General features: G+C 42.8%; 1 pseudogene across 1 annotated transcript; it reads right to left on the reverse strand.

Moving 5' to 3' along the window:
• Positions 1-122040: 122040 nt before the first annotated feature.
• On the reverse strand, positions 122041-123002 carry LOC308606090 (large ribosomal subunit protein uL18-like; annotated as a pseudogene). Its single transcript has one exon. The product of its transcript is annotated as a large ribosomal subunit protein uL18-like (transcript).
• Positions 123003-144179: the final 21177 nt, after the last annotated feature.

The following is a 144179-nucleotide window of genomic DNA, read 5'->3' on the forward strand; positions in this document are numbered from 1 at the left end:
AAAGGAAATATTTCTTTTGAACATCCAGGTTCTAGAAATCTGGGGTCATGACAGAGCAAAATCAATGTCCTCCAGAAGTAATCTCTCTCATTAGTTTTTTTAAAAAAATAAGCACTTCTACATTTCTTTATTATAAAAATCATGCTCACTTAGAATATATGGAAAACAAAGAAAAGATAGGTAAAACTAAAAAGCCCGCAGCAAATACAACACTGAGATAAACAATGCGAACACATTTTTTTGCAATAATTTCAAGTAAAATAAGTGTTTATTTCTACATAACTGCTGCTATCATGAATATACAGTTACGTATCCTGCGTTGTATCCATGGTGGAAAATGTCCCCACATTACTGAAATATTATCTTAAAGTTTAAGGACAGTGTGGCTCCCACGCATCAGAAAGGCAGGGTTCCCTACACAGCCAGAGCTGGAAGGAAGTGTACTCCACGGTTGGGCAAACAGCCACCATCTGCTACTGCAGAGCATCCTTGCTCGGCATCACAGTCTTGATAAAGGGTTGAGTGGTATTGAAGAGAGAGGTCTCATGGCTTCTAATTGGTGCTGATGGCTAATCTTATTTCTGTCATAGTTGAATGACATTGTTTCCTGTCTCTGCCTTTCTTTCCCATTTGATGATTGCCGAGATACTTTCGGCTCTAGGATGCCCTGTGTCTAGACTCAGTATACCTTAGTACCATGGAACATTGGTTCTCCCCCTCCTTCCCCTTCCCTTCCCCTCCCCTCCCCCTCCTCCCCCCTCCTTCTTCCATTTTCATTGTTTCAATGCCTTTCTATTGTGCCGTTGCTCTATTCCAGACACTGACATGCTTTCTCATGTTGTGTTCACAGTCAGCCTGCGAAATAGGTGTTCCTGTTATCCTCATGTGACAGGCAAGGCAAGTGAAGCTCAGAGGGGCGGCGGAGTGAGTGGGGGATGCTGAGCTCCCACGCTGCCATCCAGTCACTCCTGGAGACAGGCTGCTTCCAAGGAGCTGAGCGGTCATCACCCCGAGCTGGACACTCACTCGGTCAGTCCACCAGACTAGTCTGTTTACTCACTTGTTGGCTCACTGGTCATGGTAGACAGAATAATGACTCCTAAGATGTCCCTGTCTTAAGCCTCAGAAGTCGTAAACATGTTACGTGGCAGAAGGAAATTAAGGTTGCAGGTGGAAACGTTTCCTAATCAACGATCCTTAATAGTAGCTAGTACGCAGGTAACCTGTGAGTATCAGGTGGGCCCAATGTAATCACAAAAGTCTTTAAAAGTAGAAGCAGGAGGCGAAGAAGAGTCAGTCAGAGGTACGGGGTGTGAGCGTCAACAGCTACTGCTGGCCTTGCAGGTACAACGGGTCAAGAGCCAAGGGTTGCAGGTGGCCTCCAGAAGCTGGAAAAAGCAAGGAGACAGATTCTCCTCTGGAACTTCCAGGAAGAAGTACAGCCTTGCTCACCTCCTGATTTTAGCCCAATGAGTCTGTCCTCAGATTTCTGACCTCCAGAACGGTAAGATAATACATTTGTATTATTCTGTGCCGTTCGGTATAGGGTGATTTCTTACAGCAGTCATTTTCGAAAGTAATACACATGCTGGGTTCTGAGAGAATTATCAGATGCCTGGAGCGTTACGGTATTGATGCCCCGGGGCCCTGTGTGGTCGGTGAGAGCAGCACGGGCTTCTAGCAGGTGTTGGTGTTTGGAGCAGCTGGGTGGTAGCTTCAAGGTTCTGTGGAGTTGCTTGATTTAGAACGGGACTTGGCCAGTTGTCAGGGGCCTGGTTGGGACCAGCCCCTAGCAAGTAATCGGGCAGCGTCTCCAAGTACGAGTCGGTCAGGTTTGAAGGGATGTGGAGTTCTGTGGTCTGGAACAGTAGGATCAAGAGCAGTGCTGTCCAGTGGGAGCACAAATAGCCTATGCGAGTCGGTTTTCAGTCTTCAGAGAATATATTTTATACTTTTTCTCTATCTGCCGAAGTTCAGACTTTTAGAAAAAGGAAGCACATGTTCACAAAACAGTTATTGATTCTTCTTTTTTTTTTTTTTTTTTTGTGGTACGCGGGCCTCTCACTGCTGTGGCCTCTCCTGTCGCGGAGCACAGGCTCCGGATGCGCAGGCTCAGCGGCCATGGCTCACGGGCCCAGCCACTCCGCGGCATGTGGGATCCTCCTGGACCGGGGCACGAACCCGTGTCCCCTGCATCGGCAGGCGGGCTCTCGACCACTGCGCCACCAGGGAAGCCCTATTGATTATTCTTGTAGTTGTTCATCCCATTTTTTAATTGAGCATTTATTTAACCATATCTTTTTCAAGGACATGTGTGAGTGTCATAGATAAAACCCAAAATGTAACGCACACAAGGGAATTGTGAAACTGGTCAGTAGTCCCGATGTTTTGTTGGTTGTTTTTTAGAGGAGCTTTTTCAAATGGGAATTATATCAGACTGTTGGCTCAGAAAATATAAAAAGACAATGGAAACACACGTTGTTTGTTTCAACATGATGGAAACAGAAAATAATTCTCAGCAAGAAAACATCACCCAAAGGCAAGAAGCTGAAAGAGCAATAGTGGTTAATATACTAATATAATAAATCTCAGCCTAAATGCTTTCTCTTATGTTTAAACAAAAGAGCAATAATAATTCTATTCTGTAAGACTATCCCTGGGAGTTATACATGAAAATATTTTTTTTTTCTGGGCAGTATTTGGATTTTCCTCTTCTCTCATCTACTTCTGAAACAATTTAATATCTGGTAACATCTGTTCGGTCAAGCTGTATTTCATACTCAGAACAGAGCATGTGGCAGCGTATAAGAACACATTGCCACTGTTGTGAAGGATTCTTTGATTTATTGACTGTACTTAAAACTTTCTATTCTCCCCAAAGGAACAAAATCCAGTAAAATAAAAATAAGAAATTGGGGCAAGGAAAGGAAATTGAGGAAGGAATCCATATGATAACTCTGTGGATTAATATATTTACCATGGCTGACCTTCCAGTTTGGCTCTGAGTTTCCTGGCAGTGACTGCAAATCAAACAAACTAACCGAAACCAAAAAGGAAAAGGAATTTAAAATATACAAGGTTCCCAGTGGCAGAAAGTTAGAATAAAAATAATTTTATAAGGGATTTCCACCATCACTCCATATTTTTTCTCTTTTTTTTTTTTTTTTTTTTTTTTTTGCTGTACACGGGCCTCTCACTGTTGTGGCCTCTCCCGTTGCGGAGCACAGGCTCCGGACGCGCAGGCTCACCGGCCATGGCTCACGGGCCCAACTGCTCCGCGGCATGTGGGATCTTCCCAGACCGGGGCACGAACCCGTGTCCCCTGCATCGGCAGGCGGACTCTCAACCACTGCGCCACCAGGGAAGCCCTCTCTTATTTTATTTATCTATTTTTAAAATCCTCTTGTGTTTTTTTTTTCCTTTTAATTAATTAATTAATTTACTTTTGGCTGCCTTGGGTCTTCACTGCTGCGTGCAGGCTTTCTCTAGTTGTGGCGAGCAGAGACTACTCTTTGTTGTGGTGCGCAGGCTTCTCATTGCAGTGGCTTCTCTTGTTGTGGAGCACGGGCTCTAGGTGCACGGGCTTCAGTAGTTGTGGCTCACCGGCTCTAGAGTGCAGGCTCAGTAGTTGTGGCGCACGGGCTTAGTTGCTCCGTGACATGTGGGATCTCCTTGGACCAGGGCTCAAACCTGTGTCCCTTGCATTGGCAGGTGGATCCTCAACCACTGCGCCACCAGGGAAGCCCTTTTCTCTTATTTTATTTTTTTTTATTTTATTTATTTTGTGTGTGTGTGTGGTACGCGGGCCTCTCACTGTTGTGGCCTCTCCCATTGCGGAGCACAGGCTCCGGAGGCGCAGGCTCAGCGGCCATGGCTCACGGGCCCAGCCGCTCTGCGGCATGTGGGATCTTCCCGGACCGGGGCACGAACCCGTGTCCCTTGTATCGGCAGGCAGACTCTCAACCACTGCGCCACCAGGGAAGCCCCTCTTATTTTAAACCATAGAAAACACTTTCTCACTGCAACCAAATCCAACAGCAGAGAACCCATCACTAAGTTCTAAGGTAGTAGTTCTCAAACTCTGACATGCATTGGAAATTCCTAGAGGGTCTATAAAAACAGATTTCTGGGTCCCATCCCCAGAGTTTCTGAGTCCGTGTGTCCTGGAAATTTGCATTACTAACAAGTATCCAGGTGATTCTGATGCTGCTGGTCGAAGGACCACATTTTGAGAATCACTGCTCTAAAGCAGATTTATAAAGTGATATCTCAGATGAGACACTGAGTAACCTGTGGGAAAATATCTTTAAAAGAAGTTCCACAGTGCATGCAAGGGCCTTTTTGACATGTATGGTCCTTGGAAAGATCGTCAACCAAAACTAAAGCTACAAGTCTGTGAAGGGGAATTTTACAGTATGCTCAGTTGACATGGTCTGACAATGTCCAACATTTCTGATGTGCTACTTCATTTTATAGATAGAGTTTAGAGTTCCTAAAGGAATAAATACATATTTCTAAATGTAGCTTACTTTCTTTAAATCTCTATTCTTTTTAAGCTGGGGTTTTGATTAACTCAACTTTTTTTTTTTTTTTTTTTTTTTTGCGGTACGCGGGCCTCTCACTGTTGTGGCTCCTCCCGTTGCGGAGCACAGGCTCCGGACGCGCAGGCTCAGAGGCCATGGCTCACGGGCCCAGGCGCTCTGCAGCATGCGGGATCTTCCCAGACCGGGGCACGAACCCGTGTCCCCTGCATCGGCAGGCGGACTCTCAACCACTGCGCCACCAGGGAAGCCCCAAATCTCTATTCTTTTTAAGCTGGGGTTTTGATTAACTCAACTTTTTGAGCCCTCCTCGTAGTTCTCTTAATTCAAAATAAATGCATGCATGCTTTCCAGTTCAGCATTGCTGTCTGCACGTACATGAACACAAAGAGTTTGCTTCCTCTACCTCCAGAAATCCCACTGGAAAGATGACAGAAGGAATAAAACCCCTATTTGCCTAAGAATGGGAGAGGGAGTGTTCACTGTGTCAGAGAAGGTCATGAATATATGGAGGTGAGGGTCAAGATGGAGTCACAGTTACCTCGTTTAAAAATATTTTTATTTTGAAATAACAATTGATTCATGGGGAGTTGAAAAAAATAATGTACAGGGAGATTCCTTATAGGTTTCGTGAAGGGAGTTACCCTTAACCCAGGGTTCTCCACTTGTAGTGTCTTAGATAACTAGCACAGTATCCAAGCCAGAAAATCAGCATTGATACAAGCTACAGAGATTATTCAGATTTCATCAGTTTTACATGCTCTGAGTGTGTGTTTGTGTTTACAGTTTTATCACATGTGTATATTCATGTAACTAAAAGCACACTCAAGACACAGAAGTATTCCATTATTGCAAAGATCTCCCTTTATAATCACACCTGTGCTGTGCCGCTCCCCCTCCATCCCTAACTCCCAGCCACTACTAATGTGTTCTCCACCACTATGAATTGTGTCATGGAATCATCCACTATATAACCTTGTGAGATTGGCTTTTTCACTCAACATAGTTCCCTTGAGATCCAATCAAATCGTTGCAGGCATCAGTAGCTTATTCTTTTTTATTGATGGTATGGATGTAACACAGTTTTATTCCACGGTATGGTTGTAACACAATTTACTTAATCATTTACTTATTGAAGGACACTTGGAGGAAGGGGCCCAGAGCACACCTAGGGCCAGGTGGTCATGGTTTGGTTCAATTTGGGAATTATTCTTTCCTGGAGCCTCAAGACATTCCTGGCTTGGGTTCAGTAGGTTACAGAGGATGAGGGTTGGAGAAGAGGCAGGAATGAGGATGATTATTGGAAGACCTCTCTAGAGCATTGGTGTGGGTGTTAGTGCCCCAGAGTAAACACACTGTGACAATCTGACATTTGGTGAAGGGATCAGTTGCTCTGTCTGCCTGCTCTGAACTGGTCCATCCTATAGTGAAGCCTGCTTACTCATACACTTCACCCCGAGTTCACTCTGATTCAGGGAAGAGGTCTGTTGGGGGCAAAAACCTACTAAAAAAACTGGAGACTCAATCCAGTGACTTACATTGATGAAGCCCTCCACTGATAAATATACACAGAAGGTCAAAACCACCAGACGTTTGCAGGAAATCTCAACAATAGAGAAGAACCAAGATGAACAAACAGAACATTTGACTCTGGAATACAGAAATAATTCAAGAAACAGAAGAGAAATTTAACAAGCCCTAATTGTATTAGTGACTGTGGCCAAATGAAAAAGAGAAGTAAGGGAAATTAGAGTTCTTCTAAATCAGTTGTCTCAACCTGGGGTGATTAGCAGTGTCTGGAGATATTCTGATTGTGATGATGGGGGTTCTGGTGCTATTGGCATCTAGCAGATAGAGGCCAGGGATGCTGCTAAACATCCTTCAATGCACAGGACAGTTCCTGAAGACAAAGAATTACCTATCCTAAAATGCCAATAGTACCAATGTTGAGAAACCTTGCTCTAAATGGAAACTATTATTGCTGTAATAGTCTTAAGAAAGAAATGTGCTTTAACACCTGGAAGAAACATTTTAAAAAATCTCTCAGAATGTAAACATGGGAGAACAGTTGACATAGATGATCAATATACAAGGGTCAAATCCCCAATGACTAGGAGTTCCCTAAAGAGAGAATCGAGACAGTGGAAATGAGGAAATAATCAAAGACATAATAGAAGTTAGTTTGCCAGTGCTGAGCAAAGACACCAAGCACAGAGCAGGATGAGAGAATAAAGACCCCAAACTAGATAGAACCCACTTATATTTTAGAGCATTAAGGAGAATGAGACAATTAAAATATTAGGAAAAGCTGGGTGAGGTATATGGAAACTGAACAATTCATGCAATTTTTCTCTTTAAGTCTAAAACTAGTTCCAACTAAATTCTAAAATGTCTCTAATTTGGTTTCCAATTTTCTCTTTGTTATAATTAACTCTGTAGGGAACATCCTGTGGCTTGTGAATAGATCTTCACAGCAGACAGTTTGGTTATAGGTCTTGCCTTACTGAGGACTTGGTGCCCAAACCCAGTTCCCTTGTTCCTAGACCTGTCCCCTGTTGTCATGGAAAGGAACCTCAGTGATTATCCAGGCAGAGATGTTTATCTTCCAGAGGAAGAAACTGTGTTCCACCAGATACAGGTTAATAATCCGAGTCAGGAAGTCAGGAGCTCTGATTCTCAGGTGGTGGGCATTTCAAACAGTACCCAAGCCACAGTGAGCCCACTGTAGGCTGGAGTCTTGTCTGAATCACGTCTCTGTCACCTTCAGTGGGTAATGCCCAAATGAATAGTCTTTCGTGATTGTTTTTCTGTGCTCTCTTAATAGCCCTCCGTTTATTCATCTAAATGCCCTTGTAGTTCTCCTGAGCATTATAGTTACTAATGTACATTGCACAGCTCTGGAGGATCACTTCTCATTTTGCAGAACAGAACCTCACAAAGCAAATACTACAGTGTCTTATACTTAATTAAAATAATATTAATTAATAAATTCAACAGATATTTAATGATTACCTACTGTGTTCCAGGTACTATTGAAGGGGCTAGACAGTGGACAAGATAGATAAGGTCTTTGCCTTCATGGAGTTGACATTTTGTAGAGTCAAACAATAAACTAATAGACATAATATCAGGCAGTTAGAGAGGCACAGAGAGAATTAAATCCGGATGAAGGGTAATAACGTGCTATTTTAGATAGGGCAGGCAGGAGAGGCATTGTATCCAGATATGTGATTTTCAGAAAGAAAATCTATGGTCATCTTATCACCTTGGACTTACTTAGCCACAAAGGTTCAGAAATATATAATCATTTTTCATTAGTTTATCCCTTTTAGTACTCCCTTTGGGAAAGGTAATTGGACTCAGAATTCCAAGACTTTTTTCCAGGGCTGTAAGCCTGTGACATGAGACGCACTGCAGGAGCAGCAGAGGTTCTTATCAGAAATGTGATGAACCCCAGAGAGCACTCATATTTTCAGATAGAAAATTACGAGTCTCATGAAAGTGTCTCAGTAAATGGTTCCTTCAGCTCCCATTGTTGACTGGTGTGTGTGTGCATTTAGATGTGAAGTGTGTGTTTAAGGTCATGCCTGGATGTTGGCTCAACGATTCCCATCGTTTCTGGCTCATTTCCACCCCGTAACTGTGGCTGAAGAGGTTATGAAAAGAGAAGAGGTGGAAAGGAAGGAGGCAAGGGCACTTGTGCTGATATCTGATGGCCTCCTGGACTCTTATCTTGCTTCATCATTTAAAGTAATGAGATGGGGCTTCCCTGGTGGCGCAGTGGTTGGGAGTCCTCCTGCTGATGCAGGGGACACGGGTTCGTGCCCCGGTCCGGGAAGATCCCACATGCCCCAGAGTGGCTGGGCCCGTGAGCCATGGCCGCTGAGCCTGTGTGTCCGGAGCCTGTGCTCCACAACGGGAGAGGCCACAACAGTGAGAGGCCTGCGTACCGCAAAAAAAAAAAAAAAAAGTAATTAGATGAAGGTATTCATATTTGCCTCTTCCTCTCCTCCCCTTATCCTGTGGGTTCTTCGTCTCCATGGACACTGTTACAAGATGCTCTAACGCTTCAGCCAACATCCCAGTTAAACGTCTAGATAACACCAACCCCAACTGCCATCAGCAATGGCATGAAACACCCCAAGGAAGATCAGCAGAACTGTGCAGCTAGCCAAGCCAACCCACAGAACCACAAGAAAGAACAACATGGCTGTTTGAAGCCACTAAGTGTTACAGTGACTTGTTATGAGGCGACGTGTAACCAGAATAGGCTTTTTACACTTCATTATCCCACTACACGAGCTGCTAAGATGGAATTGTGGGGGTTTTTTTTTGCAGCATTGTTTTGAAAACAACAAGAAGAATCATGCCAGTGCTTTGTGCTGGATGCCAACAGGCACCAGAAGCAGCCTGATGCGGGGAGGATTCAAAGACTGCCCTTTGCTATGAGCAAAGCACTTGGATGGCTGTTGAAATTAAAGCCAGTTCCAGGATGGCGTATCTAGAAAGCTGAGAATCCCTGTCCTGTTTGAGGGGCACCTAGAAAGAGCCACCTGGCAGTGCAGAATTTCTGCTTCTGGTGGGATAAGGGTGGGAGGGCAGGATACAATCCTAGACACCATAATTAGAGGATATTTTTCCGGAAATCAGTATACCCAAACAGAGGCTAAAAATAGTTGAGCATTGTTTGCTGAGCCCATCTGCTACCAGGGCTTTTGGCTCATGGCCTGAGACACCCCCCAACCCCATTTTCATGCTTTTCCTCTCTTCAACATTAGATTCCTTCAGTGCAAGAACTATGCATTCCTTTTGTTTCCTTTAAATCCAAGTAGAACCATTCCTTCTTGGATGGAGTCCTGAGGTTCCAAGGGTATTATGGGTCTACTTAACTGGGAGATGCTAGAAATGTGTTCCTTTGGACAGAGAAAAGAACCATCAAATAATGTATCACCATAGCTCTCAAAAGCTGTCACATGTAGAATAAAAAATTTGAGGTCGGTGCCATCGCTCACCTTGAGGTGAGGAGGAAGGCAGGTGTAGAGAGGTTTTGACTTTGCCAAAGGTCACATAAGTATTAAATGGAGAGTTGGGATTTGAACCCTCTAATTATGGATTCCTAAAATGGGTACCACACAACAGGGTACTGTTCTTGGGTCCTCATTAATGGTGTCTTACATTATGAGTAAGTGCAGTAGGAGGGCTGTTCAGAGGAGGAGGTAGACCTGGGGACTTTCCAAAGGGACCTGATAGCCACTTGGAGTCACAGTAAACTTGGTTGTTGGGGAGGGCAGTCAGAGGCAGAGAGAATAGCAAAAGGGAGTCAGGGAGGCTTGTGATGGGTTTGAGAATGCATGAGGCATGAGTTCCTAGTATTTTCTCAAGTATTATCTTTTGTTTTCATAATAACCTTGCAAGCCAATAGAGAAAATAGAAGTCAGTCTCCCTCTCACTCTTTCTCCTCACTACTAACCTCTCCCCATGTGTGTTTGTGTGTGTGTGCGTGCACATACCTCCATTACCTTCATTCATGTATGTGCAATATACTCTTATTCGTATGTACACAACATAGATGTTAGTGCCTTGTCCAGATCTCCTCTATGGGGCAGTGTGTCCCTTCCCCAGCTGCTGTAAATGTTGCTCCAGGGAGCTCATGGCTGGACTCCATCTCCAAAGAATTATCTTCACCTGAGAGTAACCTCTTCACCCAAGAGAAATTATTATCTCCATCCTGGGGGCATTCCAGTGCCTGATAATGGGGTAAAAAAAAAGGCTGACCCTCTTGTCTCACAATGGAGACTATTCTGAGTTATAAATTTATGTGTTATGCTCCTGGTCTGTTTAATCTTCTCTTGTGAGTCAGGCTAAGCCTAAGCCTAACCCTAACCATATCCTTGTTCAACACTTTCCCCTTTCTCTCTTGCTTCACCTCCCTTACAGGTTGGTGTCCCTCAATTAATCACATGCCTCTGAATCCCTGTCTCCGCCTCTGCTTCTAGAGAACCTCATCTTTACATACACAGACGCATACACACACACGCACACACACATACATGGATACATACACATAAAATGTGCAACTCCTTATTTTGCAGATAATAGATATGAAGCCACTTAAGGTAAAAAAAAAAAAGACTTGACCCAGTTCACATGATGAGTTAATGTCAAAAATATGAGTAGGAGCCTTTTATTCTGAATTCAAATCTTGCCATTGTTTCAAACTAGATTGGCTATAGTATATAATAGTCTTGGTTCATTAATTCATGGTTTTTTTGGAGTTGATTATATATGGAGGAACCTGTAGTTTTACTTGTTTCAATCCTGCAAGGTCTGCTGAAAGTAAAGAAGTCTCATTCTGGTTGATTTCAACAAGAAAGGTGAATATAGGTAACTTAACTGGAAGATGGGTATCGTTTTATACAAGCTTTGCTCTGCAGAGTAAGTGAGAAATGTGCTGGCAGAGAAATGCTATCTGTCTCCAAGGTCAAAATTCTTTCAACCTGCAATGCATGGAAATTGTGGAATGGGGCTGTCGGAAATTTTACACATTCATAAATATTGATAGGCTGACAAAGAATTTTAATTTTGAGATGTCTGACTCTGATTATTTCTGAAACATAAACATCTTTTAATTCTCCCCTAAGGCCAAAGATCAAGCTTTGGCTGTCGTCTTTTAGATAAGGCATCTGACTGTTCGATGTAATCCAGATTTGTACACATTTCTGCCCAGGGAAGCTAACCATTCAGCTGTCAAAGGAATGAGAAAGCTTGCTCTTGCCTGGGACCTCCTTGTTTATTTTGCTGTGTTATCCTCAGCCAAACCCCGAGGGAGCACATATACACTCTGCCCAGGAATCTCCCACCTTGGGTGGGGGTACGTAGGGTTCTCCAGAATAACCCTTTCCTTTCTTTTTCCTTTTTCAGATGAATTCTGATCTTCATTTTATTTTTAAAGTTTTTAGTTCTATTGTAGTAAGAACACTTAACACAGGAGATTTACGCTCTTGACAGATTTTTTTGTGTCTTCCTCCATTTCTTTCTTTTTTTTTTTTTTAAGTTTTTGTTGGAGAATTGTTGATTTACAGTGTTGTGTTAGGTTCAGGTGTACAGCAAAGTGAATCAGTTATACATGTACATATATCCACTCTTTTTAAGATTCTTTTCCCATATAGGTCATTACAGAGTATTATGTAGAGTTCCCTGTGCTATACAGTAGGTCTTATTAGTTATATATTTTATACATAGTCGTGTGTATATGTCAGTCCCAACCTCCCAATTTATCCCTCCCCCCTTTCCCCCGTTACCCATAAGATTGTTTTCTACATCTGTGGCTCTATTTCTGTTTTATAGATAAGTTCACTTGTACCATTTTTTAAAAGATTCTACATATGTGATATTATACGATATTTGTCTTGACAGATGTTTAAGTGTACAATATAGTATTGTTAACTCTAGACACAATGCTGTATAGATCTCTAGGACTTACTTATCTTGCATTACTGAAGCTTTAAGCCCATAATCACTGATCTCTAAAACATACTCATCTTGCATTACTAAAACTTTAAACACCTTTCTGCTCTTTGGTTCTATGAGTTTGACTATGTTATATACCTCATATAAGTGGACTCATGCTGTTATCAACAACAACAGACAAGTGTTGGTGAGGATGTGGAGAAATTGGAACCCTTTACGCTATTGATGGGCATGCAGCATGGTGAAGCTGCTATGGAAAACGGTATGGAGGTTCCTCAAAATGTTAAAAATAGAATCCTTTGCTTTTCAAATGCAGTACTTCAGCAGCTTCTCACTGTGTTTGGAATGAAATCCAAACTAGTAACTACAGCCTGGGAGATCTCACAGTCTTTCTCTCCCTTACCTCTTTTATCTCACATTCTCCTTGTTCAGTGCTTCAGCCACCATCATCTTTCAGTTCCTTTAACACCCAATCTGTTTCCTGCTTGGAGGTCTTTGCTCATGCTGTTCCATCTTCTTGAGATACTCTTCCCCCAGATCTGCTCTTAGGCTTAATTGAAAGCTCATCTCCACACAGAGGCTTTTCCTGATCATGATGGTTAGTCCATGTCAGAATGCTCTGCTTTACATTTTCCTTCAGGAGTTTCATCATGAAATGCAAATATTTATCTGCTCCTTTAATTGTTGTCTTGAAAGTAAGGACCATGTCTGTTTTGTTTTCATCCTCTGTTTCCTCCTTCCTGCTTCTTCTTTGGGTTATTTAAACATTAAAAAAATTATCTGCCTTTTTTTATTCTTTTAAATCTTTTATCTATTTTATCTTTGTAAAGTTTTTAAGTAGTTGTTTTAGGGTTTATGATATGTATATATAAGTATGTGTGCGTGTATGTAAATGTGTGTGTATGTATATATATTAGCTTTCTACTCTTTACTGAAAATCGACATTTAACCATTTCCAGTGGAATGTAAACACCTTACCACGACATGCATCATAAGCATCTCTTTACATTACACCATATGCATCTTTTTACATTCCATCGTATGCATGTCTTTATGCCCCCCTTTATAATTGTCTCATATAGTAAATCTACATGTATTGAAAGCCCCAATAGACAAAGTTTTAATTTTTCTTTCAACCTTTAAATGTATTTTAAGGGCCTTGAAAGAAGAGTAGTCTATTATATTTATTCTTTCCTCTGCTCTTTCTTCATGACTGATACTCCACATTTTTATCTGGCATAATTTCTCTTCTTCCTGAAGACCTTCTTTTAGCAATTTGGATAGATCAGGTCTGTTTTAGCTGATTTTTTCATAGTTTTTCTTCATTGGAGAATGCCCTCATTTCACCTTTATTTCTGAAGGATATTTTTGCTGGATATAGAATTTTCACTGGCAGTTGTTTTATTTCAAAACTTTAAAAATATTGTGCCATTTTCTTATGGCCCCATGGTTTCTAATGAGAAATCTACAGTAATTTCAATTGTTGTTCCATTATAGATAACGAGTTTATTCTTTGTCTTTCATTCTTAACTGTTTGATTATGCTGTGTCTTAGTGTGGATTTATTTTGGTTTATTCTTTTTGGAGTTTACTCAGCTTCTTGGATCTGTAGGTTTGTATCTTTCATCAAATTTGGGACGTTTTCAACCATTATTCCTTAAATAGTTTTCAGTACTATACTGTCTCATTTCTGGGATTTTGGTCATGTGAATGTTAAAATTCTAGTCATTATCACATAGATCCCTGAGGCTATGTTCCTTTTTTTTTTTCCAATCTTTTTGTCTGTGTTCAGATTGGATAATTTCTATTCATCTATCTACAATTTTGGTGACTCTTTATTCTGCTATTAAGTTCATCCAGTAATTTTTTCTTTCAGTTTTGTTTTTCAGTTCTAAAACTATTTGAGTCTTCTTTATATCTTCTATTTCTTTACTGAGACTTCTTATATTTCTTTTTGTTTCAAAGTGTTTGTAGTTGCTTGCTCAAGCATTTTTATCCTAGTTTTAAAAAAGTCTTTGTCAGGTAATTTCAACATTTGTGTTATCTCAGTGTTGTTGTCTGTCAATCATCTTTTCCCATATGAATTCAGATTTTCCTGGGTTTTTTTTCCCCTGATTTTTTATATGCTGAGTAATTTTGGATTGTATCCTGAACTTTTTTAGTGTTAGGTTAAGAGACTCTGGGTCTTTCTAAAATCCTTGGAGAATGTTGATGTTTTTCTTTCAGCAGTCAGTTGACCTATTTTTATGGTCAGGCCCCAAGTTCTATCCCACATTCTGTGGGCTATGATTCTAATGTCCTCTGGTTTTTAAAGCATTTTCAGTGCCATTCAGATCTGTCCTGCATGCTCTCCACCTAGTGGCCAGTCTGGGTCCTGGGAGGTAGTTTGACTTTGATCAGCATGCTTGGTGTGCTGAATGGGATCAGATCAATGCCTGCACTGTAGGGGAGTGAACCCCAGAGTTCATGAACACATTTATTGTTCTGTTTTCCTGAGTTCTCTTCTTGTGATCTCTTCAGTATTTTCTCGTTCCCTAGGGCTCTTCCTTTATTGTCCTCTGAAAACTAAGGATTAGTCACTTCAGGTGTCTGTGTCAAGGGCCAATGGTGGCAGAACAGAGGGAGGAAAATAAAGGTTCTCCCCACCCTCTTGGGATTGCAACTCCACCAAATTGACAGAAGCATTCTTCTCCATCAGAGTTTTGGCTCCCATGGGCTCCTGCTTCTAGTCACTCCTACCACCCTTACAAAATTGATTGGGGGTGTGAGAAATAGAGAAAAGAAAAAGAAAACAAAACAGGAAATTTCCATACTGTCTTTTGGAGTTAGAAGTTCCTTCTTCAGGGCCTCAGGCCAGAATGAAGTAGCTTCTCTGGAAGCTTCCTCTGCTCTGTCCTGGTGTCTACTGCTAAGTCTAGAGTGTTGAGTTCAAGCCAAAGTATACTGGAGGGAAAAGAAGTGGAAAACCCACCACCAGTTCAGTGTTACTTTAAATTCTGATTTTATTGCCACAATTTACTTTTCAGAGTCCTCAAATAACAGCTTCGTGCATTAGGTCCATGTTTTTATAGCTATATTCAGTGGGAGAGGCAGGGTGGAGTGTGTTTCCTCCATGTTTCCTGGAATCAGAAATCCTTAATGATTAATTTAGCAGGATACGTAGCCTTCCGGTTTTACTGTTTATTCACCAGTCCAGACAGCTGCCCTATTTTGTTCTTGGGGAGCAGGAGGAAATGGAGAAAACAGATACTAAAAAGACCTCTGGACTTGGAAGCTGTGAGATCTGAGTTCTAATTCTAGTGTTGGTGTGGGGTAGTCATGTAATCCTAGACAAGTTAATATCTCTAGATTGTTGTGTAAAATGTGAATACGGTAATATTATCTGCCCAACTTACACCCTCCACCCACATCCAGGATCGTTGTGATGATCAAATAAGGTAGTGGATGGGGTAATACTTTGCACAAAGTGGTATAAAGAGAGAATGAATTCTTCTTCTGTGACCTGTGGAAAGTGGTGAGAGAAGTATTCTTGGGCTGGGGCAGGAGGTGGCACCTCTGTAGGGTTGGAGGATCATGCAGTTTGTCTGTGCCATCGGGCTGCCCCATCCCCCACCCCCGCCCAGAACTCTCTCATCCACTTGTGCACTCTCTGTAGCATCATTCCCAGATTGCCTTTCTTCCTTCTTAAACTTCTGTTCTTGCTCAGATTTCTGGGCGGTGTAAGAAGCATTGCTGGTGATTAAAAGCTAACAGACTAGAAATGAGAGATGGAGAAGGCTATAATACAATAAGGATACAATAATTCTATCTAAGTGGCGTACTTATGAATGGATTAGGATGATGTTGACTCTTTCTCACAGGTTGGTTAGGCTTAGGTGATGTACCAAACTCTAAGAGATTAGGATTATTAAGAGAACAGCTAGCTTTCCCAATTTCAGTGCATATTTTTGTGAGGTATCTGAAAAGTATCCTTTGAATTGTCAATACTGAATGGAAAGCAATTACAAGAAGAAAAAGTAAGGGGATAGCTATGTAAAGTATGGTATATACACACCATAGACTATGTTATTAGGTCTTAATTAAAATTGCTCAATCACATTGAGTGTTTAATAACATGGATGTACCAGTAAGCTTTTTGCTAGGTTATACAACTTTTCCATCATCAAAGAAAGTTGTATTTGATGATGTCGATGTAGAAAATTATTTAAAAGAAACCTGGAAGAAAACAATTCTTTTTTCACAAAAAGTAGGAAAAATAACAAATTTGCATCATGCCTATGTTCAGCATTTTGAAGTTTGGACTATATAGTGATGATGGCTATTTTTTGTTATTGCTCTGCTATTTCTTTAATAGTTATTACCGATGAAAGTGTTATTTGCTTCAGAAGTTACTTCCTAATGTTAACAAATATTCTCTTTTCTCGAGCATACAAGTTATGGAAATAACTATAATTGAATAAAATTAATAATAAAATAATAATAACAACCGATGCTCTTTATTGAATGCTCACAATATAGTAAACACTGTGTTAAATTCCTTAGGCAGGTGTGGCTGGTCTCAAGTGCAAGCACAGTGTCACAAAAATAACAGTTCCAATTTTTGCACAGGATGGAAGATGGCACTTCTTCCCCCAACACACCCCATCACACCCAGACCTCCTCTAGAGGTGCACAACCCAGCAGAACTTGAGTCATACAGCAGAAGGCAGTGTTTCCTTTTTCATGGCCAGCTGAAGTTTCCAATGAAAATGAAAGATTAATGATGCAAGGATCTAAAAGTCAATAAGAAGAAAAGGCCAGGACCCTCCACCATTTGTAAACACTGTAAAGCTTTGTACTGAGCAAATGGCTGCAGACAGGGAAAGCTAATACCAATGCAATAAAAGCCCAGGGCTGACCTTTCATTGTGTCTGGTGCTGACTCTTCAGCATTTGATGAATGACTACCTTTTACCACTAGGGCACCAAGGAGTGTGTGGGTCTTTCATGTGGTTGGGACAGCTGTGGGCAATCTGTGTGTGTGGATTACCCTGCTGAGAGAAACCTCTCGGCGTGGTAGCAGAACACTGTACTTAGGAGCCAGGAAAGAGATGACTATCAAGAAGCAATTTACATCCTGGATGAAATCTCTGTGGGATTCTCATCTGGACAGGATCAGCTCCTTGGCTTTTGATGTCTCCTTGAAATGAGATCATTTTGTGTCCAGTTTGATATTTACAGGAGGGTCGTCAGGTTTCACTGTACATTATTCCTGTCATCCTCATCAGTCCTGTGAGATGGGCACTGTTTTTGCTGCCTCATCCCTTTAGGGAGAGGCTCAGAGAAGCTCAGTAACTTGTCCAAGGTGGCAGAGCTGATGAGTGGCTTGCCTGGGACTTGAACCCGGGTCTGCTTCCAAACCTTGTGTTGTCATGCAGTGGAAAGTAAACCGTAGCTATTTTTTTGGGGGGGGATCTTTATCAACATCTTTTCTTTTCTTTTTGTAAATAGATGTTTATTGGAGTATAATTGCTTCACAATACCGTGTTAGTTTCTGTTGCACAACAAAGCGAATCAGCCATACGCATACACATGTCCCTATATCCCCTCCCTCCCACCCTCCCTATCCCACCCCTCTTGGTCATCGCAAAGCACTGAGCCGATCTCCCTGTGCTATGCAGCTGCTTCCCACCAGCCAACTATTTTATGTTCGGTAGTGTATATATGTCGATGCTACTCTCACTTGGCCCCAGCTTCGCCCTCCCACCCCATGTCATCAAGTCCATTCTCTATATCTACCTCTTTATTCCTGCCCTGCAACTAGGTTCATCAGTGCCATTTTTTTCTTTTAGATTCCACATATATGCGTTAGCATACAATATTTTTCTCTTTCTGACTTACTTCACTCTGTATGACAGACTCTAGGTCCATCCACCTCACTACAAATAACTCAATTTATAAACCATAGCTTTTGATGAAAGTAAAATGTAGTGCTTTCTTAGATTAAGAGCTATTGCTTTTTTTTTTTTTTAGGGGAGGCTGTAGGGGAAGGGTAGGGTGTGTCTCTTGACTCTGACCTCCAAAGAGGGCCACATATTAACCTCTATTTCCCTTTCACTTTTGGCTTAATATCCCCAGTTGGATCAGAAATCCATGGAATGAGTTTCCCTTCATTGTTTTTAAGAAGGAAAATGCCTGCTAAACTTTGACAACACCCTTAACAATTGCCAGAGACCTTCAATTTATTAGTCTTCTCTCAAGGGTCCTGTATAAGTTTCCTTTGAAAACTGTCTCCTCATCAATATTCATAATCCCTTGGTGTTGTGCACACTTGGTGTTGGTCAAAATGCCTCACATATATGAGCTCATTTCATCCTTAAATTTTTATTGGAAGCTTTCTACATGTTAAGCACTGTGTTAAGTGTTGGGGATGTCAGAAGACTTACAACACAACCCCTTCCTCAGAGTTCAGTCTCTCCCCTACCCTCCTTTTCTAGAGTAGACCAGATACGGGCGCCATTTTGTACAAGGTTATTGGCCTCAGTGTGACCTTCCATCCTCACCATCTACAGCTCCCTTGTCCTCTTTTCACCTCTATCAACATTCTCATATTCACATTCCCTTAAACCATGTTTGCTCACTTTCATCTCCAAGCTTTTGCTCATGCTCTGTGCCTTTCTGATCTAATTTCTGCCATTTCTCTCTAAGTCCAAGTTAGACCCCTCCTTTCAAATCCAGGATAAAGTCTCCTCTCCTCCATGATACTTAGTTAAGAATTGGGTGACCCCTCCCTCCCTCCCTCTAAATTTTTTTTTTTTTTTTTTTTTTTTTTTTTTTTTTTTTTTGCAGTGCGCGGGCCTCTCACTGTTGTGGCCTCTCCCGTTGCGGAGCACAGACTCCGGACGCGCAGGCTCAGCGGCCATGGCTCACGGGCCTAGCCGCTCCGCGGCATGTGGGATCTTCCCAGACCGGGGCACGAACCCGTGTCCCCTGCATCGGCAGGCGGACTCTCAACCACTGCGCCACCAGGGAAGCCCCCTCCCTCTATATTTTGATGGCACTTGTCAACATCTTGTGCTTGGTACTTAGAGTATAATGCTATTTGATATAAACACAATTTTTTCCTTCTCTGTGGAGCTGGTTTTATGTCATAGCTCTAAATGTGGAAAGGAAAAGACCATTGATAGGTATTCTAAATCAGTGTATTAAAATGCTGTTCAATATGCATGATATTTGCTGGAAAGAACACTTAGAATAATGCAGAGACCTGTGACAGATTTAACACCAAAATTTGTATTGTTTAGCCAGCAAAATGTTGGTACACATCTTTTTAAAAATGTATTGCCAATATTGAAATTTGGGGAGATTGGACATAGCAATCCAGATTTCTGGCTTCCCTTAAAAAATCAGAAGTTCTGACCACGCTTGGCTTCCTTTTTGCAAGGTGACCATCAGCTGAGGTTGAGAAGCAGCTGCCCCTTAGACACGGGCCTCATGCACTCCATTTCCCCACGGCCCCCACCTTTCCCATCACTTCCTCAATATGGAGGTCGACAAGCATCAGTTTGCCAGTCATCATCATGGTCATTCTGATGATTCCTTACAGCAATGTTGAACAGAAAGTGAAGTATTTCTTGTTAACTCTAGCTCTGTCTAAAGGCCAAAAATAATTCGCCTGAAAGGGCTATATGTTTGGAGAAATATGAGAAAGGAGCATTATTATGATTGTTGTTGCTTTTATTGTTATTCTTGTGTTGTTTTACTATTGTTATTGTTATTTTGGCAGAAGTGAAAAATACAACTGTGGATTTAATAGTCAAAGTGCATCTATGTAGAAACAAAGATAAAAACAAACACAAGTTGCTGTTATCAATAAACCTGACCCACCGTAACCTTTGCCAGGTGGTCCTTGCAGACATTTGTGAGGAAGGAGGAAAGGTCTGAAGGTGGGCGGGGCCCAAGTCCTGGCTCGCCCGTTTACTACTGTGTGACCTTGAGTAGGTTGTAGCTAATCTCACATCGTCTCCTTAAAACTGGAGTAATATCCGCAGGGTGGTGTTTATGGACGTGCACTGAGATACATGAAGATGGAATTTTTGTCTGTTCAGTGTGACCCTAGTGCGTAGTATAGTGTGATTATTGTACATGCTTAATCAGTGCATATTGAATGGACGAGTGACATTTATGAAGCCTAGCACCAAACTTGGGTCATGGAAGGCCATTAGCAAATTTCACCATGTTTCTAAGGAGTTAATCATACTTGTCGTTAAGGGCAGAGACTGGTCCTTTTCTTCCCAGCACCTAGGCCTGCCACCCACAGGTGATTAATTCTCATTTGTGGAAGGAAGAGATAACGTCTGATAACCCATCATTCAACAATCTTTCTTTTTTTAAAATTCATTTTAGTGAAGTATACTTGATTTACAATTTTGTGTTCATTTCTGCTGTACAGCAAAGTCATTCAGTTATACATAAACATATCTATCTATCTATATCTCCTTTTTCATATTCTTTTCCATTACAGTTTATCACAGGGTATTGAATATAGTTCCCTGTGCTATATAGTAGGACCTTGTTGTTTATCCATCCTATATATACCAGTTTGCATCTACTAACCCCAAACTCCCAGTCCAACCCTCTCCCTCTCCCTCTCCCTTCCCCCTCCCTTTCCCCTTGGCAACCACAAGTCTGTTTTCTATGTCTGTGACTTTGTTTCTGTTGCACAGGTATGTTCATTTGTGTCATATTTTAGATTCTACGTATAAGTGATATCATGTGGTATTTGTCTTTCTCTGACTTACTTCACTTAGTATGATAATCTCTAGGTCCATCCATGTTGCTGCAAATGGCATTATTTCATTCTATCTATGGCTGAGTAGTATTCCATTGTAGATATAGATATATAGATAGATAGATAAATAGATATAGATATACCCCATCTTCTTTATCCATTCTTCTGTTGATGGACATGTAGGTGGTTTCCATGTCTTGGCTATTGTAAATGGTGTTGCTCTGAACACAGGGGTGCATGTATCTTTTCAAATTATAGTTTTGTCCAGATATATGTCCAAGAGTGGGATTGCTGGATCATATGGCAAGTCTATTTTTAGTTTTCTCAGGAACCTCCATACTGTTCTCCATAGTGGCTGCACCAATTTACATTCCCACCAACAGTGCAGGAGGGTTCCCTTTTCTCCACACCCTCTCCATCATTTATTTCAACAATCTTTCTTAAAGACTGCAGCGTCAGCTACATTAGGCTGCCATTTTGGTTTGGTGCTTTCTTATCCTCCCTGGGATGGAAGGATTGCCCCTTGCTCAATGCAGTATAGATCTATTTTCTTTCTTTTTTACAGTTCTGGGACATGGCTAGTGGAGGGTAGTATCTTCTTAAGAACGTTTATTTCACTTTTTCAAGGTTTTTTTTTTTTTTTCATTTTCCCAGCCGCCCTTCACGTCCCCCGACTGCATCGGAACCACTTACGAGCTGGCAGATGTGGTCTAGGTAACAGTGAGGGTGATCCAAGCATCTTTAATAATGAAAGCTCAGAGTGGGCAGGTTGACCCACAGAGTCGTGGGGTTTATTATTATATCCAAGCACCAGTCTTGTTTGACTGGAGAGCCAGACTTAAGTAGCACAGTCAGGCTAGCCGTTATTTCGCAATCTTGGCTATTCTCTGGGCGTCTTTTCTTACTTGACATTAATGAGTGGCCTTTAAAATAAAAGTTTCATTACCATGTTTGTGAAGGGGGAAACCATGAGTCCAAATCTGCCTCAACATCTCCTACTTAACACTCCGCATGTATTCACTCATGTCACTCTCAGATGCTTTGCAGTTGTCTTTCCAACATCTCAAGTTCATTTTGTGCCTTGACTTTGGTCTTCAGAGTCTGGAGCTTGATGGAGAGGGGTAGAATGAAGCCTATAGGTTGCCAAGCTTTGTGTCGCAAACTTTCATAAATGCTGACTTGTTTATTCACAGGACCTGCTGGCCTCACAACGTTTGTTGATAACTTCTCCAAAACAACGCTGGGTTCTTCTCTGCGCTACGGTTGCGATTCAGTTTTATTATCTCCCAGGAAAATGCATTCCAGACTCTTGGGGACTGTGGTGGTGGGCTCATTGGAACATTTAATCTCTTATGGGTGAGTTGTTGTTTCTACTGTTTTTATATATGATTCTCAAAGTAGGTGGTAATTGTGGTGGTGCAGTTTGTGTGGTCAGGGATATTCATGAAGTATTCATTGAAGATTTGCTCTGAATATTGTATCATGCATGGCTTTCTGGAAGTGAGGGGAAATTGGTGATGTGGACATGTAGTAGGTAGTCAATAAATATTTGCTAAATAAAATGTCAATTTCCATTCTTTGATTTGATTGATACATATTTTTAGAACAGTGTGGGTTTTTTTCCTAAGAGTAATGTATGTTTCTTGTGGATCATCTGGCATACATGAAAATAGAGCCATCTATTCAATCAACAAGGATTAATTGAACACATACTATGTTCCAGGCTGTGTGCTGGGCCCCGGGGATCCACCAGTTAACAACAGACAAACACAGCTCCTTGTGGAGTTTCCATTCTTATGGGGAGAAATGCAAGATAGTTCTAGTTAGGATTTTATCTGTCCTATTTTCTTCTCTTTGCCTAAGTGCCATGAAGGGAGAACAAACCAAAGACAAGTGGTTGAGGTAGAGACTAGGAGGTAACCCCAGGTCCCTCAAATAACTCCTGCTTGAGTTTTGGTGCCTTTGCATCGGGTGATGTGTCTCTGAATTTTATGCAAGTGCATATTTACCAACATCTGGATTCCATTTGGTTTGATTTTATTTCAATTAATGACCCATGTTGGGTTGTCGAACAAGGTGGGTGTATGAACGCCACTTCGTGTTTTTAGGCTTTTCTAGATGAGAGGTGGCCACGTTTCCCACCAGGAGCCTTTGCTCCTCCTGACTTGCCCTCATTCCTCAAGCCCGCTGTCCCAGAAGAAAGCCTGGCCTGGGCCCAGTGCACCTGGGACAGGCAACCTGGGGCCCGGGCGGTTGGCTGAGCCCAGCTGCACAGACCCGCTCACCCCCACCGTCCTGATCTCCAGACTGTGGGCCTGCCACGGCCGTTTTCAGCTGAAATAGCATGAAAAATGAGTTCTTGCGGTGTTTGCAATATAAATAGCGGCGATGCCACAGGAATTCAAGCACCCCAGGGATGTGCTCGCTTACAGGGCTTTCTACGTCCTGAGAAGACCCTGGGGTTCAGCTTCCCCATCAGAGGGGGAAACGGCTGGCAGTGGCCAAAGGCTGGGAGTGGCCCCCAGGTGGAGGGTTCCATCCGGTGATAACCAGCGCAGGACGTGCTGGGTCACCCAAGTCAAGAGAATGAATTTTGGAGAGCAGGGGGCAGACTTCTTCCAGAAAGGGCCACATAGTAACTACTGAAGGCTTTGCAGACTAGATGGTCTCTGTTCTACTCAGCTCTGCCATCATAGCCATAGACAATGTGCAAGTGGATGGGCATGTCTGTGTTTCAATAAAGCTTTATTTATAAAGACAGGTGATACCCCAGGTTTGGCCCATGCACTGTAGTTTGCAGTCACCTGCTCTGAGCCAAAAGGCCTGGATCCCACCTGGGCTTCACTACGTACCTGCTGGGATTGTAGGTGGGCTTTCCATCATTCCCATCTGTTAAATGGGTTAATAAAAGCACCTACTTTGTATTCTTGTGAGTCTTAGCGGGATAATATAAGAAGGGCTCCAAATACTCTCTCCCCTGTGATGGGCCCTTGGACCATCCTTGCTGCATGCATCCTTCTTTCCAGGTGGCTCTGGCCTCTGGATAAATGGCTCCTTCTAGTCAGGGGAGGCCTTTGTTCAGGACTTTGACTCATCCTCCTTTTCCAGGATGCAAGTCGTCTCATATCCACATGTCTGAATCTTGTTCACATGAAAAGCCAATTGGTCACGATGTTTTTCCTGATTTCTCTCCTGCAGGTCAGGTTTCACTTCTGTACCTGCCCTTTCCCAGAACTTTAGCTGTGCTTTTGAATGATACTTGTTCCCTTTTAATTTTAATTCGTTCATTCATCCACTTGGGACCTTGTCTGTCCATTCTCCCCCTAGCTCACTGCTGCTTTCAATCCATATCTTAATTAGTACTTTTATTAATACATTAGCACTTTGTACTAATTTATTAATACAATTAATAACAGGACCCGTGACCTCAAAGCACCTATGACCATAGGTCAGGGGTCCTGTTTTTCTATCCTGGTATCTCGGAGCCTCGCATTTGGCTTGGCATAAAATAGACGCCTGATAAACCATTTTATAATGAATGAAAGGGGTCCACATAATGTTTCTTACTCACCTTTCCAGTCCTCCCTCTTCTTAGTGTGGAGCCTTGTATACAGTAGGCATCAAGTCAGCACATGTTGATTGAGTTTTGCCTCCATACCTTTTACTCAGCCTGTAATAGTGTTTCTCTGCTTGAGGAACTTGGTTGCCAAATGGTATTTTCACCTCTCACCTTTTTCCTTCTGGTTGAGAAGGAGGTTCTCATCCCCGGAATGACAAGAATCTGCAAGGAGATGGGTTATGGGGAGCGAGGTGACTGTGGGGTGTGGATGGTGGAGAGGGGCTTCAGAGCTGTCTGGGTGGCCTGTGAAACCAGACAGGATGATTACCCTCCAGCCCCTGTACTCTAAATTATTTACATTTCCCAGGCAAGACACCAGACTCCTACAGTCAGACTTGACTGCTCCGTTTCCCCTGCAGCTGACCTGAGAGCTTTGCTGGAATCCAGAAAAGGGCACCACACTGGGAGTCATTGAGCTTTGGGTTTGAATCTCAGCTCTGTGATTTTGAAAGTTGCCTTTACCCAGAGGGATATCTCAGTCCCCTTCTCTAGTAGTGAAAGTACCCATCTTACATAGGTCTGTTGCAAATAAACAAGCAATCAAAAAACCAGAAACAGAGGACACGAGTTAACACATGTAAAGTGCATTGGCTGGCACACAGTAGATCAGTCAATGCCTGCCATTTTTCTTTTCTCTGCCTTGTTTACAAGGATTTGAGTTCTTTCTTATTCTTTGGGGAACTGCAGTGGGAGACCTTGGCTTTATTAGAGAAGAAATAAAAGTTTGATGAGGGGCTTCCCTGGTGGCGCAGTGGTTGAGAGTCCGCCTGCCGATGCAGGGGACATGGGTTCGTGCCCCGGTCCGGGAAGATCCCACGTGTCACGGAGCGGCTGGGCCCGTGAGCCATGGCTGCTGAGCCTGCACGTCCAGAGCCTGTGCTCCTACGGGAGAGGCCACAGCAGTGAGAGGCCCGCGTACTGAAAAAAAAAAAAAAAAAAAAAAAAAAAAAATTTGATGAACCTCTGATTCAGGGTTGTGGTTTTTCTAAATTAATTTTATTGGAGTATAGTTGATTTACAATGTTGTGTTAATTTCAGGTGTACAGCAAAGTGAATCAGTTATACAGATACACATATCCATTCTTTTTTAGATTCCTTTCCTATGTAGGTCATTACAGAGTACTGAGTAGAGTTCCCTGTGCTCTACCGTAGGTTCTTATTAGTTAGCTATTTTATGTATAGTCGTGTGTCTGTGTTCAATGCCAGTCTCCCAGTTTATCCCTCCCTACCCCTTTCCCCCTTGGTAATCATAAGTTTGTTTTCTACATCTGTGACTCTATTTCCATTTTGTACCATTTTTTTAGATTCCACATGTAAGCCAGTGTTTTTCAACACTGGCACTGTTGACATTTGGGTCTGGATGACTCTTTGTTGAGGGGACCATGCTATATATTGTAGGATGAATAGCAGCATCCCTGGCCTGACCCAGCGGATGGCAGTAGCATCTACTGCCCACTTGTGATGACCCCAAACGTCTGTGGACGTTGCCAGAGGTCCCCTGGGGGTCCAGCCACCCCTCTTGGGAACTAGTGGATTAACCAAAGCGTCCCTAGCCTGGCGTGGGAGACAGAGGCGCCTGTGATGGGGGTGGCCCCTGAAAGCGACCTCTCCCCTCCTTCTCAAGGGGCCTGGGCTCCATAGGACCAAGTGCTGAAGGGGGCAGAGGCTGTCCTGCCGGCAGCTGTCCTGGGAGAGGCAGAGAGAAACAAGATCCTCAGGCTCAAGGTGTGTCACAGCCCACAGGGGCTTTGTGTCACGTCCCCGTGTGGGCGGTCACTGCGTGTGTAACCGGGGGTCCAGGGGCAGCGGTGGGGCAGAGCCTGCACGGCTGCCCCCATTGTGGCCTCCTTCCCTGTGAGACACTTCCCTGGTCTCCTGCTTCTTCAGCCGGCTCCCAGAGAGGCTTTCCCTCCCATGAACCCACACACCTCCTTCCTGTCTCAGGGCCTCTGTGCTCGCTGTTCCTGCTGGCTTTTCACACACCTGAGCCCTTCCTACCTTCAGTTCCCAGCTTAAATGTCTGCTCTTCAGAAAGAGCATTCTGTCTCACACTCCCTGGCTCCCGATACTTCGGCCACAGCACCCTGATTTGTTTTTTTTTTTATCGTTTATAGCACTTATCATATGCTGGCATTATTTGATTTACTTAAGTGTATCTGTTTTTCCAACAAGGTAGACAAGTTCTGGGGCTTCATGAAGCTTCTAGTATTGTTGATTTCTGAATCCCTCACACTTATCCCAGTGCGGAGCCCAAAATAGATAAGCAACACGTGTTTGCTGGATGAATGAATGGATTTCACTTTCCCTAATCTTCCACAGTGTTATCGAAATAATCTCCCTAAAACCCAGAGACTCCTTGAGAGATTTAACAGTTTTTATGGCCAAAATTATAAACTCACAGAACATAGTTTAACTTAACAAGTTTATTAAAATATACATTTACTTGGCCCACGGAATTTTAGTAAATTTATTCTGTATCACCCTTTGGAGTGAGTAGAATCCAGTATGTACCTTTTACATATGTATGTGTGTGCATACATGTATGTGATTGTGTTTTTTGTCTTGATCTCTGAACCAGGAGCTATACGGAACTTTCACCTTAGTTGTAAAAGTGAAAACTAATAGTAACTTGAATACCACTGCTACTTGTGGTAATAATAATATCAATAATAATAATACCTAAATGTGAATGAGAGGAATTATGGGAATTTCTACATTAGGTCTGGGGCCTACTACACACCGACTGGATCAGAATCTGGGACGAGGCCCTGGAATGTTCACTTTTAACCAGTCTCCCAAGAAATTCTGATGCCCAGCAAAGAATTAGGATCCCTACTGTAGAGGGGAGGGTATAAGCTTTGGGTGTTGAGTTTCAGGCCCCATCCAACCCCAGCCCTTACTGGGTGTGTGATCTTTAAAAAAGTTGTACTGAGATGCCTCCATAAAAGAGGTTCAGGAACATTTAACTCCCTGGATACTCATGAGGGCAAAACACCATCTTCTGAGCGTCCACTAAGTGTCAAGCACTACGGTAAACAGTTTTCGTAGGTGATTTCAATGTACATTTTAATGAATTTCCAAAGGAAGGGAATGATTTCACTTTTCGTGACAGGGTTCTGCTGAGGAATCTTATGCCCATTTTATAGATTAAGAAACTGAGGCTTTTATCAAGTCACTTGTTCAAGGGTGACGCAGACCCATAGCTGCTAGTTCTGGGGCTCATATCAAGTTTTTCTGGCTGTGCACGGAGGATTTTCACCACTGATCATCTTTCCCCGTGGACTGCTGTGCGTAATTCCCACTCCCAGCCCTGAGTCCTTAGTCCTATCCAGGGCTCTGTTCAAGGGTAACACAGAGAAGAGCCTAATCAGATTTCAACAAGAGCATCTCAACTGTGAAACCGGTGCCCACTTTCCAACATGGCAGGTGGGAAATGAGTCTGCTGGAATCTCTCACCATCTCTAGAAACAAGGAAAGACACTAAGAATGATCAGTAGGTGAAGGGATGTTGGTGTGTGTTCTGTTCTGGGGATGGGGATACAGTTTCCGTTATAATAACTGTCTTGATATCCCTTGCCCCCAACCCCATTTACTTTTCCCTAATACCAACGTGAGGGCTTTTGCCGCCATCATACATATCCTTTCAGCTTCCCCTTTCAATGCAAGAAATAACTGCTGGGGAGGGTGAAGACAAAGGTCAGCCCGTGTCCCATGAACTCCACTCAAGTCCCTCTTTTCTTCCTTGGGCCAATTAGCTGAAAGGGTTTGCAGGCTTCCCCAAGTGGAGCTGATCACAGTCGCTAATTGGGATCTTTCAGGAAGCAGAGGCAGAAATGAATTGATGGAAGTGGGCAGCGCTTTCCTTACATGCTGGGCTTGGCTTGAAATCTCTGTTCAGGAAACTTGTGGGCATTATTTAATTACTAAGTGCTTCTTTGACCTCAGGCTTCCATGGGCTCATTGGAAAACACCCGATGGGTGACATGGGGTGATTATCTGAGTGATGCAGCCCCACGTGACATGTCGTCATAGAAGAAACCCAAACATTTGCACAAATGCGTGGTGTGGTTTACTTCTGACCCTCAGGGCTGCTGAAGACTCTCCCATCCATCATGGTCGTGCTGACTTGGGAACCGTAGCTAGAAGTAGCTGGGTAATGGGTACGGAGGAAACATCAATGACCCACTTTACAGATGGGGAAATTAAGCCTTGGAACAGCTGACTACTTGTCTGGGATTTGTACCCAGAGTCATACCCACCTGTAAAGCCATGCTCTTTGCATCACAGATTCACTGAATGGGAGCCTAGGAGTTTCACCCCCATTGAGAATTTCCTTTCTACTCCATTTTATCAATATATCCACCATTTGGAGAATCAGTCGTATGTTGCAAGTGTGTTTCCATGAAAGATGATTTTAACATCTTAGATCTCAGAATGCTCAGAGCAGCAGAGACCAGATACTCGTATAGGGTGTACTGAGGGCAGCTCAATATAGCCTTTGTCTTTTCCATGTCACCTGACTTAGCTTAGGGTTGCTTTTGTAGGTGGTTAGTGTGCTTTGAAGTTTGAGGATTTCAGGTGCTAATTTTTTACTCGTAATTCTTAGGGCCGGTAAATGGGACAAGATGGATTCTGTAAGCAAAAGATTAGAAGCAAGAAAATGCATTGATCTTTCTAGAACTCTAAGAAGTTTTTATTTTCCTTCTGAATTCCTCTTTCTGCTTCTTTGGAAATTCACTGTTGCTTGAGCAGGCTCCCAGGAGCTGTCAGTATTAGCAGATAAAATTGTCAGCCTTGAAATGGCCCTAGGAACACACTGGTTCCAGAGGTGTGCTGTTTTGAGCTCTGTCCACCAGGTGGCGACCTTTCCAAGGAAACTGAGACCAAAATCCAGTTCTTAAGTAGCTATCACTATTTAAATGTTTGTTGGGCAATGCCAGCAGGCTTGGCACTGTACTGAATACTTAAAAGACTTAGCCTTTGCCTTCAAGGAGCTTACCAAGTCCTGTTTTCAAAAGTCCTTTGATTTGGACCATTTCCCAGCCTCTTGATTCAGTCTGTCTCCATATTCCTTAGGTCTGATTCCTTGAAAGAAAAGAGTAAGAGTTAGAACAGACAGAAAATAAACTTTACCGAGTCCAGCTGTATGTCACGTACTGAGCTAGGCGCTTTACATCTAGAACCTCACTATGAACCCATGAGGGGAGTGGTTGTCCCATTTCATAGAAAGGGAACCTGACACACATTTTAATATTTGCAAGTCCAATACCACCGAACTAGTCAGCCATAGAGGCAGCAAACCCATATTTGCCCATAAATATTGGCGTCCAAACCCATATTTATCTGTTGCTCCAGTCTTTCCACCCCTCACCACGTCTCACTACAGGAAACTTACGGAACACATTACTCCCAAGAAGTGGTCCTGAAATAGAAATAGCCACAAAAGCCTTTAGATATTTTCATGGATGTCACATCCCTAGAAGGTGGTCTTGAAGGAAAACTGATTTTTGAGTCATGCCTCAGCCCTTTAAGGGTGATGCCAAGAGAGTCAGACTTTTCCCCACAAACTTTCCTTTGAGGGGAGGAAGCAAGCGTAAGCTATTCTTTTATGCTTCAGCAATAGGTTGGCTGCAAGTTTAGCATTTAGACATTTAATTTCCTGGTTAATTTATTTATCTATATACTAGGTTATTATAGTAGTAATGTATAATATATATATAGTATGCTATGTGTACTGTAGTAAATAACATGCATAATATAGTATATACGTATGCGTATATACATATGTGTGTATGCACATATAATATAGTATATAGATAGATGGACTATATGATATCAATATGGATCTAAATCTCATTCCCACTGGACTGTCAGCTAACTGAGGGAAAGGTCTTGACTGTGTTTAATATACTACACAGTCTTCTTTGGGCCTTTATACATCGATGGTAACTCTTTTAATTGTTTCTCATGCAAATATATCTCCCCTTCAATTTTATTGTGGCAAGAACACAACATGAGAGAGATCCTCTTAACACATTTTAAGTGTACATACATTGTTGTTGACTACAGGCGAAACTCCTACAAGAAAACACAGGAGAAAAGATTCATGACATCAGTCTTGGGAATGATTTCATGGCTATGACACCAAAAGCACAGGCAACAAAAATAAATATAGACAGGTGGGATGACATCAAACTGAAAAGCTTCTGTGCAGAAAAGGAAACAATCAACAGAGTGCAAAGGCAACCTACAGAATGGGAGAAAATATTTGCAAAGCATATATCTGATCAGAGGTTCATCTCCAAGATATGTCTACCTTTTCTTGTCTTCATATCTCAAAATGCTCCTGCTGGTTTATCAGAGTTCATGGAGCTGAGATGACCCCAGAACAGACCCAGAGAGGAGGGCTCAGGTACAAGGCAAGGCTCCCTGGGGGGGAGATCATGGGGGTTGGGGGAGCAGGACAGGGCAGAGAAGGTGCCCAGGAAGATGGCGAGTTCAGGCCAAGTCCCACAGTGGAGAGCTTCAGTCTGATCTCATCAGGGAAACTCTGAGAGGCAAGCTCTATGCCTTAGAATGTGGGGCGAGGGAGATGGGGATTTCCTACTGTGCCTGTCAGTCATTGGTTAAGAGCCACCCCCAGGAGGAGGGTGGAGGGTGGACATGAATTCCAAGGGACTGTGGCTTTCCAGGCCTGTGAGCAAAGCCAGCTCCATCAGCCAAGGTCAGCCCCCCTAAGAGCCCCGCGCCAGGCTGCTGTAAATACATAGAAGCCAGGGTGCACGCATGGAGCCCACAGACATCAGTGGGGTTTAGGTGGGGTATTAACATTGTCTGCTGTACTTAGTAGGCCCTTGGCATTTACCTTTTTTTTTTTTTTTTTTTTGCGGTACGCGGGCCTCTCAGTGTTGTGGCCTCTCCCATTGCGGAGCACAGGCTCCGGACACGCAGGCTCAGCGGCCATGGCTCACGGGCCCAGCCGCTCTGCGGCATGTGGGATCTTCCCAGACCAGGGATCGAACCTGTGTCCCCTGCATCGGCAGGTGGACTCTCAACCACTGCGCCACCAGGGAGGCCCGGCATTTACCTTTTTATGTCGATGGTTTCAAACTGTCATGAAGGCCTGTGATTTGTAGTATTTTGCATCTAGGTTCTAGCTGCTAGAGTGAGTAGCTTAGCAAGGTACTAGCTCACACCTAAAATGAATGGATTCCAACCCATTTCTTTTCTGACCTGCAGTCAGTCTGCTAAAGATTCAAAAATCTTGGGTGATGCTATTCAATTTGCTGAAGTTAGCACACTTGCCCCCTCTCTGGGTGTCTCTGAGAGGAGCTGTGGTGTCTGGAGTGATCTGTTTTGCCATGACACCACGCCTGCCATGCTGTGAGGTGCCCAGAAGGAAGGAGTTGGTTGAGGAGGAGCCAGTGATGGCAGACATCCCCTAGGGTTCATAGGTATGAAGCACATGAGAATCTTCGGTCCGCTCGGAGCCGAGGCGGGACCCTATTTTGGGGTGATGCGTGAGTCGGGCAGTTGGGTGTGAGATGCTGTAGATGAATGTTAACTTTCCAAGTCATTCTTGGCCTCTAGGATTTGAAGCTTCATGTCTCCACCTCGTAGGAATCCTTTAGGGTGCTTGCAGTTTGGGGTCATAGTTAAGACCAGACAGCACATGTCTGGGGAGCCAGACCAGAATCACAGTGTTGAAAACCCCACACCTTCAGAAAACCACAGGTAACACTGTGGGGATGGGGGTAGGGGGGCTGTAAATGATTTCCGAGGAATCTTCAGTGTGAAATATCTAAGGCCTTTGCTGCCGATCACGTTGGGATTCCAAAGCATCCAGGAAGAGCAGACCTTCGCATTTTTACACACCAAGCCGAAGCAGTTTTTTCAATTTTCCCATCAGCTCTACATTCTCAAGGTCACCCCTGTGGGAAACTCTCACAGATCCTAGGATACCACAGAGACTCTGAAGTCCTTGGAGAATCATTTCAGGGAGGGTAATTACAGCTGCCTGTTCTCGTTCTTGCGTTTCCATCAGCTGAAGGCTTACGTTCAGCTTAAATTGCTTTAAGCTGGAGTAGCCTCCGACCGCATGATGACAGCGTGGTCCAGGCATGGACAGTCTGGGAGGCATCGTGTGCTCGAGGATCCTGGGCTCTGTTTCTGTGCCTGTTTTGCTTGACCAGCCACGCAGCAGTTTCCCCCAGCTGTCTTGAAGCATGCCGATTGTCCCCAGGTCATGGTGGAGGAGACAGCGTAGACTTCGCAGGGTGACGAGAGGGTCCAGGGTGTATGTAAACCGCCGTCTCTGATGTCGTGTTTTCCTGGTTTGGGAAGGAGATGACAATCAAGATTCTACCACAGTTTGGCATTTTGAGGAGTCTTTAAAGGAGGAAGTACTAACAGGTTAAGGAAATGAGCCAGGGACTGGACACCCTCGGGGACCAGTCACAGTGGAAAGCCATTCGCCCCTAGATCTGCAGGACAGTTGAGAGATGGGGCCATGAGAGAAAGGCTTCTTGGAAGAAGTGATGCTGGAGCTGAACTGGGTGGAGTGATGGGAGTTAGCCAGTGTGGCGGGGGGCAGGTGCTTAGAGGGAGCGTGGGGGGTGTTGATGCTATAGCGTTAGGAATGGGCAGCCCCACTGGCCGTGGAAAGGACTTTTACTTTTCTCCTACGGCTGTGGGAAGCCATTGAAGAGGTTTAAAAAGGAAAGTAACTCCCCTTCCCTCATCTTGGGTGCTCTCGTCTTGCTCTGCTGGCAGAAGCCCCAGCTCTGACGCCTCCTTTGGAGTCTGCTTTGAGAGCTGGTGCCTTCTCAGTGGCAACAGCTAACCTGCTCTTCCAGCAGAGGTGATCTCTCCCTTGACCCTCATCTGCTCCAGTGTAGGCAGCTTTCCTTGTAGCCACCGTCTCCCTGAGCACCTCCATTGCCCATGATAGTCAGAACCTCACCACTGCCACCACATCCCAAGATGGTACCTCTGGTCCATCTGGAAGACCCTTTCCTCTCCTCTAGGACTGCCTGTGCCCCCAGACTCCAGAGTGTGTCCTGGGCTGCCTGCTTAGATCTTGAAGTCTTATCCCAGGCAGGGTGTCCTTCCAGCAGGAAGATGGAGCCATTGCCCAATGGAATATCTATGATGACTCTTCTTCCTCTTATCAGTGTAATAGTTCACACAGGGACTGTTAACACTTGCATAAGTTATTTGGTTGATTTCTCACAATGACCCTGTCTAAGTGTACTCTGATCCTCCTTTTCTAAGTGAGCTGTGAAAGAGGCTGGGAAAGTTTAAGTCAATCACTCCAGGGCAAGGGGCTACTACATGGCAGAGCAGAATTCAAACCCAGGTCCAGATCCTCAGCTCTGGACCACTCTGCTATATTGTCTCATCTAGAGATTGATGCCAAGGCCCAAGCTTTCTTACATCATGCACAAACATTTAGCATCCCCTGGGGCCATGACTGGCTCCAAGCTGGTCAAATCCTTTAGCCTCAATATTGTAGGTCTCTGAGTTCTGAGCACCATGGGGAGAGCACGTTCATAATCACCTCTAGCCATCTGCAGCCACAACCATTGTTCCTTTTCAAAGACAGAGAAGTTTAAGTCCTAGAAACAAATGGGACCCTCTGGCTTGGAGTCATTGACTCACTTTCAGGGTGATAATCTGTCAGGGTCATAGATCACTTTACAAGCAAGCAGCTCGATATTAGACATTGCCAATGTTTATTTGCACAGATGCAGTGGAGAAAAACCTATTTCCATGGGGTCATGTTAGCCCAGCTGATGGACTGATAAGGGGAACCACGCCATCTGCCAACAGCCAAGCTTCTGAGTCCTTTTGGAATCCCCATCGACCACATTTATGATAATATGAGAGGAAATGGATCATTTTGGTTTCTCCCTCATTCAAGCTCTCATTTATATTTCAAACGAAACGTGGGCCCCCTTTTCTGCCTGGAGCCTCCCTGTATGTCCCTGTACCTTGCAGTCTGTATTTACTTCCAGGAACACTTGCTGATTTGACTTGTTTATGTCTTCTGAATGCTGGGCTTACATCATGGTCTGTGATCTCCCATCTGATGAAGCAGGCTTGTGAGGTTCCTTCTGCAATTGAGCAAAGAGGAAATACTAGCAAATGTGTAACAGCGATGCTGAGAAGCAATGAGCCCAGATGTTAATCTCATCTGAAATAGATGTCAGAACCATCATTCCCTTGTTCTTTGAAAACGAGGAAGGGAATTCATGCAACCCTTCTTGTACTTAAGCTTTGGTGTCTGTATCTGTGTGAGGTGGGCAAGGCAGAGAGGGGTAGGTCCTGGTTGGTATCATTGGATGCCTCCCCCTGAGCTGGCAAAGGAGGAATTATACTGTAGTGGGACCTAGATTCTCATCCTGACTCCTCTTCTTCCTGGCTGTGTGACCTCGGCCAGTCTCCTATGCTCTCTGAGTCCCGGTTGGTGTATGTAAGATGGAGAGAAAAGTCGCTTGGGTCGACATTATACGACTGCTACAAATGTGCCAGATACTGACTGCCTTTGAACCTGGGCATGATGAAAAAACATGGTACTTGCACTCAAGGACCATATTGTCAAGTAGAGGGACTGTTGGGTATCACCAGCCCAGTGGTTACGAAGCTGCCTGCCAATGCAGGGGACATGGGTTCGAGCCCTGGTCTGGGAAGATCCCACATGCCATGGAGCAACAAAGCCTGTGTGCCACGACTACTGAGCCTGCACTCTAGGGCCTGCGAGCCACAACTACTGAGCCCACATGCCACAACTACTGAAGCCTGTGTGCCTAGAGCCCGTGCTCCACAACAAGAGAAGCCACCACAGTGAGAAGCCCCTGCACCGCAGTGAAGAGTAGCCCCCGCTCACTGCAACTAAAGAAAGCCCGCGTGCAGCAGTGAAGACCCAAACGCACCCAAAAATAAATTAATTAATAAATTTTAAAAAACTTAAAAAAAAAAGATTATTTCAGTGTATCGTGTTGGCCAAAAAGTTGGTTCAGGTTTTCCTGTAAGACGTTATGGAAAAACAGTGTGCATGGGAGGGAGGAGAAAGGGGGCTTATAAGTCTGAGGGATAATGTAGAAGAAAATGATAAAAAGTGCTTTATAAAAATTCTCAACATCTAAATAGAGTCGAAACTTGGACTCTTTCTGGTTTTAAAGACATATTAGTCAGGATGGGCTACTTTATGGTGCAGTAACAAAAACCACACAGTCCAGTGCCTTGACATAATAAAAATTTGACTTTTTTTTTTTTTCCGGCCCCTCCACATCCATCCAGTTGGTTGCTAAGGGTGGGGCTGGTCTCTGTCCATTGGAGCCACTCAGAGACCCAGCTCAATGAAGGCTCTGTATCAGCTTCGGAGTCTTTGATCTCCATGGCAGGAGATGAAGCTGTGCTCTTAACACTCCGGTCTGCAGGACCCGTCTTGCTTCCACTTCTACATCATTGGCCCAAGCAAGTCACATGACCATGTCTAACTTCAAAGGAGTCAAAGGAGGGCCACCCACCAGGTGCCTGGGAAGTGGAGAGAGGCAAGAAATTTGGGGAGACCTCCTGCGTCTTCTTCAGATCGTTTTTATAGAAATACTGCTAGCCTGCTTGAGAGTCAGAAAGTGAATATTTGTTGTTTTTTCTGCAATCAGGTGGTATCATAACTATGAATATTACTTAAGGTTCAGTAATACCTCCCCTAGGCGTGTGTGTGTATATATATATCTCCTAGAGAAGTGCTCTCATAGATCTGAGAGGATGAACATCGAGGCACTATTTGTTTTAGTAAGGAATTGGAGTCTTTCATTTCCCTGGAGATGGAAACCTGGGTTAATTAAAATGCGGTGGATATACACTACGGAATACCGTGGTAGGCAGGATAATGCTCCCTCCATCCTCTCCCCCACTCCCCCCAAAAAGTCCATGTCCCAATCCCTGGAAGCTGTGAATATGTTACCTTACACAGCAAAAGGGAATTTAGGTTGCAGATGGAACTAAGCTTGCTTATCAGCTGATCTTAAAACAGATTATTTTGGATTATCCAGGTGGGCCCATCACAAAGGTCCTTAAGAGTGGGAGGAGGAGAGAGAAGAACCAGTGTCGGGCTTCCCTGGTGGCGCAGTGGTTGGGAGTCCGCCTGCCGATGCAGGGGACAAGAGTTCGTGCCCCGGTCCGGGAGGATCCCACATGCTACGGAGCGGCTGGGCCTGTGCGCCATGGCCGCTGAGCCTGCGCGTCTGGAGCCTGTGCTCCGCAACGGGAAAAAGAACCAGTGTCAGAGGCATGTGAGATGAGGAAGACTTGACCTGCCATTCCTGGCTTTGAAGTTGGAGGAAGGGGCCATGGATTAAGGAATGCAATGGCCTCTAGAAGCTGGAAAAGGCAAGGAAACGGATTCTCCCTTAGAGCCATAGAACGTAGAGAACAGAGTCATTCCTAGAAAGGAATGCAGCTCTGCCCCTAGCCTGGTGAGACTCATTCCAGAGTTCTGACCTCCAGAACTGTAAGATAATAAATTTGTATTGTTTAAGTTTGTGGCACTTTGTTGCAACAGCAACAAATACAAATACTCTGTATCATTCAAAATGGACCCATTAGACATCTAAGTTATAGCAACCTGTACAGATCTTATAAAAATTCTAATTGAGAAAAGTAAGAAACAGCATGTGATTTTGGACACCAACCCTGCAATGTGAATGGAACACACACGCACATACACATACACATACACAAAACAGATAATTTACAAGGTCATGAGCCTATTAAGGGTACATATTAAATACAGTAAGGTTTGTGGGGGAGAGAATAGGAGTGGAAATCAGGCATAAAAGGAAGGAAAATTGAACAGGACAGAGGTTCTGTATGGGCCAAGGGGGAGAGCGGACTGAATTGGGAAGTGTGATTTAAACATAGACCTTTAAGTTTCCTATCTTGGGGGCAGAGAGTTGAGTGACAGGACTTATTAGACACTATAAATCCCAATGATTTGCATTTCTTGCAGGGGCAATTTGAATTAGTAACAAGTCTGGATTTTGGAATGTCAGAGACAGTCGCTTTCATTATAAATGTATACCCTTCTGCGAGGCTTGGATCCATGGATTTGAGAACAATGTCTGTTTCTTCCACCATTATAGCCCTAGTGCCTGGTGCAGTGCCTGGCACACAGTAGGTCTTCTGGAAATAATGCAGAGTGATTAAATGAGGAACAGGACGGTGGAGGGAGAGAACAAGTGAGCCAGTGAATGTTCAACTCAAGTCAGAGCTAAGAAGCAGAGTGTTAGTTGTCAGATCTCGTTCTTATTTTTTTTATTCAATTAATGTTTATTGGAGTATAGTTGCTTTACAGTGTTGCGCTAGTTTCTACCGTACAGCAAAATGAATCAGCCATACATATACATATATCCCCTCCTTTCTGGATTTCCTTCCCATTTAGATCTCTTTGACTAATTTAACAATTCATGCCAAGCCCTCCCCAAGCAAGGTGTCGGACACAGAGTTGTGTGTTGTTGGGAATTTTTTTTTAAAAAGTCAAGCACACAATCTATTTTTTGTCTTCAAGTGGTCATTTAAGATGGAAATAGGCGACATCTTCCACACAGGAAACGACGCAGGTAGAAGCCTCAGATGGAGAACAAAGTAGTCAGTGATGAAGCCCGGGTGATGAGGACCATTCTAGAAGGGAAGGGCCGTACTTCACTGTATCGGCTGTTTAAAGTGCTCCCCTGGAGTATTTGAATGGATGTTGAACTCAGGGAAGCCCTCTCGACTTTGCCCACCTGACTTTGAAGGCCACAATGTAGAAGTGGGGGAAACGACCAAGGGCACTTGAGCGAAGAAGGAGGTGAGGGGAGAGGAGGTCCCGGGAGGAGGGGGCTGGGGGCTTGGCCGCTGCCGGGGCGGAAAGCCAGCAGCCCTTCCCTGCCTCTGCGGGGGCCTGGCCTGGAGGGCATGCGCTGGGTTTGTGGGGAGGCAGCCAGGCCGCTCTGCGTCTCTGGCCTTTTCACCTGCTGGCCCCTGCCCTGATGAGCCCTGCCGCCTGGTTAGTTTTCCTCTTGGAAAGAATTGGGGGAAGTTGCCCGGCTGGTAGATAAGGAGACAGATCTGTTACCTTGGCCACCACTCTTGGCAGGTCCTCCCCAGGATTTCCCTGGGTCATCTGAGTGGCGTGGGGAGATAAGAGGTCAGGCGTGGGCTGGGTGGGAAACTCTGGAATCTCCGAGACGACCATGGTAACCGAAGGAAGAGAAAAGCCCTCTGGTGACAGCCAAGATCTGTACTTTTGATTAATAATCGGCGCTGAGATACTTTTTTCCATCTGGGGGAAAATACATGATGTAAAGACGTCACTGGTACCTTTCTTCAACTCGCATTGATGGGGCACCTAGGAAGGACAAGACTTTGTGCAGACTCACCCAAGACTTTGAAATAGGCAAACACAAAACACAAAACTGCCCTCTTTCTTTCTCCCACTTGTTAAAATCACTTTCCCTTTAAATCTCAAGTTCTCAATTTCTACCTCTTTCTCCCAAGAAATCTCCATTTTCACTACTTTTATAAACCGGTAGTTCTTTACTACTGGGGCGAGCTGGACCCTCCAGGGACATTTGGCCACGTCTGGATTCGGTTTTGGTTGTTACAACTGGGAGGTGCCGTTGGCATCTAGCAGGTCAAGGCCAGGGATGCTGCTAAACGTCCTACAGCGCACAGGACAGCGCACAGGACAGCCCGCGGCCACAAAGAATGATCCCACCCCAAATACCAGTAACGCTGAGGCTGAGAAGCTCTGCTCTAAATCGTGCTAATTTCCCATCGCCCTTCCTAATGCTCTCCATTTCTCTCTCCATCCCTCCTGGCTTCTCTTCCAGAACTCAGGTCACAGTTTGTTCCTGCTTGATTACAGCAGTTTCGCATGGTGGCTTCAAGCATAGAGTTTAAAGAGCTGGAGAGCCGTGCAAGGGGATATGTAGAAAATAATAGAAATAATAATCATGATAATGGTCTTGGTACGAGGTCTCTTTCATTGGAAGCATTCATTACTATATGATATATTGTTCTAGGGAACCCTCAAAACAAATCTCTGATAGAGGTACTATGATTGTACCCTCTTTACAGATGAGGAAAATAGAGCTCGGAGAAAATAAATTCTTGCTCCAGGTCACACAGCTGTGGAGTTGGGTTTTAGATCCAGGTTTAGTCAAACTCCCCAGCCTGACTCCTTGGTACTTTGTTCTCCCTCTGCCCCCTTCTTTTGGTTCTACCAAGAAGTTGACATTTCCTACCTCCTATTTTCTTCTCTGGAGAGACTTCTTCTCACCTATTTCTATTCCAGTCTTAACCACCCTTCAGAGTTGAAGCCATTTCTTCTCTAGGAGACTTCTCTGTCTCTTGGGACTTCACTGGGCCTTCTTTTCTCTGTTCCTCTCCCATAGGTGTATATTCAAGGTTTGAGAAAGAGCCGGAGGGGAGCTTTAAAGCCAAAGGCCAGAAGATTCTGTAGGAGCGCATGTCAGAATCTGGAGCTTTTAAGAATAATTTCCTGAGGGCCTCTCCCAGGCAGGTACTGGATCAGCCTATAACTATAGGCCCTGGGACAATGCGTGTTTTAAGAGCTGTAAAAGGTGATCCTGAGGTGCAGGCCATTGATTCAATAATCTTTAGCAGAAGGGGAAACTGAGGTCCACCGTGGGGAGGGAAGTGAGCTGGGACCAGCACCCAGGTTTCCTGATTGCCGCTCCGGTCTTAATAGCCAAGATGAGGCCATGTTATTCTCACATCTCTCCCCTAGCCCCGGGGTTGAAGAGAAGCTAAATAAACATTTCCTGACTGAGTGATACCAAAAACAGAGACTTCAACAAAAACATTTTTGTCATATTTGTCTTCTTTGGGCCCCGACCCCACCCTAAATCTTGCAAGTTTTAGCATTCTTTCAGGTAGCGTTCTTTAGTTCATACCTGATCATTTTAAACGTCATTCTTCCCATTTTCTCCTGCATTTAAAAGCGATGCATTTCTCTCGCCACTCCTGAAAAATGTTGACTTTCAGTCCTTTTGAAATCTTGCAGATTCCTGAGAATGAAAGAAAAATAAGTAACATTTATTGGTTGCCTTCTACATGTCAGGAATTATGCTTTGCTACTGTCCACGCAGAATTTCTGACTCGTGCCGTGACACTGCAGCACAGGTTTTTTTGTTCTGATGGAAATGAGATTCAGAGAGGCTGCAATAAATTGCCTGAAGTCACACAGTCAGTAAATGTGAGGGAAGGGCTTTAGTTCTAATGAAAGCTTTGTGATTATCCCACACTGGTTCTCAGTGTAACCCGAAATTCAGATGATTTAAACCATGCTGATGACCATCAAGTCTCCCCTTTATTCTGTCCTTTGATTCTAACTATGGTTTTAATGTTGGTTGTGCATGCTCTGAATAATGTCTGTTTGTTTCCGGATAGAAGATACCTGTGTTAGCTAGGGTTCAGGTGGGAAAATAGAAATCAGCCACGGTTTTTCAAACAGAGGTGATATAATAACAGGGAATTGGTTACATGGGTGACAGAAGAACTAAGAAACTAAACAGGAGGTGAGACAACCCAGGGATTAGCAACAGCTCCTCCACCCCTGTGGCTGGAGGGCTAACAGGAATAGGTGCTGTGGTCAGCGTGCAGGAGCCAGGGCGTGTCCATCAGCAGCTGGAGCTGCAGTGGAGAGTCTTCTAGAAACAGAGGTGGGAGTGGAGGTGTGCAAGGGCTGGGGAGACATACCCAGGCTTCTCTCTTCACTGCTTGTGCTTTTTTTTTAAGAGTAGTTGCTGTACAATATTATATAAGTTACAGGTGTACAGTATAGTGATTCACAAGTTTTTTATGTTTCTGATTTTTTAAAATTGAGGTATAGTTGATTTACAACATTGGGTTAGTTTCAGGTGTACAGCACAGTGATTCAGTTGCAGGTATATATATCCTTTTTCAGATCCTTTTCCCTTATAAGTTATTACAAAATATTGAGTATAGCTCCCTGTGCTATACGGTATGTCTTTGTCGGTTATCGGTTTTATATATAGTAGTGTGTATCTGCTATTCCCAAACTCCTAATTTATCCCTCCCCCACCTTTCCCCTTTGGTAACCATAAGTTTGTTTTCAATGTCTGTGGGTCTATTTCTGTTTTGTGTATAAGTTCATTTGCACCTCTTTTTCTTAGATTCCACATATAAGTGATATCATATGATATTTGTCTTTGTCTGACTTAGTTCACTTAATATGATAATCTGTAGGTCCATCCATATTGCTGCAAATGGCATCTTTTTTATGGCTGAGTAGTATTCCATTGTATATATGGACCACATCTTCTTTATCCATTCATCTGTCAGTGGACATTTAGGTTTCTTTTATGTCTTGGCTATTGTAAATAGGGCTGCAATGAACATTGGGATGCATGTAGTGATTCACAATTTTTAAAGGTTATACTCCACTTATAGTTATTGTAAAATATTGGCTCTATTCCCTATGTTTTACAATAGATCCTTGTAGCTTAGTTTAGCGCCTCCGATTGGTCAAACCCATCCAGGAGCCCAAAGGCAATGGAACATGGGAAATGTAGTTTCCTCAAGTATAGAGGCAAGCCGGGGACAGAAGGGAATGGATATAAAGAAAAGGGAAATAAACAAGTAGGCAGGAATGGCTAAGCTCTCCTGTCATCCCTCAGCTGAACAGAGGCAGACACTACAGCCACTGGAGCTGGGCAGACTTCAACCTGAGTCTTGATCTTGCCCTTTCTGGAGAGTCACCTGAGCTCTCTGAGCTTTGATGGCTTTCTTTTACTCATAAATATCATAGCATTGTTGTCAAGATGAGAAAGGTGTAAAAGAGCTCAGATCCTAACACAAAATGGGTCCTCAACAAATGGAAACTATTTTCATTGCATTTTTTTAAAAAGTGGATATAAAATCATTATTATTTGCACACACACACAAAACGATTTTGTAGGGAAACCCAGAACATAAGAAACGATTACAAATTTAAAAGGATTTGGTATGGTAGCTGTTTACAAAATTATGGAATTATCATACATAGAAAATTCATTGCCTTTTTAAGAAAAGAATCTGGAAAATTAGGATTTGTCAGCAGTGTTTTCAGGGGACTGGCAGTTGCAGTGTGTCACAAGCACTTAGCGGGTAATGATGAGGTCCATTCTCTTCCTCTATAGGCAAACTCAAAAGACCTTTTAAGTTAGAGATTCAAGACTTATTTAAGGAATTTTGCTCTCTCTTTTCTCATGTTTCCTGCCATCTCCCCCCACCCTCCAACACACACATACTCATGCATGCACGCTTTTTAATTTAAACCCTGATGGATGTTGACTCCTGTAACATTTTCTGGACCTGAGTTCTTTCACTGACACCTTACTTTGCCCACTTTTCCTGTGGGGACTTAGGGGAAGTCCAAATCCAAGCTCACAGAGGAGGGAGCTTCCTGAGGCTGTAATTCAAACTCTCCTTGTGTCTGCCCCGGAGAGACACAGACAGTCTGACCTCCGAGTGAGGTCACCCTAAGCGTGAGTTTCTCGAGGACCCGTGTTCTTGTCCAAGAACAATACTCTTACTTGTGACCCCAGTTGATGGTAAAGATGGACATAATTCATTAGTGCTGGGGACAGCCTGGAGGCAGCCGGGCATTGCACATTCCACTGGGTTCCCCCAGAAAGACTCAGCACGGCTGTTTTTGCAGGCTCCCTGATTGCAAATCATCTTTTTGTTTTAATTGAAGTATAGTTGATTTACAATGTTGTGCTAATTTCTGCTGTATAGCAATGTGACTCAATTATATACATATTTACATTCTTTTTTAATATTCTTTTCCATTATGGTTTATCCCAGGAAATTGGATATAGTTCCCTGTGCTATACAGTAGGACCTTGTAGTTTATCCATTCTAAACGTAATAGTTTGCATCTACTAACCCCAAAACTCCCAGTCCATCCCTTCCCCCCCCACCCCCCACCCCCGGCAACCACAAGTCTGTTCTCAAAATCATATTTTGAACAGAGATACTTTTCCTTTCTCAGGAAGAGATAAGCTGTTGCTTCAGAAAAGGGAAAAGTACAGAAAATAAAGAGAAAGGTAACCCTTTACCATTTGAGTTCCCTGAGGCCCCTGAAGGCATGCCAGATTCTAGGCAGAGAGCTCTTGGGTTCGGGGACTCAGGCTGCCAGTAAACAGCAGAATCTGTGTTTGCATGCAAATGTGAAGCAACCATTTGCTTATGTGTTAATTCAATAAATATTGAGAGTGCATATATTGTGTGCCAACCTATTTCAAGTGCTAGGAATAGAACGGGAACAAAGAAGACAAAAAAAATCCCACCTCTGTGGAGCTTAGTGGGGGAGACAAACAATACACAAGATGAATCGTTCAACTATTTCATGCATTTGATGTTTTTAAGTGCTAAGGAAAAACACTGGAGCGGAGAAGGGAGTCGGGAAGTATTGTCACAGCTTTTGACGTGGTGGTCTCACTGGGGCGGGGGTGGGGGAGCATAAAACCTTGGGGCCATTCTGAGGATGGCAGTTTCTCAGCTTGTAGGGTGTCAGGGATGCTTGGACATAGAATTGTTAACCTGCGTGAAGCCTCTGCACAGAATCACTATGCCTCTTCTTTCCACTCTTTTATTTTCTCTTCCTGGGACATAAACATATACTCATGCCCCTGGAACCCACAGGAATCTTAACCCATCTCTTCTTCCAAGTGGGTAAAAGAACCTGCTAGATAAGAATAAACACTGAAGAGGGACAGCGGCTTGAGCGGTGAAATCCTGCAGGGCCAGCCTGTTGGGAAGTAAAAGGCGGAGCCCCGTAGGAGACAGAAGTCACTCAAGGGTTCCCATTGGCAGCAGGGCTGTGGAGCCCAGCCCAGAAGCCTTTTATCAAACAGGGAGACCCTTCTCCCAGCTTGGGGAGAGTTGGCTCTCGTCTACCACTTTTCAATGAATGGAGAATTTCCTCCCACTGGTAAGAGCTGCCTTAGTCAGGAAGTTATGCCCCAACAGAGAGAGCCCACAGCCATTGGCTGGTGGAGGTATGGGACCACAGCCTGATCCCCTTGTTTCAAGGAAGACAACCCAGGGGTGCCATTTATGCTCCGGAGCCTCCCTGGACCAAGCAGAGGCTGAAACATACCCAAGAACACTCCTTGTTCAGCCCTTTCTCCTTCCTCTCCTGTCTTACCCCCTCCTTACAGGTTTCTCCTGAAGTGAACTCCCTCAATAAATGACGTGCACTCAAATCCCAGCCTAAGGGTCTGCTTACAGGGAACCCAGCCTCTGTCACCATCTGTACTGATTATGTATTCTGGGTAACAAGTTACTCTCAAATTTAGCAGATTAAAACAACAATAGACCTGTATCATCTCCCACAGTTTTTGTGAGTCAGGAATTTGGGAGCAGCTCAGAATCTCTTGTGAAGTTGCATTCAAGACATCTGCTGGGGCTGCCGTCATCCAAAGGGGTGACTGGGACTGGAGGTCTGTTTCCAAGATTGTACACTCATCCCTGGCAGGTCAGTGCTGGCTGTTACCCAGAGGTTTCAATTCCTTGCCATGTGTGGACCTCTCCACTGGGCTGCTGTGTTTCCATGGAGGGGTCATTGCTTCCCCCAGAAGGAGTGATCTAAGAGAGGGCAAGGGAGAAGCTGCTGTGTTTTTTATAACCTCACCTCGGAAGGCATGTACCGTCATTTCTGCCCTGTTCATGATCAGAGGGAACTACACAAAGGCATGAACACCAGCTAGGAAGTGAGGGTCTTGGGAGCCATCTAGGAGTCTGGCCACCACCCCAGCCAAGGCGGACTCTGCATTGTGATGATGAATCCCCATTATTTTGAACTGCTTGCCCCTCCTTCTGGCTTCCTATGTATTCCCCAACAACAAGCTTTTCCCTCCAAAATGGACATCTCAAATCCTAGTCTGAGTGACGCTGAAACTGTTGGTCTCAACCAGTGAGCTTAACCGGTTTCTGCATCTTTACTAAAAAACACAACAGTATGAGCAGGACGTGTATTGTTGGCTCTGCAAATACATCATCCATCTAAACGTCATCTCATCATGGTGTGTGTGCTTGTTGAGAATGGTGGTGCGACTCATATTAAATGTGAAACCTTATTCTCCCCTCAGGCTGCTATGATCAGGAACATTGAGTTTGGGTGATATTAAGTGACCGGGGGATAAGTCATGTAGGACTGAGAAGTGGGAAATTGGGGCCAAGGGCTGTATTTCTGTTTCAGATATGTGTCCAGGGTACAGATAACAGAGGAATGCCGTTAATTTAATGTGAAATAGATATAACTCATTTTCCTATTGCTTTATCATTTTCTTCCCTTTCGGGAATCTAGGGAGAAGGTTGTAAGAAAATCATTTCAGGAATCTGGTGTGGGACTGGGGTGGGGTCTGTAGTGTTGCTGTTTGGCATAACTACAGGAGTTATGGGCTTTCAGCATGCACGGTGTATGTGAGTTAGGTTTATACTGTGGGCATCAATCTTTAATTGCTTCCCCCCACTTCCCTCATTAAGGTGAGTCTCTTACAGCTCTTCCCACTCTGATCTGGTAGGAAGAGACATTGAGGAGAAGTAGAACAAGGGTTTTGGTGTTAGACAAACATATGTTTAAATCTCTTCTCCTTTTACCTACTTGCTTTGTGATTTTGAACAAATAAGTTAACCTCTCTATGCCTGTGTTTTCCCATCTGTGAAACATGAATACCTACTCCCCAGAGTGGTTTTGAGGATGAAATGAGATTGTGTGTTAGTGCTGCTCAGCATGGTGCCTGGTCTCAGACATCACTTGTTAAGTGGAAGCTGCTACGTTTATGATTCATTCTCCAGACTAGCATCCTCAGTCACTTTCTGTGGACCTATAATAACTGCTGAGCATCCAAGTAGAGAAGGGCTCCCCTGGGCACTGGGGCATTTTTACTTTGCTCTCATCTTGGACCCTCTGTGTCTCAGGGCCAGTGATGTCAGCAGGGCACTGGCTCCTGCTGGCTCGCGAGAGCTGACTGTACTCGACGACTCCCAATTCTAAGTTCAGAAAAGTTATGCTGATAGCTTGAAATCAGCCGTGCTGAGAGTGTTTACACCATGGGAAGTGGACATAGTGGGAGTATTTACACCATGGCCCTACAAGCCAGAGCTCCTCCATCAAGAGCCAGTTATTAAAGATTTACCAGCATATCTCTTCCCAGGGCTGTTTGTTCAGAGAAAAACAATCTGAATTACTGATCAGCCTTGCACTTCCTACCCCTCCTCTCCAACACTTTCTAAATACCTCTTTAACCATCTCTTCCCTTTCATTCCTGGACCACTGCAAGATAGCTTATTACGTTTTCCCAGGTTGCCACCCACTTCCCCTCCTTTATTTTCCTTCACCATGGATTCAGAGGAGTACTCCAAAAGCGCCGATTTCATCATACCCAGAGAGTCCTGCTCATGATCCTTCCATTGCATCTGTGCTGTGATGATGATGTGCCCTTGATTTCTCAGAAGTGGGATGTTAAGTATCCTCCTCCATTCTTTCCACTTGAGGGACCCAGTGTTCATATTATGTGGGACTTGAAAAGCTGAAAGCCTTCCCGCTAAAATCTGAAACAAGACAAGGATGCCCACTATCACCTCTTCTATTCAACACAGTATTGAAAGTCCTAGCCACAGCAATAAGACAAGAATAAGAAATAAAAGGTATCCAAAACCAGACAAAGGTGTCACAAAAAAAGAAAACTACAGGCCAATATCACTGATGAACATAGATGCAAAAATTCTCAACAAAATACTAGCAAACAGAATCCAACAGCACATTAAAAGGATCATACACCATGATCATGTGGGGTTTATCCCAGGAATGCAAGGATTCTTCAATATACGTAAATCAATCAATGTGATACACCATATTAACAAATTGAAGGAGAAAAACCATATGATCACCTCAACAGATGCAGAAAAAGCTTTCAACAAAATTCAACACTGATTCATGATAAAAACCCTCCAGAAAGTGGGCATAGAGGGAACTTACCTCAACACAATACAGGCCATATATGGCAAACCCACAGCTGACATCGTTCTCATTGGTGAAAAACTGAAACCATTTCCACTAAGATCAGGAACAAGACAAGGTTGCCCACTCTCACTACCATTATTCAACATAGTTTTGGAAGTTTTAGCCACAGTAATCAGAGAAGAAAAAGAAATAAAAAGAATCCAAATCGGAAAAGAAGAAGTAAAACTGTCACTGTTTGCAGATGACATGATACTATACATAGAGAATCCTAAAGATGCTACCAGAAAACTACTAGAGCTAATCAATGAATTTGGTAAAGTAGCAGGATACTACTACTTTAATGCACAGAAATCTCTTGCATTCCTATACACTGATGATGAAAAATCTGAAAGAGAAATTAAGGAAACACTCCCATTTACCACTGCAACAAAAAGAATAAAATACCTAGGAATAAACCTACCTAAGGAGACAAAAGACCTGTATGCAGAAAACTATAAGACACTGATGAAAGAAATGAAAGATGATACAAACAGATACAAACAGATGGAGAGATATACCATGTTCTTGGATTGGAAGAATCAACATTGTGAAAATGACTCTACTACCCAGAGCAATCTACAGATTCAGTGCAATCCCTATCAAACTACCAATGGCATTTTTCACAGAACTAGAACCAAAAATTGCACAATTTGTATGGAAACACAAAAGACCCCGAATAGCCAAAGCAATCTTGAGAAAGAAAAACAGAGCTGGAGGAATCAGGCTCCCTGACTTCAGACAATACTACAAAGCTACAGTAATCAAGACAGTATGGTACTGGCACAAGAACAGAAATATAGATCAATGGAACAGGATAGAAAGCCCAGAGAGAAACCCATGCACATATGGTCACCTTATCTTTGATAAAGGAGTCAAGAATATACAATGGAGAAAAGACAGCCTCTTCAATATGTGGTGCTGGGAAAACTGGACAGCTACATGTAAAAGAATGAAATTATAACACTCCCTAACACTGTATACAGAAATAAACTAAAAATAGATTAAATACCTAAATGTAAGGCCATGCACTATAAAACTCTTAGTGGAAAACATAGACAGAACACTCTATGACATACATCACAGCAAGGTCCTTTTGGACCCACCTCCTAGAGAAATGGAAATAAAAACAAAAATAAACATGGGAACTAATGAAACTTTAAAGCTTTTGCACAGCAAAGGAAACCATAAACAAGACGAAAAGACAACCCTCAGAGTGGGAGAAAATATTTGCAAACGAAGCAACAGACAAAGGATTAATATCAAAAATATACAAGCAGCTCATGCGGCTCAATATCAAAAAAAGAAACAACCCAATCCAAAAATGGGCAGAAGACCTAAATAGACATTCCTCCAAAGAAGATATACAGGTTGCCAACAAATACATGAAAGGATGCTCAGCATCACTAATCATTAGAGAAATGCAAATCAAAACTACAATGAGGTATCACCTCACACTGGTCAGCATGGCCATCTTCCAAAAATCTACAAGCAATAAATGCTGGAGAGGGTGTGGAGAAAAGGGAACCCTCTTGCACTGTTGGTGGGAATGTAAATTGATACAGCCACTATGGAGAACAGTATGGAGGTCCCTTAAAAAACTAAAAATAGAATTACCGTATGACCCAGCAATCTCACTACTGGGCATATACCCTGAAAAAACCATAATTCATAAAGAGTCATGTACCACAATGTTCATTGCAGCACTATTTACAATAGCCAGGACATGGAAGCAACCTAAGTGTCCATCGACAGATGAACGGATAAAAAAGAAGTGACACATATATACGATGGAATATTACCCAGCCATAAAAAGAAACGAAATTGAGTTATTTGTAGTGAGGTGGATGGACCTACATCCAGAGTGAAGTAAGTTAGAAAGAGAGAAACAAATACCATATGCTAACACATATATATGGAATCTAAAAAAAAAAAAAAAAGGGTTCTGAAGAACCTAGGGGCAGGACAGGAATAAAGAGGCAGATGTAGAGAATGGACTTGAGGACACGGGGAGGGGGAAGGGTAAGCTGGGACGAAGTGAGAGAGCGGCATGGACATATCCACACTACCAAATGTAAAATAGATGGCTAGTGGGAAGCAGCCACATAGAACAGGGAGATCAGCTCGGTGCTTTGTGTCCAACTAGAGGGGTGGGATAGGGAGGGTGGGAGGGAGACACAAGAGGGAGGGGATATGGGGATATATGTATATGTATAGCTGATTCACTTTGTTATAAAGCAGAAACTAACACACCATTGTAAAGCAATTATACTCCAATAAAGATGTTTTAAAAAGAAAGAAAGAAAAGGTATCCAAATTGGAAGGGAAGAGGTAAAATTGGCATTATATTGCAGATGATATGATACTATATATAGAGAGAGAGAAAACCCTAAAGACTCCACACAAAAACTACTAGAACTGATAAACAAATCCAGCAAGGTCACAGGATACGAGATTAACATATGTTAGTATGTGGGACTGTCTGTGGAAAGAGCATGGGCTGTATATAACACAAGGAACACCTGAGCTTCCTCTTGAGCCTGACCGAGCTCCTCCCTGTTCCATGGAAATGTCACGCTCAATAGACCGGATGCTGTTTCCCAAATGGAGGATGTCCTTTCCTCTTCCCTTCCCTCTGCAAGTTCAGCCCAGCATTTAAGATCAGAGTCTAGCCTGACCTCACCCAAAGAGTCCCCCTTAACTTTCTCAGGCCTTCTTTACATCTCGCTACCTGAGAAAGGAATAGAAACTCTAAGAGTGGTCAAAGCATTGGGATACATCCATAGTGGGTCAGCCCTGTAGGGCCATTGGGGTGTTGCAGACCCCGCCTTCCTGAAGATTATGGAGTTATGATTGGGATATGGTGCAATAAAGAGGCCATCACAATATTGCACACAAAGTGCTGTGTTGGGGAGGAATTGGGCTGGGGAAGCACACGGGAGGGGCGTCTCGGACACACTTGTGGGATTCAGGGAAGGCATCCCCAAGGAAGTGACATGTAAATTGAGAGAGCAGAAGGGTGTGGAGGTTAACCAGATGGAAATGGGAAGAGGTGTGGTAGGAATTGGAAAGTTCCAGAGAGAGAAAAGAACACGTAGGGGGGCCCAGTGCTGAGAGACACTGTGGTGGTAGAGAGGAGCTGAAGAGAGTTCGTTGTGGCCAGAATGTGGAGGTTGGAGGCTGAGAGCATGTAGGAGGAGGCACTGAGGCTGGGTCATCAGAGCCTTGGCTGCACCTTAAGATGCTGAGGTGGCATCCTGAGGACCACAGGTGTTAAGCAGAAGAATGACTTGATTCAATTTCCATACTTAGGGATTCCTGTTTTGCTCAGTGTGTTTCTGTGTTACCCATAGTTATCTTCTTAAATAAAGTATCATGTCTCCAAGTCTCCATCACTTCCTCTCTAAAATAGGGTGATAAGGTCACAATTTTGCTGAGAAGACTGTAGGAGACAACGTGTAGGAAAGCAGGTCATAAACCCTTAAAGCAGTCTACACACGACAGGGGTCATTATTAATATTGGATGGCGGGTGTGGCCTCGTGGATCCTGATGCAGTGGGAAAAGTTGTGTTCACATCCTAGCTTTCCCACTACTTAGGAAAGTTGTTTAACTTTTAGATGTGACTATCATTATTTCCATTTCACAGAGGAGGGTAACACGTAGTGCATAAGGTTCTAAAGAAGAAATGTTTATAGTGTGTAATTTTAGGACACCGAGTAGTGTTTAATGAATGTTGACCCCTACACACACCTCCCACATATATGCTCCAACATACTTACCTTATATAAGGACAAATCACATATCTGCATTGTAAAAAAACAAAATAATACCTTGCATAGGACTGGGCATATAATAGCACGTTATGTCGTAGCATTAAAATAGATTAAAATAGATGATGGACTCATGATTGTCTCTCTTGCTGTGTTTGGCATTAGACCAACTAAGAGCTGCTGTCCTCAATTTCCCTCTCCTCCAACAAACACACACACACACACAGACTCACTCACTTTATCAGACTTCTCGATCCATTGGTCTTTGGAGTGGAAGTTCAGGTTCCTTAATATACGTAAGTTTCAGATTCCATAATAACTAAACACGTAAGTTTCAGATTCCTTACTATACCTAACTGTTCCGAAAGCAAACAGAGGCTCATCCTGGCCTTCGCCCCTGGTCCTGAGATAATCAACCACACTGGATCTGTGGTGTAGTTTCAGGCAGATACACTCTGAGGTTTGAGATTCAAGTGGGGTTTAAAGAAAAAGTTGGGAAGTTTGCAAAATGTTATGTAAGGTTTCCAGCGACCCAGGCAACTGCTGGTCATTTTATAGCTTCCCCCTTTATTGCTAGGGATTTTCCACCGAATTACACATAGAATTTGGCATACAGATTCTAAAATATATGGCTTTCATTTTCTGGGATGGGATAAGCCTAGAGGACAAGAGGTTAATTAAAAAAAATAGGCTGGAGTGATTCCTCTTCCCACATCTAGATCTGGCAATAGCTCAGCCTAATTAACATAAATCAGAAGCATGATTACCCTTTCCTTATAGGTGAGATACTGTAAAGAAGATGGAATTAAACTTCTTACATAACTGACAAGGAAAAGGGTCGCTAGAAACAATGATCCGCTAGAAGAATCTGTTTATAGGCTTTTTGTTTTTAAGTGAGATATTTTCTGAGCTGTGGTTTGCCATGGGATTGGCCTTTATGTTGGAAATCCGGCATTGTTTAAAAGTTGGCTCATCTGAAGAGTACCTTGTAGGTTTTCATTAATGACTTAGCCCTGCCTCTGCAAAGCCATCCGTGTGTTAGACAGAAGTCGGCCAGGTCCCATCTGTAGTTCGTAGGGAAGCAGTGTTGATGCCATGATAGCCTGTGAGTTTGGTGAAAGTGGAGTGCAGGTACTTACTCAGATTGCAGACCCAGATCTCCTGGTATCTCTCCTCTGCTGTGATCCCCAGCCTCCTGGAGGCCAGGTGATGACAGAAAGATGTCGGCCTGCCTTACCTCTTGCCCCTCCTCCTCCCCCGCTTCAACATTGACCAAGTGTGCACTGTGTCCAAGCAGCAAAGCTGTGCTCACTCTCCCTTTGGAGAGATCATACTTCTACCCAAGTGCTTTCTTTACAGTCACGTGTAATTACTGCGATTTGATTGTGCTCTTAGCGCTCAGAACTGTAGACCAGGAGGAGGATTCCTGTGTGCTGCAGAGACATTGAAAGCCCCTAATGGGAGACGTAGGATGTATGAAGGGCCTTGGAAAATAGAAGGACAGTGGAATACAAAAGTATTTACCAAGGAAGGAACGTAACTGGCTGGAGAACATGGACAAAAGTTCGACTTCAGGAGTAAACAGAAGATAAGTGAACTGTTAGGCTTTATCGATCAATTGGCAAGTCATTTTTTTTTTCTTCAATGAAATTCTCCACGGCTGGGAAGAAGACGCTAAAATGGCCACATTCACACCCTACAAGGAGTCTGGCATGTCAGCTGTTCCATTTTTGTAATCTATTTGAAGGGCTAGAAAAAAAAAGATGCTCATATTTATTAATTAAATTATTAGCCAAAAAAAAGCAAAAATGATCTCAATTACCCACAACCAGGGGATGATTATGGGACTGTTACTGGATCAAAGTTATGCAGCTTTCCTAAATGACATCTATGAAGAGTTCATAATAACATAAATTTCTTAGGAAATGGTAAACAGAAAATTTAGGAGAAAATGTTTAAATATACATATGATCAAAATTACTTAAAAGGAATATTATTTCTCTTAAATATTATTTAAAGAAAATTGTTTAAAGAAAACACACTCACATGCCTCCAAGGGTTGTCTTCAATATTTAATAATGAAAAGAAAAAGACTGGCTAGGATTTTAACTGGTTGGGGGTTCAGGTGGGAGGAAGCTGTGTGAAAGGCACCTTTGTAGGACATCTAAGGAGCTATCATCTCAGGCCTCCAATAGATACAGATCTTATTTAGAATTATTTTTGATGATTCAGATTTCTTCTACCAAAGCCTGTTCAAGAAGCTCCAACTTTGCCTGGCAACCCAGCAGGTGTTCACAAATAAATAGTAGGTTTAGTTTGCGTTGTTAGACCAGCCCTGTGTGCCCTTCCTCAGCCGTGGGCAGGGATGGGAATGGAGAACCACAAGGTGGAGAAAAACACAGCTCACAGGATGAATCTACCTCCCCCAAATTGCAGATCAAAAAACCAAGAGTATGCCCAGAAAAAAAAAAAAAACTCACACTTGATTTAAAACAAAAGCAAACAAAAGCCACCACAATGTTTTCTTCTCCCTTTAACTCCCTATCTTCCTAATTGGACTGGAAAAGTAGGAGGCCTGGTTCTAAGATCGGCCCTGATCCTTGTTCTCTGTGTGACCCTGGACCAGGGTCTCCATTTGGGCCTCAGTCTTCCCATTTGTAAAATGGGTTGGCATCCACTCTGAACAGCCGGAGACAGAGCTCGAGCCAACTGAGCTAAAGAGAGAAATTGCTTAAGGATTAGCAAGAGACCACAAACATCCATGGAAGTTTGTGTTGATTCTCATCTAACATAACAGTCTCCGAGTCAAATTGGCACAGCAGTTGGATAAAATATAATCAGATTTTGGAGTGGGATGGACACACACGTCTACCCCTGTCTAAGAAACACAGGATATTTGATGGATCTACAAGGGCCCTTCCAGTCTTAGCACCCTTGCATCTCTGGGGCTTGAGTTCCCACTTCTGCCCCTCTGAGCTCCACACTTCTGAGATGGGCATTCAAATCCAGGATTTTTTTTCAGCATCCACTGCGGTGTGCAGGAAAGCTGTTGAAGCTTCAGTCTTTCCTCTCAAGGCCAAGATCTTGATAAAGTGTCCTTTGCATTTTAGACAAAGCATATGGCATTCCTCAACTATCAAGGATGGGGGACGGGGGAGGGTGGGAGAGGAGAATCCAGTACCTATTAATATGTGCAGAGTCCCAATGTCTTTCCGTCATCCCGAACCTAGGACCCAGTTAAGATTTTTACTTTTGAGAAAGATGGTAACACTGATATCAGTGTAATAATGATATGTGGTGATTAAAATATTCCATATTAGGGCTTCCCTGGTGGCACAGTAGTTGAGAGTCCGCCTGCCGATGCAGGGGACGCAGGTTCGTGCCCCGGTCCGGGAAGATCCCACATGCCGCGGAGCGGCTGGGCCCGTGAGCCATGGCCGCTGAGCCTGCGTGTCCGGAGCCTGTGCTCCGCAACGGGAGAGGCCACAACAGTGAGAGGCCCACGTACTGCAAAAAAAAAAGAAAAAAAAAATTCCATATTAGGGATACAAACACTCCTAATAACATTAGTAATATTAACTGAATCAGCTAAAGTATTTTTTAGAAGCAACTTCTCCGGGTAATGAGCAAACAGGGAATTTACAAGAAGCATGTGGACCGGCTCATTGGATTGAAGGCAGAATGGGACAGTCAGATCTTAGCAGCTACAGAAACCAGGGCCTTTTATGGGATGAGAGCAGGAAGTAATACACAGCTTCTTCTGAGTTACACTGTTACGTTAAATCATCTCCATCCATTTAATTCAATTTAAATTATCAAGAGAAAGACAGTAGACAGTACTGGCTGGGTTTTCAGACTCATTTCCCAGGAGAGGAAACAAAAGTTTCTACTTTTTTTGACCATTTGTGTGACCTACAAGAATATCTTTACTAACACTTGACGTACGTTATTCCTAATCCTCAGCACAAACGTTTGAAGAAGTATCCCTGTATCTACTCTACAGATAAGATTCAAAGGGAATCAGAGAGGTTAAGTAACTTGCACAGGGTCACACAGTAGAGTTGCTGAGATTCAACCCTGGGTCTTTCTGATTCTAGTCGACCATCCCAGGCTGCTCTCGACGGTTCTCACTCAGCATAAAATGATCCCCTCATGGTCCAAACTCTACTTGGTTAATTCACAATTTGTCTTCTAAGTAATCTAATGATCCTTCTCTTATATTTTACAAAGTTTGATATCCTGAATCAAAAGGAAGAAATTCAGGGTGACAGCAAATCTCTCTGCCTGCCTACCATCTCCTTACTCTGCTGTTGCCCAGCATTTATTCCATTGTTTTTCTAGAAATAGCCTGGCATTATATTATATATTCACTTATTTAGTGTCTGATTCCCTACTTGAATCTATGCCCTTCAAGAGCAGGGGTTTCGTATCTTCAGTTCCTAACAGAGGCACTTGATAAATATCTCTTGACCCTGGACCAGGGTCTCTATCTGGGCCTCAGTTTTCCTATCTGTAAAATGTGTTGGCACACCCATCAGGAATGTCAGTCACATAACGTGGAGCTACAGGCCCGCTTACTACTCACATTTCGTTTCTTGCCCTCTTTCCTCAACCTTATTCTGACAGCAGAGTGTGATCCTCCTGACAATAGACCTCACTGATCAGCCCTTGAGATCTGCATTTCCTTTACTCTTCAGACTTGAAACTCAGCACCGTTGTCCCAGCAAAAGGACCTTGGCTCTTTTGCTTCATCTGGACAGCTCTTATGGCATTCCACCCTGATGACATTGCCCAAAGCATGGAGGTGAGCGCCCCCTCCTTGTTCATCGGGGCTCCCGGACCCCATGCCTGTGTGCATCTCCATAGCAAAGCACACGCATTCACCTCTGGTCCCCCGAGTGGAAGTCAGAAATGGCATCTCCATAATTTCTCACATCCATCCAATTCTTGCCATCTTTATCCTACCAAATCTCCCGCCATCCTTTAGTTCCCAGGGCAACTAACTCTAGTTCAGGTCCTAAGTCCTATCCCGCCATCCTCCTTCTTTGTCTTCCTGCATTCAGTTTCTTCCTCTCAGATTCTCAGGGAGTTGGTAGTCTACCTAGGCACAAGCGAGAACCAGAAGGATCTGGGTGTAGGGAGGCCCATGTGAATCTCTCTGTGAGCAGGAGGTCCCAGGAGCAGGGCAGCACCTTGCAGGACACTTGGGAGGTCTCCTCCCCCTGGAATGGGCTGTTCTCCACCCCATCTCTGGCTGCGTCCCCCCACGCTCCCCAGGGTCTAGCCACCCTGGACCACAACTGCTCCTCTTCTTTGCTCTGATTGTTTTATTTCGAAGGGAAGAGATAAATAAGGAACCCCTCACACCATGAGTCCCCACCCTCTGAGATCTTAGCCATATTTCAGGACCCAACTCACTGCCACTTTTTCCATAGTGCCTGCTCTCATCTCTGTGGTCAAGATCAGTCTTTCTCCCTCTCCCTCTAGGCTCCTATTACATTTTCTGCTTTCCTTAGACGACAAATAGCATCCGCTTTGTATCATGTCTAGGGTCTGTCTGCCCCACTAGACCAGCAGTTCTCAGGTGAGAGCCTTCAGTCCTTTGCCAAAGAATCCCTCGGGGGCAGGGGAGGGTGCCTGTTACAATGCATATTCCTCAGCCTCCCTGCAGGTGTGGTTACCTGTTCTTTGTGCTGCCCAGCATTTATTCCCAATCTTTCCAGAAACAGCATCCTAATTTCCCCGTGGGACGTTTCTCCTCCCCAATTTGCATTCAGTCTTGGCCCGGTAATCATGGAAGATGCTTTGCCATGTCTCATCGAGGGACAAGAAAGTGACACGTCATTCTCTTTCTGGCATTCTGAATATCAGGCAACAAAAGGACAGAAAAAGTTCCCTGAAGTTTCATCCATTTGTTCCTAAAATACCCACTGCTTTTTGCCTAAATTCCATTTTAAAAGGAAAATATGGAAAGAACTTATAATATCTCATGTCAGGACGACCTCTGTTATCTCATCTAATAGAAGGACAGCTGAACATCCCAGCCTCCGAAAGGACAGCTACCAGAGTCAGGTTTTGTTGCTTCCAATCTAAGAAATGAAAGATAGACTTACTGCAGAATTTTCGGGATGAGAACCAAGAGGAATGCATTTGTATCAGAACTTCCCTAGTGTTTTAAAAAACATACTTTTTATTTTGATATAGTTTTAGATTTTCAGAAAAGTCTTAAAGATAGTAAGAGGTTTCCCTTATACTCCACGCTACTGCCCCCCACACTGTTAACATTTTTCTTCTCCATTAGTTCCTGCAAGTTAAAACACCCAGTGCAGTGCATTTGTCACAACTAAGAAACTGACATTGACCTTACTGTTCACTAAATTCCAGGCTTGGATTTCACCGGTTTTTCCACGAATGTCCGTGTTCTGCTCCGGGATCCAATCCAGGGCACCGTGTTGCATTAAGTCCTCATGTCTCTCTGGCCTCCTTATGTCTCTGACATTTTCTCAGCCCTTTCTTGTCATTCATAACCTTGGCAGTGGTGAGTTGCACTGGCTGGCTATCCTGTTGAATGTCCCCTCCTAGCGATTTGGACACCGAACCAGGCTCTGAGCATCTTGAGGACAGGGCTCACGTCTGCACCGTCACAATTACGTGCTGCACGTTCTGGGTGTGCCTCGAACAGGGTGAGAGCTCGGTGGGTAGGTGTTGATGGCATGAACATGGCTGCCTGTCTGGCCGCCCTGCCCCGTGCTGCCCTGAGTCAGGAACCAGACCTCGTGCATCCCTGCATCCCCGCGCCCCTGCCTGACCTCCGCGTGGTTTGTGATGGGACTTGGAGAAGCTCCCACTCTTCCTCTGATGGAGCTGACCGCCTTGACGTGGGTGGGGTTTGCAAGACAGACATAATCACACCATTACAGAGGAAAACTCTAATTGCAATCATCAGACCACGTTTTGACATCTCTCTTCCAGTTCATTCATGAAAGTCTCGCTTGCAGCCCAATCAGATAAAAAGAAAGAGAGAGAAAGGGGCAGCTGGCGAGCTCTCATCAGACCCGGAAAGACATGCTTTTGCTTTAGGCATGTTTATAAATTTAAAAATATTTCAGATGCTTTGGCGATGCTGCTTATTCTGGTTCAGTGGGCAGGGGGAATGCCTGGTGGGGGGATGGTGCTTCATCTCGTCGAGTTGCTGTTGGATTATGGGTGCTCTTTGCTTTGCCAAAGGGGAAACGCCATGTGCTTGGTGTTGCATAGACTTAAGCTGAACTGACTCAATTCACATACTTCCTGAAAACAACAACAACCAAAAGCATTTATTGGGTAGAGCTTAGTGAATCTTCGTAACCGTATTAAGTGTGTCCTATACGTAAATGTCTAATGCCAATACCATTCTACAAAGCACATAATTAATTTTAGTTCTGCTTTATTGACAAATAGTAAATGATGACAGAATAAAGGCTTAAGAGACCAGGAGAAAGCCCAAGATCAGAAAGCTCTATGTGGCAAAATTGGGTTGGAAAACTCAAATCCTTATGGTGTTCAAGGCAACACTTTTGTCATTCCTCTTGAGACCCCCGGAGGCTGCCTGTCCCCTCTCCGGGTACACATGCACACGTGTGCTCATCTGCATCCCATTTATTACTTTTACTATAAAATAAACAAAATCAATATCTTTGCTCTTATTTTTGCAATTAAATGCACTTCATATCCAGTATTCTAGAGAGCAGCATTCCTCAAAATTTGGTCCATGCGACCGTTGCATCAAAACCCCGTGGGGAGCTTGTTAGAAATGCCTATTCCTGGACCCCAATCTGGACTTCCTGAATCAGAGCTCTGGGGGTGGGGCTGGAGCTTCAAAAGCCAGTCCTGCAATTGACGCAAAACTTATTAAAGCCTGAGAGCCTCCACCGTAGGGAAGGATGCAGGTGGGGGAATTGGTGGGGGGGGGCTTGTGTGGTTTCAGTTCTGGGAATTTCTAGCTGCTTGACCTTGAGCAAGTCAGCGCCTCCGCTGTTAAATGGGTAATTTCTCACTTCACACTGTTACTGTTAGGATAGTTAAGAGAAAATGTGGACCTGAGGCTGCTTTCCCTGAGGCAGGAGGCATCTCACAGTTCTAAACATACGAGAGAGAAGTCCATGCCAGGATACCGTGATACGGTGACGTTTCTCATCTGATGGCAAGCAGGCTCGGAGGTGGCTTCATACAACCATGTGTGGTCCAGTGGGATTGAAATAAATCCTAGAGGGATTTGTGCTAAAAGGAAAAGATTGATAGGGAAACAGAAAAGCCAGATGGAATGTAATATTTCACAGCACAGCCTCTAAACCAGGATTTCTCAGCCTCAGCCCTGTTGATATTTAGGGCTGGATGATTCTTTGTTCTCAGGGGCTGTCTTGAGCCTGGTAGGATGTTTAGCAGCATCCCTGGCCTTAACCCACTAGATGAAAGCAGCATCCGCCCCCCCAAATATCTCCAGACGTTGCCAAATGTCCCCTGGGGAGGTGGGGCTGGATTGGCCCTGGTTGAGAACCACTCCCCTAGAGGGAGGTAGAACCGGTCAAATCCTGGCCCTAGCACTTACCATCTGCATGAATTTAGGGCAATGTGTTTAATCTCCCGAAGCCTCAGTTCTCTTAGCTATAAAATGAAGGGAGGATAATACTCTTAAGTCCCTACCCCACTGGGTTGTTGTAGGGATTCCATGAGAAAACGCACATCAAGAGCGTAGCAAAAATTATTGGCTCTGTGTTGTGTCTGTGTGTGCATACATGCGTGTGTGAGTGTGTGTGTGTGCTTTAAGAAGTCTTGGAATTTTGCCAGAGTTTAAAAATTTGAAATACACACTTCTCCTTTTCCTCCTTTTTGCAGAAAGTGGTTTTCAAAAATCTGAGAATTCTTAACTTCAGGCCTGAAACCAAGGATGTTATTACTGGGGTGGGAACACTGAAATGTCTGAACTGAACCACAGACAGGTAACTGTTGACACCTGATGTTCTATAGAATAGTGCCATTTGGACCCAGCTCACCCCGAAACTTTTCTTCCTCCTGCAAGTGAAAAATCCTTCATCTCTCCTCATTGGAACATGCTGGTGGGACCCAGAGGCAGAGGGGAGACCCAGGAGATGTTTGGGTTAACTCTCCCTGGTCTGGCTGTTTGAACGCTGATCCTTCAAGAGAAGGAGAGGGTTTTAACATTTGGGACAAATTAACCAGTTTGACAAAAGCAAAACAGGTTCCCTCTTTTAAGATGAAGCACTCCTTAAGTGCCTATACTGTTTCCAGCCCAGACCGGACATTTGTCTGGTCTGAAGGGGCATTGGAACCCAACATGTGAGCCGATAATCAGCCGCCCTTCTCTTGTGGGCCCAGCTCTGCAGAGTTGAGTGATTAGGATCCGATAACGATCTCCGTCGAGCCTGAACTCGGCCTGAACCCAGAGCTTTCCGCCTTTCCTGCCATTCCTGCGATGACTTTGGTGCGTCCTCCTACCTCCCCTCCTCCATTCATTTGAGCAGTTTCTCTTCTGTTGTTTCTCCCTCCATCACCATAATCTACACTTGATAATTTCCTGGCACCAACCCAGTTTTCGTGAATAATAATCAATAACCCAAATCCTTTCTTCCAGAATCTCTCCTCTAGCTTTGGGGAATGTCCCACCCTGCCTCCAGTTGAAATGAGCATCACAAGGAATCAAGTTGATGGATTTCTGCTTCCCTCGGCCTTTAGTGGCTTCCCATTGTGGCAGGATCATCTGTGGGTCACCCACCCTCTGATTAAATACTTCCAGAGGCGTGAAGCTCATTACCTTACAAAATGATGCGTTTCCTTGTGGGACAGTGTCAACGGCTGTTCTCCACTGTGGCAGCCTGCTTATGTCCTTCCTAACACTGATTAGCATCTGCAACTATTTACTGTATTTACTTGTTCATTCGTTGACTATCTGGGACCCCTCTTCCCAGTGGTGGTCCACATGGACAGGCAACGTCTCGATCCAGTGCGCATTTGCATCCTCTGATGCACTCCTTGTATACTAGCTGAATTAAGAGATGAATCAGTTTTGTTTTGGTTTTTTAACCTTTCTTTCTTTATTTGGCTGCACCAAGTCTTAGTTGTGGCACGAGGGATTTTCGTTGCCTTGTGTGGGATCTTTAGTTGCAGCATGTGGACATCTTAGTTGCGGCACGCATGTGGGATCTAGTTCCCTGACCAGGGATCGAACCCAGGCCCCCTGAACTGGGAGTGCGGAGTCTCAATCACTGGACCACCAGGGAAGTCCCAGAGATGAATAAATTAATTAAATAGTTCACTGCGTGAGACGGACAGATCTCCTGGTGGGCAGAGTTTATGTCTATATTCATATTTTACCTCCAGCATTTAGCCTAGGGGTAAAGACCTAGTACACGTGATGATGTGCGGGGAAGAGTATAGATTTAGGAGTCAGATAAATCTAATGTTAAAATCCTACCTTATACCACTGGCAAGTGTCTTAGGCAGTTAACATTTCTGAGCTGTGATTGCTTTAATCTGTGAAGTTAGTTTTACTATAGGATATTACCTAACTCAAATATGAAGATTAAAAGACCTTTAAAAAGTACTTGGCAGTGCCTGGCACATACCAAGTGTTGGGTCAATGATTTGAATCACACTGAGAAGCCCAGGTGATTATTACCAGCATGGTCAGGAGAGACCCAGGGCCCAAGGGGAAGGGGTGTGGCCCATCCATCTGTCTCCTCTAAGCCAGACTCTGTGTCTTTCCAGAGATTAGCAGATTGAAATGACCCCCTCATTTATTATTGAAAGACGTTTTAGTCTACCAGGCATCTCCAGAAGTGAGCCCACAGGTGTGGTAGCATCAGAAAGGTGGGACCCCCCTGCTTTGGCCAACTGCCCCACTTAACTCATAGTATAATTGACTTCAAATGTGCATTTAGTTTCCTTTCCCTCCAACTTGTGGCTGCCTGGATTTTTAAACTATTTACTCCCCCAAATGTGCCTGGATCCTGGATGCTGTACAAATACAACAGGCGCACATGCACACACACGTACACACACACACATTTCAGGCATTTGTCTGTCACTGCTCTAAATTAAGAACAAATCACAGTCAGTTTAAATCTCCCAATTTAATAAACACCAGATCCCCTAAATGTCAGAGAGTCTAGTCTTTTGCAAAGCCTTTAACTTGTGGCTCATATTTGAAACTAAGGAAAAAAGTGATAAATGACATGAAATAAAGAGACGGGGGTGTGGTGGGAGCGTTTGGGTTACTCATGAGGCCAAGAATGTGAGGACAAGTGGTCTGGACGACATACAGGCCTTCTGGTCTCTGTGGATGCTGCCAGGGGTCTTCAGGTCCTATTAGGACAGCACGGACTTCTTCTGTGTTATGATGAGCGGTTAGCTATTGAGCAACCGGGATTTTCTTTACTAAGATGTTTCCAGAGTGGAAGGCCTTCCAATTCATAACAGGATGTCAGCTTTCCAGGACCCAAGGAAACCTCATGTATGTCTTCATTTTGCAAAACTCCATGGCAATTCTGACCATGGCTTGTACTATACCAAAACTCTGTTGCTTTTTTATCATTGTTGGTATTGTTCACGGGAAGAACTTTTACAGTAGTGTGTTTAGGGGAAAGGGCAAGGGACCAGGAGTCGATCCTAATCCTAGATCTTCCATAAAATTGTGTGGGTCCTAAAATAAGTCACTTCCTGCCTCTGGACTTTTGTTTCATCATCCAGGATCTGAGGAAGGGCTCCGATCAGTTTCTTTAAAATTGTGGTCTGTGCAGCATTTCAATGTTTCTAGATCTTAGGGCTCTCCATCTTCCACATGTGCTCCGACCAGGACAGTCTCACTGTGGTAGGATGAATAATGGCCCCCCAAAGATATCTACCTTCAATCCCTGGGCCCTAGGAATATGTTTCCTTACATGGCAAAAGGGACTTTGCAGATGTGATTGATCTTGAGATGTCAAATGATCCTGGATCATCCAGGTGCATTCAGGGCTCACAAAGCTCCTTCTTTTTTTTTTTTTTTTTGATGATTCCTCCCACTTTATTTTTTTCAAAATTGTTTTGTAATTACTAGTAATAAATATATGAAAATTGTAACTGAAAATACATTACAAACAATTTAAATTACATATACAGTTGACTTTTTAAATTTATCTTTTACCTTGCAACTTTACTAAGCTCAGTTATTAGCTGTGGTTTTTGTAAATTCCTTGAATTTTCTATATAGACAATCATGTTATCTTCAAACAGGGGCAGGTTTATTTCTTTAAAAAATTTTTTTTAAATTTAAGTTTAGTTGATTTATAATGTTGTGTTAGTTTCTGGTGAACAACAAAGTGATTCAGACTATATACATATATTCTTTTTCAGATTCTTTTCCATTATAGTTTATTACAAGCTATTGAACATAGTTCCCTGTGCTATACAGTAGGTCCTTGTTGTTTATCTATTTTATATGTAATAGTTTGTGTCTGCTAACCTCAAACTCCTAATGTATCCCTCTTCCCCTTTCCCCTTTGGTAACCATAAGTTTGTTTACAATGTCTGTGAGTCTGTTTCTGTTTTGTAAATAAGTTCATTTGTACCATTTTTTAGATTCCGCATACAAGTGATATGACATTCGTCTTTCTCTGTCTGACTTACTTCACTCAGTATGACAATCTCTAGGACCATCCATGTTGCTACAAATGGCAATATTTCATTCTTTTTAATGGCTGAGTCGTATTCCATTGTGTGTGTGTGTGTGTGTGTGTGTGTGTGTGTGTGGTATGCCACATCTTCTTTATCCACTCATCTGTCAATGGACATTTAGACAAAGCTCCTTCTAAGAGGGAGGCTGGAGAGCCACAGTGAGAGAAGGAGATGTGGTGCAAATGAAGAGTGAGAGAGAGATTTGAAGATGCAGAGTTGCTGGCTTTGAAGATGGAGGAAGGCACCATGAGATGAGGAATGTAGGTGACCTCCAGACGTTGGAAAAAGGCAAAGAAACAGATTCTATCCTCGGGCCTTCCGAGAGGAATCCTCCCTGCTGACACCTTCATCCTACGACTTCTGACCTCCAGATAATACATTTGTGTTGTTTCTAGCCACTAAGTTTGTGACAGCTTGTTACAGCAGCGATAGAAAATGAACACACCCACCGTTATTTGATGTACACATCGCGATTTCATCTAAGATTTCACTGGAGAAAGGATTGCAGTGGTTAAAAATGTGCGAAAGCCGCCAGGACAATTGATCCCTGAGATTCACTTCCTTTGAAACAACTACGACTGGCTCCTTAGTGTTATCGCAGGATAACACTGGGGACAAAGAATGTAAATGCTTCAAGTCCACATGGGGAGGGACACGCCGTCCTTCAGTGGTCGATGCCATTCTGTCACATCCTGTGCCTCGGGGACAGCTCTTCTCCTCCCTTATAGTTCAGGACATGGGAAGGACCTTTTGTTCTTCCCGGATGCCCTCCCTGAACGGATAATGTAGGGAGCTCTTTTCCAGTCCTCTCTCAGCCATTTCCTGAAACAGCTCCAGGAAGCAACTCCTCGTTCAGGATACCTTCTCTGATAATCTCTAGCAAGTTCCCTGGGAGACCGCCAACTCCAGGAGGGCAGGACCGCTTCTGTTTTATTCACCATGGCATGCGCAGTGGCTGTTTGGGGAATAAAGGAATAAAAGACCACTGGCCCTGGTGGGAATGCAAAATGGTACAGCCACTTTGGAAGACAGTTCGGCAGTTTCTCACAAAACTAAATTTAGCCTTAGCCTAAGACTCAGCCATCGTGCTTCTTAGTATTTACCCAAAGGAGTTGAAAACTTGGAAGCAACCAAGATGTCCTTCAGAAGGTGACTGGACGAATAAATTGTGGTACCTCTGGACAATGGAATATTACTCAGTGCTAAAAAGAAATGAGCTCTCAAACCATGAAAAGTTTAAATGCATATTACTAAGTGAAAGCAGCTAATCTGAAAAGACTACATCCTGTAGGACTCCAACTATATGACATCCTGGCAAAAGACAAAATTACGGAGACAGTAAGCAGATCAGTGGTTTCCAGGGGCTACAGGGGAGGGAGGGATGAATAGGCAGGGCATAGGGGATTTTCATGGCAGTGAATACACATCATTATCTATTTGTCCAAACCCAGAGAAGGTACAACACCAAGGGCAAACTGTAACGTAAACTCTGAACTTCGGGTGAGGATGATGTGTCCGTGTAGGTTCATCCGTTGCCACTCTGGACCACTCTGGTGCGGGTTGCTGATACAAGGGAGGCTGTGCACGTGGGGACAGGGAGTATGTGGGGACTCTCTGTAGTTTCTGCTCAATTTTGCCGTGAACCTAAAACCACTCTAAAAAATGAAGTCTTTTTTTTTTTTTTAAGCTGAAAAAAAGGACCTCTAAAGGCCATGGGTCTACCTGCAATTTTCTAACCAGACCATGCTTTTTGTGCAGTTCTGCCTTGTAAAAACTGTTACCCTAGGAGGGAATTCTCTTCTCTCATCCTCTCAGCTCTTCTGAGCGAGTCCCTCTTATTATTCAAGATTCTTCTGAAGACTTTTCTGGTTCTCCCTCCTCCCCCCACAGCCAGTCTTAGTTCTGTGCCCTCATTTGGTCCCCAACGCCCAATCAATACTCCCTGAGCTAATCTCTGCACTGTCATTATCAATATTTATTCATGTGACATATTAACCTGTGAGTTCTTGAAGAGCTAAAAATGTCCCCCGTTTCTGCATTCCATAGGTCCAACATGGTTCCTCACACAGGCCAGAGCTCAGTAAATGTTTGTTGATTGAATAAGCGAGGTTAAAAGACTTGAATGTGAAGATGTTTACCCTATATCTAGATAGGAGTTTAAATTCAGCTGACTGTCTTAATGTTTAGAGATTTGTAAATAGATCCTTTAAAAGAAACTTGGGGGGAAACATGGCAGGGGAGAGATAAATTAGGAGCTTGGGATTAACATACACACACTACTATATGTAAAATAGATAACCAACAAGGACCTAGTATATAGCACTGGGAACTCTACTCAATATTCTGTAATAACCTATGTGGGTAAAGAATCTGAAAAGAATGAATATATGTATATGTATAACTGAATCACTTTGCTGTACACCTGAAACTAACACAACATTGTAAATCAACTATACTCCAATTTTAAAAAACTTAGAAAATGAAGTAATAATAACTGAAAGTCAAGGGACTTCCCTCGTGGCACAATGGTTAAGAATCCGCCTGCCAATTCAGGGGACACGGGTTCGAGCCCTGATCCTGGAAGATCCCACATGCCATGGGGCAACTAAGCCTGCATGCCACAACTACTGAAGCCCGCATGCCTAGAGCCCATGCTCTGCAACGAGAGAAGCCACAGCAATGAGAAGCCTGCGCACCGCAACAAAGAGTAGCCCCCGCTCGCCACAACTAGAGAAAGCCTGTGCGCAGCAATGAAGACCAACGCGGCCAAAAATAAATAAATAAATAAATTGAAAAAAATAACTGAAAGTCAATAGAATCAGTCATGTTAAATGAATTCTGCCTTCCTTGTTTCAGAATATTAGAGAGAGAAAGCTAAGGTTATAATATCTCTGGTTTTCAGCAAGGCATATGATAATCACTGAGAGAAATCAGAAAAATATGGCTGGATTATAATATATTGAGAGAGAAAGTTGGTATCCAAACTGAGGTCGATGGGCCACAAGTAACTGTAGGTGTTTGATCAACAGAGAGATAATAAAAGCACTCAGTTGGACCATTGTAGAAGGGAAGAGAACACCAGATGGGATATTGGACCAGTTAAGTTTCTTAATCTTCTCTCCGTTCTTAAGAGTCTGTGATTCTGCATAAATGTATATTCAATCCAGGTACCAGAATTCTCAGATAGAAAAAAAATAACTACTTGATGCTCATAACAACAGCAGTTCTTTAGTCTTTTAGGACTTTATTAGCTTAATTCCAGCCAGTTATTTTTGTTATAGCTTTCATGAATCTAATTCAAAACACATTGTAAAGCGAAACATTTGCTGGGCTTGAGAATGTAACTAATAAAAAGGCAAATACACCAAGGTTGCCAAACACTGCAAAAGAGAAGTATATGACACCAGCTCTAATGTGAGAAATCGTAGAGCCTTATTTTTGTTCTCCTTTTTGATAGGAAACATAAGGGTTGTCTCATACTCTTGGAGAAAGGCCCTTGTGATACTTAGCGCTGACTTTACAAATTTCATTATTATCAATTGAGAAGACCCTTCACATCGTGGCAAGGAGCTGGGTATAATCCAGGCACTGCCCTTGTCTCCCGGGAGCCCCATGCATGGTTTGCCTCTCAAATTTAGTGTCCTTTGGCAGCCAGAGAAACCTCAAATCCTGTTGAAAAACCAAAACCTCACGTCACAGTCCCCAGGGTGATGCCAAGGTCATGCAGGTGGCCACAGAAGAGCAGTCACGAGGGCCAGAGTAGGTCTTGGGGTAAATGACCTCCTCTTCCTTTTCCTTGTCTGGTGCCCACTTCCTCCGTGGCGGCTGCCCCAGTCTGTGCACATACAGGCAGCCAAACCAGCACTCCCTTCTCAGGAGACCCTGGCGGATGCCCAGCAGACAGAGAACCCACCTGCCCATTCCTTTTGCAAGTACTGAATGGTTTGCCAAGTGAGCAATGGCCCCACTAGTTTATCCTTCTAAGTGAGACCCATTAAACATACTCAAAAGTATATCTTATTTTATCTTAAAAATTCAGTTGTGCAGATTTCAGTGCCCTTTCCATAGCTGGGGCACAATAGGTATATGTTGGATCACATTTCCTTGTTGAATTTCACCGGGTTTCCTGGAGGATGACTTTTCACTACTCCCAGTAGGAAGACAAAGCTCCTTAATATGGCTTCTGGGTCATAGTCTCTTCAAAGCATCTTTTTTTTTTTTTTTTTTTTTTTTTCTGTACGCGGGCCTCTCACTGCTGTGGCCTCTCCCCTTGCAGAGCACAGGCTCCGGACGCACGGGCTCAGCGGCCATGGCTCACGGGCCCAGCCGCTCCGCAGCATGTGGGATCTTCCCGGACTGGGGCACGAACCCGCGTCCCCTGCACTGGCAGGCGGACTCTCAACCATTGCGCCACCAGGGAAGCCCCAAAGCATCTTTTAACCTCTCACACCTGCCCTGCTCCTTCCCCCTGGAATATGCTGCTTTCCTTCCTCACCTGGTCAACTCCAGCACATTCTTCAGATATCACTCAATCGTCAGTTCCTCAGGAGAGCCTCTCTCCCTTAGTCCCATTCACATACACACATTGTGTTCTAGCATCACTGTGCACCTCTGCTTTTTAAGCACTTAGTGATGTTCTAATTTTCCATTCACCTGGGTGATGACTGATCAATGGCCATCACTTGAACTGCACTGTAGTTGACATGAGGGCTTCTGTCTTTTTGCGTATTTTATCTCTAACATGTTACATAGTGGTTAGCATATCTTGAAAACTCAAGCAGTCTTTGTTGAATAATGAATGAGTGAATGAATGAATGAATTTGCTTTAGTTGCTGCCATCAACTTGTTGTGCACACCTCTCTGGGTTTCGGTTTTATTCTATGGTGTCGGGATAAGAATGCCTATACTTCCTACCTTATAGGGTTTGTATTAGAATCATATGCAATACTGCACAGCATTTGGCATTTTGTAGGAACTCAAATATTTGCTGAAATAAATGGCTATATTTAAAACATTTGGTAACATCTCACATTTGTGATGTACCTGACATTTTGTATTTTCTCTTGACCCAGAAAAATCTCATCCTGGATCTTCCTTTTCCTTTTCCCACTATAATTTCACTGCTTGATATTTTTCTCCCAAGGCCTCTGTGTCTGCTAGGTATGGCTTTACAGCAATGATAATAATATCTTACATTTGTATATTTCATATAAGTTTATGAAGTGCTTAGCAGCACTGTTATACATTCCCATCAACAGAAGTGGATTAAAAAGAAAACAACCCAGTATATTCACATACGGTGGCTCTCCCTATCTGCAGGTTCTGCATCTGCAGATTCAACCAACTGCAGAACAAAAATATATATTTTTTAATTCCAGAAAGTTCCAGAAAGCAAAACTTGAATTTCTGGCATGCCAGCAACTATTTACATAGCATTTACATTGTATTAGGTATTATAAGTAATCTAGAGATGATTTAAAGTACGCGGGAGGATGCGAATAGGCTATATGCAAATACTATGCCATTTTATAAAAGGGACTTGAACATCCGGGGATTTTGGTATCAGCATTGGGGGTGGGATCCTGGCACCAGTCCCCTTGTGGATACTGACGGACGACTGTAATGGAATATCGCCCCCAAATGAGAACAAATAGTTAACGCTACTCAGGACCGTGTGGTTGAATGTAACAAACGTGATGTTGAGTGAAAGAGAGGGGCACAAAATAGTACACACCGCGTGATCCTCTTCATGTAAAGGATAAAACAGGCACAGTTCATCTTTGGCATTGGAATCGGGGTAGCGGTTACCCTTGAAGGGAGAGTTATTGGACCGGGGGTGAGGATGCTTCTGACTCAGGCTCTGTTTCTTGATCTTAGTGCTGGTTACACAGGTGTCCTCAGTGTGGGGAAATCACCAACAGGTACACTTCTGAAAGGCACACTCCTCTATGTGTATATTTTACATCAATAAAAAGTTCATGAATTGCTTTTCCATACGTGATCGAATTTCTCAGTTGACTTCAACTCTGAAACTGACAAGTATTTTTAATTGCATTTTAGAGGAGAAAATGACACTTGGAGTGTAAACACTTTCAAGAAACTCGCATCTGTCACACGCGTTGTAGCTGGGATTGAAACCCAACTGTTCTTAGTGTAGAGCTCTTTCCCTTAGACCATATTATCCTCAGCAGGTTACAAAATACTCTTTCAATGTGCATGTCTTCCAAAGGCTCATAAGGAGTAGTGTATGCAGTGGTGGAAACCTTAGGTCGTTGCTGAGGGTCTTATCTTGGACGGGGGTGGGTCTTTCTGATACACCCAGAGCCCACCACGTTGGTGGCCGCCTGCTTGGCTGGCCCCTACTTCTAGTTCAAGTAGAGTCGAGGGATATTCGATTATGGAGAACTCTCCCACGTCAGCTGCTGATGGCTATGTAGGGAGGTCCTAATGAGTCCCAGAGATAGGGGCAATGACCTTGAGGACAGAATATGACACAGTGGTGCAGATGTTAAGCAGCTGGAACTCTCTCTAGCACATCCAGTCAGGTCCCAGAAGAAGCAGCGCTCTCTGTTCTTCTGCTTGGCATCCCCTGTGCTAATCCTTGAAATGGGAGAGGCGGAGTCCTGGTTTCCACCTCATCACAGAGGACGTAAGGGAGGAGAAGAGATTTTGCAGGGTTCTTTAAAGACACAAGGGGATTGGTGGTTGACAGGAGGAAAAAAGGTTTCAGATGTCAGTATACTACAAGAGTGGTCGAAGTTCATGGGAAAACTGGCTGCAGGATTCCATGGGTGTGGAGGACTCATAAAGGGACAAGGAGACATGTGAAACGTTTTCTTATGAAGATGGCAAATGTACAAACCTCATGAGATTTTATCTTAAGGTGTAGAGGTTATCAGCTATCAGCTCCCAGACTAGAACCCAAGGTTCTTTGCTTCTAGACCAGTGCCTTCTGTTTCAGTCATCTGCTGTGTGACCTTAAGCAAGTCCATGCACCTCTCTGAGCAGGATTATGGTGCCTGATACTAAAGTTTGTGGTTGTGCCCCTGATGGAGTTCAACCATGCATCCTAGCAACCACAGCCTGTTTGTAGATGAAAAGCAGAAAAAACAAGTTTGAGGGATCATAAAAATATGTTCCATTGAAGGAAAAATGAACATTCCACACTTCCCTTTGCAAAAACAACGGACACATACCTCAAAATATTCGACAGATCACATCGAAAGAGACTCCTTATTAAAGATAAATGCATAGCATTCTTTGGGCTCCCTCTTTTCAGGAATTGAGATGATTTTTATTTGCTTTTGCATTGTTTGATTTTCTTACTATTTTCTCAAGTTGCATCATGTCATGGAACACAACTTGGACCTATTTTTGTGTTGGCTCCGCAAAAGAGCAATATTTTTCTTTTGAAAATTGAGGTTTCCTGAAATCTGGTTTTATTTTCCCAACATAAGCACAAAAGTCCCTATTTTGACTTTTTAATCTACCTTTTGCTTCTTCGTGGAGGTTAATATGAGGTTCCCTATGTCATTAAAAATAATGTGCTGATGCCCCTTGCAGAAGTTCACTAATCAGAGTTCATATTCCTTTCACACAAATATACCAACCTGTCAGATTTTCAACCTATTTAGAGAAGTCCAGCACTCATTCGTGGACATTCATCTTATATTTTGAGTAGGACGCCTTAGCTGTCATCCTTAAGTTTCAACATGTCTTGACGCTTATGTTTTTACCTCTGGATGGCTTCAATCAGCATGATAGACATGAAACACTGGCTGTTGAAAGTGGGTTCTACTCCGGTGGACTACTGCTTATTTTGGCTTTGTCTCTCTCTTGCAATCTCATATTTTATTGAGCGCATAATTTCCTATCAGCTTCAGACACCAGAGTCACCAGCTAAGACAAAGTTGGGAGGCTAGTCTTTGACAGTGGGAAATTTGATTGTGCTTTAAAAACTCCAACCAACACACACCATATGCTGTCATCCAAAGGAAGACTTATGTCATGGTTTCAACTTCATGGTCTTCGATTTCAACATGACATGAATGATGTGGAAGGGAAGTCCATTCAGATGATAAGAGGAGGATAATTTGTACTGAGAAATTATTCACCATTGTGATAAATAATCCCTGGCACATAATAACAGAAAATCTCAACCCTTGAACTGAATTATATATAGATGTGTGCCTCATAAACAAGGTAGAAAATACATTTTTTAAACTGCTGTGTTTGCAAAATCCTTTCACATCCAAGCCATCCTCATTAATAATCATAAAGAAGCACATTTCCAAGCTCAGAATCACATTAATCTCTCCCCACGTGACCTGATCATGCACTTGAGGGAGAATTGCCTTCATGTGCACTATGTGTTTTTTCTTGTGTTCCTGGTGGACAGCTTGGAAATGCAGAGCAACGTGGGGTTGGGAGCAGAAGGAGAAACCAGTAAGATAAAAAATGAATTTCAAGAAAATTGGACTTTTTCTGATTCATCACTGAAGCAATAATGGAATGAAGAGATGAGTGGGTTTTTTCCCTTCCTACACTCAGGGAAGGTGAGGAGGGAATAATGTTTCTTTTCTTACTGATGATCTGTACCATCGTATCTGGAAAAGTTGATGGGGAGACTTAACAGGATTTTTCTTTTGAAAGCCTGTGCTTATAATTGTTACAGAGTTGGATTTTCCAAGGGAGGGAGGTTATCCAAGGGTTGGGAGACAGGAGAATGGCTATATACAAAACAGAATGTGAGGATTCCTCAAGAAGGGGGTAGGGATGGTGGTGGGGCAAGGAAGCGGTGGGATGAAGCAGAGGAAAAATAAGATGAACAAGCGAGATTGCCTTGTGTCTCTCTTCAAGGCTGCCTTCTGGAGGAGGATAAACCTTGGATGGTACATGATGACTAAGTGATACCTATGAAGGTTGGATGCCCACTTTGAGAGAAGTGAGGGGAGCTCCCTGGGGTCAAACAAATAGTCAGTGGAGAAATCTGCAAAGAATGTCTTCTTCTGCCAGGTGCTGCCATGTTGGGCTGCCTACAGATGTCTGGTACCCAATGATGGCATGGATGACCTAGACAAAGGGGCAATAGTAATAATGGAAACCCCCACAGTGGATCAAAATCAGGCCCCCAATCCATCTTCTTAGAACTACACACACACTGCTACCCTTCCCCCCATGTCAGCTCTGCTTCTGTTTATTATTTTAAGATGCTGTGTAAGATTTTGTTTGAAGACGGGATCCTCTTAATACAAACCAAAGTTTGAGAACCATTGAGTTCCACCTCTCTGTTTATCAGAGGCAGAGAATGAGTCCTAGAAAGTTAATCTCCCCATGTGGGAGAAGGGAATACAAACCTGCTAAAGCAGGCTCTCCAATCATCTCCACTAAGACACCAGACATATGAATGAGCCAATTGGATTTTCCAGCCCTATCAAAGGCCCCCATGACTTCAGTCCCATAGGACATCGTGTGAATTAGAAGAATCACCCAGCTGAGCCCAGTCAACCTGAAGTATCTTGAGAGATAATAAAATTGCTATTTTAAGCCAAAATAATAATAATAATGCCAAGAGGTGGGAGGAGATACAGGGGAGGGTCAGATAACATTGTCCTGACTCCTCAGAGGTTATCACAAGGGTCAAATGAGATCAAGTGTCTGAAGTCATTTAGCATATACTCAAGCTTTATTACCCCTGTCACCTGTTGAGTAAGCACATCCAATACGTATTTTTTAAAATTTTTATTGGAATACAGTTGATTTATAATGTTGTGTTAGTTTCAGGTGTACAGCAAAGTGAATCAGTTATACATACACATATATCCACTCTTTTTTAAGATTCTTTTCCCATTATAGGCCATTATAGAGTATTGAGTAGAGTCCCCGGTGCTACACAGTAGGTCCTTATTAGTTATCTGTTTTATATATAGTGGTGTGTATATGCCAATCCCAATCTCCCAATTTATCCCTCCCCCCTTACCCCCACAATATGTATGTATTAAGCATTTATTGACTGTTGCATCCTCTGTTCTAAAACCTGACACTAGAACTCCTCTTTCAGGAAAGTTATGGTGAACTGTTGTCAGGTTGACTCAGGCTGAATTCAACAAAAAAGAGAGATTACCTGGACCTTGATACCAAAAGAAGGCTGTAGGATTTCATAGAAAGAGCTCACCTATGGATCAGAGGGCAAGGAACGTATAAGGGAACCAGGGGAGGAGAGGAGGATTGGGGTCAAGCCCTGAAGAACTGGCTAGAATCTAGGATCTTAGGACTAGAAGAAAGTCTGGGGACCTCCAATTCAACTTCTGCTCCACTGGAGGAAATTCCTGGGTGTAATCGCCACAGGGATTATCTGCTTGAGTTCTCAAGGATTCTTGCCTTATATTATCTTCAACACGTGCAACTTTATAAATATCTCCATTTCCAAGAAGGACAAAGCTCAGGAGTATTCAGTGAGCTAATGGGTCTACCCAGGCAATATGGTGAAGCTTTGCAAGTGGATGTGGACAGTTAGGAGCTAATGCTTTGCAGTCACACCATCCAGAGTTTGAACAGTGACTTTGCCGCTTCACAGTTGGGCAGTTGATATAACCCCTCTGAGCCTCAGTTTGCTGGTGTGTAAAATGGGGGCCATAACCGTACATCCCATGTAGAGTTATCATGAGAATTAAAACAGAGTTACTAGACAGTGTTGTGAAGCACTTCGAAAAGTGTCCTATGTGTTCAGGACTTGACGAATGATGTGTTTTCAGTATCAGGGGAAGGAGAGGAAAGAAACCTAGTCTGGAGGCTGAGCATACACGTGGCTTTGAAGAAGGAAGTGCCATGATGAAAAATAGAGGATTCAGGATCAGATGCAGGCTCTGGGTGTTCAGTCTTGTGATGGACTTGGATTTCTTCGTGTGTTGCTCAGGGTTTCTTAGTCTCAACACTTTTGATCCTCGGGGCTGGATAATTTCTTTCTTGGTGGGGGGATGCAGGAGCGGGGGCTGTCATGTGCATGATAGGAAACTTAGCAGCATCACAAACATCCTTTGGGGAACAAAACCGACCCTGGTTGAGAACCATCAGCCTAGCCATTGCCTGGGCTCGTTCACTGCAGCGATGCATGGGGCTCTCCTGTGGGAATTTTGGTGCAGACTTTCCTGTAGCAGCTCACAGCTGGAAAGTCCTTGAACGACTTCACCAGGGATATATAACTCAGCCCAAGACTGTCTTTCCCCTCCACCCCCCTTAATTCCCATGATTGTACAGTGTTTCTCTTCAGTTTTCAGCTCTGGGAATTTGTCTTTTCTCACTCGCCAAAGCCACAGCTCAGAGCAACCATCAGAAAATGATTAACACTGTCTGTCTGTGCTATTGAACAATCGCAAGGTAGATACGTCCCGGGTACGGTTTGAACTTACTCTATGACCCCAGTGAAAGACAACATGGTTTATATTTTTTAACTGTGAGAATTTCATGGGGAATATTTTTCTTCATTTTGTTTTCTTTTTAGGAAAACTAACTTTCTTGGTCTCCCTGCCCTGTCGTTCTCCTCTTTGTGTCATTTTAAATCATCACTTGGAATTTCAGTGAGGGGTTAGGGAGGTCTTAAAGAGGTCACCTGCTTTAGACGTGTTTGTAAGGACGTTTTGAGTTTGGTCTAGCTCCTGGAGGAGTGGGGTGTGCTCCTTAGGGTCTAGGTTCCTGGATAGTATTCTTGGTGGGAAGAAGAAAGCTTGGGTATGCACTTGGGGAGGAACTGGAGAGCAGGGTGTTCATTAAGCACCAAGCTAAGCATCTCACTGCATTGTCTTACTCGACCCTCCCAAAGGTATTATGTGAAATAGGGATGACGGTAATCATACTACAGAGAAAGTGAATGAGGCTCAGGTAAGTGACCCGTATCACTGACCCTTTATCATATAGTTTGTAATCTTACCCAGGGATCCAGGCCCATGTTCTCTTATGCTACAACCTGTGTCCATTTCAGCAATCAACACGACCTCCACACTGCCGGGTGCTGATGTGTTAGGGTTACACGTATCCTGTTCACATCCTTACTTGCCTTGAATATTAATGCCATTAGAGCCTTAAATCCATGAATAGACTCCCTTGCAAAGTCTGGCTGGGAGGACCAGGCAGTGAGTTTGGCTGAACTGCAGAAAGCCTGCAGGTGACCTTGCCTCATCTTGACGTACACACTATATACCCCAGCTCCAGGATTTACTAATAGTGGGCAGCTGTGGGAAGTGCAGAGGCAGACAGAAAATCCATTGGGATAGAATCCCAATTCTGGGATTCAAATTCAGGTCTGTGTGACCCTGGACAAGTTATCTCTTGGTTTTCTCTTCTTTGAAATGGGAATGATGATCGCAATTCATGGGCAAAGGGAGTACCTGGGAGAAAGGAAGTGCTCCATACATGGGTCCTTGTCTCTTTCTGCTCCACCTTTTTCTTGTTATCAGGCATCAACAGAGGTTTCTCCACCCACCTCTCCATACCTGTGGCCTGGACCTCATCCCTGAAGGCCAGTGATGATGCATTGCTCCCTCACTGCATCAGAATGAGCTGAGGTCCTGCCAATTTCTATGGGTGCTTCCATGAAGCAGGGCTCTTTTCCCACCACTCACTGGTCCTCCCAGACTTCGTCACCTTCTAAGTTTGGGGGACTCTCTCTCCCCGAGCTCTCTCCTTCCCTCTGCTTCCTGTCTGAAACAGCCTTGTCCACTCTGTTGTGTGGGTTCCAAAAGTCACCATGTTGTTTTGTCTTTCTTGGGGTTTGGGGTGGGCAAAAGAGATGCTGACCACTGTTGGTTCTTTTTCCTTTTATTTATTTATATTTGAATGAGCAAGCACCTTTTTTTTTTAAGATGTTGGAGATAGGAGATTATTAATTAATTAATTTATTTTTGCTGTGTTGGGTCTTCGTTTCTGTGTGAGGGCTTTCTCTAGTTGTGGCAAGCGGGGGCCACTCTTCATCGCGGTGCGCGGGCCTCTCACTATTGTGGTCTCTCTTTTTGCAGAGCACAGGCTCCAGAGGTGCAGGCTCAGTAGTTGTGGCTCACGGGCCTAGTTGCTCCACGGCATGTGGGATCCTCCCAGACCAGGGCTCGAACCCGTGTCCCCTGCATTAGCAGGCAGATTCTCAACCACTGCGCCACCAGGGAAACCCAAACACCTTTTGTTGTTTGTTTGTTTTATGATGATAACTGCAGACAGTTGGCTCTGAATGCAAACATGAGGAGGCGTGGTCTGATCAAGAAACGTTTCCACCTTATTTCTGTTTAATATAGAAAACATTTCCACAGGGCATATTCTTTTTCTAGGCACTGTTCTAAGCACCTGACACATTTTTTTTTTTTGCGGTACGCGGGCCTCTCACTGCTGTGGCCTCTCCCGTTGCGGAGCACAGGCTCCAGACGCGCAGGCTTAGTGGCCATTGCTCATGGGCCCAGCTGCTCCCCAGCACGTGGGATCCTCCCGGACCGGGGAACGAACCTGTGTCCCCTGCTACAGCAGGCGGACTCTCAACCACTGTGCCACCAGGGAAGCCCTAAGTATGCCATCTTAAACACTGTGTTCAATCCTTGTGAAGATAGTTGTATGAAAAGTCTTCAGCACGGTAGAAAATCCATTAACCTATTACCAGATGTAAAATATGATTTAACTGCTTATTAAAAAGGATAAAATTGCATGAAATTGAGACCAGGCTGTTATTATTCTATTTCTAAATAAGTATACTTCTTAATGTGTGTGAGCCAGCTCCAAGAGCTTCTACTGTGGGAGCAATTAGAATTTGCAGACAACTGGTGAAGTTCCCTTTAGCACCACGTGTCTGGGGAAGGAAACCAAGGCAGTTCATACTGGTGGCCTTACTGAATGGTTCCCTTCTTGACGCCTTTCTTTTCGTCAGGCTTGAAGTGGAAGCAGAGGACTCCTGGTCTCATCCCTCTGCGCCTCCCCTGAACATACATATTCAGAAATAATCTTCCCACACCTCCTTTATTCCCCTAACTCTTTCTGCTCTACAGACCTGGCAAAACAGATCCAGGGATTTTGTCTATTGATTTCATCGGTCAGTCATTTAACAAAACTCTCAAAATGAAACTCCCAAATAAATTTCATAAGAATTAAACAGGTAAAGATAAAAAATAAAATTATAAAACAACAACTTAGTTTTTAATTGAAAAGTGATATATGCTCATTGTAAGTTTGGGGAAAAAAGCAAAGGGTCTAAAGAAGAAAATACAAATTAACTATAATCCAGCCAATCAGAAATTTTCACTGTTAACATATGGGTGTCTTGTCTCCTCCACTCCCCAGGAAATGTATTCATCCATCCATCCACCCACCCACCCACCCACCCATCCATCCATCCATCCATCCACCCATCCATCCATCCATCTTTCTATCTATCTATCAGTCAATCAATATGTCTCCCTCTGCCACACCCCATATGTGTATCATGTATTTGTATAATTTGATTGGTATCCCATTGTATAAACTAGTTTGAAATCTGCTTTTCTTCATCCACCTTTTTATCAGTAACACTCTTTTTAAATCTTCTGGTTATGTTTTTATTTATTTTGTTGAAAACCCCTTGAAATGTACAAATTTAAAAAATTTTTACTTAATAAAATGCTAAAAGTATCAATAACACTTTCTCATTTCGTGAAACAGTCTCTTAAAACACCCTCTTAGCTGGCTACCTGAATGAATGGGCCACAGTTTTTACACTGTTCCTCTCCTTGTTCCATGTCTAGCTTATTTCCAATGTTTATGCCAAAATAATAAACATTTTTCTATATATATCTCTGTCTGAGCTTTTTCCCTTTTTTTTTTGTCTGTGTGAATATTTTTGTTACAAAGTACAGAGAGAGATGTAAGTTTAATTTTCTTAGGATAGATTTGGGAAAATCCCTGGGGAAAGCAAGGGATATTTTTTGAAGGATTTTATGCACATTATAAAATTATTTTCCAGATAATTTGTACCAATTCGCACTCCCATGAGAAGGAAATCAGAGTATCTGTTCCAGCTCTCTTTTGTCCAAAATGTTTGACTTTTAAGTTTAGTTTATTTTATAAGTAAAGAAGAAAATCTCATTTCAATTTGCATTTTCTAAAAATTCCTGGACACATACTCATGTCATTAGTCACTTTTGATTTATATTTTTAGGTGTTATTTAAAGTTTTATTTCTTTCTTTTTTTTTTTTTTGCGGTATGCGGGCCTCTCACTGTTGTGGCCTCTCCCGTTGCGGAGCACAGGCTCCGGATGCGCAGGCTCAGCGGCCATGGCTCACGGGCCCAGCCGCTCCGCGGCATATGGGATCCTCCTGGACCGGGGTACGAACCCGTATCCCCTGCATCGGCAGGCAGACTCTCAACCACTGCGCCACCAGGGAGGCTCTAAAGTTTTATTTCTTATTGGCAACTTGTATGTCTTGTGTGAATTGTCCACATTTTTTTTTAACATCTTTATTGGAGTATAATTGCTTTACAATGGTGTGTTAGTTTCTGCTTTATAACAAAGTGAATCAGTTATACATATACATATGTTCCCATATCTCTTCCCTCTTGTGTCTCCCTCCCTCCCACCCTCCCTATCCCACCCCTCTAGGTGGTCACAAACCACCTAGCTGATGTCCCTGTGCTATGCGGCTGCTTCCCACTAGCTATCTACCTTACGTGTATATATGTCCATGCCACTCTCTCGCTTTGTCACAGCTTACACTTCCCCCTCCCCATATCCTCAAGTCCATGCTCCAGTAGGTCTGTGTCTTTATTCCCATCTTACCCCTAGGTTCTTCATGACCTTTTTTTCTGGTCCACATTTTTAATCAAATTTTTCCATTGGAATTTTGGGGCTTTTCTCATAAATTTTTATGAGCATATTTCCCAGTTTACTTACCTTTTAATTTTATTTATTAATTTTTAACACGTCTTTGGATAGAAAGTTCTGTCAGTGATCTTCCATAGTTACTTTAAAAAGGTTTATGCCTAGGCACATCTTGGTGAAATTTAGAAACAGATAATTTCTAATCCTTTTGAAAATACTGTAAATTGAAACTTCTGTGTTGGTACTCCCATATTTCTCAGAAAATATATGTCTCGTAATTCCTGTCTCTCTGTTTTTTCAGTTTGTTTTCTTGGAGATTTCCTCAATCTTTCTGCAAACTTTTCTGCGTTATTCTTTTTTGTACATGTTTTGTGGATAAGTTTTAAAATTTCTTCGAAAGCTTAATAAAAATTTGCTCTTTAATTATCTTCTGTTCCGTGCGTTATCTCTATTTCCTCCAGGGTCATTTTTTTTCCTATTTATCTTGTCTTCTCTAATTTTTGTATTGGACACTTTTGTTAACTATCTACTGATTGGTATTTAATATTGAACTAGGGCTCTGTGTATCAAGGTGGGGTTTGTGCATAGGTGGGTTTCACATTTGGGTGATCAGAGACCTCAGTAACATGCTCTTATATTGGTTTTTCCTCTTTCTCTCTCTCTCTCCCTGGTCCCTCACTGCTTCTCCCTGGATTTCAATCTATCTCAAGTTCTTGTCTCAGGCTTTACTTTCAGGGCAACCCAAGATTCCTCAATAATTACCCTTCCATCCTCTTCTTTCTTTGTTTTTCTGTGTTTTCTGAAGACCCCTCTTCCATTCTCTTCCGTATTATGGAAGTACATTTAGAGATCACTATCGTTTTGGTGTAAACTCAGTAAAGAGAGTTTTTTTGTTTTTTTTATTGTTTTGTTTTTTTTGGTACGCGGGCCTCTCACTGTTGTGGCCTCTCCCGTTGTGGAGCACAGGCTCTGGATGCGCAGGCTCAGCGGCCATGGCTCACGGGCCCAGCTGCTCCGCGGCATGTGGGATCTTCCCGGACCGGGGCACGAACGCGTGTCCTCTGCATCAGCAGGCGGACTCTCAACCACTGCGCCACCAGGGACGCCCAGTAAAGAGAGCTTTGAATATGTTATTAAATCATTGATATTTTCTATCTGCATTTTAAAAATTACTTTTGAAGGACTTCCCTGGTGGTCCAGTTGTTAAGACTCCATGCTTCCAATGCAGGGAGCACAGGTTCAATCCCTGGTCAGAGAACTAAGATCCCACATGCCACGTGACCAAAAATTAATTAATTAATTAATTAATTTAAAAAAAGGAATGATCTTATTGTAAAAGGAATATGAATTATTAAAACTGTATTTAAAGGAAATAAAAAAATTTTTAATTACTTTTGAGTTTAGAGTATGTGTTGCTATACACCTTTTGAAAGTAGGATTTATATCAGTTTCTGCCTGATTTATATTCAGTCTGCCTGATTCAGAAAATGTTTGTTGAATAAATGAGCATAGTCTCAAAGTCCTTCGGCCAAAGACCACCAGAAATATACCTAAAGTTGAACAGAATAGGATTTATTAACTTGCTATAATGAGCTAGAATGCACACTGTTAGCAACTGTGGATTTTCTCAGTAAGAAGGTGTTAGAAGGCTTGTGTTATTTGATGGTGGGGAAAGTTCTAGGAAGCTAGAACCCTCTTCACAACTAGGGCTTTGCCCTAGATTGGATGCTGTCAGAATGTAAAGATAACTCTGTGATTACATGTCTTAATAGTTTCTATCTAGAAAATAAATGGACCAAAGCAAAGCTCAAGCTGTACTTGTAAAGAAGTAGCAGTCGCTTGTATTTGCCAGGAAGGGGTGATATTTGGTCTTCTTAATGAATGAATGAATTTTTATTATCATTTTTTGTTTGGAGAGTGTAGTTTTTTTGGTCTCTCTGCTCAGCCCTGATTATGGAGTGATCTTGTATTTGTCTTGCCCCATCACGATCATTTCCCCAGTGTTGGTGTTCTGTGAAACTGTTTGTGCTCAACAAGAATGTATCACAACTCGCTGCCAGTGCCAGGAGGCTCTTACCGACACCAAAGCATGGCTGATAGTACCAGCCCCGTCCCCAGATGTAAGGAGCTGCTTTTCTCTTTCTCAGCCTTAACGAAAGTTCTTTGCAAATTGTGATGTGATGTAATTTCCATGCAAGTTTGCTAGAGCAGTATTATATTATTGACATCAGCAGGCTTTAGAATCTGTTGTACTTGAGTTTTGAACTCCAGTTTTGCCACTTGCTAAATGTGTCTTCTTAACTCTACTAAGCCATCAGGCTGTTCCATCCCATGTAAATGGTGATAATGATCCTCACAGAAATCTTGTATAAGGTAGTAATTGATAGAATATGTAAAGTATCTGGAAGACTATTTGACCCCTAATAGGCACATACACAGTATATGTTCTCTTCCCATCCTTTCTTTTCCCAGTTTTGATAAGAACATTTTCCTGAAAAGCCGTTGTCCATCAAGGACCTACCTGCACCTGAATAGCTATGAATACACCCCTCCTCCCAAACTCAAGTAAACATGTCCTCCTGTCTACCCCTCCCCCATCACCACCATTTTTCTTCATCTTCCTCTTAGTCTTGTTTGTGTGGTTGGTTTTCACTTTGACACATGGTTGGAAATCTGAGATCTCTTTTTTCCCCAGCTCAGATTTGTATTACATGTGAAATGTTTTGGATCTTTATTTTTCCTTTTCTCTTTAGAAGGCTGGTTATAATTAATCCTGCTGTACTTGCAACAATGGAAAAATTGATAGACATTTTAGGAGCCACAAAAACCCAAACACAATCTCAAGTATTTTCTCAGAACGATGTACTTGTGACAATAATGTGTTATATTTAACTTCGAGCATCAACTTCTTGGGCGTAATTTTAGCTAATTAAAAAAATACAGAAGGGTTTAGAAAAACGGGTGTGATCCTACAATCGTGTGATGGAATTTATGAACAGAATGTGCACATAACACCAAATTTGCTCTGATGCTTTTGGGAGGCACCAGAAGCAGATTCTGAGCAAGGATTTGAGTTGTTAAGCATTTCACGTTGGAGAGGAGAGTTGAGACAGGAAAGGGAAGACAGCTAATAAAGTACATGTTACCAATAACTCTCGTGACCAGTGGATCTTAATCTTATTGGAAACCAGTGTAGAACAAATGCCTCCATGTAGCTTTCCTGGGATGGAGGCAGCTGGAGCACTTATTCACTAACTTCCTGCAGTCATTGGTTAATGTATGCTCCTGAGGGTAGCAGAAGCCAGTACTAAAGTGATGAGCCAGGACATAGAGTTGGAAGCCAAATGCTACAACATTGAACACGAATTTAAATTTGAGTCAGAAGTGACCTAACTGAAATGTCTTATTTTAAATGGCCAATAGCTTTTGAAGGCACATTTTCAGGGAGCAGCCATGATTAGTGAGAAAGATGAGGGCCTGAAGCCAGATGGGCTTGTTTCCAGCTTTCTCACGATGGCTATGTTGCTTGACTTCTTTGGGCTCTGGTTCCCTTCTACCTTCTGTGGTCATGGCCAATGTCAAGTGCAGGTACCATGCCTAGTGTGGGGTGAGATACTTCCCAGGCACTCAAGAAATTGTGATTTATTTTTAAATTTCTTCTCAGTAAAGAAAGTTTATTTGCCATCAGGCACATGAAAAGATGTCCCACATTGCTAATTATTAGAGAAATGCAAACCAAAACTACAACGAAGTACCACCTCACAGCAGTCAGAATGGCCATCGTCTAAAAGTCTACAAATACTAAATGCCGGAGAGGGTGTGGAGAAAAGGGAACCTTCCTACACTGTTGGTGGGAATGTAAGTTGGTGCAGCCAGTATGGAGAATAGTATGGAGGTTCCTTAAAAAACTAAAAATACAGGGCCTCCCTGGTGGCGCAGTGGTTGGGAGTCTGCCTGCCGATGCAGGGGACACGGGTTCGTGCCCTGGTCCGGGAAGATCCCACATGCCGCGGAGCGGCTGGGCCCGTGAGCCATGGCCGCTGAGCCTGCGCGTCCGGAGCCTGTGCTCCACAACGGGAGAGGCCACAACAGTGAGAGGCCCACGTAATGCAAAAAAAAAAAAACTAAAAATACAGTTACCATATGATCCAGCAATCCCACTCCTGGGCATATATCCAGAAAAGACAAGCAACCTAAATGTCCTTTGGCAGATGAATGGATAAAGAATATATGGTACATAGATACAATAGAATACCACTCAGCCATAAAAAAGAATGAAATAATGCCATTTACAACTACATGGATGCACTTAGAGATTATCATACTAAGTGAAGTAAGCCAGGCAGAGTAAGACAAATATCATATGATATCACTTATGTGTGGAATCTAAAAAAAAAATACACACACAAAAATACACATCAACTTATTTACCATACGGAAACAGACTCACAGACATAGAGAACAAATAGAGAGTGAGACGGACTTATATATACTCCCAAATGTAAAATAGATAGCTTAGTGGGAAGCAGCTGCATAGCACAGGGAAATCGGCTCGGTGCTTTGTGACCACCTAGAGGAGTGGGATAGGGAGGGTGGGAGGGAGACACAAGAGGGAGGGGATATGGGTATATATGTATATGTATAGCTGATTCACTTTGTCATACAGCAGAAACTAACACACCATTGTAAAGCAATCATACTCCAATAGAGATGTTAAAAAAAAAAAAGAAAAGAAAACAAATGTATGGTTGCCAAATGGGAAAGAGGAAGGGGAGAGATAAATTAGGAGTATGGGATTAATAGAGACACACCATTATATATGACATAGATGAACAACAGGGGTTTACTGTATACCACATGGAACTATATTCAGTATCTTGTAATAACCTATAATAGAAAAGGATCTGAACGTGCACACCTGAAACTAACACAATATTGTAAATCAACTATAGTTTAATAAATAAAAGTTCATTTGGCCCCATTTGCTTTCGGAATTGGTTGAGAGAAAGCTAAAGGGGGGAAATGGAGTTTGAAACAATTGTTTTCACCTGTATTGGTTGCGCTTGTACAGTAGCTTGCTGCTTCCCCAGACGGTACAGAGAGGGCTTCTAGGTTGCCCGAGTTGATGAGCCCCAAACTGCTGTCTTTTCTGCCACTGTTTCCAACTGCCATGGGTAGAATCCAGTGACTCTTTGGGCCTTCCTTTCTTCATTAGTGGTTTCTGATTATTGAAATAAGACATATTTTTTTCTCCCTCTGAAATCTTTTCTGATCAGGTGGTCTCAGTGATACCTTCAAACACATCAAACCCCGAGAAACGTTTACCTTCATTTGCTCTTTGCTCATGTTTATTGCTGGACAATCATTCCCCTTTTTCTTTCCATGTCACTTGGTTGATAGATCATCACGTTTTTGTTTTTGTTTTTTGATCATCAAGTTTTAATTAGCCACAGATAACATCTCTTACTACTACTGCTATTACTGTGACTGTGATTATGATGACAATGACTGTTACCAGTATTATTGCTACTGTTACAAACTGCTACTACTGCTATTACTGCTGCCACTATTACTACTAGCAGTAGTACTAGTAGTACTATGGCTACTAATGCTCTACTAGTACCAGTACCACTGCTGCTAGTTGTCCTTTAGCATTGTTATCACAGCATCTGGCAGAGATAGTGCAGCTAATGTATGCACATTGTTTGCAGGCTTAAAATGCTTATCCTCACAGCAGCATGAAACAGGCACCGTTCTTACTGCATTTTACAGATGAGGATTTTAAGACTGAGCAAAGTTAACTAACTTGTCCAGCAAGTTAGTCAAGATCAAGAGTCAGTAAGTGCCAGAATCATAATTTGATTTTAGATCCAGTTGACACCCATACTTCGCTCTTTTTTTAAAAAATTTTTTATTTTTATTATTATTATTTTTTTTTTTTTTGCGGTACGCGGGCCTCTCACTGCTGTGGCCTCCCCTGCCGCGGAGCACAGGCTCCGGACGCGCAGGCCCAGCGGCCATGGCCCACGGGCCTAGCCGCTCCGCGGCATGTGGGATCCTCCCGGACCGGGGCACAAACCTGCGTCCCCTGCATCGGCGCCACCAGGGAAGCCCCCATACTTCGCTCTTAATCGCTACCCTTCACCCCTCTTTTTGAACTCCCCCTCTTGTGTTTTCCATTCTTTGTAGAAGATCAGGCTTCACTACTGCAAGTCAGAAGGACTGAGTTTGCTAACGTGAATGTTGGTGTGACACTATTCAATTTAATACCTATTGAATAAAGGTAAAGGGCAACGGGAACACCGCATGACTTAAAAGTATGGCGAAGGCACATCGCTCCACATTCTCTGGAACAAACCTGTTAACCTCTCTGAAGCCCAGGTTTCCAGATCTATCATGCTGAAATAACAATAACACCTAATTTCCAGAGTAGTTCTAAGGATCAAAAGGATGGTCTCTTTGTGAAAGCCTTTTAGAAATGATAAGCCTATTCAGTCCTAAGCTATTATTACTATAATAAAAATTGAGGCTGTGTGATGATCAGATAAAAAATGTTAAGTAAAGCTCATCAATAGAGGAAAGTAAGCAGTAATTTTAAACAAATTATTTGGTTGTTTTCTACTCCATTTTTTGTTCTGTGATCAATGGTCACATGAAAAATATGGAGGGAAGCTGTCCTTTGGCATTGCTGATGGTCACAGGCAGTGTGAGGATGACTAAACGGGCCAAAAAAAGTGCTGCATCTTCACTTCCAACTCCTGGCTTTTCTCATCCTTCATCTCGCCCACTTCAATGCCTAAGGGATGAGGTTGTCTCCTCCAGCTCTGTCTTGCTGGCTTCTTCCTGACCTGGGAAGGGCTTCTGACTCTTTGCTTTCTCACTCCTCCTATGTTAAAGAATTTTCAAGCTTAAGAAAGATTAGGGAAGGATAAGGGTCAGAGCTCCTGGTGTTTCTGGCACTTTTCATAAATTAAGCATTATTTGCTGAATGAATGAATAGCTCTTGCGTTTTTACTTTAAGCAGGGACTTAATTACCTCTCCCTTCCATAATTAAACAAACATATTACAGATTAAGTACATATATGGTATCTCAAGAGCATAAAATATAGTCATTTATTTCAAGTTCAGATCTTGTCTTCTAATCTATACAGAATCTATGATGAGAATGTTTCCTATACTGTCTTCAACTTGTCCTTCTCCCATCCTTTAATGGACATGGCATATGACGTGGTCAGTAGAGACACTCTTCTCCTGGAATATTCCCCATGGTCAGTAGAGGAACTCTTCTTCTGGCATGTTCCAACTTCTCTCCCTTTTCCCTCCATGGCCAGTTGGATCACTGAGCTCCTTTGTTTCTCTTCTTATAGTCCCACTCCTAGTTGGGTTGTCCATCATTCTGTCCCACTTTGGGTAAGACTGAGTTGGGGTGGGAAGTGAGGCCTATGGTCTTCTTCATCGTATGCAGGATCCAATCAAATGCCAAGACTGACCTCCATTGAACACTCCTATTTTTACTTTTGGGGCTAGAGGAATCATTGATTTGCTTCTGTCTCAGTTATTTGCATTCCCTTCTCTTCCACTACTCCTTGAACTTAGATTTTGTCTAATGAAAGATGCATATTGAAGCTTGAAGAAGTTTAGTAGCTAATGCATAGTGAGTATTGGAAAATTATTTGCTGAATGAAGAAATAACAGTGTAGATAAAACTTTAGCAGTAAAGGTTTAGGACATTCAGCAGTTCCCATAAAGAGGAGGCTTTCTATCCTGTGTTTCCATCCCCTAGAAGGGTCTTTCTTTATCAGCCTATTATTTCAGTCATATTTGAGTGATTTCTTTTTTTTTTTTTTGCGGTACGTGGGCCTCTCACTGTCGTGGCCTCTCCCATTGCGGAGCACAGGCTCCGGATGCACAGGCTCAGTGGCCATGGCTCACGGGCCCAGCCACTCCGCGGCATGTGGGATCTTCCCGGACCGGGGCACGAACCTGCATCCCCTGCATCGGCAGGCGGACTCTCAACCACTGTGCCACCAGGGAAGCCCAGTGATTTCTTATTTTGTTGAATTCAGATCATGATTGAACAAAATGAAGAAGTGATTTAAACTTTCTTAGAATGATTTACCATATTGTTCTTTTCAGGACAGATGTAATTTCTGTTAGACTTGGATAGTGTATGGTCATGGGGCATATTTAAAGATTCAAGCTCAGTTTCCTCATTCTCATCCAAAAAAGGTGACCTGTCACTAGGTGGACTTTGGCCACCATCTAAATGTTGTTTATAGAGTCCAGAGATTGAACATCCCAGAGTGAATTGAGAAGATGGACCAAAGTGTCTTTTATACCCAGCCCTGAGATCCCTCTCACATGATTTTCCTTTGTTGTAGGAAGATAGGCCCAGATTTTTCATCATTAAGTTTTGTTTCATATGTGTTCAAGCAGATATTTAACCACAGAACTAAATTTAAGAAAAAAATTTTAACATCTTTATTGGAGTATAATTGCTTTACAATGGTGTTAGTTTCTACTTTATTACAAAGTGAATCAGCTATACACATACATATATCCCCATGTCTCTTCCCTCTTGCGTCTCCCTCCCTCCCACCCTCCCTATCCCACCCCTCTAGGTGGTCAAAAAGCACTGAGCTGATCTCCCTGTGCTATGTGGCTGCTTCCCACTACCTGTCTATTTTACATTTGGTAGTGTATGTATGTCCATGCCACTCTCGCTTTGTCCCAGCTTACCCTTCCCCCTCCCTGTATCCTCAAGTCCATTCTCTAGTAGGTCTGCATCTTTATTCCCGTCTTGCCCCTGGGTTCTTCGTGACCAATTTTTTTTTTTAGATTCCATATATATGTGTTAGCATACGGTATTTGTTTTTCTCTTTCTGACTTACCTCACTCTGTATGACAGACTCTAGGTCCATCCTCACTACAAATAACTCATTTCTTTTTATGGCTGAGTAATATTCCATTGTATATATGTGCCACATCTTCCTTATCCATTCATCTGTCGATGGACACTTAGGTTGCTTCCATGTCCTGGCTATTGTAAATAGAGCTGCAATGAACATTGTGGTATATGACTCTTTTTTTTTTTTTTTTTTTTTTTTTGCGGTACGCGGGCCTCTCACTGTTGTGGCCTCTCCCGTTGTGGAGCACAGGCTCCGGACGCACAGGCTCAGCGGCCATGGCTCACGGGCCTAGCCGCTCCGCAGCATGTGGGATCTTCCCGGACCGGGGCACGAACCTGTGTCCCCTGCATCGGCAGGCGGACTCTCAACCACTGCGCCATCAGGGAAGCCCATGACTCTTTTTGAATTATGGTTTTCTTCAGGGTATATGGCCAGTAGTGGGATTGCTGGGTCATATGGTAGTTCTATTTATAGTTTTTTAAGGAACCTCCATACTGTTCTCCATAGTGGCTGTATCAATTTACCTTCCCACCAACAGTGCAAGAGGGTTCCCTTTTCTCCACACCCTCTCCAGCATTTATTTTCTGTAGATTTTTTGATGATGGCCATTCTGACCAGTGTGAGATGATATCTCAATGTAGTTTAGGTGTGCATTTCTCTAATGATTAATGATGTTGAGCATTCTTTCATGTGTTTGTTGGCAATCTGTATATCTTTTTTGGAGAAATTTCTATTTAGGTCTTCTGCCCATTTTTGGATTGGGTTGTTTGTTTTTTTGATATTGAGCTGCATGAGCTGCTTGTAAATTTTGGAGATTAACCTTTGTCTGTTGCTTCATTTGCAAATATTTTCTCCCAATCTGAGGGCTGTCTTTTCATCTTGTTTATGGTTTCCTTTGCTGTGCAGAAGCTTAAAAAATTTTTTTAAATTGAAGTATAGTTGATTTACAATGTTGTGCTAAATTCTGCTATGCAGCTAAGTGACTCAATTCTACACATATATACAGGATATTGAATATAGTTCCCTGTGCTCTACAGTAGGACCTTGTTGTTCATCCAGTCTATGTATAATAGTTTGCCTCTGCTGACCCCAAACTCCCACTCCATCCCTCCCCCACTCCTCCTCCCCGCTTGGCAACCACAAGTCTGTTCTCTATGTCTGTGAGTCTGTTTCTGTTTTGTAGATATGTTCATTTGTGCCATATTTTAGAGTCCACATATAAATGATATCATATGGTATTTGTCTTTCTCTTTTTGACTTCCTTCACTTAGTATGATAATCTCTAGTTGCATCCACGTTGCTGCAAATGGCATTATTTCATTCTTTTTATGGCTGAGTAATATTCCACTGTATATATACACCACATCTTCTTTATCCATTCATCTGTCGATGGACATTTAGGTTGTTTCCATGTCTTGGCTCTTGTGAATAGTGCTGCTATGAACATAGGGGTGCATGTATCTTTTTGAATTACAGTTTTGTCTGGTTATATGCTCAGGAGTGGGATTGCTGGATCATATGGTAGTTCTATTTTTAGTTATCTGAGGAAACTCCATACTGTTTTCCATAGTGGCTGCACCAACTAACATTCCCACTAACAGTGTACGAGGGTTCCCTTTTCTCCACACCCTCTCCAGCATTTGTTATTTGTAGCCTTTTTAATGATGGCCATTCTGAGTGGCATGAGGTTGTACCTCATTGTAGTTTTGATTTGCATGAAATTTAAAAGTTAATTTTTAGGCTTCTACCTGTTTTATTTTAACCTGAAATGCAACCCATCTCTGTGTAATTAGGAAAAATCTGATAATATTAAGGAAAGCATTTTTTTTTACTTCTCTTATTTAGACAAACAATTTATGGTTTAGTTAAAAAATATCATCTTCTTAGCTAAGATGTAATTATGTCCTGAGATCTTCTGGTGAAAAAAACAGTTAAATCTTTTTATAGAGAAAGTTAAGAAGATACATGAGCACCTTTAGAATAATAATGAATGAACAAAAGATTTAACAAAATGTTTCTCAAAAGCATCAAAATTGCTGCCTTCTTCCCAAATTTTGAGATCTGGAAGAGTCCAGTTTTGAAAAGAAGTATATGAACTTGACAACAGAGAAGAAGCGTATAAGAGCTACAAAAATATCTATTGAAGGTTTTATTTTTTTCCTATCAATTACTTTCGCAGCTGAAGTTTCAGGCAGTGTCCAGCATGATTTTTGGGACTAACAGACAAAACTGGTCGTGCACTTTTGCAGGTTTTCCCACTCTATTTATGTATGTTTTATCATGTATTCCAGAGATCTCCTCTGTAGCATCTCTTTTGTTTTCCTAGCTTCTGCTTCTGGCAAACAAAATAGCAAAGTGTCTCTGGTGTGCGCAGCTGCTTTGTGGTGCTTCTAGTTTCATTTGCAGCATATACTCACCCAGCTCCCTTCCTCCTGAATTAGAGCCCTACCCCTCTGTTGGGCTGTAAATCACTGATGGACTCGTTAAAGGAACACAAAATGTAACACACGACACTCCTCTCCCTCACTTCTCACTTCTCTAAGCTACCAATTTGTCTTATCCTTTATTAGGAGGTACCGTGATGGGAAATCATCTAAGATGATGCTGAGGTTTGGGGGAGTAGTTGCAGGAGGCTGAAAGGCCTGACTGTCAAGAAGGGGACCAGAGAAAAAAGTGCAATTTTATGACTTGGCTCTGCTGAGAATTTAAAGTGGGAGGACTTTCTGAAACTCCTGCATATTTCAGCAGGTAAGAATTTGGCTTCCAGTTATGACTAGGATCAAGGGATGCTTGGGGTCTTAGCAACCTTCATGCCAAGGCATGGCTTTCTTTCTTTCTTTCTTTTTTTAAAAATTTTTATTGGAGTACAGTTGATTTATAATGCTGTGTTATTTTCCGCTGTACAGCAAAGTGAATCAGTTATACATATACATATACATATATCCAATCTTTTTTATTCTTTTCCCATATAGGCCATTACAGAGTCTTGAGTAGAGTTCCTTGTGCTATGCAGTAGATCCTTATTAGTTATCTATTATATATATAGTAGTGTGTATATGTCAATCCCAATCTCCCAATTTATCCCTCCCCCCACCCTTTCCCCCTGGTAATCATAAGTTTGTTTTCTACATCTGTAACTCTATTTCTGTTTTGTAGATAAGTTCATTTGTACCCCTTTTTTTTAGATTCCATGTATAAGTGATACCATATGATATTTGTCTTTGTCTGACTTATTTCACTCAGTATGACGATCTCTAGATCCATCCATGTTGCTGCAAATGGCATTATTTCATTACTTTTTTATGGCTGAGCAATATTCCATTGTATGTATGTACCACATCTTCTTTATGGCTTTCTTAAATGGTGGGTTTCCAGGTTTTGGTTAAATATGACCAATGGTGAGAGCTCACTCTTTCCCCAAACATCCTGAATGAGTATCATGCTGACTAGTCCTTGCTAATCATAAATATAGTAATAACAGCAAACAACTAATATTTATTATGTGCATTTTTAATGTGTCAGACCTATCCTAAGCTTTTTGTTTGTATTAAGTTATTTGTACAGAGAAATGTACTAATGTCATTTCCAGTTTACAGACAAGGAAACTGAAGCTCACAGAGGTCAAGTTACTTACCCAAGGTCACATAAGGTCAGATTTCTGAACGTAGCCTCTAAACTGGTTGCATGTATGACCCAAATTCCTACTCATTCTTCCAAGCGCAGCCAAACTTCTCCTTTTCATCCTTGCACGTCCCTTCTGTGGGTCTGCTCTGGGGTTACAGGGATTAAGCCCATATACCTCTTTTCTTACTTGTCTTCCTCCTGAGAACATTTATAGGACACATCTGTGTTCTGACCCCTTTACATAGAGCATCTCGTTGAACCGATATGGCTATCCTATGAAATAGGCGCTAGTACTTTCATATTGCAGAAAACTAACTTACAATACTTTCTGTGGTCCCAGTTCTCTTCAGAGATGACCAGTGGCCCTTTGACTCAAGCTTGAGTTAATCTAAGGAAAGGACTCTCCTTGGCACAGGAGAAAAGATCCATTCCCATCTCTTCCTTTGTTAAATATTTGATTTATTTTCTGGACAGCCTATGATAAAAAAAACCTTGGCTAATCATCTCAGAGTTGATTAATTTTTTTTCATGCACTTTGGGTTTTATTCATTTGGCACTTAATACACAAAGATATGCTTTGCCAAGAACATATGTGGAAGATACAGGCAACACCTGATTCGTTTCTCGGTTATGATTTGTCAGACCCTGCTGTGTGAAATCGTTGTATTTCAAGGAGTACACGTTAGGTTTCTAGAGGTGTCTTCGATTGGGGTGAAGAAATGAAACAGCAAAATCTGTTTACCTCTGGCTCCTCTTCAGCACTCCTCGAAGTTCATTTTGGATTTTGCTGCTGAATTATATTCTACCAGTTCCTCTCTCTAGCAATGAACTATCTGTACAAGTTTCAGGTCAGTGTGCAGAGGTAGTAAGTCATTTTTCCTGCTTTTCTTGGATTCCCCCAGTAGGCCAAGTGAGAGGAATTTCCCCTGAATGCATAATTTACAATCTTCTCACAGATGATGGATTTACACTTTCGTGGTGAAAATGAAGCTCTCCTCCCAGCTACCAATTGTTTGGTGGTTTCACTCTTGAGAAAAGACATGTATTTTAAAAAACGTTAAGCTTATATTTAACGTAGCTTTGAGTTTCAGGAATTGCGAATTGTTTATGCTTACAGTTATAATATTGGATTAACAAACTGTTAATATTTTAAATATTTTGATAACTCCTTTACTATGGTAAAGAGAAATTGTTCAAACAAGAAGAGTCTATCAGAGATTCCCTTTTCATAGGACACGGTGATTAAAAAAAAATTCCTGAGAAATGTACTTTGATCTTAAAGTTTAAAAATCTAGCATAGACATCATTTTAAATGATTTTTCCCCCTTTGATGTTTCTTGTCATTAATTGACTTATGTTTATTTTTCTGTGTTCATCATGAGATCAGGAGAACAGCTCATGTATTCACTAGTATATCATGGATAAACACATAGTGGATACTTTATCATTCAACATTCAAACAATATTAAGAGTAAGTGCCTTCTGAAACAAAAGTGAGCTGCAAAGTGAATTTCTGTCCGTTGATGTTCATTTTCTTGTTTATTCTCTGCATAAAGCAGGGACTCTCTCCTAGCAAAATGCTAGGAGTCCCTTCTTCCCCACCCACCGCCCAGTTCTGCAGGCAGAGCCGCTCATAAGGTTGGAAGTAGCTCACCCTACATAGTGCTAAATTATCATGTGCCAATGGGAAAAATTAGCTATATTCCTGCCTTTTTCTTACCATCCCAAGGACGATTCTTCTACGCCAGAGTTTCTCAGCCTCGACACTGTTGACATTTGGGGCCAAATAAGTCTCTGTGGTGGGAGCCTGGTCTGTGTATCGTAGGATATTTAGTAGCACCCCTGGTTTCTACCTGCTGAATGCCAGTAGCAACGTCCTCTCCAGTTGTGACAACAGAATGTCCCCAGACATTGCCAAATGTTCCTTGGGGCACAAAATCACCCTTGGTCGAGAACCACTCATCTAAGCTCTTGTTTCCTTCACCATTTTGAGTTAGTAGGGGCAGCATTAAGAAACTTCTGGATTGCTGGTAAGCTGGACTTCCGTGGTTAGGGTCTGTGTGTCAGTTATTTCTCTTGGGCAGTGGCTGATGAGAGAAGGCAGTGTGGTACAGTGGAAACAGTACTGTCCTTGGAGTGGGTACCCCCATCTTTTCCTTGCAAAGTCTCTAGCAGTTTTCCTGACCTTTCTGAGACTAAGTTTCTTTTTATGTAACCTGGAGATAATAATCACTGCATTAATATGCCTGACTCATAATCCACTGTAAACATGAAATAAAATAATGCATATGAAAGGCCTTTGCAAACCCCAAAAGGTTGCATCAGTGGGTCCCTTGTCCGGCAATATAATGTTAGATTATTAGCGCAAAAGAGGTAGTGACAACACATTTGTCAAGTCCAATACTGTCTCTTCTATTCTGGCAAAGCTGTGTAGAAATTATTCACATGCCCAAATTACACTACAGCTTTGCTGTAGCGTCAAAACAAATGTGCACGTATGAGTGCATATAACTTGATGAATATGTAACTTGGATGACTATTTAGAAAATTGGGGGAAAAATGGTAAAGCCTGAATTTAACCATTTCTAGCAACACTTCAGAGAGCCTACACAGGGCTTTTATACGTCCAGAAGTGGAGAAGACAGGCTCGTTTTACATCAGAATGAGCTCCCAATGTAAATTGGTGCAACCTCTGTGGAAAACAGTATGGAGGTTCCTCAGAAAACTAAAAATGGAATTACGTTATGATCCAGCAATCCCACTCCTGGGCATATATCCAGGCAAAATTATAATTCAAAAAGATCCATGCACCCCCAGTGTTCTTAGCAGCACTATTTACAATAGCCAAGACATGGAAGCAACCTAAATATCCATCAACAGAGGAATGGATGTGGTACATATATAATACAGTGGAATATTACTCAGCCATAAAAAAGAATGAGATAATGCCATTTGCAGCAACACAGATGGACCTAGAGATTATCATACTAAGTGAAGCAAGTCAGATAGAGAAAGACAAATACCATATGATACCATTTATATGTGGAATCTAAAAAAATGATACAAATGAACTTATTTATAAAACAGAAATAGACGCACAGACATAGAAAACAAACATGGTTACCAAAGGGGAAAGAGGAGGAGGAGGGATAAGTTAGGAGTATGGAATTAATAGATACATACCACTATATAGAAAATAAACAACAAGGATTTACTGTATAGCATGTGGAACTATATTCAATATCTTGTAATAACCTATAATGAAAAAGGATCTGAAAAATAATATATATACATATATATATATATACCTGAATCACTTTGCTATACACCTGAAACTAATACAACATTCTATACTTCAATTTAAAAAAAGACTTTTACTCCAAAGTTAGTCTCTACTGCTGTTTTCCTAAAATAACTGAAGGGAAAATGGCTTGGATTTTGCCATCTCCAAATTACTTAAAACTGATGGAAAACTTCTTGAGAGGGAATGGTTGACATTGTGAAAACACAGTTTAAAAAAATTCTGGGTTCAAATCTTGTCTCCTGTTAGTACTAGGAGGATATGAATATGAACAAGTCACGTAAACGCTATAGCCATCAGTTTTCTCATTCATTAAATGGAGATACTAATGCATATTTTGGAGGGCCGTTGGGAGGATGAAAGGAGAAAATAGCATTAAAAAACAGATGACTAATATAATAATAAGCTACTCCTCAGGCACCGGACTATTGGTGTGAGAACACGATTTTGAACTCTACACAATTGTAAAGGCAAATCTGAGTGAACATTTTTTTTTTTAATCCCAGGCTTTCTTCGTGTGAGCAAGAGAGCAGAGAACAGTCCACTCTAGTTGTTCATCACTATTAACTGCAATAGTATGAAAAAATAATCACGACCACCCCCCTTGACCGTCCATGTCCCACATAGCACCAAAGATGAGAAGGAGCCTCTCAGATGGGAGGGGTTTGGAAGATCTTGTGGAGGAGGCTGGCTTGGAGGGGCAGGGCGGGCATGGTCCCTGAGTCAGACACTTCCCATGCATCAGGTGCTTTGGGAAGCATTTCTGTGTGTTTTTTCTTGTTTTTTTAAATTAATTAATTAATTTTTGGCTGTGTTGGGTCTTCATTGCTGCACACGGGCTTCCTCTAGTTGCGGCGAGCGGAGGCTGCTCTTCGTTGTGGTGCGCGGGCTTTTCACTGTGGTGGCTTCTCTTGTTCCAGAGCATGGGCTCTAGGCACGTGGGCTTCAGTAGTTGTGGCACGCGGGCTCAGTAGTTGTGATTTGTAGGCTCTAGAGCGCAGGCTCAGTAGTTGTGGCGAATGGGCTTATTTGCTTCAAGGCATGTGGGATCTTCCCGGACCAGGGCTCAAACCCGTGTCTCCTGCCTTGGCAGGTGGATTCTTAACCACTGAGCCACCAGGGAAGCCCTTTTCTTGTTTTTTGAAACAAGTGGTTGTTGCATTTTCTTTGCAGAGCTCTTTGATGCAGAAAACATATGACGTGCAGGAAAAATTCAATGTGTCTATGCCTCACCTAGCCAATAGACCAGGACTCCCTTGAAGACACATATTTTCTGTGTGTGCGGGCATGTGCACCTAGTTGGTATAACATACAGACCCTGGCGTCAGATGGCCTGGGTTCAAATCTTGACTTCACCTCTTACCAAATCTGTGTCTTGTTTTAGTTATTTCATCTTCTCCACCCTCTGTTTCCTCACCTTTACAAAGATATAATAATAGAACCTACATTATAGCCTTTTGGGTGAAGATTCAATGCATTAGGATATGCAGAGTATATGGCACAGAGCCCTGAATAAATGTTTGTTGTTATTATTGCTTCACGTGGCTTTGTTGTTCATGTTCCCGAAATGCCCTCCTTCCTCATATAAACCTGCCAGATTCCTGCTCATTCTTCCAAACCGACCTTGACTCTCACCTCCTGAGAGAGGTCATTTCCATCCCGCCTCTTCTCCTTTGGCTTCCAGAGCACCCCGGCTCGTTCCTCTTTATGGCTCCCTGTGTTGGATCGTGAACTTGAGGGCATTAAGCCCTCAAAAACGCGCCTGGCACAGAGTAGGGAGGCAACCAGTAAAAGCATGGAAGAGTGAGTGTGGAGGAGCAGCTCAGTGAATTTTGTTCAGTTGATTTCATCAAATGGGAGGAAATGGGTTGAAGCTAATGAGTGGGCAGTTACTCCAACTAACTTTGAAAGAGTTGAAGAAGTTGGCACGGAAAAGGCGTGTAATTTTTTTACGTTCATGTGCCTTTAAGAAAACGAGTCAGCGGAACCGAAAGCAACAAGGCTGTTAATTAACTCTGATTAGAGAATTTATTCTCAGTACTTTGTAGAGGGATAGATAATTGTAATGTTTGTAGTGAACAAATTACTTATCTCTTTGAGGCATTCCCACTTGGCTAAGCCCTCTTTGATCATGGAGACATATACACACAGGCGATCATGTATTCGTTTTACATATGAAAGCCTTGGGTTCCTTTAATCCTGATGGGACAGAAAGATTTATCAGTGAAAAACAGATCTGAACCCTCCTGACCTCACCTCGACACAGAAATCCTTAATTCGGGTATAAGGACAGGCTGGAAAGAGCAAATGCTTTTAACTAGCGTCAACACACTCTGGCACTCTTTGTAATTAATCAGGGCAGAAAATTTGCAGACAAGAGAGTAACATAGGCCTCTGCAAGTCATATTCCTGTCTAATCAGCAATAGCACACACTTTTTCTTCACTCCACTTGGCGTTTCAAAAGGACCATCATTTGAAAATGACAACTGCTATTGTTGGGAATCGCTGGAAACTTGGTCAGCCTTTGAAGACCTAGTGTTTGTTGTTGCAGGCAAGGAATGGTAATGCACTTTGGTTTCAATTAGTTATCCCAAATAATTCCCCCCCTAGAAACCACTAAATCCAGACCTCTTTCTGTGACAAAGCCTGTCTCCATTAAATCTATGTATTATTTTATAACAAGAGAGTATAAAAGCATGAGAAAATGATGGCTGAGAATATAAATAAAAAACATGAATGTAAGAGTGGGAGTGTAAAAGTGAATGATTTTATTCGAGTGGTGCTTAAAGGGGGTGACTCCACATTCCCAGCACGTGGGATTACGGTCCCCACTGTGGTGAGAAGTGGTCAGGCTCTTGCCAGGTTAGAGTCTGGATGCTTTCATAGTTTTATCATGAGTTGGTAAACCCATTAAAGATGACATCTTACAAGGAGAGGTGGTTAGCATTTTTAAGTGAATTGGAACACTTGAGAATGGTTCTCATAGTTTTAATTGAGAAGTTATTTTTAAATGGCTTCCATTACTCAGATCAGGAAAGACAATGAGGCATGGTAGAAAGACTCAAGATAAAAGAGCCCCAGGGCTTCCCTAGTGGCGCAGTGGTTGAGAGTCCGCCTGCCGATGCAGGGGACACGGGTTCGTGCCCCGGTCCAGGAAGATCCCACATGCCACGGAGCGGCTGGGCCCGTGAGCCATGGCCGCTGAGCCTGCGCATCTGGAGCCTGCGCTCCGCAATGGGAGAGGCCACAACAGTGAGAGGCCTGTGTGCCGCCAAAAAAAAAAAAAAAAAGAGCCCCAGATGTTGGTTTTGAGGACATTATTTATATTTATATTTTGTACGAGCCTCAGTCTCTTAAAAACGTGAGGGCAAACATGCCCACTCTATAGGTTTCTTTGGGGACTAGATGATATTGTGCCCATAAAGAGAATACAGTAGGTACTTAGTGAATGATAGTGGCTGTTATGTTTTTTATAACCATGAACAGCTCACTTATATTCTAGGTAAGAGGTAGTGTCTATAAGAATAGAAAAGAATACATGGGCCAGAGATGTCAAGGAAATAGGTAGTGTGAAATCAAATGTCTTCTAAAAATTTTCTGTAGAAGGTGGTGATGGTTACAATATTTAACAACTGGTATGACATGGGCACCAATCAGAATGGATGAAGGTCACATCTCTGGGGAGTGGGAATCGTGGGGGCCATCTGTGCCAGACTTAAAGCCTTTGGTTGCTGGATCACATGGAGATGTTGTTTGGGGCAGCTGGGGCAGGTAGAGGCTCTAGAATGTGGGGGAAAGCCTTGGAGGAAATGGCTCTTTATCACACTGTTTGGTTTTCATCAGGTACAGAAGTATTTCAATACGTAAAAAACCAGTGCAGACTTATCAATGCCTACTGGCTATCAGCCTTGTCTGTAGAGAAACTAATCATGAAAATACTGCTACCCAGGTGCTGTAAGGATCCTGTGACATGTGCTCTGTTACACTGAAGTACAAGCATAACTCCACGCGGGGCTGGTCGGGGATGGAGGCAGCTTGTGAAGGGTAGGGACCAGGTTCCCAACTTCTGCTTATAATGAGGCCAGCCTGGGACTCAGATCTGACTCTGCTGTGTTTTGCTTTACTGTCAAGTAAAGTCAGACCTCTGCTGAGCTCTGATTCCCTCATCTGTATGGGGTCCTTCCCAATCCAGAAGCTCATATGATTCGGTCTTGTGGCAGCGCCACCTTCAGGAATCACAGTTTATCATGAACAGGCATTACTGGCATCAGCTCAAGGACACTGAACAGAACCCAAATACACAGCCCACAGTTATACTTACTGATCCTATTTCCTCTTCCAGTCACTCTCCTTTGTACACTTTAGCATCCTTCTCTTAACTCCCCTTGTTGGGGGTCTATGTGTGTGTGTTGTATATGTGTGTACGTGAAGGAAGGCATGCACTGTAGGGGAAGAACCCTTTACTATCCCAAATATGCTCAGCACTTTTTTCTTTCTAGCTCTTTCCTTTTAGCCCTTTATCATTTAACTCAAATTAACCCCTGATGAGCAAGAAAAATGGGAAGAGGATATTAGGCTGATAATCAAAATATTTTCTTTGGCTAGTGGGTTGAAAAAGGAAGACTGGGAGTGTAAAATGGTGCAACCACTTTTGAGAACTGTGTGGCAGTTTCTTGAAAAGGTAAACATTCACATACCCTACGACCCAGCAATGCTACTCCTAGATATTCACCCAAGAGAAACACAAGCATAGGTTCACACAAACACTTGTATATAAATGTTCATAGAAGCTTTACTAGTAACAGCCCCCCAAATGGAATTAACTCATCAACCGATGAATGGATAAACGAAATGTGGAATATCTATGTAATGGAATACTGTTCAGAAAGAAAAAAGGGATGAAATCCTGAGACATGCTACAACATGAGAGACACTCAACAACAGGACGTTAAGTGAAAGAGGTCTGATGAGAATGGCTACCTACTATATAATTTCATTTAGGTAACGTGTCCAGAACAAGTGAACTTATATAGCGAGAAATCAGGTTAGTGATCACCAGAACATGGGGTCAAGAGAGCTAACTGTAAATGGAGAAGGAGGGAAGATGCTGGGGTGATGAAAACGTTGCCTGTCACGTTGATAGTGGTGCTTACCTAGATGAATAACCTAATCAGATGCAGCATTTTATGGTATGTAAGTTATAGCTCATAAAGTTGATCTGAAATATTTGAATAAATAGCGAGTAGTGAACCAAAAGTTTAATACTATAGGTGGTTAAGTGAAGCCATGTATATGTTACCCAGAAAGTACCTGGAAGGTAGTAGGCTCTCAACCCGTCTTTCCTTCCCTTCCTGTTCCTGCCTGTGTTCCCAGCCCGTCTCCCTTTCTCTGTTCTTCCTCCCTCTTCTCCTTTCCTCCTCCATTCATCCCATATTATTTTTTGCTTGACAGTTCACCAGTGCTAATCTTTGCTAAGGTGTGAATGGCCAATAGGATGTAAATGTGTGGTTGCTCTCCAGGGTCCCTTAGGCAGGAACTCTTGAGTTGGTCTCTCCATGGCCGTTGTGAGGGATTGGTCCCTGGGGATAGAATTTTTTTCCTACATAGTAGACTTTGAAAGAGGGCTGTTATTAATTAGCCCAGTGTATTCTTGGCTGGGGAAATGTAACCATTTATTTAGTAGAAAAACAAAGATAAATCTCCAGATAGGCACTCTGCATTAATCAGACAAGTGGAATTTCAGGCTTTATTTCTCATGTCGGCTCTTTGTTGCTGTAGGAGAGGGTAGCATTTGTGGAAAGACCATCACCTTTTAAGTCAAGCAGATCTCCGCTTGAGTCATAACACTGCTCGTTAGCTAAGTGACAGGGCGCTCTTAGCTTTAATTTCTTACTACGAGTTGACATTTGGAAACCAGGCATGAAAGAGGGATATGAGCTAGGCTAAAAGAAGTTCACCGTGAAATGAAGAGAAGTTTCGGTCTCCTGGGTGAAACTGGAAACTCATGACTGGGGCGCTAACTAGTCAGGGGACATACGGTTATACTAAAGGAATAGTATCTGAATCTGTTTGTATTTTTACTTCCTATTATATTCTTTAGTAAGTATGGTAATACAGACACAACCAAAAGTGAATTATAGCTAGGTTAGGTAACTATCTGGTTAGTTGCTGTGGGCTAGAACTAAAGATCCAGGATGTATGTTAAAAATTCTCAAACCTGACGGTCATAAAGCACTACTTTGTTCTTCCAAGTGTGTCTTTACATATATTATTCTGATGATCACAAAGGCTCAGTGAGGAAGGGGTCTGATGATACCACTCATCTGTGTTTTAAAGGCAAAGGAACAGGAGCCTTGGTACATTAAGTGGTTATTCAAGATTCATAGCTGGTTCGTCGAAAAGGCTGGCCCAGTCTCCTCATCTTCACTGTGTGCTTTGTCATTGAGTGATGCTGTCTGTCCCCCCAACAATGCTGTTTTCAGTGTCATCCCTTGTTGTAGTCTTTGCCGTCATCACCTGTGGCCCTTTGGATAGTGTTGGACTTTACACTTCTGAGTCGTGTGTTACACATTAGGTCACCCTTGCCTTCAGATGCAGAAACCTCTTCATAGGGGTCACACACCAGATCTTCATGGAGGCAGCCTGGTTCAGTGAAAAGTACATGGGGCTTGGGGATAGAGAGTCCTGGGTTGACCTCTCTGTCCTGATGTTCTCTATTTGTATAATTTTATGCAAGTTTCTTATCGCCACTGAGGCTTCCTTTCCGCATCCTTCAACCAAATTCCCCTGAGGAATGAAATCACATATGCACAATCCCTGGCCTGGAATAATCCCCAACAAATGATGACTCACCTTTTCTTCCTCCCTGCCTACGCATTCCTAGCTGGGCTTCATCCTACAAGAAAAGTAACCATCAAGAGCAGAAGGAACGGAGCCAACAGGGAGCCGACAGGAACCTGCTTCTGCCTTCTTCTTGGGTGCTTTGAGAGATCTCTGCAGTTTACTATGGTTAATTTTCTGCCAGTGTTGATCATTTTGAGGAGTTTTTTAAACCCAAGAATGGCTTTCTAATTCTCAGAGGAGAGGCTGAGGTGGAAAATGAGGCAACTAGTTTATTTTCAGTTCTCCATCGAAACAGAGCCCCTGTTCCTTCTTGCTGTGTCTGAGGAAAGGTTTTGCTCTTCTGTTCACATAAAGATCAGAATTTAACCATTGATTTCTCTCCAGGGAAGACGTAGCAGAATTTCTAGAGGGTCTGGCTTGTAAGTATTCATTGTCTCATGAGCTGCACGGAGCTTTAGAGGTTATATGGCACAATCCTCTTACTTTACAGATGAAGAAACTGCCCTTTGAGAAGGGGAAATGTCTTGTCCAAGTTCATCCAGGGAGAAACTCGTGTAACCTTTTGGCTCCCTTGAAACTTCTCCTGTAGACTTACTTCCTCTTTATGATGCAATAGTGAGAATAAAAATCCCAGAGGTGACTCTTTACATCATTCAAGAAGCCTTTTTAGCAACTTTATCAAAATGGGAACTTATCCATAAGAAACAGAACTGTTTAGAAGAAGTTTAGAGGCAGGAGTTTTACTTACTTCAAAGAGTGCTTGCTATACACAGTTAATTTACTTAACAAACCTTTTCTTTCTAGAGGACAGTCCCTGGATGCACTTCCAGGGGGACTACAAACCCCTGAAATTAACTACAAAACTTTCTGTGTGTTTCCTGATGAGAGGGTCAGGTAGATTCTGCAGCCCCCGGATTCAGCCAAACATAACCTTCCTTCAAAGTCTGTACTACAGGGTAACAAAGGAATAATCTCTTGAGTATCTTTGGTTTTTAATTAGAGAAACTTCTAGATGTTTTTTATTAGATAAGCTTAAAATTGTGTGTGGTCATCAGTGGAAATTGGGAAACATGCAGTGGAAACTCCAATAACTCATCTCCTCTCCTGAAGTTTGGTTGGGCAGCAGAGAAGAATCTAGTAGAACCTTCTGACCTTCTCCCTCCCCCCCTCGCTCACTTTTATCCGGGCGCCTTGTCCCTAATGGTCAGCAACATATCACTTCCAAGCCCGGCTGCATGACATTACTTCCCCTCTTACTCAGCCTTCTCTTTCCTTCCTTCTTTAGGAAGTTTTTCAACGGTAATTTTATATCACAAGTGATTTATTTACATGATGACTTAAAAAATCTTACACTTGAATAATATGTGACTTCAGTGTGTGTGTGTGTGTGTGTGTGTGTGTGTGTGTGTGTGTGTGTGTATTCGTCTTATGGACCTCTCTGATGTTCAGACTTGTTCCTGTCTCCTTCCCCAGGAAAATCTTTATCCAACTTGCCCTGCTCTTTTCAACATGAGAACCAATGCAACATGATATACTTTGGGAATAGTTAATCCACAGATATTTTGGATACCTCATATTTCTATCAGCAGTTATTGGACCTGTGAAAAATAAAGATGGGCCAGACATTTTTTTAGGCTGCCATAGGGATTACAATTCACTTCCTGGCTCCCATCATTTGCCAAGCACCCACTATGTTCAACGTGCTGGGAATACGAGAAAAAACTCCACAAGATGTGCCTTTAACCCAGTGACCACGTTCTATGTATACGCGTTGCAAAACGTTGCCAATTTGGATAGTTTATGTTTCTCAAGTCTGAAAAGTAATTAACATTTCTTATTTGAAGGTTTTAAAGTGTGAGGAACAGGGCGGCCTGTCTGCTGGTTCTGATGAAAAACCCTTATATAAGCTGGAGGTACCCATGAGGAACCTTCCTCCTCAGGAAGCCTTGGCCTCTGAGTGTCTGCCAAGATCCGCAGAGATCGGGTCTCATAAACCTTTGCTGCGTCACCCCCGCAGTGTCACCCCAGCTCCCCAAACTGGCATGCCCATTTTCCTTCCCCAGCATCAGCCTGCCAGGAGCACTGCCTCTGTTTGCTGAGCTAGGCATCTGTTTTCACGCAGGCTTCTGGGAACAGGCTGGTGCTGTGTGGCTTGTCGCAGGTCCTGTATAAAGTCCAGCAGTCTTGTTCATTTTTCTTCATTAGATCTTTTGGCCAAAAGGCTTGGTAACTATGGATCAACTTTACCAGGAGAGCATTTCTATTTGCCAAAGTGTGGAAAGTCAACTTCATAGCAGCAGCCTTCACAAAGAAATGGAGCTCTTTATAACCCGTTAAGCCACTGGGGAGAGATTTTAGGGGATCGATGTGAGAAGTAGGATGTAGGAGGAAGTTGAAACATGCAAGAAGCTCCCTGACCAGAAGAAGAGCTCTAAACACCCCAGCCAGACACATCCCTTGGTTGTCTGGCCCCTCCCTACCCCCCATCTCACCCCTGCCTTCTCCCCTCTTTGCTCTCCAAACTTCATCCGTTCTTAACTACGGTTATCCCTAGGGGTTCATTCCAGGACCACCCAACCCCATGAACACCAAAATCCACAGATGCTTAAGTCCCTTGTATAAAATGGTGTAATATTTTCATATAACCTACACACATCCTCCTGTATATTATAAATCATCTCTAGGTGACTTGTGATACCTAATAAATGTAAATGCTATGTAAATAGTTGTAAATACAATGTAGGTAGTTGCTGACACATGGCAAATTCAAGTTTTGCTTTTTTGGAACGTTCTGGAATATTTTTTCCAAATCTTTTTGATCTGCAGTTGGTTGAATCCGCAGATGTGGAACTACAGATAGGGGGGCCGACTGTACGCCCATCGCGTTTGCTCTCAGTGCTAGGACTTTGCACGTGTGTTAGCTTTATCTGGACTGTTTCCCTCTTCCAATTTGGCTAACTCGTGATTCTCTTTGTATGTTTTCTGTTAGCAGGCCTTCTAGAACCTTTCAGATGAGATAGATATGCCTCCTCTGTGCTCGCATAACCCTTTGTTCTTCCCCTTATGTAAAATGTATTCATCCCACCTAAGGTAATTGCTTATTTTTCCTTGTAAACTCAGCAGAAGAGCCTGTTCTCAGTACAGAATTCAGGATGTGCCTCTTGGATATATATGGAAGTATGATAAGATACTACCATATATCTTGGGATATAGAGTCAGAATTTGAACCCTTTTTTCTAGCTGTGTGATCTTGGGTAAGTTACTTAAAGAAGTCTCTAAAACTGCTTCCTTGTTTTTAAAATGGTGATGGCACCACGATCCTTGTAGGACTGTGGTAAAGATTAAAAGGAAACTTTAGGACGTGATGGATATGTTAATGGCATAGACTGTGGTGATGGTTTCACGGGTATATATTTATCTCCAAACTCATCAAGTTGTACGCATTAAATATGTACAGCTTTTTGTATGTCAATCATACCTCCATAAAGTGGTTTTAAGAAGATTAAAAGGAGATAATGGGCATAATATAATTGATAGATGTTATTCATAAATATTCAAGGTCAATTTGTATGGAATGGGCAGCAGCAATTTTAAAGAATGTACCTCACCTTCTACAGGGATAAAGGAAACAAGATCCTCAAATGTGGGCATTATGAAAGCTCATCGTAAGTCTTAAAAAATAAGTTCTTTTTTTTGTGTGTGTGGTATGCGGGCCTCTCACTGTTGTGGCCTCTTCCGTTGCAAAGCACAGGCTCCGGACGCGCAGGCCCAGCGGCCATGGCTCACGGGCCCAGCCGCTCCACGGCATGTGGGATCTTCCCAGACTGGGGCACGAACCCGTGTCCCCTGCATCAGCAGGCGGACTCTCAACCACTGCGCCACCAGGGAAGCCCCAAGTTCTTATTTTTATAAGTATGTACTGAGCATCTTCTGAGGACCCACATACAATGTGCTTTGCATGTGTTATCTTGGCACAATTACCTTGCAAGATAGGAGTTAAGATCTCCATTCCATACATGAGAAAGAGTTTCAAGGAGAGTGTGTAACTTTCCCAAAGCCATGAAAATTGTGGACTAAGAATTTGGACCCGTGTTTGTCTAGTTTACTGTTTCACAATTGGGTGATATTCACCAGCCCCCTCTCGAGGGATCTGTGGCAATGTCTGCAGGCATTTTTCATTATCACAAACTGGGGGAGGAGGTGCTTCTAGTATGTGGGTGAAAGCCAGGGATGCTGCTAAACACCCTGCAATGTGTATGACAGCTGCCCTCCCACAAAGAATTATCCGGCCTCTAAAGAAGATAAGGCACATATATACGATGGAACATTACTCAGCCATAAAAAGAAACAAAATTGAGTTATTTGTAGTGAGGTGGATGGACCTAGAGTCTGTCATACAGAGTGAAGTAAGTCAGAAAGAGAAAAACAAATACTGTATGCTAACACATATATATGGAATCTAAAAAAAAAAAAGAAAGGTTCTGAAGAACCTAGGGGCAGGACAGGAATAAAGACGCAGATGTAGAGAATGGACTTGAGGACATGGGGAGGGGGAAGGGTAAGCTGGGATGAAGTGAGAGAGTGGCATGGACATACATACACTACCAAATGTAAAATCGATGGCTAGTGGGAAGCAGCCACATAGAACAGGGAGATCAGCTCGGTGCTTTGTGTCCAACTAGAGGGGTGGGATAGGGAGGGTGGGAGGGAGACACAAGAGGGAGGGGATATGGGGATATATGTATACGTATAGCTGATTCACTTTGTTATAAAGCAGAAACTAACACACCATTGTAAAGCAATTATACTCCAATAAAGATGTTAAAAAAAAAAAAAAAGAATTATCCAGCCCCAAGTTTCAATAGTGCTGAGGTTGAGAAACTCTGGTCTGGTTTCACCACATTAAGGTTTTCCTTCTTTCACCCCAGAGATAAAATGTTATTTCATTAGTATGGTTTTGATCGTATGGTATCATATAAGAGGGCAACGCCATTTCAGAAAGTTCTCTGTGCCAATAAACTCAAATAACTCTGTGCCCTATATAAAGGGATGGAATAAAAATGGCCATGTAGACATTTACACACTGAACGACCCAATTAGAACTTTGGCCTGCTTATGGTTGAAAAACTCCACACCCAAGAATCTTGGATATGGGAGGGATGTGTAGTGTTGGAAGCAGAAGGAATGCAGACAGAGGTTAGTTCCACCCCCTGCTCTACTTAGTGGCTGATTGTCCTTGGGAAATTTCACAGGATTCGTTTTCTACATCTGCAAAGTGGGGATATTAATTCCTGACTCAAAGAGTTGATGGGAGGATGATGGGACTTAACGTAGTAGAGTGTTCAGCAAAGAATATGGCAGGCATATCCTAGGTGTTCCGTGGTACCCCCAAATGAATATCCTCTCTGAATATGGTTCTTTGCCCATCCTCTGCATGTAAGTGGCAGAAACTCACTTCATACCCAATGTTGACTTTGAAGACTGTGCTTTTCTACCTCTCCTTGCAACCTTCCCAGCCCTCACCTTTGCCTGATAGGATTGATATCTCAGGAGTTGATGAGGTACCAAAAACCCCCAAGAGAATGGTGACAAATGACGCCTCACTTGGGTAATATTGTCTCACATTCTTTTTCCCACTTACCCCTCATGCCCTCTTTTCACCAGCTGCTGAGTAGAAACTTCTCTGGTCACAGTGGGTGGGCAGAGTGGGGCACCTTTAGTGAGAAAGGATGCTGAGGACATGTGGTCTCTCTGGTCATCTTCACACTACACCTGGTGGATCTCCTCATTTGTCTTCACATATTGGGTATTCAACTGAGCAAAATGCCACTTAACCTACACCTCCGACCTGTCAAAACCTTTGGTAAGCACTGTATAGACCTTATCCTATTTTATCATGGTGTCCAACAATATATTCAAGAAATGTTTGTTAAATGAATAATTTATACAATAATCTTATGAAGTCAGAACCACACATCCATATTATACAGCATCTCAGAGAGGCTAAGTAACATGCTGAGGGTCACAGAGGAGCTATGGGGAAGGACCAGCACTAGGTCCCCAGTTGTCTGATTCCAAAGCCCACATTCTTCAATAGGACAAAGTACCAATGCTTAATGTGTAAGAGATGGCACGCTGTAACCAGTGCCTATTGGTGGTTGGAGTCATCCCAGTGCTGGCTGTAAGTACATCCCACTTCCTCTGACTTGTGAAACCATCCCCTTCATACGTTCGCTTATTTAATAGGTATTGATTGAATTTCTACTACATCCCAGGTACTGTAAGAAAAGCAGAGTAAAACCTCTGCCCACATATAGTTTACACACCAGTGAGGTAGGAGGTGATGGTCCTTAAAGACAGAAACAAATTATAATAAAGAAATGCTGACCAAAGAGACAAATAAGCTACCCAGGTAGAGAATGAAGGAGGTATGCAGGAAAGCTTCACAGAGCAGGTGGTATTTAAACAGAGACTCTAAAGAAAAAGGGGCCAGACACACACAGAGGAAAATGCCCTGTGAAGACACAGACACACAAAGAGAAGAGAACCATGTATGATGGATCAGAGACTGGAGATATGTAGCTGCAAGCCAAGGAGTGCCAAGGACTGCCAGCCACCACCCGAAGCTAAAAGAGAGAGCATCGTCTGCCAGCACCTTCATTTTGGGCTTCTGGCTGCAGAGCTGGGAGAGAAGACATTTCTTCTGTTGCTTTAACACTGAGTTGGTTGTCGTTTGCTAGGTGTTAGGGCAACCCTCAGAAATAAATACAGTAACTCATTATTTGCAGTGATTCTCACAACTGGTCACGGTCTATGAAAGCTAAGGACTCCTACTGGTGAATTGACCATCTCTGAGATGGGAGGGGGCTTCTCCTGAATCCCTGAGCTGGTGACAGGTACAAGAGGGACCCCATATTCTTTTCCATAGTGTTTGTACACATTGCACTCTTCCAGAAGGACTCCAGAGTGCTTCTTCCCCAAAGGTGACTTTGCCAGACATCTTGAAGATTGGCCATCCCTCTGTCCTAGCAGCCACATAAGCAGCGGGCAGGCCCGTCTTTGCAGCCTGGCCTCAGTGCTGACTATAGCATGAGCTGAGGGGCTGGGTTATACCTCTCGGCCCAGCAAAAGGCATTCTCAGTGCCTAAGATTATTGGCCTCACATCTTCTTTCCCTCCAAAAGGGTCAGAAGAGGGGGAAAATTGGGGTTATGCAGACTGCATCCTCTCTGTGGGGAGGTTTGCATTACCCTAACGTGGACCTCAGATAATTAAGGAAAAAAATAAAGTTTCACTTGCCCCAGAGTGCTTCTTTGCTTGAACAAGTGTTCCTTGTTAACTAAATAAGTTTTTTTTTTTCCCATCCTGAATGGCAACTGCTTCTTCTTATTAGCGCATAGTTGCTCGTCTAAAGAATTGTTTTAAAGAATTGAAAGGGAATATGTTTCAAGAAGAGTGATGAGTTCACTGTTGGCAGGAAAAGAGAGTCTTCTAGGATACTAATTGCAGGCATGGATTCAGACAGACTTGGGCACCAGCTGTGTGATCTTGGAAACTTACCTTTCTGAGAGCAATAATTCCTAATTCATAGAGTTCCTTTGAAGATTCAATGAAATAATGTGCATAAGGCTCTCAGAAGTGTCTGCCATTCTTAAGCATTTGGTCAATACCCCATTATAGATATATGGCAGCCTAGGGAATCGTGGTGTTCGCTCAGGAACTGGGACCTGGTGGGAATGGCTTATTAGCGTTCAAGATATTTCCCAGGTTGCACTGCCCAAGGATGCACGAGGTACCAGAATGCCTACTGGTGTGCCACATGGGAGCATCTGAACTCTGTTTGGGTGCCATGAGACAAGTAGGATTCGTCTGGATTTCTCCGTCCATTCCCTGCTTCTCTAGGAAGCCTCCAGTGTTGTGGAGTCTGAGATATTACCCTACTTGCCAGCTAACAAGTTAGTCTGTCAAGGTTTCATGGATGTTGGCAGAAAACGTGATACTCCTGGGTCGGCGACAAAGGACTTTATGATTCCTGGCCTAGCAACCAGCATGAGCTTCGTGTTTGTGTCATCTTCCCCTGCCCTGGCACTCACGGGGCAATACAAAGAGGGCCACATGACACCTACACAAGTTGTAGGGTATGTCACAGAAGAGGAAGCTGATTTTTCCTGCTAGATAGTAAGCAGGCTGCCCATTGCTCCCAAGGGAGATATTATCTCTCTCTTCCAAATCTGTGTGCTGGGCATCCTTTAGAATATGGTACATAACAAAGTCAGTCAGTGCCCCTGCTGACAAGAGGTGCAGGAATGTGTAAGACTCAGGGAAAATCATCTCCCAACAGCACTGCCTATTCCTGTTCTGTGTTAACATGATAAAGCTCTAGTAGTCGTTTACAAACTGTCCCCGTGCCACTCTGGTCTCCTCCCTTTTTCTCAGCCCCCTTCCTGCTTTTAATTCAGAGACAAGAGTGTGATGGAAAAAACACACTCCTTGGAACTTAGTGCAGCTGGGGTTACTGGTATTCACACTTCGATCTGCTTCTCATTCATTATGGAAACTTGAACAAGTGATTTCTTATCCCCAAGCCTCAATCTTTTCATCTGTGAAATGGGGATAAGAATGCCTACCTCACAGGGTGTAGATGTCTGGCACCTAATAGGTGCTTAAAGAATACTGCCGCTATTTATCACCTACACTGGCATGGAATTGCATCCTTGCCACGGGTCAGTCAAGAGAGGAGCAGACATTTTCTTGTGAGTGCCCCTGTCCCTACAAAGAGGGCTCCAGAGTGGAGGCTGGTCTGAGGATGTGTGAGATATTTTGAACAGAGTTGCACAAACAGAAGCTGGCTTTCCCCATGCTTCCCTTTGGGCTCCCTAAGGAAGAAAGCTCACATGTCATCTTGGTGAGCGGTTCCTAGCTGGCCAACCTCTCCTCATCCTGAAGTAGGGCAGTTTCTTGGATTTTTATGTGGAGCTCACATCCTCTGACCTGTGTATTCCTTTCCGTTTTCCACTTTGCCTCTATTAAGCTAATGCAAAACACCCTCCATCCTCCCACCCTGCTCCTCCCTGGCTTAGTTTCTCATCACCTACGCCTCCCCGGGGTCTGCCCCTCAGCTTTTTCCCCTTCACTGCCACCTTTACTGTGCAGGCAAGTTATAACTCACTGTCAGCACCTCTCCCACCTTCCTTCCCAGAGACGCTTTGTCTTTCTTCACTCCAAATGGGCCTTGGCCAGCCTTTGGAGGGCCGGACAGGATGGGAGGGAGGGAATCAGACACACTCCTCCATGCCTGGCTCTCAGAAAGTAGGTAGCTGTATTTCTCCACTGGCCTCATTTCTGTTTTGCCAGTTTCTATCGGTTTGGATTTCTCAGGCAGGGCAAACAGAATAAGCCCCCTGCTCCTTAAGGGGTCCAGACTCAAGAAGAGTTAGAGGGCTGCTGATGACCGGGGCTCTGATTCTACCCACGTCTTTAGGAGGAGCGGACCTGTCCCACGAGTATAGCATCTGTTTCCTCAGAATCCATATTACCATCTGGCTGGTGACTGCACAGGAGAGAATGACACAGCTTCTCATACTGAAATCTCCTTTCTGATGTTTAGCTGGTCTGTAGCATCAGATCCCTTTTTATGATGACTTCTGAATATGGGTAGTTGTGGAGAAGCAAAGTGTCAGTTCATTCAAACAAAACTAATCACCAGTTTATCTATCCATCTATCAATTTATACACCTCTCTACCTATTTATCTACCTGCCCATCCCTCCCTCCCTCCTTCCCTCCAACCATCATATCTACCTATCTATCTATCTATCTCTCATCTATCTCTCATCTATCTACCATCTGTCTATATGTCTTTCTATCTATCTATCTGAAAGTCTATTTCAGATGACCTAAATATAACTGTGGTGTTGGGGATGAATGTCTGTATATTCTGTTCTTTCTTTTTTCTTCTGATGAGGAGAATCTGTATGGTTCAAAGTTTTATAGACATTAATTAGTTTCCAGCTTCTAGAAAATCCTGGCATTCGTGGCATCTGCTATTTTGCCACACCTGGAATATCTGTTCTGTGGGTTTCAGATCAACACTGGCAAATATTCATTGGCCATTCAGGGTTTTGGTATTAGAATATTAGGAGTCTCATTCAGAACCTTCTCTTAACTGGAAGCTTTTCTTTTCCACTTAAAGAAGAAAGTTTAATTTTTTGTTTAAGGAAAAAATACAAAGCAGCTCTGAGGTCAGGGTATTTGTCCATTCTTTTGTCAATGAAAGCAGGGAATGGGGTGATGGATGCCATGTCGCTATGTGTTCTCACAAGAAGAGGCAAAACCAAGACTTGCTCGGGAGTGCATGACAACAAGTGGGAAGAACCACTGCAAAAGGGGGTCCAGGAAAAGCAAAGGTCATGACAGCAGCCCTGAGGGGGCCATGCCTTTATCAGAACAGCGCTAGGGAGTGAGAGCTGTGTCACAGGGCAGGGTAGAAGGCTCGTCTTCTGAGCAGTGTCAGATTTCATGGATTGAACTAAAGCCTCCTGCGATCCACTTTTCAGTGGCTCTGGAGTGGCCTGAGAGCCTAGGGTGAGCTCAAGTGGCCTCAGTTACACAAAGAGAAGGGGTGTGAGGGTTGGAGGTGTCTATAGGGATCTACCCTCAGATGCTGCAAAACTGAGAAAGATTTATTTACCTGTGTTCATTGTTCTTTTTGGAATAATATAAGGAGATTTTAAGCCACAAGTGTAGAAACAGAATGTTGACTTATTGAAACAACTTGGTTACTTAAAAACTTCCATATGAGAGGTCGAGGGGTATTGTTTACGTTAGGCGTGTTATCTAATCCTATACAATAGCCAGGCACAGCAGTACTTGCCGAAGGAATGAATAACAGGACTAGACTGTAGGCGAAGGTCCCAGTTATTGATCTGCTCTCATCTTCAGTCCAACAAAGCTTAGTGGTCTGGGTCATTTTCTAGTAGAGGATGAGGTGATCCCTTTAGTCATCCAGGGTCCTTGGTTTGATGTCCCTCCCGTTGTCTGTCCTTCCTCCCACCCCTTTTTATTGAAATCTCTCCTCAGGAAGGACCCAATTATTAGGCTGTATCTTAGTGTGGTTGTAAGTTACGGATTCTGCAGCCTCAGGTGCACTGACTCATTTATAATTGGGAACAAAAGACTTTATCCCCAAGGATTGGATGTCAGGAGACAGAATGGGATAGAAAAACTGAGGATGACCTCTGACCAACAGTCAGCTAGGAACTGAGGCCTCTTCCTGGTTCCCCCCAAACTTATGTCTTCTCTGTCTGCCCTCAGACACTTCTTTGAGTCTAAGTTTTCTCATTTACAAAGTATGTTAGTTATATCAAGGTCAGATGGTTTTAGAGAGTAAAATGGCAAAAAAAACAAACAGATCTGTGTAGAAAATACCTGGTATAGTTCTTGGCACATGATAAATGCTCAGAATGGTAGTTATTGTTACCGATATTTTTATGATCACAATCAGTATTAGGGACTAGGTTAAAAGGCTAGAAATAATCATGTAGTGAGCCTTTCTAAAATATATTAAATTTTATTTTAAAGCTTTATAAAAGACAAGTTTTCACTACACTGAAATACATTGGAGATTTCATTTAAAATATGGTTCATTGTAATGTAAGTTTGTGCTTTAAAGATTACAGAGAAACTTGGCAATAAAGCAGTTCCTTTAAGAACGCTGATAACTGAGTGAAACATCATCAGCCTGGGTGTTCGAACATAGGGAAGCAATCCTAACCAGACAGAGAAATTCACACTATGGGAACCCGCCTTCTGAATGCGAGGATGCTATTTTCCTCCTTGACTTTCATGTTGGAATTTAAGTTCTTTTGAAGACAGATGTATCCAATTCAGGCTGGGGTTCAAAGACCATAACATACGAAATAGTCTAAGAGTCAGGGGTGTTCAGGTTTCTAATTTCTGGGTGGACATGTTGGAACTTCTCACCAACTAGAGGATGGCCGAGTACTGCAAACATTCCAGCTGAGATTCAGGCAGCCAGAAGTTCAGCTGGTGTTTACATGAGCCGAAAGGAAAAGTCAAGGTGAGTGGGGAATAGCTTGAGTGCTAGGGAAGGGCTTCTCTGCTCTTTTATGTGCTCTTCCCAAGTGTTTACTGACCACTGCTGGGTGGTCACCTTGCCCTGTACTCACAGAGGAGACAGCAAGGAAGACTCACAGTCTGCCACCAAGGCACTCACAGTTTAATAAAAGACTCATGTTCACAATGATAATACTCACTGCACATGCTACTCAAGTTAAGTACAAAGGGTTACAGAAGCACAGTGTGTGTAGCTGCTTAAGTTTTTAGGGATTCAGAGAAGGCTTCTAAAAAGGGGAGTTGCATGGACTGAATATTTGTGTCCCCTCCAGATACGTATGTTGAAGCTTTACCCCCACCCCCAGTGAGATGATATTTGGAGATGAGGACTTTGGGAGGTAATTAGGTTTAGATAAGGTCATGAGGGTGGGACCCTCATGATGAGATTAGTGCCCTTCTAAGAAGAGGAAGAGACACCAGAATTTCCTCTCTCTGCCATATGAAATACAGCAAGAAGACTGGCTATCTGCAAGCCAGGAAAAGGACCCTCACCAAGAACCAAATCTGCTGGCACCTTGAGCTCGGACTTCCCAGCCTCCAGAACCATGAGGAATAAATGTGTGTTGGTTAGGCCACCCAGTCTATGGTATTTTGCTGTAGCAGCCTGAGCAGACCAAGACAGGGTAGCATTAGATTTAACTCTTTTAGGGATGCATACAAGCTCAACAAGAAAGAAGGAATGTTTTTAGCAGAGAGAACAACACATGGAAGGGAGTATGGACAAGCACAGCACAGACACCACATCTGACTCATTTTTCCTCACTATATAGTGAGAAAAAAGAGGGATGAAGTAGTACCAGTTGTGAAGGGTTTTTGTACCAAGCTGAGGAGTTTGACTTCAACTTATGGGCAGATTAGTGGGTTTCATCCAACCATGTCACACCCCTAGTTTACTACTTCTGCACCCTGCGCTTACCTCTCTCATAGTACTTACAATAGGGTGTGCTGAGGACTAGTTATTTATTTGTCTCTTCCACTAAATAGAAAATTCCTCGAGGTTACAGTTTGTGGGGTTTTTTTTCCTATTGTGGGGCAGGGTTCCAGACAATGCCTAACATGTAGTAGGAACTCAATAAATAAGTATCCAACAGGTAAACACATTAGGACTTCAAGGAAAGATGACATCTCAACAGGGGCCTGGGTAGAGCTGAGAGGAGAGCTTTCTAGGCAGTGAGAAGAGCAGGCATGATGGCCATAAAGCTTGTAGTCATGGTGTGTTTGAAGAAGACAGAGAAGACTTATGGTCTCTCCCCATGGTCTATGGGGAGGCTGGAGAGTGGTTTAGAGATATAGGACTTGAATGCCTGTTTGGAAATGCATTGACCTCGAATTCTTCCTCTGCTTTGTATGAGTTCCTAACAGCAGACAGTGATAGTGTCAGGTAGCCTCATAGAGGACCCCCAGTACTCCCCACTTCCTGGTACTCACTCCCACTGAGTGTGGGCAGGACCTGTGACTTTCTTCCAACCAACACAATATGGCAAAGGTAGTGGTATGTCACTTCCAAGGTCAGGTTATAAAAGATTGTGATATCTGTCTCACGTTGTCTTTCTCTGACCTGCATCCTTGCTTTCGTGCAGCAAGCTGCCATGTTGTGAGTTGACCTAGTGGTGAGGCCACATGGCAAGGTCTTGAGGATGACCTCTTGCCAACAGCCAGATAGGAACTAAGGCCATCGATCCACAATCCTCCTGAACTAAATTCTGTCAACAACCACATGAGCTTGGAAGCCAGTCCTTCTCTGGTTGAACTTTCAAATGAGATGCCAACCCTGGCTCGTGCCTTGATTGCAGCCTTATAAGTCTGAAACAGAGGGCCCAGCTAAGCTGTGCCTGGATTCTTGATCTATACAAACTGTGAGATAATAAATGCATGTTGTTTTAAGTCACTAAGTTGGTGGTAATTTGTTTTGTAGTAATAGATGACTAACACAGTGATGTTCCAAGGTCCACTGAGACAGAAAGGAGTGTGTGGGATGGGAGAGAAGCTTCGGGGTGGCCTAGCCATTCGGCAGCTGCTTCCAGGAGCATTGGACCTGGCAAGTTTCTGGGTGTGGCTCTGTTGTGATGTTAGCCTAGACCCACTGCAGACAGCTCTGGCTTTGTGGAACTTCGTGGAACTTGGGAAAGAAGCTTCTCTAGAATGAGTCAACCGATCCAAATCTTTGCTCCAACTCTCACGATCTGTAACAGGCACATCTCGTGGGATCTTCTAGCATCACAGTGAAATGGAAGCACCTACTCATATTTCAGCCAACATTAGAAAGAACAACTGCTATCAACCCAGCCTAGAGGGTTGAAGCAAGGACTTGGCAGGCCAGACGGAAGGAGAAGTTTAAGAAAAATACCATAGGGCCCATTCAGAAAATCTGTTTTCCACTGACTGTTTTCTTGGGTCTGAAGGAGTCTGAAGATAAATGCTGCAAATAGCAGAGGTCTTTTCTTCTATCTGTTCTGTTCTGTCTCTGAAGTTGAAGGAATCACCCAGGACTCAACTTGCTGTATTGTACGCATTGAACTTGAAAGAAAACCAAAAACCTAGTGAATGCCAGGTATTTCTTCTCGATTCACCCTTAATGCACTTCTGAACTCGCCCAAAATATTGGGATTCTCTCTCCAAATCATGCTTAGTTGATGTCTTAACATTTTAATCAGGGCTTATTTAGCTTTGTAGAGTTTGAATTTTGCTCCAAGTGAAGTATTTGGCTCTGAAGCTGTCTTTTGGGAGTACTGCACATGCTGGAGAGCTTTCCTCCAATAACACATACGTAATTGTTTTTATCGCTTTTCTATATTGGGGTTCTAGGTAAGATTACATTTGAAAAACAAAAAGACCTCCAGTAAGAAAATGAAAATAAAAAATTTTAAAGTGTTGCCCAAATCACTGAGTTTGAGCATCTGCAAAAGATGCTAGCCCTCTAAACCATGATAGGGTGTACTTAATTTAATATTTAAAATTATAATTATTAATATAATTTATTGAATGCTTATCTTATACCAGGCAACTGGGCGAATTTATTTCGGGCATCAGTGTGTCCTTTATTTCATACAAACGTATTTTAGCCCCTACCAGAGAAGGAAATGGCCTCTGACTAAAAGAAACCAAGGCATCTTGATCCCTGCTTCTGAAGGATCTAGTGCAGGGGCAGGTGACACGGAGATCACTGTGACCAGCAGTCAGGCTCACAGCAGGCGCCAGGTGGCCAGGGGCTACCCCCGTTGACTGGAATAATTAAAAGCAGCTCCTTTCACTCTTAAAAATATCCCAGATTGGAAGATAAATTTTATGGTCCACCCAAGCTAAGGCTAATAGGCCAAAAGTCGTATGTGTGTGAAAAGAACTGCCTTTTGGTAAAATCACTCACATTTCCTGCTTTCACGTAATGTAAACAAAAGTTGATCGTCAACATTTATATATTTAATTTACATATCGATAGATTAGGTTCAAATCTAGGGGTTTTACCCTGCCATAAACTATTGGCAATTTTCTAATTCTCTTGACAAATATATAAAATTAGTCTTGGTTTACCCAGGTCAAGGGAAAATGCTATTTAGTTGACTCACTTCTTCTAGCCCTGACCGTTTCCCAGTTGCCATGGATAACATTCATCCTTTGGAGAGCATGAGTATCTGCTTTTCTATATGGAGAGGATGACTCTCACGGATTTCTGGGGAGGGAATCTACCACCCACACTGTACTTTCTTTTACTTTCTACTCCTCCAGGAATAATTGTGAATCAGAGAATAGCTATATGGAAATCAGAGCTGAAATGGCCTATAAATCACACGTGTTATCATTTCCCCAAACTGTGGTTGATTTATGATACACCCTAATGCTTCATTGCTATGGCCACACCATTCTCTTGATATGAAATCACATACGTACACCATCGGGGACCACTTAAAGGCTATACAAAGGGAGACATAAAAACAAAACAGAGTCAAAGTTGGAGATGCTGAGACACATACGGGATGCAAACACATCAGTGGAAAATCTGCGGGAAGCTGGAAATAAATGTTCACAGCATAGAGAGCAAGGGAGACAATCGTTTGGTCAACACTGGATTATCTAAGCTAATGGAGAATGGAGGGGTTTATACCAGTCTTGAAATAATCAAATGCTCGTTTCTAGGTACGAAAATGCCCCTATGACTTCGTTCTTGGGCACTCTAAGCAAAGGAATCGTCAAGATTAGCTGCCAGTCAAAACTGGTCAAGGTTTCCCTTTGGCAGAAAAACGTGTTGGGGGAAAGCTAAGAGCATGGCCAGAGAGAGGAAGACTAGAGGAAGTGGGGCTGATTAAGAGTCCTCTTCCATCCTTTTCTAAGCTAGGCGTTGGAGATCCGGGGATGAATTTGGGGAACTGCCCATACCCACGTTCACCCGGATTAAAATTGCAGAGCTGGGGTTCAGCTGCCCATATCCATCGGCATTACCCCAAGAACATACTTCCTCTGATGAGTCAGTCTTGAGGCTTGCTCTCAGTGGAATGTCCTGCATTAAAAAAAAATGTCCAAGCCCCACGTATTCCAGAAACCTGTCTGGGATAATTTTCGAAAATACTGCAACAAAGAGAAACAGTCAGTGATGAAGTCATGAAGGAAGCTAATGGGAAACCTAATTGTCCTCCTTTTGGGCTGCCATGAATTTTCTCTCCCTCCAGGGCACGTCTGGAATCAGCTAAAACCCATCAAAGCAGCTCGGGGGATGGGTAGAGACAGAGAGCGCGAGCGATCTGGACCGTGCTTACCTCCGCCAGGGCAGCCCTGTCTCTTCCAGCAGCCTGTCTTGTCCAATTGTGAATGATTTTGCTGCTGATTGTTATTGGGAGATGATTCCACACTTGTGGGTCTTCTCCCTTCACATGTTCTGCCACTTAATTTGTTTCATTTTGCCTGGTTACTTGTCGTCACTTTGGGAATTGAGCACAGTGTCTTGGTCAGATGGACTTGAGTTCAAGTCCTAGCGCTGTCTCTTGTAAGCTGTGATCAAGTTAGCTAGTCTTTCTGAGTTTCAATTCTCTCACCAATAAAATGGAGGTAATAATATCTACGTTGTAATGTACTTATGAGAACTGAACAGACATAAATAATCTGGCATATTGCCTGACATATAGTAGGCACGTAGTATGACTATGTGTGTGTGTGTGTGTGTGTATGTGTGTGTGTGTTTGTGTGTGTGTATTAGGGTTCTCCAGAGAAGCAGAACCAATAGTAGGCGTATATCTTCCTGCCTTCCTTCCTTCCTTTCTTCCCTCCCTCCTTCTTTTTCTTTCATCATATATATAATCTATCTAATTAATCTATCATCTATCAATCTAATCTATCCTCTATCTATCTTTCTACCTATCAAGAGATTTATTTATTTAGTTAGTTAGTTATTTTTATTTATTTATTTTTTTTGCGGTACGTGGGCCTCTCACTGTTGTGGCCTCTCCCGTTGTGGAGCACAGGCCTCGGACGCGCAGGCTCAGCGGCCATGGCTCACGGGCCCAGCCGCTCCGCAGCATGTGGGATCTTCCCGGACCAGGGCACGAACCCGTGTCCCCTGCATTGGCAGGCGGACTCTCAACCACTGTGCCACCAGGGAAGCCCCAAGAGATTTATTTTAAGGAGATGGCTCATGCAACTGTGGAAGCTTGATAAATCAAAACCTGCAGGGTAAGCTGGCAGGCTGAAAACCCAGGAAGAGTTGCACTTCTGGTCCAAAGGCAGTCCTGCTGGCAGAATTCCTTCTTACTTGGGGGAAGTCAGCCTTTGTTCTATGAAGGTCTTCAACTGACTGGATGACGCCCACTGCCATCATGGAATGTCATCTGCTTTACTCAAAGGCCATCACTTTAAATTGTTAATCTCACCCAATAAACACCTTCACAGAAACATCCTGAATAATGTTTGACCAAATATCTGGGCACCATAGCCCAGCCCATCACAGCATGTACCTATTTAAAATTGGGACCTGCGTGGCTCCTTGCATGCATCAAATAATTATTTGCATCAGATAATTGTAGGCAGCCTAGACTTCCTAATAACTTTTGAGTAGTCACTGGCTTTCTGTAGAAAAAAATTTCAGTAACTTTGGCCAGTCATTCCAGACCCCACATTTTGGATCTTTCAAAATTTATTCCACTGTGGTTGTCCATGCCAAATCTTGAGTTAAGCAAGACTCCTCTCTCCAGCTGACCTGAAGCAAATCTTTTGGAGGGAAAAAAAAAAAAAAAGAAACAACCAGAAAAATGAACATGTCTAGGCAGAGATAGATGCTGAAGAGAAAGTAAATCCATTCACTCTTTCCTCAGCGACATGTGATCACTCTGGCACTGTAAACTCTTCATTTTGGCTTTATTGGCATCGTGCCATGGCTTTGATGGCGAGACCACAAAGCTTTGTCAGTTCCTTGAGGTCTACAGGACTTCTCAGAGTGGATAGTGAGCTGTCTGTTCTATTACCACTCTAACCACATGAAGCATATTTTCCAATCATGGTGGTCTTTGGACCCCCTTGAAATGGGCCTTTTACATATATAAGGATGGGCTCAGTCCAAAGGACTCTTGCACCTTCAGATAAAGTCACTAACATTGCAAACCTGGGGTGCAAGCCTGCGTGGATCATGGGTCTTATTTTCTATAACTTGCCTCTTGGCTTTTGAGCCGTTAACCTTGGCTTCCTCACTTGTCTGTCTCAGATTATGGCATCTCTTGGTGTCACTAAATTATATAAGTCTTTGACCACACCCTTGAGCTGCCTCCGTAAAGGAATATGTTTAAGGGAATGCTGTGCTTCCCTGGCCCTCCCCTACTTATGGTTTTTCACTCTCTTGATGCCAGCAACCATCTTGGAAGATCAAACTGATATGGAATGAGATAGGGCAAGCTAGATAGACAGCTCCTTAGATATTTTAGGTTGTTTTTAGACCGTTATTCCAGATTGACCACATCTCTGTGGATTCCTTTGTGTAGGAGTTTTCCTAAAGAGACCCACATGCCAAACGTTTTTCTGGGGTAGCCAGTGTTTCTACTTTTTCAGCTTTTTCCGTCTCTGTTTTTAGCATACACTTGAAGGGGAGGCTTTCTCTCTCATCTCCACATGGCCTCTCATATGTCTGGGCCATTTGCCTAAACTGCCTCTGTCTTTCCTACAGGGCTACCTAAAAAACTCTTACTCATCCCATCAAGTTTAGGTCAGATGGATGGAAGGAGCCATGAAGATCTCAGAGGTATCCCAAAGTTTTAGTGCTGGCTTTACCACCAACTTGCTGTGTGACATAGATCAATTTGCTTGCTTTCTCTGGGGTTTTCTCATATGTCAAAATGAAGGTGAGTTTCAGTTGATAAGCAAGTCCTTACCTGTTCAAATAATCTGCACTTTCAGGATGCTGCTAGGTTCCTATGGGGCAGGTAGCTTCCAAGCAAAGATTCATCCCTTTTTTTTTTTTAAACTTGTTCATGAAGTTTATTACTGTCTTTATCTGAAAAATCTTCATAGAAATTGTGGTTTGGTTTATTAACGCTCAGCAGCCCATTCCTGAGCTCTAAGGAAGCTTGTCTTCTTCTGAGCTACCCGATATTTCTTCTGGGCAAGTGACATTTTGGGTCGGTTCCACCTCTTCTTTTTAATTTCTTCCTTAGGCTTCTTCTCATACACTGGATTCTCTCATATTGCAGCATGAGCTTTCTTACACATCTCCTCCATCATGTCTGGAGTTACTTTGTTCTTTATGTATTGAGAGAATTGTTTTTTGTAAGCATCTTCCTCTTCTTCGATCAGGTAACGCATATAATCTGCAACATTCTGCCGCCCCATGATGTGCTTTCGGTGTACCTCAGCATTGAATTCTTTGCATTCTGAATCATAACCAGGGAACCGTTTGGTACTGTGGGGGATAGACAAGCCTCCATCGACAGCTCCTTTCAGGGCCCCCAAAACTTTATTCCCAGTAGTAGTCCTGGCAAGCCCTGCATCCAAGTAACAGGTGAAGGCACCAGGTTGACCATCAATGCTTTCCACATTGTATTCATCTCCAGTCACCTCGACTTGGCCTTCATAAATTTTGTCCATACCAAACCTATTAAGAAGGCTGCGTGCCAGCAGCAGGCCAGTACAATATGCTGCAGCATAATTTGTCAGGCCAACCTTCACGCCATACTTCGGGAGCTCGCGAGCATAAGCTGCACAAACGATCATATCTCCTTGTATACGGGCATAAGCGATCTGACAAATGTTATCTCAGTTACACGAACTATCATTCTGTATTTGAGTGTGTTGTACTTATTTTTATCTTGGATTACCAATCGTTTCCAAGCATAGTAGTCAGTTTCGCCCTCTCACCGTCTTCTAAATTTCACTTGGTATCTCTTGAAGTAGGCCTTACTCTTGACAACTTTAACAAACCCCATCCTGTAGAACAGAGGCCGTAGCCGCCACTGAGCTGCAGAGCCAGCACGGCTCCGGGGAGGAAAAAAATAGATTCGTCACTTTTGCATGGTCTTGGCATCCGTCAACAAGCCCAGGTCATGCTGTTATACCAGCTGCGACTCAGGCAAAAGTCTAGCTCTTTCAATGATGTTTTTTGCCTGATTCACTGGGATGAGGAAAAGAAACATTAAACTCTCAGAAATCCTTCTCTCTGGAATTCACATATCCTGTGAAGGCAGCTTAGCAGTATGGTCAGGACCATATATACCTTGGTGACACCAACAGACACCGTAATCTGAGAGATACAGTGGGAAAACCAAAATCAGTGTGTCAAAAGCCGAGAGGCAAGGCACAGAAAGTAAGTCTTGAGACTCATATACATCCAATATTGGAAAAGACGTAAGGTCAGTGACTTCACCCTGGATCAGAGACATCTTTTCCCAGTGGACATTCTACACTTACTTGATTCCCCTCTGTGATGTTCAGCTTACTACATGTCAAGGCAGTCCCTGCGACTGTTGGAACACTGAGAAGGAATGATGGTCAGATTCTACCAGAGCTGAAGCCTACATGGTTTGAGAACAGAAACAGCCGTGATCTTAGATATTTGTATGTCCACCAGTTAGGAGTGTGTGTTCTGCCTCCAGTTGCCATGAGCATAATACCGAGTAAGCCACATGCTAACCACATGGCTTTGTGCAAAATATTGAATCTCTCTTAACCTCAGTTTTCTCACCTGCAAAATGGGGGTGATTATGGTACCAGACTTGGAGTATAGTTATGAGGTTTAAATGAGATGATAAATACCCACTGCATAGCACAATGATTAGCATAAACAAATCACATTTACTGAACACTTACTCTGTCTTGTAGCACATCAACTGCCATCCAGAGGCTGTCCATTTTCTTCTCTTCAGCAGATTAGGACAGACACCAAAACATGTAGCCACCAAAGGCATGAATATCATGAAAAGGGGATTGAGTTTGGAATCAGAGTAATTCCAAGTCTCAACTCTGCCTCTTGCCCTGGCTGGTTTGCCTTGCCTTTGCTTAGTCACTCTGGGTATCAGTTTACCTGTAAATGAGAAGTTGTTACTAGGTCAACATCACCCACGTTGTAACAGTCTTGAGCAGCTTGATCCCTTGAACATTCCAAACAGAATAAATTGTTTGAACAACATTAAATCTAAGCAGTGAAATAATTTTAAAATCCTTCTAAGTGTTTGTGTGCATTTTCCCCTGGGAAAATCTGATCTTTACCTTCCTATTTTCCAACCTCTCCACAACATTCATGCACCCCGAATTTAAATCACTGTCCTAGAAGCTCTCTAAGTTTTCTTTTCCAGCCTAGAAATGTTCACACATTATGCTCATGAAGAACAAACAATGGAAGTTATTATTCAAAAATTATTGTAGACACTTATTCATCTGTTAAAAAAATTACAAGAAAATTACATTGAGGGGAACAGTGGTATAATATTTCATATGCTCTTTTGGTAGTATATTTAAAAATAAGTGAAAGTCAACATGCAGTGGAATAAAAGCATGGTGGATCACGACTAATATTCATTATCTTACAAAACTTGTGCATGCACTGAACTATGGTGGATTCATATTATCCACCCCACAAAGAATTGAAAAATCACTAAGCCCACAAAAATTCCATTTATCCATAGTGTCTGCCCTCACTTTTCCTTCTTCTCCACCCATTGATCAATGGCTGCATCTTTTCCTTATCAGGTTCTACTTCATAGCATGGCCCATCTCAGACTGGATAAAGAAAGGAGGCTTGCAAATATCTGAACAATAGGCTCCGTGAGCTGGAAGACTTCTTACCTCCAGTCCCCTAAAGGCTGCATCTTTGCCCCACATTTCCTTGGCTTCCACCTCCCAAAGGCAGCAAAAGGAAACAACAGCTATCACCCCCACCAAACTGTGTCTTTCTGAGATGCAGCTGAATAATCAATTAGCGGCGGTGAGTGTATCTGAATTTCCCTGGCTGCCTTCCACATGCCTTCCAAACTTCAAAGTCTCCAGGAGCAGGTCTGCAGGGCCCTCCTCCCAGACGTTCTCACCATCCTGTCACTCATCCCGAACCTCTGAGGCAGCTCCTGCCCTCACCAGCCACACTTCGCTTCATCCATCCTTTCCACAAGGTGTCTGGAAAGAAAGACCATTGTTCCCTTGAAAAAAGGACCAGTTAGTAAGGAGAGACAGGGCAGACAGCAACATTTGGCAAATCCGTGGCTCAGGGCAAGGACCAGAAGCTATGAAACAGATACTTTAAACAAGTTTTCTTTTCATTTTGGTACATTAAGTGGCTATATGACAATAAAGCAAATAGATCCAAACTGTGAAGACCTTCTGTGAGAAAACAGAACCCTGAATGCCCTCCTGTTTCCATGTGCCCAGAATGCACACGGTTAGAAAGGGCAGGGCATCTGTGCTTCTGGTTGTTTGCAGAGTTTACTGTAAGAAAAGTCAGAATATCAAGCGTTTGAACAGAGGCATCTTGCCAACTGTGAGAGCAAGCTGGGAAACAGTTTAAGGAACAAAAAAATTCTTGTCTGTGAAGATGTCCAGTTTTTCTGAGTGTTGGTGTGGATATTTATGTCACTTTGGGGAAAATGATGGCACAGACGGAATGCCTGATAGGAGGGTGGTTGGCAGGCAGATCAGACAGCAGGTTGTAATGGTTCAGCTGAAAAACAAATATTGTTTATGTAACAGGTCGCACACCCAGGCCAAAAGAGCCCTGTTAAGACAACATTTTCTAAGACATACGACTTAACGGTTTTTGCGGTTTTTTTGCTTGGCCAAAACTGAGGATTCAGACAGACCTGTGTTGAGAAAGTTGGGTTAACAATTCTCAAAATCAGCCAGCTCTAGAGGTGGAGCCAGACTCTAGTGTCCTCATCTGTAAAATGGGAGCTACACTTGTTCCCTTCACAGAGCTCTGTGATGGAGACAAAATGAAATAATTACCAGGTGCCTGATAATGGGATTTTATTTGTTTATTCTGGGCTCCTAGGAAAAGTGATAAAGTCCACCAAATAAAATATGTTTCAGAAAATCTTTGGAGAGAATCTTTAACCTGAGAAGGTATGATAACAGCAAAAAGATTGTAACTAAGCCCAGTACATAGTTACTGAATTCCCACCATATGTGAGGCACTGGGGACTGAGATTTCTTGCTATTTCATGCATTTGAAACATAGGAAGTAGATTATTTGTTGCCTGGGTTGAAACAGTGGAGGGAAAAATGGGGAGTGATTGCTAATGGGTATGGGGTTTCTTTGGGGGTGACAAAAATACTCTAAATGGTAATGGTTGCATAATCCTCCAAATATGGTTAAATACACTGAGTTGTATACTTTCAGTGGGTGAGTCGTATGGTATGTGAAGTATATCTCAATACAGCTGTTAAAAGCAATGTAGAGAAACAGTATAAAACTAAAAGAAAAAAGAAAACAAAAGAAACAAGAATAAAAAACAAACATAAACAAGTCTTGGGCAGGAATATACCAAATTGACCTTGTTCCTATCCTCATGGAGCTTTAAGTCTTGAGGAGCAGCCACACATCTGCTCGTTGGCTAAATAAATAGAGGGTTGGATAAAGGATAAATGGGTGTAAATCAACTATGTTTCAATAAAATACATAAATAAATAAAAGAATAAATGGGAATAGGGCCATGATTCTACTCTGTCTACTGGAAGTCACCCCACAATGAGCATGTTCTTCTTTTTCATTTGAGCGGTGGTCCTCCCTGAGGTCAGAGACTATACTTAATAGTATAGTTCCTCACAGCCAAGTTTGGCCCTGGGACTCAGTTCTGGCCCACAGGATGTGAACAGAGACCAGGTGGACACTTTTCAAGTCACATCCCTTAGAGCAAGCTCTGCTTCCTTTTCTACTCTCTCCATGGATGGGAAACCAGCTTCAACCTTGTGAACTTTGTAGATGGTAGAACATCAAGACAGAGGCCTGGGCTGCTTACTGCTCTAGGTGGCCTTACTGTCTTCTTGCATCGTTTGCAATGAGAAATCTGCCTACATCCTTATCTTGGTTTTTCTGTCCATAACATGGCTCTTTTTCTCTGACTGCTTTTAAGATTTTCTGTCTACCACTGATTTAAGCAGACTTTATTTATGATTTTGATGATTTTAAGCAGGTTTTGATTGTGATGTGCCTTTGTCTAGTTCTCATGTCTCTTGTGCTAGGGAAACACTGACTTTCTCAGATCTATAGGGATATAGCTTTCATTAAGTTTGGGAAAAAACACAACTGGCCATGATTGCTTCAAATATCTTCTTCCCCCATCTATCCTCTTTTTTTTTTTTTACAGAATACAATTATAAATCTATTAGGCTACTTGAAATTGTCCTTCAGTTCACACTGATAATCTTTTCTTTCTCTAATTCTTTTTTTTTTCCTCTCTGAGTTTTATTTTGAAGAGTTTCTATTGCTAGAGTTCCATGGTCACTAATCTCTTCTGCTATGATGTCTAATCTCATCCAGTGTATTTTTCGTCTTATACACCGTAGATGATTTCATCTCTAGAAGTTCAACGTGGCCCATATATATATATGAAGCAAGACCTTCTTGAGTACTCTCCCTGATGCCCCATGAAATATGAATTCTCACTGGGGAAAAAGACATTATTCCTGGCCCTGTGTAAGTACCAGGCAATGTTCCCTTTAATCCTTTTGGTTGGTTCTTTGCCTTATTTTGGGTAGTTTCCTTACAGACATATAATGATTATGAATATGCAAGAAGGACTGCCTGCTGATCTTTGGGGTTCTCGCTAAGTGCAGCTCTTTCCTCTCCAAAACTCTGCCCTGTATATGCTAGTCATGGTGGTCTGCACACTCTAGCTGCCTTGATCTCCGTGGACACTCAGCTCAATCATCCAACTCAAAGGTTTCACCTGGGATCCCCCGTGTCAGAAACAAGCTGGGGCAATCGTAGCATTAGCTTCATTTCTCTCCCTCTTCTCAGAGATCACTCTCTTTTGTCACTTGGTGTACAATGCCTTGAAAATAATTTTTCCATGTATTTTGTCTCATTTTGTTGGTTTGTTTCAAGTGGGTGGGTAAATCTTGTTAATCCATCTTGTCTGGAACAGAAAATATGCTTTCCAGTATCTTATCTAGTCTTATCAATGAGCCTTTGGAATAGCTAACCCCACCCCCATTTACCAGAAGAAGATGAGGTTCAGACAGGTAACATAAGTTATCTAAGCTTACACAGCTTGTAATCAATAGGGCCCAGATTTCATCCCAGATTTGTCTCTTGGAAATAGTTGTTTATACAATTTCATGGTCTCTGCGTTCCTTTCACTTAAAATGCTCTGCGGTGGTAGGAGAGGGGTTAGGCTTGAAAATAGGCCACAAAATACTGTTTGGAACCCTGTAGGCCAGTTCCCTGCTCCTTTAGGGTGTGAAAATTAAGTCAGGGTGGAAATTTGAACACATGGTTCAGACACAGGGTCTACACAAGTGACAGTCATTTCTTCCTTTCTCATAGCAAACAGTCTTCTAGCTCAGTGGGTCTCAGTTGAAAACAAACAAACAAACAAACGAACTCTTGACTGGGGAGGATACACAAAGTTCTGAGTTTGATAAAATTGAGAAAATAAAGAAAAGATTGAAAATTAATCTACTTAATTCCTTGCCTGAGATTCTGGCATGTGCCCCCAGTGAGAACCATCCACATGTAGAAATAAATTCTTCAACGTGGAGAATTTCATACTCTGAGTGAAAGTATACAATTAGTTTTTACTTTCAGCACCCTCTTTTCTTCCATGGATATGCTCACCTCCACTCACTGTGGTTCAGCTGAGACCTGGTTGGGCATATAATGCAGACCCAGCCAACCATTAGAACCACTTTTCTCTAACTGTGGCAATTGGCTGCGTCCCCTGCCCCAAGCTGAGTCATTCCAAGTTCTTCCCTAGGACTTCGTTCATCTAGGGCTGAAAGAAAAGGGGTTTTGTCTTTGGGGATACAGAATTAGAAGGCATGAATCAGAATTATCTGGGAGCCATCTCCTAAAACATGCAAAGAAAGCTTGTGTGCAGTAGGAGTGAATCCAATGAGCCACAAGAGAAACACAACCAAGAATTAGAGTACAGTGGGGATGGGGGCAAGACATCAAAAAATGTAGGTCATCAGAGTCTAAGCATTCATGATCTCCACATCCCATAGCACTGCAGCCAGTACTTGGACTTCCCAGTTGCATGATCTGATAAATCCTATCTTTTTAAATTGGTTTGAGTTGGGTTTCTGTTACTTACAACCAAGAGAGTCCTGGTGAATAAAGAGGAAGTAATTTACCCAATGTAAAGATTCTGAATTAGTAGGGGGGCTGGAATGAGAATACTACTCATTCTATTTCAAATATATCAGGCAAGAGAGAGAATTCAGGACCCTGTTTCTTTACATCATGGTGAGCAAAGTCTGCTGCATGCACAAAAACTACTGACAATTTTTATCATTATTGACATGTGCACGTCAGAACCATAAAAGCTTAGTGTCAGGCCCATTCTAAGGGTATTATATGACCGTTCTGCAACCTGTGAGGAAGATCTTGTTATGGTCTCCCTTTTGAAGATGAGGAAATGAAGGCTTGAGGAGGTTAAGTGCCTCAAATCCAGAACTGGTTAGTGTCAGAGCCAGGATTCTCAAATGAAGGCAGCCTGACTTCCAAGCCATGCTCTTGACGGCTGTGCTGTCTTGCCCCTGAGCTTGTGTATCAAAAGCCTTCTGCTTGAGTACCAGGTGACATCAGGAAATGACCTTTGACCAGTCTCTGACAGCATAGTATGAATTTTCGTTCTATATCAGGCACTTTCCTCCAGATTTCTCCCTGAAGAATGAAAGGGCAAGAGGAAGCCGCACCTCAGAGCAGAGGAGGAGAGAGGCACAGGATTGTTCCCCTCTTGTAAAGCTGTCTTCTCACAGTTCTTTATACAAATGATTCTTCATCTGATGTTTGCTACATTTAAGAGAGTGCTGGTCAAGATTGCTGAGAGTGAATTCTGGTACACAAGGGAATATCCTTAACATACCTTTCCAAAAAGCTGTATGATCCCATCTCAGGTGCCGTTCTAGCAGAATTTAGTTGCCGTTCCTGCTGATCTAGTGAATCGGAAACAGATTGATGTGCCTTTCCTTCAGTGACACCAAAGCACTTATTTTACAAAATCCTCAGTTGTCCTGATCACCATATGAGAAAAGAAAAGCCCAAAGGGAAAACACTGAGGCTAGCGCCATCTTTGCAATGTTCTGTATCTGAATATATATACAACATCCATGAGTCGATAATATACATGTCCCTCGAAGTGGACCAATGCCTGTTTGGACAAGTGAGACCAGGAAATAATTTTCCTTATGGCCATTTTTCATTTGCAATTGTTGTTGCTGTTGTCGTTAAAAAGTAAGTCAGCTTTTAACCATCAGTGGGGCCAGATCTAAAGAAAACGACACAGACGCCTCTGGCGTTCACTGCAATGGCTTTTGGCTTTATCAGCAGTAGGGTTTAGACAAGTCCTGCTGGGACAACCGAGGAGAACTCGGTAGGGGCTGCATGTTTAGACAGGGTGGGGCTGGGAAGCGGTCACAGAAGGCCCACCCTGGGTCTGGGTTATGGGAACGATAAACACAGAGTAGACTCCCATGTGCTAGGGAGGAAGAGAGCATCATCAAGCTCTTTGGAAGAATGGAACTGCAGGGTCTCCTGTGGCTTTGCAGTCACCTCATCCCTGAGTTCATCATCACACGTGTCTTTCTCAAACACCAGATGGTGTCTGCCTCAGAGCTGGCAAGCTGAGGTGCCTCTTCTCCCAGTTGGCCAGTACCTACGGGCTAGAGTTCACAGGAAGAAAGGGGATTTGGAACTGAGCAGAGTGGCATGTTGCCCCAAACCTGCTTGGGTAGCTTTTCTCAGCAGCTGGTGAACAGGGAGCCATGAGCCCTCGTACTGGCCCTGCTGTTTAGTGTCCCTGTAAATTTGGGCAAACTCGATGACCTCTCTGAGCCCCAGGAATCGCATCTGAAAATGAGTGGCTATAGCCTGAAGGAACTTTTGAGATTCTCTAATTAAAACAAGCCATGATTCTAAGAGTGAAAGGACCGTCCAAGAGACCACTGTTCTCTTGCGTGTAGAATTTTCCGGAGAGTCAAAATTCCCCATGTTTGTTCTCGACCCTCGGGTTGGAAGTAAAGGGACAGAAAGTAGATGAGAGGGAAACATCAGAATCCCTCAGGACATATTCAAAGGACCCTGGGTACTAATGTTTCCTTAATATTTGTCTTTAAACCAATTCACTCTTTTTTCCACAATAAAAGTACTTAAAAAGTAATCCTTGTATCATTTGCCATAATAAGAATTGTTAAACATTGTATTATTTTCATTGTATTTTTTTTTCAGTCCCCTTCTAATGAGACACTGTTGCCAGCCAAAGGTTCTAGCCCCAGGCTTGTTCTTTCTTTTAATGCTTGCTAATCTCTCTCTTTCATGGAGAGGTATTAAAAATCTACTAGTTCCAGGCCAAAATATTTCCCCCTGATGTAACCAGCAAGTGAGAAAGTGAGTCCCTTTTCAATTCTGTTCAGTTCTTGAGATTTCAGTTATTTCGTTCGCACACTTCCGAAAATCATCTCCAGAACTATCAGTGGTGCCTGGTTAGCATTTTCTGCCCTCGGGAATGGGGAATGCAGGCTCTCCCAAGTCTAACCAGAAATCCAATTAAACAGTTTAATCCTTGGTAGGGTGAAATCAGTCCTGGCCATGAGAGGGATTTCCTTGCAAAGGGCAGGATGCTGTACTTTTATCACTGTTTGCTCTGGTGCAAATTTTATACAGGTCTTCCATAAAAATTAATTATTCTCCAACAATACCTGTCCTGTCCAGTACTTCCTGGAGAGCAACAGAACGGAAGCCTCAGTAACTAGGACCAAGATTTGGACAAGCCATCCCTCTAAACCGTTTTGGAAAGTCATCAAGCTTCTTGAGGACTGGTGAAGTTTATATTCTTACATACCTACTGAAATCAGGCTCTTTCTAATCACACAAAACATCCATGAGAAAGTCCACATAGGTCGAAACATGACACACAGCACTAAAACTTAAAGGCAAAGAGGTTTAATAGAAAAATCCCTGTTTTTCTTTCTAAACAGTACATCTTTTTTTCTTTTCTTTTTTTTTTTTTTTTTTTTTTTTGCGGTACGCGGGCCTCTCACTGTTGTGGCCTCTCCCGTTGCGGAGCACAGGCTCCGGACGCGCAGGCCCAGCGGCCACGGCTCATGGGCCCAGCTGCTCTGCGGCATGTGGGATCTTCCCGGACCGGGGCACGAACCCACGTCCCCTGCATCGGCAGGTGGACTCTCAACCACTGCGCCACCAGGGAAGCCCCTAAACAGTACATTTTAATATCGGAGTGTGTTGATGAGCACTTGAGAAGGAGGATACTGTTACTGTGTGAAAATGGCAGGAAATGCTGCTGACGAGTAATGGACTTCAAGTGAACAGGGACACAGGGATCTGGGTCTTCAGGACCTTGGCTGCTCCCAGACCAGGGGCTGTCTAGCAGATCAAAGAGCTGAGGTTCCATGATGAGGCATAAGGGTCCTGGTTACAGGGGTCTGTAGTCCTCTGGGTGTCACTCAGGTTTTCCATTTTCTTTATCAGGGAGGATGTCATAGTGGTGGTGGGAAGGATCACTCAGTGAACCACCTGAACTCGGGAGCTGTTCAACTCATCATCTCCTTTCAACCTTATCATGATCAAATTATGTAGATCTGGTGATTCCACTTCTACATTAAAGACTGAAGCTCAAAGAAGTCAGGATGCCTACAGTGACAGAGTAAGTTATGAGGCGGGGAGCCCAGTCCTCAGAGTCAGGCTTGCTCCGTTGTGTTTCCTGAAATCTTCACCCCTATTTGCCTCTATGATTGAATCTGCCTTTCCCATCCCTCCGGAAGCCCTTCATCCTCTGCCATGGGTGCTTTGGTTCTGTGGAAGCTCCAACTGGAGCATTTTCAGTACAGAAATGTTATGTTTCAAAGACACTTATATCCTTCTTACACACACACACACACACACACACACACACACACACACACACACACACACACACACACACACACACACACTCTCTCTCTATTTGGAGGAAAGAGTTTACTAGTGTTCCTTAATGGGACTTTGAGTAAATTATACGGGACATTTTTCTACCCATAGTGACTCAGAGAAATACATGTCATTTTGAAGATTTAGAGCTAAAAAAAACAAAACAAAACAACAACAACTAAAAAAAACAAAACACAACTATATCTTTGCTAGAGAATACCTACTGAAGACAGAAAAAGAAAGCTTACTCTAATTTGACGATTTAATGAGGGAGTTTGATGTTACATATGAAGTTCAATTGCTATAATTTGTCATGATGCCCTAGAAGAGTTAGGAGATTCTGGCTACATTTACTATTTCTGCCATTTAGTAAGTTTTTATTGAGCACCTACTGTGTGCCGCACACTGTACCAGGGATACAGGTGTGAATGAGCATTAGGGAAAAAATACAAGCTGTGATGGTAGTCTTTCACAGGGAGCTTAACCTTGTCTGCAACTAGAAAGAAGACATGATTTTTAAGCTTGCTTCCAAGGAAGAATATATGCAGAGTCAGAAGTTCCCAACTTAACAAAAATTGTATCAGTATACCGCCAAACTCATTTAGAAATAAAATTCAAGTAGGGAAAAAAAGCTTCTTAAATATAGCATCAGTTATGTCAACCATTTGATAATAGATGTCTAATCTGGGAGAAGATTAAGGGTGTTGCCATAAATCATTTATTCACTTGTTTCCTTTTAGTGGTAAAATATTGTAACAAAATTTGCCCTTTTAACCATTAAGTGTACAGTGGCATTAATTACATCAGAATGTTGTGCTACCATGACCACTATTTCTAAAACTTTTCCATCACCCCAAACAGAAACTCTGTTATAATTACGCAATAACTCGTTTTTTCTTCCCCTGTCCCTTAGAAACCTCTGAATCTATTTTCTTTCTCTATGAATTTGTCTATTCTAGATATTTCATGTAAGTGGAATCATACAATATCTGTCCTTTTGTGTCTGGCTTATTTCACTTAGCATTATGTTTTCAAGGTTTATCCACATTGTAGCACATGTCAGAACTTCATGCCTTTTGATGGCTGCATAATATTCCATTCTATGGATCTACCACTTTTGTTTATCCGTTAATCTGTTGATAGACACGGGTTGTTTTCACCTTTTGGCTATTGTGAATAATGCTGCAATGAGCACTGGCATACAAGTATCTGTTTGAGTCTGTTTTCAATTCTTTTGAATTGTCGTTTCAATGCTTTTGGGAATTGCTGGATCTTTTTTTTTTTTTTTTTTTTGCGGTACGTGGGCCTCTCACTGTTGTGGCCTCTCCCGTTGCGGAGCACAGGCTCTGGATGCGCAGGCTCAGCGGCCATGGCTCACGGGCCCAGCTGCTCCGCGGCATATGGGATCCTCCCGGACCGGGGCACGAACCCGTATCCCCTGCATCGGCAGGCGGACTCTCAACCACTGCGCCACCAGGGAGGCCCTGGAATTGCTGGATCTTAATTCTATGTTTAGCTTTTTGGGAAACCACCACCATTTTCCACAGCAGCCTCAGTATCTTACAGTCCCACCAGCGATGTTCGCAGGTTCCAATTTCCCTACACCTTCACTAACACTTACTATTTTCCATTTTTTGATTATAGCCATTGTAGTAGACATGAAGCAATATCTTTGTTTTTGATGTGTGTTTCCCTAATGACTATGTTGAGCATCTTTCCATGTGCTTATTGGCCATCTGTATATCTTCTTTTGAGAAATCTCTATTCAAGTATTTTGCCTATTGTTTAATTGGGCTGTTAGTCTTTTTGTTGTTGAGTTCTAGGAGTTCTTTATATATATATTTTTTAATATATAATATATTGTAATATATATTTAATATATATTTGGATATTAAATCTTTATCAGATATACGATCTGCACATTTCCCCCACATTTTGCAGACTGTCTTCTCACTTTCTTAAGAATGTCCTTTCGTGCATGAAAGTTCTTAATTTTGATGACATCCTATTTATCTATTTGTTGGTTGTGTTGCACATCCTTTTAGAGTCTGTATTAGTTTGCTAGGACTACTGTAACAAAGCACCTCTGGCTTTTTTGTTTTGCCATAACAGAAACACCTGTGGTTTCCTTTGAGATCTCTCTCTTTGGCTTGCAGGTGGCTGCCCTCTTGCTGCCTCTTTACCTGTTTTTCTCTCTGCACACGCACATCCCTGGTATCTTTGTCTGTCCAAATTTCCTCTTCTTATAAAGACACCAGTCATATTGAATAAGGGCCCACCTATACAACCTCATTTAGCCTCCATGACCACTTTACAGATTCTATCTCTAAATAGGGTCACATTTTGAGGTACCACCAATCCATCCCATAAGAGAGTCATATCTAAGAATCCATTGTCAAATCCCATTCGTTGAATTTTGCTTTCAACAAATACTTATTGACTGCATAGCCTACGGCAGAGAATATGCCAGGAACTAGATATGTAAGACAGAAAGACTCCTGCCCACATGAAGCTCACTTTCTTGTTAAAGGAGACAGAAAATAAATAAATAAATAACATCTGACATTTTATAAACATTTTTATCACGGGGCTTGTAACAAGTCCTGCGATTAAAAATAAAATAAATATAAAAAATTTTTTAATTAGATGCCAGAATATAATAGGATAGAGAGTGATGGGGGGAGAGAGAGGGTACTTAAACTGAGTAATCAGGGAAGCCCTCTCTGAGGAGTTGATATTTCACCTGGCACCTGAATGATTAGAAAGGACCTGTTATTGAAAGACCTAGGAGAAAATTCAATCTTAACTGCATTGAAAACCATACTCTTAAATCCAGACCACTTGCTCATAGTAGCAGAGGCGAGATTTGCACCCACGTCTCCCAAGTTCCTTTTGAAACAAATTGTATTGTGCAACTCAAGATTAATCAGTCAGTTTGAACGACTCAGTAGTTTATCACTAGCGGGAGAAAAGGTAAAGGGTAAAAAGGGATGTGATTTCTATTTATTTATGTATCAAATTTAAAGAAGCTTTGGCAGCCGTGAGAGGGTAATCAAATGACATATTAACTTGACCAGTATTTTGACAAGCTGCCCTGGAATGTAGGTTCCCAGAATTACTTAAAATCAATAAACAACATTCCTTGCTGGGGAAGGTGGCAGGCACCCTGATCAGCTATCCTGGAAAGGAAAGCAATGCATGCATTCCAGGCTGGCCGAGGGCTGGCCACATTAGGATTTCTGGGTGGCCAAGGAGAAACAAGAAGACGCAAACGCACAGTCTTTGGTGAACTCGCCTGATGCATATCGAAATGACAAATTGACTCTTATAGTCCCCAGTGCCTGATGGCAAAACACAGTGGGAGCTCAGTGTACAAGTGGCACCGCACTCTTGCTGGATTGCGAGGAACCCAGCCCAGCTCTCAGAGTCCTTCTGGAGCCCAGACCAAACTCTCCTCCTTGAGAAAGCACTGCCCAAAGAAAATCTGCCCCAACACACTGTCTTTTCTCAGAGCACAACTCCCAGATCGTTGCATTTCCCAGCACAATCTCAGCACAGTACTGTCTATAAAATAGATAAACAACAAGGACCTACTATATAGCACAGGGAACACTACTCAATATACTGTAATGACCTATATGGGAAAAGAATCTCAAAAGGAATAGATACATGTGTATGTGTAACTGAATCACTTTGCTGTACACCTGAAACTAACACAACATTGTAAATCAACTACACTCCAATGTAAAATCAAAAAGTAAAACAGGGGCCTCCCTGGTGGCGCAGTGGTTGAGAGTCCGCCTGCCGATGCAGGGGATACGGGTTCGTGCCCCGGTCTGGGAGGATCCCATATGCCGCGGAGCGGCTGGGCCCGTGAGCCATGGCCGCTGAGCCTGCGCGTCCGGAGCCTGTGCTCCGCAACGGGAGAGGCCACAACAGTGAGAGGCCCGCATACCGCAAAAAGAAAAAAAAAAAAAAAAGTAAAACAAAATAAAATACAAAGAGTAAGAGAAGACCCTTCTCCAGGGAGAGAGTTTATTTCTGATTCCCTAGGAATTCATCTTCTTTGCGCTCTTCTCTAACTTGAGCAGCAGAGACAATGTCTCTTTGGGGCTTTGTGAGTCTTAATCACCATGAACTCCACCACCCCGCTTCTTGCCCCAGGCAGAGTGTTTTAACCCCAGATTCATCTCTCTGACCTTTGCACATAGCATTTTGTACACTCAGGGCATTTTCCATATTCTGCCTCCTTTTTCTGTGGGTTTTTTTTCCCTTTATTACCCCTCCTCAATTACACGTCTCTGAATATAAGGGCCATGTCTTATTCATCTTTGCCTGTACCACCGCACCTACCATACTTGGAACAAATACTTTCTCCATAATTTTTTTTTTAAACGGCAGACAAATTCAGTGAGTTTTGAAAGCTGTTTCACTGTTTGCCTTTACAAATTGAGAGCTGCCATTGTGGGTTTCTGCATAGCTGTCATAAGCCAACTCTCTGATAAATGTACTAGGTGGATACTATAGAAAAAAATCATGTAAGGTTGCCACATCAGAAAATCTCATTGCCCTATTTCAAAAGGAGAGGAACAAAACTAAGTAAAACAATTTTGTTTTTAATTTACCACCTGGGGAAATTGATATAACAAATGTCTACTGTCTAACCATCTACAAGCCACAAATGTAAGACTCGATGGGACAAAGACAAAGAAAAAAGTTATTAGAACAGAGCATTTGAAAAATGAACAGTATATGTAACGCAGGTGTAGTTTTAACATATCTGTGTGTGAGCGGTAGCACTATAAATTATTTTAAATATAAATAGTAATATACATTAAAAGGAGTGAAAATACTCATTTGCTTAGACCCAATTCTCTGTCAGGGGAATTCATATCAAGGAAATAATTCAAATAGATAAAAGGCAATTCTTTACTAATAGGGACAAGATTTTTTTTCATATCTATATAAAAGTTAAATTTACAAATTATATAGTTGTTAGACTTTCAGTATTTTAAGATCAGCATTATAATTCAGGCAGCTGACATATCAAACTTTGCTTACTTCTATCACTAGAATATGAAACAGCACAAGCTAGGATATGTTTTGATACTAGTTTAAAAATGCAACTGTAAAGGTACGTCAGTGATTACCAATAGCCAAAATATGCTGGTCTGAAATGAAACTTCATGGATCTGTCTTCTCACAGCAAAGAAAAGATCAAATACATTTTTGTGGAAACTTTCCTAGATAGGAAAAAAACAAAAAGTGGAAACTTCCCTAGATAGGAAAGAAGATAGTGATCCCATGCAGCAAAGCAGGTATCTTCCTTCAGGGCTTGTGAAAACAATGCTGAGATGTGAAAATTCATTAACATAATTTTCCATAACCTTTGAATTTTCTTAGAGACTAGGAAAGATGCCATTAGGTTAGAAACACCCAGTGTTCTAAGAGGGGGACTATTGAAGTCACTTCTAGAAACCAAATAAATGACTTAATCTTTTGAAGGAGAAATAATCTTCTCTAAAGAGCCTAGTGCCTTTTATTAAATTGATGAGCATTTACAAATGTGTGTTGATATTAAAAGGCAGTTTGTTTTTGTGCCAAAATAACTCTACGTACATATGAGTGGTTTTCCTACGAGGCTGGTGAGTCAGGGGACAAATGCGAACTGGTGTCAGAGAAGGATTTGATAAAGTTGGCCTGATGGTTGTGTGTGTGCAGGATTATGACATGGAAACTAGATGATGGGACCCCTGAACACAATCACAGATGATTGAAGAGGTTGATTGATAACTTCTTATCACCTTGGTGGGAGGTCTGCAGCAGCATGACGTGGGGATCACTCCCCGACTCTGTCCTGTTTGTCATTTTTTTTACCAGTTACTTGGGTTGAAAGTATGCTTATCACATTTTCAGCTGCCACAAGGTGGGGAGGGGTTGCTAATAGCACAGATGACAGAACCAAGACACAGTGAAATCAACAGGCGAGAACAGTGTCCGAAAATGGAATCCAAATAGGGAGAAAAGGAAATCTTGCTTTGGGGGCTAATACTAAAACCAATAAGTTTACCATGGGAGACATGAGACCTGGTGAGAAAGCAGGGACACGAGGTCTGATTTTTTTTTCCATGCATTTCCAAATCAAATAAGGATCTTTGAAATCATGAAGACCTTGAAATTTTTAAAATCAGGGTGTTTGTGTCATGAAGTCTGATGGTTCTACCTTCCTTTGCATCAGACTGCCCCTGGAGTACTGTGGGTAGATGAGAGCCTCGCATTTCAAGGGGTTCACTAAAAAAAAATAAAGAGAAATCAGAGGAAGGTCGACAAAAGAGTGAAAGGGAACAGAAAGCCAAACGGTACTAGATTGTTATTCTGTGCCTGGCACTGTGCTATGCTGGAAACTTTATATTTTGTTTCCCCAGAGCCCTATGACATGGGCTGTGTTCATCAATTTATAGATGAAGAGACTGAGGCTTAATTTAAGGAAATTGTTTACAGATTAAAGTGTAGCAAAGGGCCACATTGAGATTTGAATCTAGGTCTATAAGTTGCCTAAACTTAAACTGCTGTTTCCTCCAGAGAAGCCATCCAAATTCATGGAGGACACAAGCATTGTCTACATGTATTTTAAGCCTTAGCATATGGAAGAGGAAACAGACTGAATTATGTGGGTTTCCAGACACAAGAACTAAGGCATTTGGTACAATTTCGTGGAGCAACTAATTTCTGCTTAATTTAAGGAAGAAGTGTTACTGAGAATTATCCCACCATGCAAAGATCCATCCTCATAAATCTTGAATTTCCTTTTACTGGAGCAGTTGAAGCAAAGAATAGAAGGTCATCTATCACGGATATGTGGAAAAGATTCCTCTCTTTCTGAGCTCAGAGACCTGCACCATCCTTTCCAACACAAAAAATTCTGAGTCAATAAGCCAAGCCCACAAGAAATTCAACTATATTCAGAAAGGACCAATTTGCCAACTTCTCTGCTTTAGTACTTTTGAGCTCCTGCTGTTTAATCCCATGTAACATTCCAGATTGCTGGCATTTCGTTTCCAGCCCTACAACTCACTGGCCCTGTGACCATACATAGATCAGGTTACCTAACCTTTTCAGTGTCATTTTCTCCACATGCAAATGGGGACGATAATACTGCCTTCTTCAAACGGTTGTGCAAACATCAAATAAGACATTCATTTTTTAAAAATGCTAAGCACCATTCCCAGATCATAGCAAAATCTCAGTCAGTGTCAATGATCGATAGTAACAGCATTGGGACGGCAGTTGTGATAAACAGAGTGACTTACATTTTGTTTTTCTTTTCTATTGTTTAATTCTTCAGCAAGGATATGAAGCTGCTCAATGAGGCAGTTTGAGGCTCAGATGGCCCAGAGTATCCGAGGGGCTGCCTGTCCTATTACTCTACTGCACAGTTTATCTTAGAATCAAGTCAGCCCCTGGCAGAGTATCAGCAGTTCTGGGGAGGGACCCAGACATTGAATTCCACTGGGTTTCAGGACATGAGTCAAGGACCAAGAACCCCTTCCATGGGCACCTTTTATCTTCTTGCTATTTTTGTTCTTGAATGTCTTTTTGATCATTGACATTTATATGTGAAGCATGTTCATTTTAACCCATTCAACTAGTTTGGACGTATGTAAAATACAAAATGGGAGTCCACCCTGCCATGTACTGACCCCGGACCCCCAATCCCCAGCGCCCACCTCCACATGTGCGCACATCCCCAAAAGGACAGCTTGGTTGAGAACTTGATGTGTTATCCTTCCAGATTTTTTTTTTCCTTTTCAACCACAGAGTTCCCACTTTGCTATTTCATTTATATGCTCAACAATCGTGAAGTGTCACCACTGCATGTGGCCATAAGGATCAGAGCGGGCTATTCTCCCACAGGCAGTAAGTAGCCATTAGGGTTGGAACTCTGCTCTAAATCTGCTGATGCTTGTCCCAACAGAGGCTGCCTTAAGGTTGTTTAAACCAGCCTTCTGGCTTATGGCATAAAGAATCATCAAAAAGATTATGCAAGCAAAATTGAATTCATTAGTATTTGCTTTGAAGATTTTACATGGAAGAGACTACTAATTTATAGAACTCTGTAGAGAAATATATAACCAAAACCTTTATCATCCAAGAACGTGTCGTCATTATTTTCTTTAAAATGTAAGACAAATAATAACACTTAAAATTTTAAGAGGCGATTTAGACATTTTGATATCTCATGTTTAGAATAAAATATGATTTGATAGACCCTCAATTTCTAGTTAGTTTAGTCTTTTCCTACCACCAACTTGTGGGAGGGGTTCAAAACACTGCAATTCACGGGAAGAAAATGTTTGTCTTTTTCCATAATGCTTCCTTTTTTGAGAGTTGTTTATTTAATAATCAGAATCAGACTCTTTTTTTTGCCGGCTTGGCAAGTGGCTACCAGTTTCGGATCCATTCTGATTTGATTAATTGGACCGCAGAGAAGATACTGGAGCAAAACTGACTAGAAGTTTCCTTTTTTGAAACTAAACATTTGTGCTTTGCTGCATTTTTTTGCCTGTATACATGAGACCACAGTGTTACATGTTCCTAAGTCCACTGTTGAATTGAGAACATTTTGGGTTTTATTTTGTGATACCTTCCCTTCCTGATGGATAACTTTTTGAATTTTAAATTCAGTGCTCGTGGTACATGAAATTTTCAGACTGAGGATGACATGTCTGTGACAGGTCCTTGGTGTAGCTGGCGACCCTTTCATATGTCACAGGATGCCATGTGGTCAGGTTATACAGACCAGGGTTTCCCAGGCAACCAAGTCATGCCCTATGGGGATTCCTTGGGGAAGTTGAAAAAAGATGTCAGAGATGAGAGGTCTGGAGCCACCACGTCTCAAAGCCATTGTTTGCTTTCTTTTGTCTTCTTCCCCGCATTCCCCATCATTCTACCGGAGTGCATTGTGGGAAATGCATTCCATCACTGGCACTCCAGAAGGTTCTTGGGGACACACAGAATTTTTTTTTTAATTTTATAGATTTGTGCTTTAAACTAGTAAGATATTCACACTGGATGAAATCACTTTAAAGTGAAGCATTGTAATGTGAATCAAGGTACATAAAATCATTGTAAAGTGAATCAACTTACATACAAATAAGTAAATAGCTCAGGTCATACACAGATTTGGGGAGAAAAAAGAAAGAAAAATTATGAGGTCGGCAGAGAACAATTGGACTCAGTTTCCAGAACTTCTATCATTCTAGTTTTTCTTAGTCCTTAACGACAACGATGGATGATACCTAACACTTTATTTTCCTTCGAATTCACAAAAGTTTCATATCTATTGATGCCTATCTATGTAACTGTATGATCGTCCTTGGCTTTTTTTTTCAACAAGGAGGAAGAGTTATTATTTGTTGACTGGAGGGAGAGAGAGACCTACAAAATTGCCTCCTGGTTCATGTCAAGAGAGCTTAGTCTGGAGCCTGATAAGCCTTTTTCTCGTTCCCAGCCTCATCATTCACTAGTCAAGTGGCCTTGGGGAGTTCTTTGACCTCTCTGTGCCTCAGTTTCTTTCTCTGTACAGATTTTTTTTAAGTCATGAGCTTGTACACAGCAACTGGCATAATCCCTTCTTATACATATTACAGAGTAATACTTCCTTAGAGAATAGCCTCATAACAAAGATCATCTAATCTGTCTTAAAAAACAAAATCTTGCTAGGTTGAAATCAAGCCTCAGTTTTTTTGTTTGTTTTTTTTTCCAATTTCTTCAAAGAGGATAGAGGCTCAAAATAAATGCTCAAGGTTACTGGATGGAATGCAAAACTCGAACACTTTTTCCCCCACCCCCGACTCTATTACTGCAAAGTGGATCTCGGCAAAATAGTCCTTTGAGAAAGGGGATTGGTTTACTCCTGTAATAATTCCAAAGATAATATTAAGAGTCTTTTCTGTGCCATGCTCAGGGCAACGATCACTAAGGTTTGTTGCTCATTTGCTATGTATGAAACATTACATCACATAATTCTCACGATACACATGTGAGATTTGGACTGCTTTCTCCCTGTTTTACAGATGGAGGAACTAAGGCTTGAAAGGAATAAGTAACTTGCTCAGATGACAGAACAGGTTTATCCCAGTGCAATCTGCCCTACTCTCACTGCCCCCCGCCTTTCCCTCCTCCTCTTCTTTCTTCTTCATGTTATTATACAAACCTTGATGGAGCCCTTGCTACACGTGAGTCACACATAGCAGAGTCCCTCCAGGATGGATCCTGAGACCTATTGTCTTCTCATTCTAGACTCTGTGGCTTCAACCCTGAGACACACGCATGTGAGTCACTTCACGTCACTTCACGTTTTGATATCTCCAGCCTGGATCTTTTCTCTGAGATCCTGCTCCAGGCATGCACCTGTCAGTCTCAAGGACAGGCCAGACTCAACATTTGAAAAGCTTCTTTCTTTGTGTCTCACCTCTCACCTCACCTCGTCTCAAACTAAATGCTCTTCAGAGATGCCACCTCACTGAATGGTATGCCCTTCCCTCTAGCTGCGAAGCCAGAAACAACACTCATTCCAAACACTTTTGTGTCTTTTTTTTTTTTTTTTTTTGCTGTACGCGGGCCTCTCACTGTTGTGGCCTCTCCCGTTGTAGAGCACAGGCTCTGGACGCGCAGCCTCAGCGGCCATGGCTCACGGGCCCAGCCGCTCCACGGCATGTGGGATCTTCCCGGACCGGGGCATGAACCCGTGTCCCCCTGCATCGGCAGGCAGACTCTCAACCACTGCGCCACCAGGGAAGCGCAGTCTTTTGTCTCCCTGCCCCCAGGATCGGCTCTTGCCAGTGCCTCTCACTTCCTTCCATGTCTCTACGTCTCCACCTTCACCACCCTGGCCTCCCGACCTCATCTCTGGCCTCCATAACAGCACTGCCGTCCTGATTGTACCCCCGACCCTTGTTCCTTCCCAGTCCATCCTCCACACGTCAACCAGACTGGGATTTCTCCCAGTGCTGATTTCCTCATGTGGCCACATCCCT

Source organism: Mesoplodon bidens, assembly GCF_964165515.1.
Source record: "Mesoplodon bidens genome assembly, chromosome: 18".
Taxonomy (NCBI): Eukaryota; Metazoa; Chordata; class Mammalia; order Artiodactyla; family Ziphiidae; genus Mesoplodon; species Mesoplodon bidens.